At 40.0% G+C, this 144,179-nt stretch overlaps 2 protein-coding genes across 2 annotated transcripts; one reads left to right on the top strand and one right to left on the bottom strand.

Moving 5' to 3' along the window:
• The first annotated feature begins 36,284 nt into the window (after positions 1-36,284).
• Positions 36,285-135,591, top strand: LOC149198163 (BTB/POZ domain-containing protein POB1-like). The gene is made up of 6 exons (XM_089406141.1): positions 36,285-36,894; positions 46,359-46,505; positions 133,364-133,482; positions 133,558-133,621; positions 133,743-134,022; positions 134,346-135,591. The coding sequence occupies exons 1-6, from the start codon at positions 36,597-36,599 to the stop codon at positions 135,154-135,156; spliced, it is 1,719 nt and encodes a 572-aa protein (XP_089262267.1). The 5' UTR covers positions 36,285-36,596; the 3' UTR covers positions 135,157-135,591.
• Positions 85,557-88,728, bottom strand: LOC149198164 (uncharacterized). Its single transcript, XM_089406142.1, has 2 exons — positions 87,628-88,728; positions 85,557-87,467 (listed from the first exon to the last, which is right to left on the bottom strand). Exons 1-2 carry the CDS (start codon positions 88,652-88,654, stop codon positions 86,815-86,817), a joined length of 1,680 nt encoding a protein of 559 aa, XP_089262268.1. The 5' UTR covers positions 88,655-88,728; the 3' UTR covers positions 85,557-86,814.
• Positions 135,592-144,179: the final 8,588 nt, after the last annotated feature.

Genomic DNA, 144,179 nt, shown 5'->3' with positions numbered 1-144,179 from the left:
CCTAACTTCTTCCTCTGACATGGAAGACTTGTCCCCTACTACGACTGACGAGTCCGTTGCGACGAGCGGTGAAATTCCCACCGCAACGGGCCCTACACCTATCAGTAGTACTCCTACTACTGGCGACCTACCACCATGGTATAAAGCATTGAGGGATACTATGCCCTCTGGAACTCCTTTCACAGGTTCTATCTGGTCACCACACACTTTTCCCACCACGGAGCCTTTTACTCCGCAAAATCGCATTGTGTTTGTTACCTCAATCACAACCGCTCCAACGGTATGTGCAGCCTCTTCGACTCCTATTTTTAGTCATCCGTCGGCTTCTTTATTCGGAGTCTTTGATCCTATGTCAAATGTCCCAACAGAGGGGCCATACGAGCACTATTTGTCGTCTCAACCGATTGTTGAGGTATCAGTTCCATTGTCGATTAACTGGGGTTCCACCTCTTTTCATGGTGGCCAAGTGTCGTCTGCCCAATCTCCCAAACAACCTCCTCAAGACCAACAAGGGTAGTCCTTTCTTGGAAACCTTTTTGCTTCTGGTGGTCCGTTTTTCTCTTCTTATGTTCAACCTTCTGGTAACTCAGGTCAATCTTCTATTCAACAAGCTCAACCTGGTATCCAGCAAGGTTACCCTACTGGACAAATTGGTCAATCATCTGTTAACCCAAATCAACCCAATGTCCAGTATGGTCCGATATCTGGACAAGCTGTCCAACCACTTGGTCAGCCCGCCGTCCAGTATAGTCAACCTTCTGGGCAAGTCGGTCAGCCTCAAATCCAATCAGGCCAACCAACTGCCCAGCCCACTCAGCCATCTGGTCCGGTGGGACAACCTTCGGTTGGGCAACAACAACTCCTTTCCCAGCAGGTACAACCTTCTGGGCAGGGAGGTCAACCTCAATATCAACAAGGTTATCCTTCCGGCCAGATAGCCCAACCAACGGGACATCCTCCTGGCACTGCTCAACCTGGTTTTTTCCCCCAGGCTGGACCCCAGACCCCATCCGGTTTTCAAATGCAAGCTGGAGTTCAATCTCAACAGACCTATCAAACTCAGCCTGTTTCTCAAACTCAGTTTGGAGTCCAGCCACCTTATGGTCACCAGCAACCTCAAGGGCAACCGTTGTTTGCCCCGTACCAAAATTACCAACAACTGCAGACAAATCCTTATCAGACTTACTCGCAACCATATGGTGCTTCTGCAGGACCGTTTGGTAATCCATGGACCGCTGGGGGGCAGAACCCAAGTCCCTATGGACCAAATCCTATGGGGCCAAATCTGTCCGGACCAAGCCCTTGGGGGCAACCGCCACCTGGTTGGAACCCTGGTGCTCCATCTCAACAGCAGCCCCAGATGTCCTTTAATCCTCAATTACCTTTCTTAGCAACTTTAGAATTACCGGATGTGTCTAAATTGACTAATGATCCTATTCTTCATAACCCATATTGGCCTCCGGTTCCAACGAAAATTCCCGGTGACTGTCCAAAATTCGATGGTAAAGCTAATGAAGATCCACAAGCCCATGTTATGACTTATCACCTTTGGTGCTCATCCAATTCATGGCTTGACGATTCAATTCGGCTTCGCCTCTTTCAGTAGACTCTCACTGGCTCTGCAACTAAGTGGTATATTGAGCTCAATCGCGGCTCCTTTCAGGATTTTAACTCCTTGGCTATGGCATTTCTCACGAATTTTCAGTTACCCATTCGATATGAAACGGGTACACACCTCCTCATATCCTTAAGACAAACGACGGCTACGCATATCTCTGATCACATCCATGAATGGAGACGGCGTAGACGTATGATTAAATTTTGGATTCCCGACCAGCTTCTTACCGATTGGTTCACGACTTCGTTCGTTCCTCCGATAGCTCGGGACATTGCCATGGGGGCGTGTGTCACTGAAGAGCAAGCTATCGCGCGCGCTCAGTACCTTGACTTGGTTTACTCTCAGTCAGGTACATTGTATGATTATCTGCCTGATGCCCCAAGACCAGGAACATCTAAAGCCCTGCCAACACCAACTGTTGACGGTATTATTGGTTCGGTTAGTTCATCCTCAAAAAAGAATCCCGCGAACCCTGGGAAGCAAAAATCGACTGCTTCGAATGAACAGCCTTCCCAGGTAATACCCACTCCGAATGTTACTTCTGAGGTTAATGCCGTCCAATCCACCACGGCAGACAAAGCCTCGAAAGCAAAAAAGAAAGGGAAAGCGAAGAATAAGCCAGATCAACCCAAGCAGGAAGCCCCTAAACCTCCGCCCGAGGACGGTGCCAAACGCAAACCCAAGTATCCTTGTCTTATCTGTGATGAGGATCACTATACCAAGGACTGCCCGAGGCGGTCCGAAGTTAGTCGTTTGTTGAAAGGCGCTCCCGGGACTCCTGCGGTGCTTAAAGAACCCTTTCCCTCACAGCAAACTCAAAAAACTCAAATGGTGGCTGACCCATCTCAGCCTCCCTCTTCCTTCGGTTCTCAAGTGTTTATGGCTGGAACGATACCTATCAATATCAGTACTCGAACAAAAGATTATCCGCCATCTACCGGGAAGGAGCCTGAGATACCCTCTAGTGCTCCTCCGTTCAGTTCAGGTCCTCTCCACATTGAGAGACCTACAACTGAGACGCCTCTTCGACCCCCTCCAAAAGGAGTACTCCGGAAATATTCTTAAACCCAAATGTTCGTGCTGCACAACACTACAATATCGTTGAGGACTTAGCGCAGACTTCGTCAGCTATGTCCGCTTTAGAAGTTCTCCAGAGCTGCCCTTCTCAGAGGAAGTCCTTGCTATCCGCTATTGGTGGCATAGACCCGGCAGATTCGGATTTAATTACTTTTGACTTAGAACGCCATACCCAGAGACTGCCTCCTCAAATTGCTTTCCTTATACAGGTTATCATTGATTCCAAAACAATTCATCGAACAGTCATTGATGAAGGTGCTTCTACTTGCATCATGTCTGTTGCCTGTTGGAAAGCCATCGGATCCCCGACGCTGAGCCAGTCTCCCACAACCTTGGAAGCCTTTGATGGAAGAGCCTCTCGTCCTTATGGAATACTCCAACGTTTACCCATCACTTTAGAAGGGAAGACGGTCGAAATGGAAGTTGAAGTCGTTGACGCTACTCTTACCTACAACCTCCTTCTCGGACGTAGCTGGATCTACGCAATGAAAGCCGTTGCTTCATCACTGTTTCATTTCATCTGTTTCCCTCATCAAGGGAAGATTGTTACCGTAGACCAGCTATCCTTCTTCGCTTCTTCTTCTGAGGGTGACATCCCTTTTGTGGAGCATACCTCAGGGTTATCTGAGAGTCTGGGAGCCAGACTTTTCAAAGATCCTGCCCTTATGGGTGTTTTTCCGCTCCCACCTCCTAACGTCGCCTCGGTTAATATGATTACTACTTGCTCTGATCCGTGGATCATTCCTCCCACCGACCAAGTAGATTCTTGGGGCGACCAGATGCCGTTAAGTCCTGCGGAACTCAACTATGTTGAAATTGTTGCTGCATCAACTCCCTCTTCTGAACTTGCTCCATCTTCAGGGCTTCTAGAAGAAACTTCTTCGGATCCTTTACAAGAAACATTCTCTTCCGACGAAGCTATTATTGAGACTATGTCTCTAGAGGAACCTCCTTGGCATGATTTTCACCATCGTTCCTCGTTTCTACCTGCCCCGCAGAATTTTCTCACTTGTCTCGAGCGGTTTGCTCCTTGTCTCCCATCTCAGATACTTCAAACACCTATTCAGATTTATCAGGTGTCTTCTGAAGGGAATATGGCAAACATTACGCAAACCCAGCCCATCGACATCTCTGTGAAACCAGGGATTGTCGAGCATCTTCACATTGGAGTCACTTGTACTCCGGAGGAGATTCAACTGTATTCTAATCTTTTTCGCGAATTCCGTGATGTCTTTGCGTGGTCCTACGAAGAAATGCCCGGCATTGATCCTAGCATAGTGGTGCATGAGATAATCACGTACCCAGGTGCTAAGCCTGTTCGTCAATGTTTACGCCCTGTACACCCCCGAAAGGCTGCAACAATTAAGGCCGAGGTAGAGAAGCTTCTTAAAGCTGGTTTCATTTATCCTATTCCGCTCACAGATTGGGTTTCAAATATCGTCCCTGTCACTAAAAAACAGGGTACAATCCGTGTTTGTGTCGATTATCGTGATATAAATCGAGCCTGTCCTAAAGATAATTTTCCCACACCATTCATCGATCAAATTATTGACGAGTGTGCCGGAAGTGAAATGTATTCTTTTATGGACGGTTTTTCTGGCTATAACCAGATCAATATTGCTCCCGGTGATCAACACAAAACTGCCTTTATCTGTCCATGGGGCACTTTTGCCTATAAGAAGCTCCCTTTCGGTCTTAAAAATGTCGGTGCTACCTTCCAGCGTGCAATGTCTTATGCGTTCCATGACATTCGACACATTGTACAACCTTACCTGGATGATCTCCCTGCTCATTCGGCCAAACGTCAGGACCATCCTAAGCACCTTCGCGAATTTTTTCTTCGCTGTTTTTACTACTGAATTAGGCTTAATCCTCACAAATGTGTCTTCTGCGTTGAATCTGGCCGACTTCTCGGGTTTGTTGTTTCCCGAGAGGGCATCCGTTTGGATCCCCTTAAAGTCGAGGCTATAGTGAATCTTCCTCCCCCTGCTTCTTTACAACAATTGCAAAGCTTGCAGGGTAAAGCAAATTTTTTACGTCGTTTCGTTCCAAACTATGCCGAGGTGGCCAAAGGTTTTACACGATTACTAAAACGCGATGTCCCTTTTCATTGGGATACCACTGCTTAGGAATCTTTTGAGCGTCTCAAGGGCCTCCTTGTTTCTGCTCCATTGCTCCGTCCTCCGAATTATTATCGCGACTACACTCTATATTTGGCCGCCGCCGACACCACTATCGGCATGGTTCTCGTTCAAGCTGACGATGATGGCACTGAACATGTTATCTATTATCTTAGCCGCAACCTTTTAGACACGGAAACTCGATATGCCTATGTCGAGAAATTGGCTTTGGCCGTCGTTTGTGCCGTCCAACGTTTCCGTCATTATATTCTGTTGCGTACCACTACTGTGATTTCTGACTGCAACCCCATGACGTATATATTGTCACGCCAGTTGCTGGGGGGCAAGTACTCAAAGTGGATTGTTATCCTCCAAGAGTTTGACTTGGAATTTACCACTGCCAAGTCCAAGAAATCCCTTGTATTTGCTGAGTTAATTTGCTCTTTGCCATCTTCTTCCCCGACCTCTCACATCGAGGATCAAATTCCGGATGAGACCTTATTCCTCATTAGCACCCTCGATCCATGGTACGGAGATATAATTGTATATCTGCAAACGTCCTCCTTTCGCCCGGGCGTGTCCAAAGACGCTCGACGAAGGATTCGTCATCAATCTCAACCATACCGTATCATTGGCGATACATTATATCGTCTTGGCGCCGACTCTGTTCTCCGCCGTTGTCTTACTCTCGAGGAGGCTGAGCGGGTCTTGAATGACTGCCACTCCGGTGCCTGTGGCGGTCACATGTCCGGATATGCTACTGCCCAAAAAATCCTTCGTGCTGGCTACTTTTGGCCCTCTATCTTCAAGGATTGCATCCTTGTCGTCCGCTCTTGTCATGAGTGCCAGATATACCAACGGAAGATGCGAGCGCCTCCTACTCCGTTGCACCCTGTTGTCACCGTCGGCCCTTTTTCCAAATGGGGCATTGATTATATGACCTGTAACCCTCGCTCGGCCGGGGGGCATGGGTTTATTATCGTTGTCGTCGATTACTTTACTAAATGGGCCGAGGCGATGCCTACATTAACTGAAGACGGTCACACAGCGGCGCAATTTTTATTTAATCATGTTATTTCGCGATTCGGTGTCCCTCAAGCCATCGTTACTGATCACGGGAAGCATTTCCGTAATCATATGATGTTGGAATTAACAACCCAGCTAGGCTTGCAACACGATAGTTCAACTCCGTACTACCCTCAGTCCAATGGCCAAGTTGAAGCTATCAATAAGGTTTTGGTTACAATGCTTCAACGTACCATTGGCATGCATAAGTCTAACTGGCATTTGATGTTGTTCCCTGCCTTGTGGGCCTACCGAACCTCTGTGAAGGATGCCACTGGTTTCACTCCATTCCAGCTAGTTTATGGACTAGAGGCTACCCTTCCGATTGAATGCGAAATCCCTTCATTAAAGTTAGTTGTCGAGCTACTTCCTAACACCACTCCGTTAGAAGAACGCCTTCTTTACTTAGAACGGCTGGATGAAACTCGTCGCCTGGCCTCCTTGGCCATCGAAACGCAAAAGAAGCGAGTCAAGACTCACTTCGATCAAACCATACGTCCGCGTTCTTTTGTTGAGGGAGACTTAGTCCTACTCTATGATCAGGCAAAAGATAAGCTAGGAGCAGGAAAGCTCGAGTCCATGTGGCTAGGCCCTTACATTGTCAAGAAAGTTCTGCAGAAAGGGGCCTACGAGCTGATTGATTATGAAGGAAACCCTCTTGGGAAGCCCCGAAATGGGCTTTATTTGAAAAAGTACTATGCGTAATGCTGGTACATTTTATTTTGTAAATACATGTACTCTAGCTAGTGTGTTGTGTGTGTCAGTTTTAAAGGCGTAACTGCCACTTATTGTGTTTCTCGCTTCTTGTGCAGATGTCGAATACACCTTATGTTGGTTTCGCTGATGGTGCCTGCCGCAGTACTCGCAGCTTGTCCTCTGCGGCGTGGGTGATCTACCATCGTCATGGCGAACTGATAGACTGTCAGGGTGTGTGTCTGGGTCGTACTACTAACAATGTCGCCGAATACTGTGCTGTAATCGAGCTACTTGCTAAAGCAATTAATCGCGGCATTCGTGCATTGGTAGTGAACCTGGACTCTCAACTTGTCGTCCACCAGCTCAACGGGCAATATTCCGTCAGAGACCATCGTATCCTAAGGTTGTATTTACATGTGAGATTGTTAGAAAGGAACTTTGATTTTATCACATATCAACATATTCCACGACAATTAAACACATTATCTGATGCATTGGCCAATCATGTATTAGATAGACATTTGCGTAATTTGTAACTAAAACATTATACAAGCAAGCACATGAAAAACACAATAATGAACCATAGGCATATGTATATATATACGTGTGTGTCATAATGTTTGCGCCATGCGCATTACATAATCCAAAAAAATAATACATGTCCAAAACTCATACAGCCGCTGACAACATGTCTCTCAAAAACGTGCAAAAATGAAACCTAGGCGTCTAATCACGGTGATGCTCATGATAGCATGTCACCGCTCGCACCAAACGTCTCAACAGACGATGGACACGAGTAGATACTCCCACCGTGTGCCTCTGGTACGCTCTAGGCACGTCTGCCAATCTGGCATAATCTGGAATCCCTCGAGTAAGTGCCTCAAGGTTCTGTACTAGATCGTCACCCGCATCACCCTCTGCCTGAGGGTCGGCTGCAGGTTGTGCTCTCCGTGCGTTATGAGGCAAGTCAGCTGGTCGCTCTGCACCAACATCTGCATACATATATATAGAGGTTGTCAGACATGTATTACAAAAAAAAACTTAAATACATAAAAACGTCAAAAACAAAAAGAGTTCTTACCTAGCTCCTCGTCCCAGTCCTCTCCTGCAGGCAATGGGAGATCTGGATCTCCAGTAAAATCCGTGCCCGCATAGGGCCAGTCCTCGATGACAATCATCTGGTGACGAAGCCAGATAAAGAACTCGGGCCTCCAGGCCATCTGCTGGCCCCCTCCTCCTCTGGGCATGAGTTCCGCCCATCGATTCAACCTCGGCTCCCGTGGCACTGGATCTGCCACTATACCTCCCTGTACCCGGAATATTGGCAGACGCTCCAGGAAGAAAGTTACTACAATAGATCCATAGCCGAACTGTTTGTTCCCATCATGCTTACACTTGGTAAGCTGCCTTTTGATGTTTGTCGTCATTGTCGTAGCCCAATCAAACAGTGTAGGTTGGAGACACTCAGTGGCCAGCAGCAAATGATTTTTGCTGGCCTCGTGGGGCGCCTGTACCCCAGCTGTCCGGGTAATAGTGAATAAAATCACTCGTAGTACCAGGTCGGGAACCGTGATAATGTCTACTTTGGCACTGTTTGATCCAAAATGTGCCCCGGGACAAACTCTTTCCATCACCTCTCCCATCTTCTCCCCGGAAGGCCTGCTACCAGTCAAGATGGGTCGTGCACCTCACCGCGATAGACCAGTAATAAAGTAGACATCGGAAACATCTAACTCCAATGTCTGGTCTTTCAGGCGAAATACCTGATCCTCCGTATCCCAAGCATCCACGATGAATCGTAGCAACTCAGGTTGTGCACGTAAGTATGAGGTGAGGAAGAACTTTTTCAAGCCACAGTCTCTCAGAGCATCCATGCATGCATCATCCTCCATTGCCATGGCATCCACAGCATCATGCTCTCTTTCTCTCCATTCTATAGCCATTCTGACGAATCCCTGCAACCACAAAGTCAAAATTTTCATCATTAGATCATTGGTGAAATCAAAACTGAAGAAAATTTGCAATTTCAACGGTCAAATTTGTGGCAATTTTAGGTCGCGCGGTTGGCGCGACCCCTTTGGGTAGAAAATCCCATTGGCGCGATCCCGAGCGGGAAACTCGCGCCAATGGCGCAACCCTGTGAAATTGCAAATCCTCTTGCAAAGGACTAATCTACGGATGAAAAACTGAAAGAATGGAATGAAAATAAAGCTAAGGATGAGGCCTCTTACCTGCTTCAGACGGCGGCTCGAATGATCTCCTGGATTGATCGCAATCAGCAGTTGAAATTTGCACCCAAAACCCTCCAATGGTAAACTCACAAGGTGAAAAGTGAAAAGTAAATTTATTTTTTACCATTTCACTATTTATAGCATTTCTTGACCTAAAAATACATTAGAAATTATATTTTTTGAGTATTTTTGGAATATTTTTATGTCAAAGTGGGTTTTACGCTGTTTTCTTGTATGATGACAGGGGTTGGTGCAACTCAAAGCAATCAAACGAGCTCCTTTTCGACTTTTTCGAGCTCGGTAAAACATGAGAAAAGGTTACTTTAAGGTCTGCTTTTAGCTCTTTTCTGACCGTTTAAAGAGGAAAAGATTGCCGAGTTACTCCTCTTGACTCGTTAAACGTTAATAAGGGGCGGTCGTTTTAAGTTCTTTTTGTCGACCGTTAAAACATAAAAAGATTACCGGGTTTTTGTCGTTTCAAACTCGTTAATGGTTACGAAACGACGTGGTTTTGATCGCTTTTTTACTTTTTCAGGTCGAAATCACTATTTATGAAAAGTACTCCTCGATCGTAATCGTTGGGCAGTTCTTTCGAGCATTGTTTTATACTTTTTCGGGCTCGAGAGACACAACTTCACGAAAAAGGGCACCCCTGGAGTTTCCTTTTCTGCTGTTTTTTCAAACTCTCTAAACATGAAAAGACGCTGAGTTCTTCCTTTGTCAGACTCGTTAAAACCTGATGACATCGGATTTTGTCAAGATGACGCACTACAAGCATATGCTATCCCCATCAAGCTTGTTAAAAATAATTGGGGTACTCGCCAGAAATGGCGGGGGAAAAATAGGAACCATAACAATCGTCGTGTCGGCAGTATGTCGCTCTTGAACATGGCACTTCTCTACTTTCGTGTCTGGGTGGGGATATCTCATCTCATTTTTTCACTTGCCCCCGTGGATTTGGGTAATCCTGTTTGACCGCTCATCTGCTCATTGCCTTGTCACCATGACCTCTGATACATTGATGTCAAATACTGCCAATTCCACTATCGTGCCGCCAATATGTTCAAGAGAAGTTGACCTCTGCAAAGAAACAACCTCCCTCTGATAACTCGCACAATCCTGATTCACAACATTATCTCTCTGTCTCGTGTCGATGATGTGGGAAACATTATGGCCCACCTTCGATCAAGGTCACTTCCTGTCGACTTCAGCTCATTATCCAGGAAGTTGATCTAGAGACTCCCTTCCGGTGCCTTGGAGCCTGCATGCCTCAATGGCAGGTTCTTCGTGTTCGACGTGAGGTTTTCATCATTGGCCTCCGATCGAATGATTCTACGGGTGTTCGACGTCAGATCACTAATTCACGCGCCGTAGATTGTACCTATAATACCTTGAGGGCCATTGTCATTATTGGTGGTACCTCTCGCGTCTGTTAACGGTTTTCAATATTGACTGGTAATCAGACGATGTTCATGCATGTTCGACTTCAGCTCATATATTCACATGCTTGAACTTGTACTTCTGTTCGGGTCGAGATGGAGCGCAAGACCCTGGATTGTGTTTGTTGTAATCCAGGCGTGATTCTTGATACATGACTCATTCACTGGATGGCTGCGACCATACCTGAGTCAATTCATTGATCCTAACCAGATGGCTGCGTCCATACTATGGATCTAGATTATCATGTACTCTCTTATGGATGGCTGCGACCATACCAAGTACATCATGTATTTGAGCTATCAATTGTATCTCTCAATGCAGTTTCTTGGCGGCAGCTATATGTGTTCTTGTAAACCATTTCACCCCTCTCTCTCTCGGGCCTCATGCTTTAGGGGGCATCTGTTACACAGTAATTTGTCACCATTGGTCACCGTCCCTGTTACCCCTACATTGGAGGACGCATTCCGGGACCTGTGAGCAGTGACATAGCCTAAAAACGCTTGCATTATGTTCCCCTGAGTATTTACTTCATGTTCCCTGAAGACACCTTCTGCTAATTATCCCTGAAAAGTGCCCTTTTTCCATTGGCGCGGGTCCACAGTGTCTTATCCGCGCCAATCACTGAGATCCTCAAAAGGAGGTGCGACCATTGGCGCTCTGTCTTAGAACAACGCCCGCGCCAACCAAGTTTGGTAATGATTTTTGACAAACGCGCACCCATATGTTTTTTCCCTTCAGATCACGAAGTCTTTTGAGGATAAAATCCATCTGATAGAGGTCGAGAGTCATCATCTATCCTTGACATCTATCCACAGTGGCTTTTCGGAGATAATGTCAATCCACAATGGGTGTCCTGGTGCATTGTATCTTCCTCCCTTCTCCATCTATAAAAGTCTGTCCTCATGCATTAGACAAGCTAGTTTTTGAGTAATGCTAGTTGTGATTATGCTTGTCCTGAGTGATAGTAAGAGTCTTGAAGCATAGGGAGGTTATGCTGCCGGAATCCTGAGAGAGAGAAGGTCTATTGCAAGACATACATAGCTACTCGCCCAGCCATTATCTTTCTTTCTCTGCTTATTATTCATTAATAAACGACTACTGTTATGGTTCCAATCTCATTGTTCATCATGATAATGTTTGGTTTATTTCCTTTCTGACTGAAATATAGTTGTATGTTAGTGGATTTTATGCTTGTTCTCGTTTCGTTCTTTGCATGTGCAGGTATCCATACGCGGGGATCGCAAGGATTGTGACCTGCCAGAGCAAGGGAACGGGAGTATCAACTCTTCTTCGACATTAGCGTTGGACTCCAGGTTGGTTCTCGTAATCCACTTTCAGTATGCAACTAGGAACTTGCATAGTAGCGTGATTTGATTGTTGCTAGACCCATTTTGGGCTAGTGGGATCGCCTCTGTCCGCAGAGGGGATTTACCTCTCCAACAGGGATGGTGGCCACCTGTGCTGTAACGGGAGAGTGCATCGGCGCTTGAAATCCCCCAGAAATATTCGTTCCCTGTTTACACAGAGAACGCTGTAAAACACGGGAAAAATCTGCCAAATCACTGTTCATCAGACTTCAAAAGTCCTTGATTCTGCTTTATAACACTATTGGGTCTGCCTAAAATCGTTTATTTCAAGTCGCAATGCCCATTCCATGGCTTCCCCTTTGTATTAAAAAAATACATTAAAATGTTGAAAATCCCGCAAAATGGCCTTATGGCAGATTCGAAATATTATTCATTTGCATTTGGAAACCCTTTCGGGTCCCGTTTCATCACATCAGCGCTTCCCTTCGCTTTTCGTTTATTAAACGAAATATGTGAAAATACACATAAAACTGCCTTTTGATGCGATATTGTGATGCTCCTTGTGTCGTTGTGTTGCTCCGATGCGATATTGTGATGCGACTTGTCGCAATTGCATATCGCACATACCCTGGGCCATTGAATGTGCGCTTCATTGTAATCTCCGATTGCGATATCGCTCCGTTGTAATCGCTGATTGCGATATCACTTCGTTGTAATCGCAGATTGCAATATCGCATTCGCAATAATCATATAACCTGTTCTGATATCCTCTACCTGCCATTGCCGATCGGATCTGGACTGTTGATCGGCCAGATCCGACGGCTCCTATTCATTGCTCTGTTGACCGCCAATAAGCCCGTTTTTCAATGTTTTCTCTATGGTTTTGCCTATTTTCCCAAAGAACAAAGGGGAACTTCTTTTTATGATAACTTCTTCATCTGAAATCCGTTTTTTCCCATTCAAGTTGCGTTGGATTCAGAATGAGGAGATCTCTGTAATGAGATTATTTCCGAGAGCAACCTGCGATTTTCATTTTCCTCTGATTTACAAAGGATTTGTGCCATTTGGCACCTTTTTCCCTCTTATATGAAGTCTTTTAGACTTAGAGGTTTATCTAGGATCCATTTTTGGATCACGCCTTTCCACTAAAAGAACTTTTGGTCTCCAAAAGACTGATATACTGATCTGAATAGTACCTGAGAGTAAGAGCACCCTCTCCTTTCAGCCTCCACACACTTGCCTTGCACAGTGCCTCTTAACCAAAGTCTCTTACCACTTCCCTTCTGGATGGGCTGGTCTTCCCGAGAAGAGTTGCCTTCTTCTTTTCCTTCGTGCAGAACTCCTGCTTAGATGGTCACAAAAGGTAGTTTGAACTCTCTGCCTTGATCATTTATCTAAGGTGGCTCAAACAAATGTGAAGTACACCTGCTTCACAAAACTTTCATTTGTACTTGTTTGAGAGGCTGCCAACAACAACTGTTAACAACAACAGAAATACAGACAACAATTAGATGTCCTAAACTCCTGCTTCAACAAAAGAAACATATTCCACAGCTTGTGAACACCTCCATGTCTGATATCTACATACAAATGATGGACTAGATAACAGGCCCACAAAACAAGCCTTTAAAACAAATGACCCTTCAAGTCAAGCATGTAGAAAAAGACCATTAAGACTCCTTTCAAAAGATGAACATTTCATCACTATCTCCATCTTGGAGACCAAATCAACTTTTCTCAAGTCAATATTACATGTTTAAAGCAATCAGCCCTTCAAGTTAATTACACACACATGCACAAATACAAGGAAAACATCAACATCCCTGTGTTCATGCACCTCATGCTCATGAAAGCATTTCATCCTTCAACTTTCATTTAAGTACATTGTACTTTTGAAGCTGAAATGAAATATAATGTTGCAGCAACAAAGTGAGTCTCCCACTCAATCTTTTCCATTCACTATCTTGGTAAGAACCTGCAACTTGCATCTCATCGACAAAGAAATGCAAATACATGCATCAATAGACATGCAATCCTTAATTGGAAAAGAACTCTAACCATTTTTTACCCATCCAGTTCAAAGGTCTTTCCTTTGTCTGCACATCAACATAAACGTATGAATCATTTTGAAGCATCTCATCCACGGAAACTTCATTTCCATTTCTGCCATATTCTCTTTCCACTTTCTTCAACTTTTGTGGAAGCATTGCTGGATTCAGAGTCCAACACCTTTCAGCAAGATGCCCTTGCTTATGGCAGAAAGTGCAACACATGTGTATCCTCTTGACAGCATGATTTGCCTTATCCAATGGACCTTTCGCTTCTTGCTTCTTTTCCTTCAAAAGTTTCCTGTATGTGGCCATTCTCTTCGAACATCTAGAAACATTATGGTTATCCAACCCACAAAAGGAACATGCAATTTTTTTCCCATGCTTATGTGGAAATTTTCCGTGCTTTGCAAAATCAAAAGGAATACGATTAGGACCGGAGTTATACCTTTCTCTTTCACCTTTATCGCCTTCATGAGGAGGTGAATCAGATGAAGAAGTAGCTCCCTTTGGAACACTATCAATCTCTTCAACGCTGTTAGAGTCTCCCCAACTCTCTGGTTCAAGTGTGTGCTTCTGAACACCTACAATGCAACTCTTTCTTGGAGATATTTCAATGGCCTTCATAGCAGCTTTGGAACTCTCTCCACAAGACTGTCCATAGCCAAGACGCAAATACTTAGGCCTTTCCTCAACTGTTATTGGTTCAACAATACCTTGTGCATGCTTTCCCAAGCCCTCTTCATAGCCCATCTTGGATATTAGCTTGGAACCTATGCCACTAGTATGTTTTTCAAAAGAACCAATATAAGTATCCTTAGAGGAATTTGAAGACAAACTGGAATGGTTTACCTCTTCTCAAGCTGATACTTGATTAAGACTTCTTTGGCGACAAAGAGCTGGGACTCCAACTCATGCATCCTCTTCAGGTTCATATTTGCAATATGAAGTTGCCGTTCCATTTCCTGCAATTTGTCAGAAAGCATCTGCTTCTCTTTCTCCACGGAATTCAACTGCTCTCTAAGTATGCTGCTCTTCCATCCATCCTCATATATTTCTCTCACCTTGCCCATCATAATGAACGAGTCTTGCTTTATGTCCTCATCGAATTTATGTCCTCATCAAAGAGTCTTGTGATATAAGGGGAATTCGAGGATACACTTGTAGAAGTTGTCATTATGCCAATGAAGAAAGAACTTCAAACAATATTAATAAAGAGCTTATTTCAGCAACCTTTTGCAACAAACCTCTTGTGCTTTAAGGACTGCCTTGAGGTCCTTGGGGTAGAAGAATGCCTTCAGCCCTTCTTCCTACTTGTCCTTCCCAGACTGAGCTATCAGTAGCTTTCCCTTTACCTCTGCAAACTCAGAAAATAATCAGTCTGCAAAAAAAGCATACAACCAGCCTCTTACTGTTCAAACACCTTTCAGACAAGCAGTCTTTGCTTTGTTAATAAAGCATTCTGATATAACCTTCTTAAAGGTGTGGTTAACCAAACTTAGGCTCCGATACCACTTGATCTGAAAATGCGGCTCTTAGGTTGTTGTCTAACTTACAAGAACCTCTCCCACTTCCAAAGCTTTAAATATTCCCAAGTCTTAATGATTACCCTGTGCGGAATTAAATATGTGCTTGAAAATATGGGTGTATGCTTATGTTTGTCTTAAACTATTCATGTGTTGTAAATTAATGTGCCGAAACTGATATATAAATACATATAACAATAAATAATGAAATAATAAACAATCACACAAACAACAATTTAATTCGGAGTTCACCCGCAACTCTTGGGCTACATCTCTGTGAGCTCTAGTTAACTCAACTAGGCTCTTTGGGATTATGGTATAAGTCCTTTTTACAACCTCTTGGCTCAACTCCTGTTGTTTTACACAGAAACAGTGGGTTCAAACACCATTTTATCCCCTGGCTCTTGAAGCTCTGGTTCTTGGCTCTAGCTCTTATTTCTTGGTTCTGGCTCTTGGCTCTTCGACTCTGGCTTTTTTCTGCCCTCTATCAGTTTACAACTCTCTTGGCTTTTCACTTGAACTCCAAGTGACTCCCTTGGCTGTGTGCGCTTCTGCTTTTGCTTTCTACGCTCTCTTTTTGCTGCTGTCTTTTTGTGCTGCTCTCTTTTGCCTTCCCCTCCCATTTTCGCTTCCCTCTCTTCTTATGCTCGATTTCAGCAACAACTCCAACAACAACCTTCAACAACCTCAACAACCCCCCTTCTTTCTCTGGCATTCATGGCTTTTTAAGCCAATTAGCTTTGTCTGTTTGTTTTCCCTTTCGGTCTCTCTGTCTTCCGGCCTTGGTCCGTTCAAATCCCCTCTCTAAGTGTTAGCAATCATTGTTAAACGCCCTCAGGGATGGTGGCCACCTGTGCTGTAACGGGAGAGTGCATCGGCGCTTGAAATCCCCTAGAAACAGTCGTTCCCTGTTTACACAGAGAACACTGTAAAACACGGGAAAATTCTGCCAAATCACTGTTCATCGGACATCAAAAGTCCTTAATTCCACTTTATAACACTATCAGGTCTGCCTGAAATCGTTTATCGCAAGTCGCAATGCCCATTCCATGGCTTCCCCTTTGTATTTCCAAAATACATTAAAACACTGAAAATCCTGCAAAATGACCTTATGGTAGATTTGAAATATTATTCATTTGCATTTGGAAATGATCCAAAATGGATTTTGGATATACCCCTGAGTCTAAGTGTTGCTCACTGAGGAAAATGAAATACTAAGGAAGTTCTTGGAACTAGCCCCATTGCAGAGATCATCTCATTCTGAATCTACTGCAACTTGAATGGGCCAAAACTGACTTAGGATGTAGAAGTTATCATAAAATGAAGTTGCCTTTATCCTTGGGAAAAAGAGGCAAAAACCCCTAAAAATGGCAAAAAACCCTTAAAAAGGGAAATCACATCGGAAAAAGGCAAAGGTCGGATTTTACGCGAAGGCGGAGGAAACTCCAATCCTATCGGAGGCAGACAAAGATGCGATATCGGGACCTGTATTTGCTGATCGCCGATGAGTGGATCAACATATCGTAATCGGTGTTGGCATAGGCCATACCATATGGAGAGACCTCGGGCTTATGCGATATGCGATTGCAATAAGTCGCATCGCAATATCGCATCGGAGCTACACAAAGGAGTGGCTATATATATATATATATATATATATATATATATATATATATATATATATATATATATATATATATATATATATATGATGCGATAACCAGACCCGATAGGGCTATAAAAGATATTCCATAAAATTTGAGATCCGTCAAATGACAGATTTCTATGTATTTCGTTTATTAAACGAAATACGAAGGGAAGCGTCGATGCGATGAAAACCAGACCCGAAAGAGTTTGCGAATGAAATTATATATTGTTTCAAGTCTGAGATGGGCCATTTTGTGTGATTTTACAATGTTTTAATGTATTTTTAAATACAAAGGAAATCAAGAAACAAGCGGGACTTCAGGAGGCCAAAGGCGGTAAGTGGTTTGGGCCGGGCTCCGCCCGATCCCATACATTGGCTGCCACGTGTCCAGGCTAAAGAGAGAGAAAACCACCCTCATCGGGCGGTTAACCTCCATACGAAAGAGTCGCCCGAAACGAACCACAGCCATTGGATCTGGATCTCCCAGATCAATGGTAGAGATGCGATAAGCAGTTTTAAAGGCGGACCCGATGGAAATATAGTGTAGAATTATGAATATTTCAAATCCGATGAACAGTGAATTGGCAGATTTTCCCGTGTTTTGTATCATTTCTCTGTGTAAACATAAAACGACCATTTTTTGGTTTTTCAACACAACGATGGTTCATTCCGTTACGAAACAGGTGGCCATAATCCCTGAAGGCCTTTGGCAATGTTTGCTAATGCTCTGAGAGGGGATTTGAAGGGACAAAGGCTGGAAGACAGAGAGCCCGAAAGGGAAAATGAACAGGCAGCGCCGATTTGGCTTAAAAGCCATGAATGTCAGGAACATCGGGTGTTGTTGTTGTTGGTTGCTAAGGTTGTTGCTGGGGTTTTGTCAGTGAAAGTGAAGCCAAAGCAGGAAGCTAAGGCGAAGAGGCAGCGTAGAAGCAAAAAGATCAGCCAAGGGAGTCACTTGGAAGCCAAGTGAAAAGCCAAGAGAGCTATAAATTGATAGAGGGTAGAAAGAAGCCAGAGGCAAAGAGCCAAAGCTGAAGAGCCAGAGTCAGAGCCAAGAGCCAGAACCAAGAGCCAAGAGCTAGAGCCAAGAGCCAAAGATTCAAGAGCCAGGGAATAACATGGTGTCTAAACCCATTATTTCTGTTTAAAGTAGTAGGAGTTGAGCCAAGAGCTTGTAAAAAGGGCTTATACCATAATCCCAGAGAGCCTAGTTGAGTTGACTAGAGCTCATGGAGACGTAGCCCAAGAGTTGTGGGTGAACTCCTAATTAAATTGTTGTTTCTATGTGATTGTTTATTTCTGCACTATTTACTATTATATACATTTATATATCAGTTTAAGCACATCAATTTACAACACAGGCAATAGATTTTAAAGCATATAATCAGTTAAAAATAAATATAAGCATACACCCATATTTTCAAGCATTCTTAATTCCGCATTGGTTAATCAATAAGACTTGGGAATATTTAAAGCTTTGGAAGTGGGAGAGGTTCTTGTAAGTTAGACAAGAAGCCTAAGTGCCCGAGTTACAGATCAGGTGGTATTAGAGCTTAAGCTTGGTTAACCCCACCTTCAAAGAAGGTTATATCAGAATGCTTGATTGACAAAGCAAACACCGCTTGTTTGAAAGGTGTTTGAACAACAAGAGGCTGATTGTATGCTTGTTTTGTAGACTGACTATTTTTTGAGTTTGCAGAGGTAAAGGGAAAGCTATTGATAGCTCAGTCCAAAAAGGACAAGAAGGAAGAAGGGCTGAAAACACTCTTCCTATCCAAAAGGACCTCAAGGCAATCCTTGGAGCACAATTGGTTTGTTGCAAAAGGTTGTTGAATAAGCTCTTTATTTATCTTGTTGAAGTTTTTTGTTCATTGGCATAATGACAACTTCTACAAGTGGGTCCTCAAATTCTGCTTCCTTCACAAGATTCTTTGATGAAGACATGAAGCAAGAATTGTCCGCCATGATGGATATGGTGAGAGAAATGTATGAGGATGGAAGGAAGAGCAGCATGCTTAGAAAGCAATTGAATTCCATGAAGGAAGAGAAACAGTTGCTTGCTGACAGACTGCAGGAAATGGAGAGGCAACTTCATATTGCAAATCTGAACCTGAAGAGGATGCATGAGTTGGAAACACAACTCTTTGTTGCCCAAGAAGCCTTAGTCAAGTATCAGCTTGAAGAAGAGGTAAACCACTCCAGTTTGTCTTCAAATTCCTCTAAGGATGCTTATATTGGTTCTTTTGAAAAACATACTAGAGGCATAGGCTCCAAGCTAATGTCCAAGATGAGCTATGAAGGGAAAGGCTTGGGTAGACATGCACAAGGTATTGTTGAGCCAATAATGATTGAGGAAAGGCCTAAGTATTTGGGTCTTGGCTATGGACAAGCTTATGGAGAGAGTTCCAAAGCTGCCATGAAGACCATTGAAACAACTCCAAGAAGAAGTTGCAGTACCGAGTGTCAAGATTGTATTCATGAGGAATGCATTAGCTTGAAACATCATTTGCAGGATGCAAGTGTTCAGAAGCACACACTTGAACTATAGAGTTGGGGAGACTCTAACAACCTTGAAGAGATTGATGGTGTTTCAAAGGGAGCCACTTCTTCATTTGATTGACCTCCTCATGAAGGCAATAAAGGTGAAAGAGAAAGGTATAAATCTGGTTATAAACATTTTCCTTTTGGTTGTGCAAAGCATGATAAATTTCCACATAGATGTGGGAAAAGAATTACATGTTCCTTTGTGGTTTGGATAACCATAATGTTTCTAGATGTTGGAAGAGAATGGCCACATACAGGAAATTTTTGAAGGAAAAGAAGCAAAAAAACCAAAGGTCCATTGGACAAGGCAAATCATGTTGTCAAGAGGATGCACATGCAGTGCACTTACTGCCATAAGCAAGGACATCTTGCTGCAAAATGCTGGACTTTGAATCCAGCAATGCCTCCACAAAAGCTGAAGAAAGTGGAAAGAGAAGATGGCAGAAATGGAAAGGAAGATTCCATGACTAATGTGTCTCAGGATGATTCACATGTTGATGCTGATGTGCAAAAAACCCTTAAAAAGGGAAATCACATCAGAAAAAGGCAAAGGTCGGATTTTACGCGAAGGTGGAGGAAACTCCAATCCTATCGGAGGCAGACAAAGATGCGATATCGGGACCTGTATTTGCTGATCGCCGATGATTGGATCAACATATCGTAATCGGTGTTGGCATAGGCCATACCATATGGAGAGACCTCGGGCTTATGCGATTACAATAAGTCGCATCGCAATATCGCATCGGAGCTACACAAAGGAGTGGCTATATATATATATATATATATATATATATATATATATATATGATGCGATAACCAGACCCGATAGGGCTATAAAAGATATTCCATAAAATTTGAGATCCATCAAATGACAGATTTCTATGTATTTCGTTTATTAAACGAAATACGAAGGGAAGCGTCGATGCGATGAAAACCAGACCCGAAAGGGTTTGAGAATGAAATTATATATTGTTTCAAGTCTGAGATGGGCCATTTTGTGTGATTTTACAATGTTTTAATGTATTTTTAAATACAAAGGAAATCAAGAAACAAGCGGGACTTCAGGAGGCCAAAGGCGGTAAGTGGTTTGGGCCGGGCTCCGCCCGATCCCATACATTGGCTGCCACGTGTCCAGGCTAAAGAGAGAGAAAACCACCCTCATCGGGCGGTTAACCTCCGTACGAAAGAGTTGCCCGAAACGAACCACAGCCGTTGGATCTGGATCTCCCAGATCAATGGTAGAGATGCGATAAGCAGTTTTAAAGGCGGACCCGATGGAAATATAGTGCAGAATTATGAATATTTCAAATCCGATGAACAGTGAATTGGTAGATTTTCCCGTGTTTTGTAGCATTTCTCTGTGTAAACAGAAACGACCATTTTTGGGTTTTTCAACACAACGATGGTTCATTCCGTTACGAAACAGGTGGCCACAATCCCTGAAGGCCTTTGGCAATGTTTGCTAATGCTCTGAGAGGGGATTTGAAGGGACAAAGGCTGGAAGACAGAGAGCCCGAAAGGGAAAATGAACAGGCAGCGCCGATTTGGCTTAAAAGCCATGAATGTCAGGAACATCGGGTGTTGTTGTTGTTGGTTGCTAAGGTTGTTGCTGGGGTTTTGTCAGTGAAAGTGAAGCCAAAGCAGGAAGCTAAGGCGAAGAGGCAGCGTAGAAGCAAAAAGATCAGCCAAGGGAGTCACTTGGAAGCCAAGTGAAAAGCCAAGAGAGCTATAAATTGATAGAGGGTAGAAAGAAGCCAGAGGCAAAGAGCCAGAGCCGAAGAGCCAGAGTCAGAGCCAAGAGCTAGAACCAAGAGCCAAGAGCTAGAGCCAAGAGCCAAAGATTCAAGAGCCAGGGAATAACATGGTGTCTAAACCCATTATTTCTGTTTAAAGTAGTAGGAGTTGAGCCAAGAGCTTGTAAAAAGGGCTTATACCATAATCCCAGAGAGCCTAATTGAGTTGACTAGAGCTCATGGAGACGTAGCCCAAGAGTTGTGGGTGAACTCCTAATTAAATTGTTGTTTCTATGTGATTGTTTATTGCTGCACTATTTACTATTATATACATTTATATATCAGTTTAAGCACATCAATTTACAACACAGACAATAGATTTTTAAAGCATATAATCAGTTAAAAATAAATATAAGCATACACCCATATTTTCAAGCATTTCTTAATTCCGCATTGGTTAATCAATAAGACTTGGGAATATTTAAAGCTTTGGAAGTGGGAGAGGTTCTTGTAAGTTAGACAAGAAGCCTAAGTGCCCGAGTTACAGATCAGGTGGTATTAGAGCTTAAGCTTGGTTAACCCCACCTTCAAAGAAGGTTATATCAGAATGCTTGATTGACAAAGCAAACACCGCTTGTTTGAAAGGTGTTTGAACAACAAGAGGCTGATTGTATGCTTGTTTTGTAGACTGACTATTTTTTGAGTTTGCAAAGGTAAAGGGAAAGCTATTGATAGCTCAGTCCAAAAAGGACAAGAAGGAAGAAGGGCTGAAAGCACTCTTCCTATCCAAAAGGACCTCAAGGCAATCCTTGGAGCACAATTGGTTTGTTGCAAAAGGTTGTTGAATAAGCTCTTTATTTATCTTGTTAAAGTTTTTTGTTCATTGGCATAATGACAACTTCTACAAGTGGGTCCTCAAATTCTGCTTCCTTCACAAGATTCTTTGATGAAGACATGAAGCAAGAATTGTCCGCCATGATGGATATGGTGAGAGAAATGTATGAGGATGGAAGGAAGAGCAGCATGCTTAGAAAGCAATTGAATTCCATGAAGGAAGAGAAACAGTTGCTTGCTGACAGACTGCAGGAAATGGAGAGGCAACTTCATATTGCAAATCTGAACCTGAAGAGGATGCATGAGTTGGAAACACAACTCTTTGTTGCCCAAGAAGCCTTAGTCAAATATCAGCTTGAAGAAGAGGTAAACCACTCCAGTTTGTCTTCAAATTCCTCTAAGGATGCTTATATTGGTTCTTTTGAAAAACATACTAGAGGCATAGGCTCCAAGCTAATGTCCAAGATGAGCTATGAAGGGAAAGGCTTGGGTAGACATGCACAAGGTATTGTTGAGCCAATAATGATTGAGGAAAGGCCTAAGTATTTGGGTCTTGGCTATGGACAAGCTTATGGAGAGAGTTCCAAAGCTGCCATGAAGACCATTGAAACAACTCCAAGAAGAAGTTGCAGTACCGAGTGTCAAGATTGTATTCATGAGGAATGCATTAGCTTGAAACATCATTTGCAGGATGCAAGTGTTCAGAAGCACACACTTGAACTAGAGAGTTGGGGAGACTCTAACAACCTTGAAGAGATTGATGGTGTTTCAAAGGGAGCCACTTCTTCATTTGATTGACCTCCTCATGAAGGCAATAAAGGTGAAAGAGAAAGGTATAAATCTGGTTATAAACATTTTCCTTTTGATTGTGCAAAGCATGATAAATTTCCACATAGATATGGGAAAAGAATTACATGTTCCTTTGTGGTTTGGATAACCATAATGTTTTTAGATGTTGGAAGAGAATGGCCACTTACAGGAAATTTTTGAAGGAAAAGAAGCAAAAAAACCAAAGGTCCATTGGACAAGGTAAATCATGTTGTCAAGAGGATGCACATGCAGTGCACTTACTGCCATAAGCAAGGACATCTTGCTGCAAAATGCTGGACTTTGAATCCAGCAATGCCTCCACAAAAGCTGAAGAAAGTGGAAAGAGAAGATGGCAGAAATGGAAAGGAAGATTCCATGACTAATGTGTCTCAGGATGATTCACATGTTGATGCTGATGTGCAGACAAAGGTAGTAACTTTGAAACGTATTGGTGAGAAATGGCTAGAGTTCTTATCCAATTAAGGTTGCATGTCTATTGATGCATCTATTTGCATTTCCTTGTTAATGAGATGCAAGTTGCAGGTTCTTATCAAGAAGGTGAATGGAAAGAGTTGAGTAGGAGACTCACTTTATTGGTGCAACATTATCTTTCATTTCAGCTTTCAAAGTACAGTGTACTTAAGTGAAAGTTGAAGGAAGAAATGCATGCATGAGCATGATGTGCATGGACACAGGGATGTTGATGTTTTCCTTGTTTTGGACATGTATGTGTAATTAACTTGTAGGGGTGATTGCTTTGACATGCATGTGATGCAATGTTGTCTTGGGAGAAGTTAACTTGGTCTCCAAGATGGAGATAATAATGAAGTATTTCATCTTTTGAAAAGAGTCCCAATGGTCTTTTCTACGTGCTTGACTTGAAGAGTCATTTGTTCAAAAGCATGTTTTGTCGGCTTGTTATCTAGTCTACCATTGTATGTAGATGTAAGACATCTAGGTGTTCACAAGATGTGAAATCTGTTTTTTTTGTTGAACCAAGAGTTTAGGCCATCCAGTTGTTGTTTGTGTTTCTGTTGTTGTTAACAGTTGTTGTTGGAAGCTTTTCAAACAAGTACAAATGAAAGTTTTGTGGAGCAGATGAACTTCACATTTGTTTGAACCACCTTGTATCGATGATCAAGGTAGAAGAGTTCAAACCACCTTCTATGACCATTTCAGCAGAAGTTCTGTAAGAAGGCAAGGAGGAAGACAATTCTTCCTAGGAAGACCAACCCCTCCAAGAAGGGAAGTGGTCATAAACTTTGGTTCAGAGGCACTATGCAAAGGCAAGTGTAGGGAGGCTGAAAGAAGAGGGCGAGTCACTCTTATTTACTATTCAGATCAGTATATCAGTCTTTTGGAGACCAAAAGTTCTTTTAGTGGGAAGGCGTGATCCAAAATGGATTTTGGATAGACTCCTGAGTCTAAGTGTTCCTCACTGAGGAAAATGAAAGTCCAAGGAAGTTCCTAGAACTAGCCCCATTGCAGAGATCATCTCATTCTGAATCTACTACAACTTGAATGGGCCAAAACTGACTTAGGATGCAGAAGTTATCATAAGATGAAGCTACCTTTATCCTTGGGAAAAAGAGGCAAAAACCCCTAAAAATGGCAAAAAAACCCTTAAAAAGGGAAATCGCATCGGAAAAAGACAAAGGCCGGATATTACGCGAAGGCGGAGGAAACTCTGATCCTCCGATCTGATCGAACGGATCAGAGGCAGACAAAGATGCGATATTGAGACCTGGATTTGCCAATCACGTGATCGTCGATGATTGGATCGACGGATTGCAATTGGCATTGGCATAGGCTATACCATATGAAGAGACCTCGGGCTTATGCGACAAGTCACATCGCAATATCGCATCGGAGCTACACATAGGAGCGACTATACACACACACACACACACACACACACATATATATATATATATATAGATATGCGCGATGCGATAGCCGGACCCGATAGGGCTATAAAATATATTCCATAAAATTTGAGATCCATCAAATGACAGATTTCTATGTATTTCGCGTATTTTGTTTATTAAATGAAATACAAAAGGAAGTGTCGATGCAATGAAAACCAGACCCGAAAGGGTTTGCGAATGAAAATATATATTGTTTCAAGTCCGAGATGGACCGTTTTGCGTGATTTTGCAATGTTTAAATGTATTTTTAAATACAAATGAAATTAGGAAACAAGCGGGACTTCGGGAGGCCAAAGGCGGTAAGTGGTTTGGGTCGGGTTCCGCCCGATCCCATACATTGGCTGCCACGTGTCCAGGCTAAACAGAGAGAAAAATACCCTCATCGGGTTGTTAACCTTCGTACAAAAGAGTCGCCTGAAATGAACCACAGCCGTTGGATATGGATCTCCCAGATCAACGGTAGAGATGTGATAAGCGGTTTTAAAGGCGGACCCGATGGAAATATAGTGCGGATTTATGAATATTTCAAATCCGATGAACAGTGAATTGGTGAATTTTCCTGTGTTTTGCAGCGTTTCTCTGTGTAAACAGAAAATGACCGTTTTTGGGCTTTTCAACGCAATGATGGTTCATTCCGTTACGGAACAGGTGGCCACCATCCCTGAAGGCGTTTGGCAGTGATTGCTAACGCTCAGAGAGGGGATTTGAAGGGACAAAGGCTGGAAGACAGAGAGCCTGAAAAGGAAAATGAACAGGTATCGCCGATTTGGCTTAAAAGCCATGAATGTCAGGAAAAGCGGGGGTTGCTATTGTTGGTTGTTGAGGTTGTTGTTGGGGTTTTGTCGCTGAAAGTGAAGCTAAAGCAGGAAGCTAAGGTGAAAAGGCAGCGTAGAAGCAAAAAGAGTAGCCAAGGGAGGCACTTGGAAGCCAAGAGAGCTGTAAACTGATAGAGGGCAGAAAGAAGCTAGAGTTGAAGAGCCAGAGCCAGAGTCGAAGAGCAAGAGTCAGAGCCAAGAGCCAGAGCCAAGAGTTAAGAGCCAGAGCTTCAAGAGCCAGGGAATAACATGGTGTCTGAACCCACTGTTTCTATGTAAAGCAGGAGTTGAGCCAAGAGCTTGTAAAAAGGACTTATACCATAATCCCAGAGAGCCTAGTTGAGTTGACTAGAGCTCACGGAGACGTAGCCCATGAGTTGTAGGTGAACTCCTAATTAAATTGTTGTTTCTGTGTGATTGTTTATTGCTGCACTGTTTACTGTTATATGCATTTATATATCAGTTTAAGCACATCAACTTACAACACACACAATAGCTTTTTAAAGCATATAATCAATTAAAAATAAATATAAGCATATACCCATATTTCAAGCATTTCTTATTTCCGCATTGGTTAATCAATAAGACTTGGGAATATTTAAAGCTTTGGGAGTGGGATAGGTTCTTGTAAGTTAGACAATAAGCCTAAGTGCCTCAGTTACAAATCGGGAAACCCTTTCGGGTCTCATTTCATCGCATCGACGCTTCCTTTCGTTTTTCGTTTATTAAATGAAATATGCGAAAATACACATAAAATTGCCTTTTGACGAACTTCAAAATATATCAATTACCGCCTATAGCCTTGTCAGCTCTGATTATTGCATCGTGTATGTATGTATATATACATATATGTATGTATATATACATATATAGATATATATGTATGTATATATACATACATATATATGTATATGTATATATGTATATATACATACATATATATATATATGTATGTATGTATATATATATATATATATGTATATATATATATATATATATATATATATACATATATACATATATATATATATATATATATATATATACAACCCCACGCTGTTGCGTAGCTCTGATGCGATATTGCGATGTGACTTGTCGCAATTGCATATCGTACATACCCCGGGCCGTTTAATGTGCGGTTCACTATAATCGCCGATTGCGATTTTCCGATCGGATCTGGACCGTTGATCGGCTAGATCTGACGACTCCTGTTCATTTCTTTGTTGACTGCCGATAAGCCCGTTTTTCAATGTTTTCTCTATGGTTTTGCCTCTTTTCCCAAAGAACAAAGGGGAACTTCTTTTTATGATAACTTCTTCATCTGAAATCCATTTTCGCCCATTCAAGTTGCGTTGGATTCAGAATGAGGAGATATTTGCAATGAGACTATTTTTGAAAGCATCCTGCGATTTCCATTTTCCTCTGATTTACAAAGGATTTGTGCCATTTGGCACCTTTTTACCTCTTATATGAAGTCTTTTAGACTTAGAGGTTTATCCAGGATCCATTTTTGGATCAACTGTCCTTGAACATTAATCTCAACTGGGTCTTTCTCATAATAGACATGCATGAGTTTCTGATGAGGGAATCTTCAGTTAACTAGAGTAGCACTAGTTGAGTGCATTAATGCATCAACTGAGTGTTAACTCACTATTAGTTCCTCAAACAGTTTGGAACTAATTTAACTAGACTTAACTCAGTAAACTGAGTCCGAGTTAACTAATTACAACTCAATCTTATCTTCTTAATTTAAGGGATAACTCTTGCATGACTTCAGAAAGGCTTCTATCTTGAATTTCTCCAACCAATTAATTTAAAATAAATAAATTAGTTATTTCCAAGTAGCTGTTAAGACTAAATTCGATTTTAATTCACAATTTAATTCAAGGACAAATTAAATTGGAATATTATTGTTGCCCTATTTCAACACTTACCTTCACTTTCAAGCCATATGCTCAACTTCTTTTCCAAAATAATACCATATAACTTGGCTAAGAGAGGGTTGATCATAATTGTCCGATAATTAGAGGGGTTATTTGTATCCCCACTTTTAAAAATAGAGACAATGAGACTCTGAGTCCAAAGTTTAGGGAACCCTTGTTTGACCGCTTGATTGAAAAGCTTGTGGATGTGGGGATGAGGACAAGACCTCCAATTTTTAAGATTTTTGCCTGGTAACCTTCAATGTCCTTAGCTTTCCCATTTGACAGGCGTTTAACCCCAAAATCAATGTCTTCTAATGAGAAAACTTATTTCGTTGTGAGCAAGGTTTCAAAGTTATCCATGACATTTGGAGATTCACAAGGTTTTTTAAGATAGGAATTCCATTTGTGTAAAGCAATTTTATTATTATCTTTAGTTTTCCTAGTTAGAATTTGCCTCCAGAATTTCTTAGGAGTTACCTTAGAGAGGTGTAAGAGATTCTCTTGTCTTTTATGAATACACTGCCTTTTTTCCTTTTAGTAAGGGCTTTGTATATTTTTATCTTGCTAATTTTAAGAGATTCATCAACAACTTCCTTAATTGCTCTCCTCGCACTTTTACAATCTTTGTCATACCATGGGTTGGTTTTGCTGTTTCTTTTATTACTTGAAACTTCAATTGAGAACTTGTTAATAGAATATGTGAGGGTTGTAGTAAAATTATGATAGAGGTCTTCTATGTTGTCTATACTAGATAAATGAAACAAATTAGTTTTTAATTCATTTAAAAAGAGATCGTTTTTATTTCTATAAAAGAACAAGTTCTTTTGTCTATAAGGATTATCTTCTATGGGATCTCTATGCATGACAAATTGAGAATTATAAGTAAAGGCCTATGATTAGAGTCAGGATTGTGGTCGTTTAAGATGTTAAAATTTATTATTTCGTTGTATAAAGGGAGATCGGAAATAACATAGTCTACCAGGCTGCTACCAAGCCCATAAATGCAGGTCATCTAGCTAGAATTAGACCACTTCTTTAGATCGTTGCATATTAGTTAATCACATTTATATATATATATATATATATATATATATATATATATATATATATATATATATATATATATATATATATATATAAAAGTGTATATATATTAATATAAATATAAATCATATTAGTTAATCACTCTTTTTTTTTTTTCCCGTAGAAAAAGTCGTAATTTCTATTAAGTCATAAGAAATTACATTCTGTAGATGTCTGAGCATATGCATACTGAGGCTGGATGCCTCTCAAAAATGTCAAAAAACTAAGATAGTTGTTCCAACCATGGAAAGGAAAACAAAACACATTCCTATCCCGACTGTTTTACCTCCACGTAGGGAGTGTGCTCTGCGCTGTTGCTCGCTCGGGAGCGATCCCCATAAACTTGACTGGATCAAAGGATGGGATGGATCGACTTTAGTAGTTCCCTTGGGGCCTCACCGAAAGAAGGAAGGCTCCCCACATGAACAGAGATCGAGCAAAAAAGAACATGTACTGTGGATGTTTTTCCAGTGCTATATACAGACTGTTATAGAACTTTGCTGTATTTTCTATCATCAGTTGCTATGCAGCTGTAGCTTGCTGCCGAGAAATATGGTTACCCCCGTGGGTCGATACATATGATAAAAACAGACTATATGAAAAAACAAAGAAAACAGTGAGTGTGTATGATGGGACCCCTTTCAGTGCTGTGCTTCCCTTTGTGCCTGAAGATCAACAAAGGGCCTGTGGTAGTGTTGAAAGAAGGTTCCATCCAGTTCTTCCTGGATTAGCCAGTCCTCTTCTTGCCTCTGCGCAGCTTGCTTGGATAGGTAGTCCGCCCGAGCGTTGCGCTCCCTGTAAATATGATGACAATCAAATTTTTCAAAAGCATCTGTTAGTCTGAGAGCCTCATCCAGTATATGTCTCAAAGAGAAAGCAGAGCATGTTGATTTTCTGTTGAGCCAGTTGCAGACAAGTTTTGAATCTCCAAACAATTGTAGTTTAGTGCATCTTTTCTCATGTGCAAAGGATATGAGGTGTTTTGCGGTGGTGAGCTCGGCATAATTGTTTGTGCCCCTTCCCAGATGTATTTGGAGCATGAAACAGTGGTTTTCTCTGAGGTAGAGGAGGGCTCCTCCCCCACAGCCTTCCTCTTGCGCTGAGCCATCAAAGTAAGCCCAGGGGAAGGATTTATCGATGAGTTCTGGGGATATAGACCGAGGAGGGGCTTGTGGAGGATCATCGGGAATGAGTGCAAGGTCTGCAAAGATATGGGCAATAATGACAGGCCAGAAAGGAGGTTTTTGGTCAAATATCGCACGATTCCTTGCTATCCAGATAGACCAGCACATGAGAAGTGGAATGTTCCTATCTTTCCCAGAGTGCTGCTCCTGCCAGTTTCTCCAGGCATCGACGATGGATAGGCCATGCCATTGATGGAGGGAGGGGGAGCGTGAAGTAAGAAGGGACCATTGTTCACAAACTACCGGGCAGGATAGGAAGAGATGTTCAGTGTCTTCCTCATTGCTTCTGCACAAATGGCACCAGAAAGGTCCATGGAAGGATCGTTTTTTCAAGTTTGCACCAGTGGGAATTTTGTTGTAGAGGATGGCCCACATGAGCAAACGCGTTCTGGGAGCTGCTTTTAGATGCCATATAGCTCTCCACCACTGCTGAGTAATATCGGGCTGATATGGTTGCATGAGCTGTAGGTATCCATCCTTTGGAGTATATGATCCATTTTTAGCTAGTGCCCATACAATCTCGTCTTCTTCCTCCGTGATTCTTATGTGTGCTTGTGTGAGGGCCTCAGTATAAGACTCCCATTCTTGCCTCCATTGCTCCGGGATGTGGAGATCTAGCGGTGTCTTCCAGGCCTGTTGAAGAAAACTGGAGTTTTCTTGATCTGCAATATGTGCAACATGAGTGACACCCTGATCCATTAGATGTGCTGTGAGCTGCCCAGATAGCCGATGAGCATTGCCGCATCCTATCCAGGGGTCTATACCAATGCGGACAGAGTTCCCCTGATGTATTCTCCATGTTAGTCCCTCCCGAATTAGGGGAAGGGAATTGAGAACTGCTTTCCAGATGATTGAGTGTCTTCCACTTCCCCTATGTTCCCTGCGAATCCAGCTGTAAATGCTTTCCGGTGCAATGTATTTTTCCATAACTACTTGTTTCCAGAGACTATGGGATGTGAGAAGTTGCCATCCAAGTTTTGCTGCCAGAGCTTTTGCAAATAAATCTAGTCTTTTTATACCCCAGCCTCCCCATTTCTTAGGCCTTGCAATGGTGTCCCATTTTACCCAGGCAAAGAGGTTTCCCTGTTTGTTCCCCTTCCATAGGAATCTGCAGCATATTTTTTGAAGCCTGGTTAAGATCCCTCTTGGTATCCAAGCCAGAGACATCCAGTATACAGGCGTAGCTTCCAGCACAGCTTTTATAAGAGTGAGTCTTCCTGCCCTGGTGAGATATCTATTATACCAAACATTTAATCTCTTCTCCACCTTTGTGATTAGCCATATCCAGTCAGCTATTCTGTATCCTCCATGTTTCACTCGGAAGCCCAGATATTTCAGCCCTTCCTCCATAGGGTGAATTTGAAAGGGGAAGCGATTTTTTGTATAGATGATCTCTTGCTGTGAACAACCTGTAGTTGTTAAGGTGGATTTTTGAACATTTATTATCATACCTGTGGCCTTCTGGAAGAGATCAAAGACTAGTTGTAAAGTTGATGAATCAGCCATGCTTCCGTTTAAGAAGATGAGCACATCATCCACGAACAGAAGGTGAGTAAGGGAGCAGTTGTCCGTAATTTTAATCCCTTTTATTCGGCCTCTCCTGTGTTCAGAAGCAATCAGCCTGCTTAGCCCTTCCATGATGAGCAGGAACATTAGGGGAGATAGGGGGCATCCTTGCCGGAGACCTCTTTCGGCAGTGAAGAAAGGGGTGGGGGAGCCATTTAGGAGGACACTGAACGGCACATCAGAGATACAACTCATGATCCTCTTAATGAAAAGGAAGGGGAAACCCAAATGGGTGAGAAGCATTCGGATGTATAGTAAATTTGCCCTATCGAAAGCCTTGGAGAGGTCAACCTTAAGGATCATTCCTTTCAATTTCATGCTCTGCAATGAGTGAAGAAGCTCTTGGGCAGTGCCAATAGCTTCATGGATCTGGCGCCGATGGAGGAAAGCAAATTGTTCAGAGGATATATTGGCAGAGAGGATGGGCTTGAGCCTGTTTGCAAGGATTTTGGCCAAAATCTTGTAGAGGCAATTACAGAGCGAGATAGGCCGAAAATCATTGAAGGATTCCGGCTTATCGGATTTGGGGATGAGGGCGATGAAAGTGGCTTTGATGGCAGAGGGGACTGATCCTGTGTGGCTGCAGTGATTGATTACTTTGAGGATGTCCTTGCCTAGCAGCTCGAAAAAGGCTAGATAGAACTCAATGGTCCAGCCGTCAGGTCCCGGGCTCTTGTCCTTTTGGAAACCCCTGATGGTAGCTTCCAACTCTTCCAAAGTAATGTCTTTTGTAAGCTCCTCTGCATCCTCATCATCCACAAATCTGGGGAAGAGTTCTGCCACTCTCATTATTTCTAATAGACTTGCTTCTCCCGGGGCCTTGTATATGTTCCTGAAATGTGAAGAGGCTAGATAGGCAAGTTCTCCAGGATTGCTAACCTGTTGTCCTTGACCATCTTGCAGCTCCCAGATAGTGTTGATCGCTTTCCGACCATTTGCAAAGCGGTGGAAGAACTTTGTATTCTCATCCCCTTCCTTGAGCCAAATGGCTCTGCTCCTTAGTCTCCAGCTGTCCTCCCGGTGTCTGAGGACTTATGTTCTCCGATTGATGAGGCCTTCATACATAGATTTCTGGTCTGGGGATATAAAGGTTCCTTCTGAGTGGGATTCAAGAACCTCGATAGCTTGTTCAACAAGAGATATCGTTTGATCATCCTGTTTTCTCTTCATTTTGGCCCAATCTCTTGAAATCACTTTGATTTCGGAGAGGTTCCTTACAAAGCCAGTGGCTGGGTCTGCATCCTCAGGGATCGGATGTGCTTTCCAGAAATCAGTTATTAATTTGATATATGTGGGGTCCCGGAGCCAAGTGGAATTAAACTTGAAAGGGGCCTTGGGGGCCTGTTGTCTTGCTCCCAATTCCAGGTATATAGGTCTATGGTCCGAGATCCCGCCACTTCCAACCCATTGCCGAGATCTAGGGTGATAGCTGTGGAGCGCCTCCTTGATGATAAAGCGATCCAGCCTCCTAGCTAGGCTTTGGTCCCCAGTTCGGTTGTTCTTCCATGTGTGTTGGATTTTGGCCGAAGGGATATCTATCCAATGGTGATCCTCGAGCAACTGCCCAAAGTAGTCAGAGAGGGGATCGATTTGTGCCATATGTCCCCATGATTCAGAGAAACCCATAGAGAAATTTAAGTCTCCACCCAATATAGTGTTCCCGGCTTGGAGAAGAGGGGAGCTGAAGAGCTTTTGCCAAAAGTTCTCCCTGTTAAGACAGGGTCCATAGACATTGATGATTCTAAGATTTTCCTCCAGATCTTTTGAGTATATGTCTGCCCCCAAATAACCCCCTCCACCCCAGATATTCTTTAGATTTATGGAGTTGTTCTTAAACCCAATAGCAATACCCCCTGAACGACCGGATACATCAATGGCGGAAAAGGTCCACCCAGGCAACCATGAATCAAGAATGGAGGTGACAGAGTCTGCTTTGCATAGGGTTTCTTGTAAAAAGATGATGTCCACCGGGTCCGAGAGTAAGAGACGCTTCAGGGCCAATTTTTTTTTCCGGGCTGGCCAACCCTCTGCAGTTGAAGGATAGAATTTTCATGGAGGGGGGTGGGGGAGGGTGTCCTGCGCTCTAAGTGCCCTATCAATAGTATGCTGTCTGCCTTGGAGGACCTCGTCCCCCGCTTGTTTCTTTGCTTTAGAGAATGAAGAAGGTCGGCCACGCCCCAGCTTGGGCGAGAGGATAAGGGACTCCACCGATAGCCTAATGGAGTCCGGAACTTTCTGCTTGGAGGTCGAGCGGGTGGAGTAGCTCGGCGAGTGAGGAGGAGATGGGTAAGCCAGATGGCTTCGGGATGGGGCAAGACAAATATAGCGAGCGGGGAGGGGGTTGGGGCGGACAGGCGACCTTTACCAAGTCAAGAGCGGACGGGGAAGAGGGAGGGGGAATCCTGATAGGGGGGGGCATGCCAGGGGAAGATAAACTCAATGATGCAAGAAGAGAAGCAGAGACAGTCAAAAGAGAGGACGTACCCGATGAGAAGACTGCTCCTTTTGCAGCCTTTGAACGCGTCAGTGGAGGAGATGGAGGCCGAGTCGAGTTCGATGCTTGCTTCTTGCGGCGAGGTGCTGGAGGCGCTTCCACCGTGTCAGAGGTAATGTTGTGCTCCACCCTTGGTGCCACCGCTGCGGGAGGGTCAGGTAGACCTTCTGTAGTGGGCAGGTCCTGGCCTGTGGCTGCCTGCTGGGTCTTCTGGAGGAGGGGGCAGTCCTTGTAAAGATGACCCACCTGATGGCATCTTCTGCATCGATAAGGGATTCCCTCATAGTCGAGCTTCTGCTTCCTTGAAGAGGATTTCCATTGTATTGTGATATTTTCCGGCACTCCCCCCCTGGTGTCCATGTGCACAAGGATTCTTGCATAAGCCATCGAGCCCGTCGAGATGTAGGATTTGTCAGATTCCATGAATGTGCCGAGAGAGTTCCCAATTCTCCTGAAGATATCTTCGGACCAATACTGAAGAGGCAGGCCCGGTAGTCTGACCCAGACTGGCCCAATTCCAAGCAGTTCCGTCTCCGGGTCGAAGAGGGGCGTCCAACGCTTGAGGAGGACCGGAGCTTTTTCAAAATGCCAAAATGATGAAAGTACCCAGCTCGTGTGGTCCGCCCTTGCGAACCTTAGTGCGAACCATCCTCTCACGAAAGTCTGGACAGATGGGATTTCCGCTAGATATTGTCCCCAAATCTCCGTGGCCCATTGCTTCAATTTTGCCGCTGTGATATGTCTGCCCCGAATCCGGCCAACAAGGACACGGTCCGCCAAATCCATAGCGTCCCCCCACTGAATATCCTCTTCAAGCCTCAGGAAGACGTCCTCGGCTCTGGATTTGAAACAACGTTGTTTCTTTGAGGGGCGGGAGGACATGCGGCCCGGGATATCAGGTGCCTGTGAGCCCGCCGGGGGGGGGGGGGAACAGGGGGGGTGGGTGAGGGATTGACCCGGGGGTGGGGATGGCTTCCGGGAGAGGGGGGATGGCGTGATAGCTGCCAGAGGGGACGGGGGGGGGGGGGTAGGGGGGCGATGGGAGGGTTAGGGTCAGCAAGGGGAGGGTTTTCCACGGGATGAGCAGGGATCTCCACGGGATTTGCAGGGAAATGGGAATGAGAGGGTAAAACCGGCAGATGGGGAGCGGCGCCGTTCGGGGAGGACTGAAAACATTCCGCAAGGAAGCCGAGAGAAGCCGGGGAGGGAACAACAAATGAGTTCCAGGAGGAGGGCTCGCCAGGGAAAAGTGAAGAGGGGAGAGACGGGTCGATAGATGGAGAGAGATTCTCAAGGCTGGCAGACATATTTCCACTGTGCAGACCCCCAGAAGATGTGAACGTGGAACGCCAGATGGAGCTTTCCGCCAGCGGGGAATCCGAGTAATCCACCTCTTCAGAGTCCATGTCGACAGCTGCTTGAACCCTCCTCGAAACCTGGTAACCGCCTTGGGTCGGCACCGACAGTGGGGGAGACCGTTAGGGTTATGCAAGTGGATCGGCAGATACACAGGTCGCTCTCGCAGGTTGGAGAGAAAACGACTGCCTCCGTTAGCTGTCGGCGGATCAGGTAAGTCAAGGCGCCGTTCCGATGAGTGGAGAGAGCAGGAAGCCAGGTAAAAAAACCTAGGGTAAAAAACGGGGGAGCGAGGGTAAAAAGTGATGAGGAGCCGCGGGTCGAGAGGGATAAGAACCGGCACGGAAAAACAAATAAAAGGGGGAGTACGGGAGTGAGGTGGCTACAGGGCCGTAGAACGGCCTGTAACCCCTGTCATGAAGGTTCCATCAGCCCATGTTGCAGAGCCGGAACCCCTTCGTCCATCGTCGGATTGTCCACTCTTCTTTTATATATATATATATATATATATATATATATATTAAAGTGTATATATGTTAATATAAATCATATTAGTTAATCGTAGTTTTTATCATTATATATATTATAGTATATATATGTTAATATAAATCATATTTAGTTTTTTTTTGGTGACTAGCGAAATCGGCAACGGCGATGGTATTGTACTCGCGTTACACGGGGTCAAATCCCACCGGCTGCCACTATAACTTCTAGGAGAAACCGCCCAACCTGCAAGAATGGCCCTCGGGTAAGACGAGACTCGAACTTGTGACCTGCACAGTGGCACAGAGGACTTAACAAATCGTTTGCTGGCACGAGACCAAACCTCTAGGGCAATATAAATCATAATAGTTAATCACATTTTTTTTTTTATATTAAAGTGTATATATGTTAATATAAATCATATTAGTTAATCATTTTTTTTTTACTATATTTAAACCGAGCGACAGATATACTATATAAACCTGGCTTAAACCAAAAATATTAAAAATTAAACTTGATAATTTATAAAATTTTTAAGAATAATATTATTTTTAAAATAAAAACCCGAAACAATTTGATCGCAATCAAAGGGGGATTTTAATGTGCACAAGGTAAAAGCCGTATCAATACCGACATCCAGCCAGGGAATCCAGCGGTGTGATATCGAAAGCCAGAGATAGAGTCCACTTTCTTTGAAAATCACACCAAGAAATGAGAACTCGCAAACATAAATCTCATAACTGCCACGTGGACAAGTCGAAAAACAACAAATGAGTTGTGTTTTCCTATTTCTCAACAATAACATGTTGATCTTTAGAAAATATGTCGTATAGTGGAAAGGGGAAGACGAACAGGAAATAATGAAATCTGGTCGCAGTCGTTAAAGAGTGGGTAGTTTGGAGGCCGTTCGCTTATACTGCAACTTGGAGTTGATAAATTCTTTTCCGCAAAGGTCGTCTTCCCCAATAAGTAGTGCGTTTTGGCGCTTCCCTCTGGTATCAGATGATTAACTAGTGCGCGATTTTCTCTGTGGGGGGAGGGTTTTGTTGTTAGGGTATTGTTGTTATGAAATTGGAACCCTTGGAGGTTCAGCCATCGACGGCTGAATCGAGAAATATTAACAGAATCGGAGGAAGTGTAGGAGGAGTGCTCATGGAGTCGGAGTCACAGTACAGCGGGAGCGCCGGTGCTCCACCGAATTTCGCCTTCGCGTTCAACGACAGCAACTTTTCGGATCGCATTCTGAGGATCGAAATCATGGCCAGCCCGACGGAAAGCAAGTCGGATGGTGAGGGTTGCAACAGTATCGCGGACTGGGCCAGGAACAGGAAGCGCAGACGAGAAGATATCAAGAAAGAAGCCGGTACGTTTTAATTTCGCTAATTTGTGATGATGTTGTTCGATTCAGGGCAACTATTGTTACGGCTTACATTAAACCTAGAAAAATTCCATATATCTTTAATTTATTGCAAATATAAAATCTAGGATTTTCACACATTTTATGTCCATCGTCAATACGTTATATGAGGCACTTCAAATTCAACTGTTATTTAGTAAGGAATGACTGGACTCAATTGGTGGAAGAAAACAATGTTATTGGGCACCAAGAGAAGTATGCTGCCTACTGCAGGCTATTGAAGCTCATGTATATACCCCTTCACAAGTTCTTACAAATTTCCGACCTATCAAATATTGGAGCCTAAGACATGCATCCTCGTTTTTTGCAACCGAATGAGGATAGTTGTTTCTGAGATGGTCTATAATTTTTTAATTTTTTAACGCGGTCAAAGATTTTTACGCCGACTTTGGTTGTGATCACTTGTTTTGCTTTTTCTTTTTTCTTTTTAGTTTAAGGATTACCTTTAAATTCAAACAGCGGAATTACAATTTTGGGTGGGCGACAGAATTGCCCTCTGTGAAAATTGAACCTTCATGACTGGCCTTACCCAAAGACTAAGTTTGCAATATAAGAGAAATGAGTAAGTAGATTATTATTATGATGGAAATGATAGGTTTTCAACATAAAGAATAATTTATCTATTTATTTTTTGAAGTTAGGCATTTTGTATTACATAGATAAAAAATTTTCTGCTATTAATCTGTCCGAAGGGAGACTAGACAATTAATCTGCCCAAAGGGAGACTAGACAAGGGTGACTAGACCAGTAACATAAGTTCAGAATCTTGAGGTTGCTAAGACCTTGTCTACAGGTTGGCTGTGTCAGACCTTCTCATACATTGACATGAGAAGACCAAAAAGACTACCAGTACTACCAGCAGCAAAAAAACTAGCAAGTCATAACAATTATTGGGCAGAATCTCCAGGCATCTGTGCTGGCCAGTTACTATCCTCATCCGAAGAGAAGGAAATGTTGGCTGACATCCTGGCTAGAATGGTTAGCTTGCGGTCTATTTTGTCAATTTTCTCTTCCATCTCTGCCAATATGATAGAATTATTCTGCTGAGTCCTCCTGTATCTCCAATGATGCTTGCAATATTCAAATGATGTTTAACCTTGTATTTTCTCTTCCATCTCTGCCAATATGATAGAATTATTCTGCTGAGTCCTCCTGTATCTCCAATGATGCTTGCAATATTCAAATGATGTTTAACCTTGTGCTGGCTACGTGCCATGACCGATGTAATGACATGTGCAAATGCAATGCGCTAAATATAGTAAGAACTGTAGTCTCTTTTCGTGTGAGCTGACATCTTATCAAGGCGGGATGTAATGACACGTGCACAAGCAATGCGCTAAATATAGTAAGAGCCATAGTCCCTTTTCGTGTGAGCTGACATTTTATCAGGGCGGGAATGCTCACTTCTAAGCACCCTCCTTAGGGAGACTAAGTTTACAATATAAGAGAAATGTGTATGTAAATCATTGAAGTTTACAATATAAGAGAAATGTGTGTGAATTATTATTATTATAATAGATTATGAACTTTGCAATATAAGAGAAAATTATTATTATTATTTTAACAATTTTTGTTGTTGTTGTTGAGAAAAATGACTTTTAAATCAATTATTATTATTATTATTTTAACGGTTTACTCATGTTATATTTTAATTGAACAGGGAGAGTAATTTATTTAAATTATATTATTACTATTATCTTAACTGTTTATTTATGTTATATTTTCAATTGAAAGGGGAGAGCATCTTTTTCTTCTAGCATATAATGTCGGGTTTTCTAAGTTCTTATCGCTGACAACAGTGATGTTCAAAGACAGACTTTCTTTTGTATTATCTCTGGCTGTGCTTTCCCTGAACTGAGTTCCAATTTTACATGGGAGACCTTTCATCTTTGTTGATTGTTTTGGTGAATGAATTCAAAGTTTGACTGCAGACTTGAATATTATGTATGTGGCTCTCAAATGCATACACAATAGTTCGTTCTGATACGCATAACTGGAAATTCATCTTCATGCCCTTGCACAAAGGGCCATAAGTTGATTTTATTTTATGTTATAGTTGGCAGCTGTTCTCTGTATTTGGTTTTCATGTTTTGTGTTATGTCTTAAAGATTTTTCTAAAAGCAGTTTCTGACATCTGTCCCCTGAAAATTGAGCAATTTACATTGCGAGATCAAATTTTTGTGGCAACAAGCGTGCTGAAGCTCCCTTCCTATTGAGGAGCGTTTGGATCCTCCCTAATAGACTGGGAGCTTCTGCGTGCTCCTGGGCACGGGGCCCAAAAACCATGAAAAACCATATAGAATTTGTCACCAATGCTCCCTGAGTAAACGTATGTCCATAACCTTAATTTTGTTCAAATTCAGTAATTAAAAAGCAAAAAGCTTGCCTTGTCCTCGTGAAAAATATGCCTGTGGAACTTTGATGAGCTGCCCGTCTATGGTTGGTTGGAATATTGAAGGAGCTGCTAGGGTTGATTCTTGTAGCTTTGTCTGAAGTTGGAGCGGCATCAGTGCTCATCTACAGCATTATCATTACCTTTCCCGGCCCCCACGTATTTTCGATTCCAATTTTGCTCTGCATTTCTCAGTTCTGAGTTATGAGCTTGCTTATTCTACTTTCTTTGGTTAGTGCTTATAATGTTGATGGATTGAAGCTTATTGTCTAATCACAATGGTATATTCAGTCTGAATGTCACTCCCGCAATTTTTATGTTGTTGGGTTGGAGGTTGTTGTGTGATCAGATCATCAGAGTGGTTCACTCTATCTGGATGTTACTTCTGCAATTTATTTTGTTGTTATGTCATGCTCACTGATTCCTATTGATGTTGTAGCTTCCTGCACTGCTAGTTTGTTTCATAGTAATTAAAGTTTTAAGATTTCCAGATGGAGTTCTTGAATCTTCTCTTTAGTAGTATGGCGCTTCTCAGAGAATGGTATAGAAACTTGTGTCATTCACCGAGGTTCACGTTCCACCTTAAGGATTGAATGTAGGTGAAATGTGAAGCCTTTCTATGCAGATTTCTTGGGTGTGAACAGTCTGACTATTGACAACACAAAAAGGAGTGCACTTCCGTGCCTTTGCATATCATAAGAATCTGTTCGAGGGAATGAACCATTGCTTACAGAGGACAGTAACCCTAGTATCGGTTTTCTCTTTCTAGCATTTCTCTTTCTTTTCAAATCAACTCTATGGCTGATCATATATTTCCAGGCAGGTTACCTTGAAGTGCTTCATTTAGTAAAGCTCCAGAAATCAGATTTTGTTTCCACAGTTCATCATAGTCCATATAGAAATTGCTCTGGCGGATTAGTCATCACGGAGGTATACACATACTTTTAGAGCAGTGGATTAGTCACCAGAAGTCCCAGTTACAAGTTAGGCATTGTAGACCACAGTAACTTTTAGGCATCAATGATAATCATAAGATTTTTGGTGATAGAAAGAATGAATTTACTGTGTTTTATTAATTATTAGTGGTTGGGGCGGTGCAGTCAACTATCTGATGGCTAACCAGAGCCAATTTCCCTATATCTTCCAAGACTCTGTTTGCCCCATTTCACTAGCAGATCATCCATTCCTTTCCTTCTGCACACAGATCTTGACCTCCCGCAGACCCTTCGAGCGTCCCTCAAACCACCTTTTTTTGAAGATGGGAATTTAGATGACTACCTTGTCTATCCTCCACTAGCTTCTTCCTCGTCTTACCTGTTTCTTATCTCTTGACTTAGACTCTTCCAAATACGATATGCTCTCTTCGATTATTGGGGATGTGATATTTTGATCCTACTTCCACATCACTAGAGCTCCTTCATCATCTTCCAATTCTAGGTTCTTCCCTATGAATTGTTGGTATGATGAGGAATGCAAAATTCACTATTGGCAACTTTGATATGGCCTCCTTCACTATTTAGCCTGACCTCATACACGCATCTTTAGAGTTCTTGTCGTTGCCTTCTTTGTTGCAAGAAATGAAAATTTATCTCACAAAGGTGTGGATTACACTCTTCTCTCCTCTCCCCCACTGCCTTTTGGTCTACCCCGTTAACTTATGTGACTACCCTCTATAGTGTTCTTAGGTAGACTCAGGTTTTCATCACCTTCCCTCTATCCTCATGTCACTCGTTTTCCTATGTTGACGTCCAATGAGCAACATGTGAGAATAACACTAATAGAGCTGTTGATGAAGAAAAACTCTAGGTGGAACTCTTCAAACATGGTATGTTTCCTAGGGATATTACACCAGTAAATCTGGTTGTATAACATCCAAAACACTGGCAATTTTATTTATGATTGCAACAACAATCAAAACCCTAATCAACGGACCATCCTAATAATCAACTTACAAGACTGCTTGTAACCTAAGAATCAGCTTAACCAGTATCTCTATTACTTCTGTTACTTCAGTGATGCTCCACCGAGCTTACTGACTTGATGTTGCCTTCTTCTGCGGTTTCAACTGCTCCAAAATCTTGATGCTGTTGAAAAAATGGAAACCTTGTTGCTCAATCCTACGTCCCGGTTTGTTCTCTGTTGCCTCAGGGTAGCTTGCAACCTAACCAGAATTTAGAGGGTTAGACTGTGGTCTCTCTACATTTGTCGCAACTACAATTTGTAACATTTGTTGTCAGTGTTCACAGAGGGGGGGACTTGCTGCCAATTCGGCCTTCACATCCACATATTGCTGTTTGGAATAAAATTTTTATCCTTCACTAATCTGTTGTACGGGAGTCACTTCTTGATGTAATCCCCTGGCTGGGAGTGTGGATAGATCCTCGCTTCTCTTGTGGTTGACTGCCGTAGAGGAATCCCTAACCAAACCCTCACACCTTTAGGGATTGACTACCACAGATTAAGCTCTGACTAGACCCTCGCTTTCTTGTAGTTGACTACCGCCGAATAAGCCCTAAGAAAGCCACAAAAGACACAGTGTACTAATATGGCTAGGACCAAATGTAAGATGCCTCAGAAAAGTATTCCAAATGGTTGAGAGAAAGAGAGGGGATTGGCTAGGGTCTGATCATCACCACTGAAACCAATCAAAGGAAAAAGGGATCTTAAAACCCCCTGCAGCCTTGGTTCATAAAACAGAAATATCCAATCAACCATGATGAGAATAATGATTCTTCTCTCTCTTATTTATAGACTCTCTTTAGGGTCTCTTCTCTTTATTTTAATTTGAGGAGTTACAAGATTCTCTCCACTTAGCCGCATTTCTGTCTTACATCAGAAGTTTTGCCCCAATTACCCCAATTTACCCAATGTTGCCCCAAAAGCATTGGATAATGGGTTCCCCCCTTTATCATTGACTATAGCCTATGGGGTTGGATAGGTTACTTTGTCCTCTCTTGGGCAATTAATTAGTAGGGAACATTATAGTCCCCCCTTCCCAACATTGCTTGCCCTCATGCAATTGCAAACTCATGTACTGCAAAATTTGTCTTCTTTCCCTTGTGGCGTCCTCTTCAAGTAGGTTCTTCCATCGAATGAGATATTCCGAAATCATTCTGCTGCTCAATCTTCTTTCTCGAGCTTCCAATATTGCTCTTAGAATCAACTCTAACTCCCCTTTCTTGTGCAACGGCGGTAGCTCAATGGACACTAGAATTGCTGTCGAATCATTGGAAAAAATCTGTGCTGTGGAATAAACAACTTCATTCCTTCTGTTGGAAGTCCCTCTGCTGTTTTTGGTCCAATCACTGCTTTCATTCACTGAATCATAGATAAATTCTGGGTCAAGAGTGCAAATATGTGCTACTGCTGAATCAAGTTCTGCTTTCAGCCATGCATTTTCAACCTCGATTTTACTTGTTCAAACAATTTCATCACCATCACGTCCTTCATCAATCATCTAGGGTTCATATTCTTTACTGGCATTTATAGGGATCTCTTCATTTGGTACTGAATGATAGCTACTTTTAGATGAGGAGAATGAGTTTTCCACCTGCAGATTATGATTGCGCTTAGGCAGCGGCCCTATTAAGGCTTCTAGAGTCAAATCTCAAGCACTCCAGATCATCAGCATCAATGTTTAAGTTGGTGTAAAATGGTACTATATTAACAACCCACTGACTAGGATTATTAAATGTCCCCATAGCTGCTAAGACATCCCGAGAAACATATGCAAGCATATGTTTTAAATGCTGTTCCTGTTTGATCACTTTAGTCTCTCTCATTCTAGCCATTTTTTCTGCTATCCGGTTTGCCCGCCCCATATACAATTTCAACAAAGCCTTCCTCTTAACCACTTCTGTAAGGCAGGTCTTATATGCGGGATCAATTTTGCGAACCAATTTAAGCTTAGCAAATATCTCATCCTGATGAATCATAGCTTCATTGAAGGCTGACAATTGAAATCATATATCTCTTATACCAGATTGAAGGGACAACACCTTCTGCATGCTTGTGTTGGCACGCAGTCTTCTCATCCTTCTTTGCCTGGCAAAATTCAAATAATTTAGACAAATGCATGACTGCCTGCTTCCATTCTTGGCAAGTCGCTTCTGTCATGAACATGATACATAGGACCAAATGCAGACACTGTATTATGTCTAAGTGAAGCTGATAATTGGCTCCCCACACAGTCATCAACAATCTTCCTTTCGGTATTTACATCTTTAAAATTCATAACATTTACTACAAAATTCCAATTGGTTGAGCAGATGACCAAGTTCACGAAATTGCTCATTAATTGCAATCATATTTGTTAGAAGATCATTGAACTTCCCGTTGCTGTATTGTTGTTTAACGTCCTTCTTCACACACTTTTCAAGATGTCTCTTACATCCAATATGTCCTGGAATTTTTCCCTTAATAGGATTACCATCAGTGGACCACCCTTCTAATCTCTGTTCCATAAGATCTATAGGAAAATCTGCTTTATTTCTTTTATGGCCATTCTGTTAATTTTAGGCAACAATGGTATGTTTATGCTTTAGAGCAATTTTACTTCAATTTCTTTATTAGCCCAGTATCAATATTCAGATCAGAAATCACATCAATCAGACACTAGGAGTATCTCTTGGTTGTACATTCGCCCCGGATCATACAACAAGACCTCCTGATGGTTCAAGAGGATTTTGACAGTGAACTTGTGCCCTATTCGCTCCCTTTACCCTCATCAGTCCCATTGACCTATTTTTGTGGTCATTTGTTAGACGCTAATATAATTAGCTTATCTTTAGATGATCCTGGAATCTTTTTCACAGTGATTCCAAGCAAGGTCCTCTCTTTATATTTTTACTGTTTTGGTTTAATGTTCTGCTACTGTTTATCTTCTCTGGTGAATCTCTGTTATGAAATTTGACAATGGATAGCTTGGTAACAACCATGAAACCCTGAAAAAGCAGTAGCATAGAAAACAAACCTGAATAACAACTCCAAAAACGAATAAAAACCTTAAGGGTAGTTGCTTTGCACCTTAAGTAACAGTGACAAAGAAAGGAGGAAAAAACTATGAAGAGGTATCTTGAAGGGTGAGAAAGAAGCTGTAACAGTGACTTGCTTAGTAAAACATCGAAATACACCCTTTGTCTTGATGCTCTAGATGCATAATTGTGACCTGCTTTTGGGTTGTTTGTCACTTGCAGTCACTGTGGCAGAGAAGAAATTCACCTTGGAAGAAAAAATGAGCCAAATCAGGGTTTTGGGGTGTTTTATTGTTTTCTGGCTGAGTTTAAGTTGGTCAAATAGAATCAAACTCAGTAATGCTGTGCTTAAGTCACGATTAACCGAGATCCACACCAGTAAAACTTGTGCTGAATGAGTCAAATTTGATCAACCATGTATTTGGCTTTGGCTGAACCATAAAATCTATTTTCTGGCTGGGTCTGAGTCAAACTTGTGATTCAGTGAGTATGACATGTGATTCCTACCTTGCTAATTCTTCTCTTCCTTTTCTAAGTTTCTTGTATGATTTTTTAGTTAGATATGATATTCTTGGGAGTTGAATTGTGCCCTCCTTTGTTGGTGGCTTGATTTTACATACCAAGTTGTCTTGCAGTGTTATGGACCATCTTTTAGAGACAATCTATACAATTTCAATGACACCAACTCATTAAAAATTTAAATGCTTGGTATATGCGTGTTTATTTTCTCTACATTTCTGCAACATGGCCATTTTACAAACAAACAATTTTACATACCAGAAGCGAACAAATGAAAATAGCTGAATGCCATGCTCTTGAATTTAATATGCAATAGACAGAAGCATGCTTTTAAACTAGTAATGCTCTTATATGACCACAAAATTACGTTCATGATATTCAATTTGACATGCAAGAGACGGTATAGAATTATTCTCAGCTAACTGCAAATTTTTTGTTATCTTTCAAGTTGGTTTATGTGCAAGATAATGATTTGATAGAAGAGATACAGCCAATCATTTTGTGACATGTTGAATTGCTTTTGGAGAGGGTGAACAGTCACTGTCAGGGCTGGTCTCAACTTAAAGAGCTTTGTCTACCTAGCATGTTTAACTGTCAAGTTTTATCTTTTAAATATAACATGGCAACTCTCCAGGTACCCAATGGGTGCTGTATTTGATTTTTCGTTTTGTTCTCATATTTTAAAAGTTCGATATAACGAGGATTTAGTTACCTTTTCAGGTATTTTAGTTGGATCATTAATGGGAAGTTTGAATAAGATCCAGACATGAGAAATTATGAGAACAAGTTTGAAGTCTTTGTGGAACAAAGTGTTTCTCGTATTGTGATGTCTTCACTAGCTTCGTAGAGAGTAAACGATCAGTCTTCTTTCCACTATTTGCTCTTCAAATTCTGGATCCATGCTCATTGTACATCCTTTGTTCATATAAGTGTTATATTATTTTCAAAATTTCAACACCGATCAGTCTTATTTGCACTATTTGCTCTCCAAATTCTGGATCCATGCTCATTGTACATCCTTTGTTCATATAAGTGTTATTTTATTTTCAAAATTTCAACACCATGTTTTGATATCAGGCACAATGAGTTTTATTGCATTTCTGTTGAGAAAAATATATTTTTAAACTTTAATTCATTCGTTTTACTTTAGACTTAATTATATTTAGCATCTCTTTCATTTCTATTATGCTTCAATTTGGGTTATAACTTATTTTTTCCCTTTCTTTTGAGACCGCTATCCAACTTCCAAGTAAGATATTCTGAGCTAAACCTCTATAACTTACAAAAAACATATACTGCTGAGAAGTCGAAGCAACATGTATTTGTCTGGTCAATAATTACTAATGGGAATGATTCCAGCTTCTTAAACTGTCAATCTAATTGACAGTAGGGATTTTTTTGGAATCATTAGAAATGCTCGAACATTTGCGACACATTTTAGAAGGCAATGACTTTTTTTATTTATTGGTTAAGTGTTTATTTGATATACATTATGGCTATGGAGGTGATGAATTGTACACCGACAGGGTTTCTGGATGGTTGTGAGGAGCACATAATGATCAGTGGTCATCCAGACACTGATGATGCAGCACCTTATGAAATTCCTGATGAAGAAGCAGTAGCAATGATTGAAGAATCCCCTACAAATGTAGCAATGCTCTCAAGTCCTGGTGGTTGGTACCTTTTATTGCAATGAATTAATTCAGCAGTAAATTTTTTAATAGATTTAGACTGGCACTTTATCTTGAATTACTGAGACTGAGATTTTGTTTATGTAGGCTGTATATATTCATTCTGTGTAACATTGTTACTTATGAATCAAAATTCTATAGATATAGTTTAGAGAGGCATCATTTATCAGAAATTGTGTACAAAATTGCAGAAAATGCTGACCAGTGAATATCCCATAAGCTGTGATAATCATATACTGAGCCATAATGAGAGGTCATGCTAGACACAACTGCTTGTGCCAAAACACAGCCAACTTATCTAAACCAAGTAAGTTACTGAAAATATTTGCAACCCACCTCTGAGTGGAGTAACCAATCAACAATAGAGCAAGTTTCACAACTTGCCATTCAGTTGTCTTCTCAATGCACCATGTACCAAAGATGACCACAATGCTTGCATTTAGCATGGTTAATGCCAAGTCATTAACCATCTAATCTTCTATTGACTCATTAATGGATTGGAGTGACCAATGACTGAAAAATATATAACCTATAATTTTAATACAGAGTTTGGCTTGTCTAAGAAAGATACTTTTTCTACACCTTTCAAACACAACAAACTGTTAAAATGGCAACTAGGGCCAAACTCCATGTGGAACACCTTATTTATGGCTTCTGATATTTTTCCTAGATTCCTCTCATCAAGAGGTGTAGGATTGATCTAAAGATCATTCGATTCCGAAAGTATTTATGGAGATATGAATTTATTTTGATTATGGACAAATTGTCAATGTTGGCCAGCAAACTCATGTAGGCTTGGAAGCCCAACAGTCATGTCGATTCAACCTCAATGTTTGCATATAAATACAAGGAACATTCTCCTCAATTGGACAATTCAATTCACTCATCTTCTCTCTCTCCTATGCGTAAAAGGAGCCCCCCTCTCTCACACGTGTGGCTGAAAGGAAGACGCAGAAAGGATGCTAGGGCAGCAGGTTATCTCTTTGACCAGCGTTGACCTTCCAGAAGTGCGGATTGGGTGTGGTTGCCTCTCCTAGGCAGGCCACAATTTTTGGCATGAAAATCGAGGTGATCTGACCTTTGGTTTGACTGGTGTTGACTGCCCTAGTTTAGGGCTACAATTGACTTCAGAAATCTGCTAATTGAGTGTACTATTGGGGCTGTTCAACGGTTGTTTCTTCAGGCTGTTCGAGGACAAGTTGACCGGAAATTGACCAAGTATTTTAGAGGTCAATTTCAGCTAGTTTGACCAAGTTTGACTTTGCTAATCTAGGGTTTGCTGCTGCTGATATAAAATTACAGAATTAAGATTCTGTACTATTTCTCTCTGCTGAACTATTGAAGATAAAAGAAAATTTGATCAAAGGGTTTCCCCGCATTGGGGTTTGTCCCTGGCTAGCCGCCACATCTTGTGTCTCTTGTTTTGGCTTGTTTTCTGTTGATCATTTAATGTTCTATCTGCACTTTACTTAATGTATATGTGATTGCTAATCTGTGGGTAATAAGAAGAAAAATAAGTAAACTGCTCTAATCATAGAACATACCATAATTTAACACAAACTGATGCTGAAAAACAAGGTTTCTGAGCCCGCTATGACCTATATTGAGACTGACTTGTCCATTGCAGATTTAGTTGAACTCTGCCATTCTTTATGTTCAATTTTCAATTCGACCGGTGTAACTAAACTCCCATCACTGGCAATATTTTTTCTTGCTTTGCTGTAGAAGCCATTTTGCTTTCACTCTCCTTATGGGCATTCTTATATTCTTTTTCAGCAAACACCTTATGATGATGACTTTACTGCAATAACAAATAAACCAAACATATCTTCCTTCTATTGCTCACTTTTTTTCAATGCCTTCTCCTGCTTGGCCTTTCTCTCTTAGTTGAGGAAGGTTCTTTCATTGCAGTTAAAATTGGCAACTAAGGCTAAATTCCACCTTGGGACAACTCATATGATGGAGATGATTATTGCATTGGATTCCTCTTTTCGAGAGGTCCAATTTAGATGTAAAGATCATCTCATTCGGACAAGCAGAAGTTGAATTTATTCTCTCTCATGCACAAATTGTCAAGGTCGGCCTTAGTCAAATGTAGGCTCAAGAAGCCCAATGGATGTGTCTCCTCACCCAAAACGAATTGTATAAATAGGAGTGACCTCTCTCTTCATTTGGACATCACACATACACATATTCTTCTCTCTCTCTTCTCTTGATTGGTTCGTACAGCTTGGGCAACCTCTCTCTCTCCCACGTGTGGCATAGAAGGACAAAATTTCAGAAGTGAAACTGCAGGCTGAAATTTCAGAGTGTCGACCAACGTTGACTAGGGGTTGTTTGACTGTCTTTGACAACATTTTTCGGGCAAAATTCCGTTCTCTTGTGGTGGCATTCTCTGGTACAAAAACAGAGGCAATTAAGGCTGTTTGACTTGCGTTGACCGCAGGGTTGATTGAAGTTTGACCAAAGTTGACTGAGTTTTTGTTGGCTGTTTTGGGTTGACTTTGATCCTTCTTGAAGACTGAATTGAACTGCTGTTGACTGAGCTGCTTGGAGGAAGTTTTGTTGCTGATTTGACTAGCATTGAATTTTTGGTTAGCGCTGAAGTTGACTGCTATTGACTGTTGATTTTGACAGGGCTGTTTTCACTGTGTATTGGGCAAGTGAATTTTGTTCTATGTATTCTCTTTCTCTGCTGAATTTTTGAATAATAATAAGAAGATTTGATCAAAGGGTTTTCCCCACATTGGGGTTTACCATTGTTGATTCTATTCACAAGCCTTTGGTTGTCTATATTTCTGATTTCGAAACATCTAAGGAGATGTATGACAAGCTAGTTGGGATGTTCAAAGTAAATAATGCAAATCAAGTTCTCTTTCTTAAGAACAAGTTGAAAAACATCAAGATGGATAGAGGAGAATCCATTCAATCCTGCTTTATGAGGATTATCGAAATCAAGAATGATCTCCTATCTATTGGAGAAGTTTTTGGTGACAGGGAGCTCACTCTTATTGCACTTGGAGGCCTTACAAGAGAATGGGATGTGTTTAACACTACCATCCTCAACAATGATAGGATTCCGAGATTTGATGAATTATAGGCTAGATGCACTCAAGACGAAATAAGGAATGATGGAAAGAGACAAGCCCTCAAATGGAAACAATCCTACCGACTTCTCCACTCATGCTAAGAGGAAGAGCAATGTTGGTCTAAGAAGACAAGGTCAAGGTTTCAAGCCGGGATTCAAAGAAGGAAGAAAAGGGAGATATGCTTCAATTGCAACAGGTTTGGCGACTTTGCTAGAGTAACACTACCATCGTCAATAATGATGGGATTCCGAGATTTGATGAATTATAGGCTAGATGCACTCAAGACGAAATAAGGAATGATGGAAAGAGACAAGCCCTCAAATGGAAACAATCCTACCGACTTCTCTACTCATGCTAAGAGGAAGAGCAATGCTGGTCCAAGAAGACAAGGTCAAGGTTTCAAGCCGAGATTCAAAGAAGGAAGAAAAGGGAGATATGCTTCAATTGCAACAGGTTTGGCCACTTTGCTAGAGACTGTCCTCACAAGAAGGATACTCCAACAGATGATAACCATAGCGACAACTATAAGGGCAATGGCAATCAAAGGAACAACAAGTTCAACAACATAGGAAAGAAGAATGCTCCCACTGCTCGAAATGGAAATGGTCGTCCTCCCATGAAGTCGAGAAACTCCAGGTATGAGCCATGTACGTTCGAAGACGCCGTGAAGCACCAAGTATGGAAGGATATGATGAATGAGGAGTATGAATCAATCTTGAAGAATGATGTCTGGGATGTGGTTCCTAGACCCAAGGACAAGTCAGTGGTCACTTTAAATTGGCTTTACAAAATCAAACATGGAGTTGATGGGAGTGTTGAAAAATTCAAGACCAGGTTTGTTGCTCGAGGATTCTTTCAAAAGGAAGGAGTAGACTATGACAAGATATTTGCATTGGTTGATTGATACACCACTATCCGATCCATCATTGATCTTGCTGCCACTCAAGGATGGAGCCTACACCAAATGGATGTCAAAACTGCTTTCTTGCATGGATCACTTAAGGAGGAAGTTTATGTAGAGCAGCCTGAGGGTTTCGAAGTTCAAGATCGTAAGACACATGTATGCAGGTTGAAGAAAGCCCTCTATGGGTTGAAGCAAGCCCCTAGGGCTTGGTATGAGAGGAATGACAACTATCTTATGAAGTTGGGATTTACAAGGAGTGATGTTGACCTGAACCTATACTTCAAGGTTGAAAAGGACATGCCTCTCATTCCAGTCTTTTATGTGGATTATCTCTTTTTGATAGGTGATGACACTCTCATTCATCAATGCAAGAGGCAGTTCGCTTTCGAATTCGAGATGAAGGATGTAGGACTGATGCACTACTTCCTAGGACGAGAGGTCTGACAAAAGCTAGGTGATATTTTCCTTGCTCAAGTAAAATACATTGTGAAGCTGCTTGAGAGATGTGGGATGGTGGATTGCAAGTCCGTATCTACTCTGATGGAACTCAACTTCAAGAAGCTATGTGGAAGTGCTGCTGGGCCTGGATTAGCGAACACTTTCGAGTATCGTCAACTTGTGAGGCCCTGATGTTCTTGGTCAACTCCCGTCCTAACATATGCTTCGATGTGAACACGTTGAGTCAATTTATGGTCGAGCCTCATCACAGTCATTGGATTGCTGCTAAGAATCTCTTCAGATATCTCCGGGGCACAATCCACTATGGTCTGAGCAAGAAGCATAAATCGGTTGCTTTAAGCATCGTCGAGGTTGAATATATTGTTGCAAGTATGGCCTGTTGGGAAGCTGTTTGGTTGAGGAAGCTCTTCAACGAGCTCTTTGAGCACGTGTTGGATACCGCCGTGATCTTCTGTAACAACTAGTGTGGGATTTGCCTTTCAGAGAATACCGTGTTCCACGATCACTCCAAGCACATTGATATCAGGTACCACTTTATCCGGGATATGGTACAACAGGGAGCTATAAGGCTCCAACACGTAAGGATGGATGAGTAGGTTGCAGACATTCTCACGAAGCCTTTGTGGAAGGTCAAATTCTTAACCTTTTGAGAGAGATTTGGAGTTGTGGGAAGACCGTCCTATGAGGGTCCCGTATGAGTTGAACTTTGAGCTCTGGGAGCTCCTGGGGGCTTGGGGTACTTCTTGGAGCTATGAGTGACGATAGGGTGAGTGGTTCACCTTCCCCTAGTGGTGGCGATATGTATAGGGTGAGTGGCTCACCTTCCCCTACGATTGCGAACACATGTATGTAGGGTGAGTGGTTCACCTTCCCCTACGATTAACATATGCATAGGATGAGTGGTTCACCTTCTTCTATGGCATATGAGCGGGATGAGTGGTTCACCTTCTCCTGCTGGTGTCCCATCACACATCCTACCCATAGTGTCTAGGACTCATGGGAAGTAGGAGCGAATTTTCAAAACGGGGAGCAGTCAGGAGCTATCCCCGACTGCTCCTCAGTTGGAAAAGTCGCTGCCAACCGGTGGAAAGCGAGGCCCGCGCGGCAGAGAGAGAGGCGACGACGGCGTAGGAGAGATTGAAAGGGAGGGAAAAAGGGAGAGGGAAGGGGAGGGAAAAAGGGAGAGAGGGAAGGGGAGGGGCAGGAAATAAATTGACCCTCTCCCATCCCATTATTCACTTCATCTCATTGAGAGAGCAAAAGAATTTGAAGAGAGAGTAAGAGAGATTGGAAAGAGTTTGAAGCATGGAGAGGAGCTTGGAGGAGTTTGAAGAGCTTGCAAGGGGAGATTGGAGCTTGTGATTGGAGGCCAAAGAGGTAGGATCTACACTCTAATCTAGCAATTTTTTTTATGTTCATTGCTAAATAAATAAATAAAATAACTTCTCTATTTCCCATTCCATATTTTTGTAGATTCAAAACTTCAAATTTCAAACAACATGGTTATATTGCTTGGCATTTTCTTCTTCTTGGTTCCTTTTTTGGTTATTATGGTGTTGGAGAGTAGAAAAAGCAAGGTTGAACATGAAGAAGGGGATGAAGAAGTGGGTTATAGTGGATTTGATGAAAACCTCGGAGAGGAGTACCTTGGTGAGGAGGAGATGGAGGAGGGTGAACATGATCAACTCAAAAAACTAAACAAGACCAAACCCCATTGTGGAAATATGTTACTAGGCCTGAAGCAGGGAAAGGGGGTGGAACCACTAAATTTCACAGCCCCCTTTGCAACAATAATTACACAGGTTCATTCACCCGTGCCAGAAAGCACTTCTGTCGGAAAAGGCCACGGGATGGAGATAAACAAATAGGAACCAAAACTTGTGCAGGCGTGTCAACAACAAAGAGAGCCAAATACATAAGGGAGGAGGAGGAAGCCCAATACAAGTCCAAAAAATCAAAGGGTTTCTTTGAACCAAGCTCATAATCACATGCACAAAGAACTCCTTCAACATCCTCCCATGGCAGTGGATATTAAAAGAATGTTGAATGAATTAATTTCGAATGAGCAAACAGCTCAATCATAATACAGAGATATTTACAATAATAGAAACATCAGATTTCTATGTAGAATATAGAAACACTCAGTTTCATCAAAGAAACTGCTAAAAGAATATAAATAGCAACAACTAAAAGGAATGAGCATTAAATGCTAAATAGGAATATTCTAATATATTCTAATACCCTCCCTTAATGCTCAATCTATTTATAACACCAATAGACCCTCTGAATTTTACAAATTTATCAGGACCAAGAGGCTTGGTGAAGATGTCGGCGGGCTGCTCTGTTGTGGGAACATATTGCAACTGAACTGAGCCGTCTTCAACAAGCTGGCGAATGTAGTGACAATGAGTTTCCACATGCTTTGTTCGTTCATGAAAGACAGGATTCTTGGCAAGTTTGAGCACTCCCTGATTATCACAAAACAAAGAAGTAGGCCCTGTCTGAGAAACATGCATATCTGCCAGCATACGTCGAAGCCAAACTGCCTCACAGGATGCCTTAACTGCTCCCCGATACTCGGCTTCTGTTGAGGAGAGAGCCACTGCCTGTTGCTTCTTACTAGTCCAAGTAACAGCACCAGATCCTAGATTAAACACATACCCAGCTGTAGATTTACGGTCATCAACCGAACCGGCCCAGTCAGAATTAGTGTAACCACTGAGAATAGGATTGGAACTTCGAGTGTATAGGAGGCCATAATCAGAAGTGCCACGCACATATCGTAGCACACGCTTTGCTGCTTGCCAATGATCAGCTTTAGGAGCGGACATGAAGCGAGAAATGTAGCTTACTGCAAAACTGATGTCAGGTCTGGTAGCAGTAAGATAGATGAGACTGCCCACTAATTGCCTGAATAAAGTTTCATCCACAAGGGGAAAGGATGACTGAGCTGAAAGTTTGAGCCCTGGTTCCATAGGAGTTGTGGCCGGTTTGCAATCCTGCATTCTGAATCTGTCCACAAGATTTTTGGCATACTTGGACTGAGAGAGAAAGATCTGATTTTTAGTCTGCCAAACTTCAACCCCCAGACAATAATGAAGAAGCCCCAAGTCTGTCATCTCAAAAGTTCTGCATAAATCTTGTTTGATCCCATGGATCAAATGTGCAGAGCTGCCAGTAATGATAAGATCATCCACATAGACAACCACAAACAAGATATCATCACCAGTATGCTTGATGTACAGGTTTGCATCAGAAGGGCTCCGCTGAAAACCCTGATCTGTCAGGTACTGATCAATTTTCATGTACCAAGCCCGAGGAGCTTGTTTCAATCCATAGATTGCTTTAGCTAACCGACACACTTTCTGTTCTTGACCAGCAACCTTGAATCCTGGAGGCTGAGTCATGTAGACTTCTTCTTGGAGATCACCATTTAGGAAAGCACTTTTTACATCCATCTGATGAACTTTCCAATTGAACTGAGCTGCTAGGGCAAGAACAAGCCTTATGGTACTCATCTTGGCTGTAGGAGCAAAAGTCTCCTCATAGTCGATGCCTTCCTTCTGTGAAAATCCTCGAGCCACAAGCCGAGCTTTATACTTGTCTATGGTTCCATCAGCTTTGTATTTCACTTTATACACCCATTTGCAGCCTATGGGCTTTTTGTCTGCAGGAAGATCAGAAAGTGTCCGTGTGTGATTCTTCTGAAGACTCTGGAATTCGGCTTCCATAGCCTGTTCCCACTCAGATGTACCCTTAGCCTCTGAATAGGTTTGAGGCTCAAAAGTACTGTGCAGGTTAGCCATAAGAGCAAAATTGACTGTAGACTGTTGTCTGCTCTTATGTCTAGAAGTTCTGCCTTCAAGGAGCTCATCATCCCGGAGATCACCAATGGTTTTAGCCCACCATTTTGGTCGAAGAGTAGAAGAAGTAATAGCAGAAGTAGAGGAACCAATATCAGGAGGAGGTGGAGGAGACTCAAGAGCAATAGGGGCTGCAAGAGGAGGGTTATTTTTTGGAGGAAGCTCAGATAGAGTATGATCAAATACTGATGCTACATCATCCCTCCCATCAGGTGGACCGACCGGAAGAAGAACACTATGAGGCTGATCCTCAGAACACTGCTTAGAAGAAGAAGACTGAAAAAATCCTCTGTCTTCATCAAATACTACATCCCGACTGAAGCTAAGACGACCAGTGGCTATATCTATCAGCCTATAGGCCTTGTGATGATCACTGTACCCTGTCATCATGAGTTTCTGGCTTTTGGAATCCAACTTAGATCGCTTAGCAGCTGGAATCCAAACATATGCAACTGAGCCAAATACTTTGAGGTGACTGATCTTAGGCTTTCGGCCAGACCAAACCTCTTCAGGAGTCTTCCCTGTAACAGCCTGAGTGGGTGATCTGTTAAGAAGATAAACAGCAGTAAATACTGCTTCAGCCCAGAATTTGTTTGGAACACTCCTGTGTTGTAGCATGGAACGAGCCATTTCAACAACCGTGCGATTGCGACGCTCGACAACACTGTTTTGCTGAGGAGTGTAAGGAGTGGTTAATTGACGTTTGATGCCATGGATATCACAGAAGTTGGCAAACGCTGAAGAACAAAATTCCCCCCCATTGTCTGTCCTAAGGGTCATTATGTTACAACCAGATTCTTTCTCCACTAAAGTTTTAAACTTCTGAAAGGTACTAAGAACATCATATTTATTTTTTAAAAAATATACCCACATCTTTCTACTGAAATCATCTACAATAAGTAAAAAAATTTGTAAGCAGTGATAGAAGCTGTATTCATAGGTCCGCAAATATCAGCATGAAGTAACTGAAGTACCTTAGATGCGCGCCAAGATTCTCCATTTTTGAATGAAGACCGATGTTGCTTTCCCGCTTGACAGGCGCTGCATACCCCCAACTGCTGAGTCTGAATATCAGGTAATCCAGACACAAGTCCCTCCCTAGAGAGCTGAGAGAGATACTGCATATTGAGATGCCCATATCGCTGATGCCATAGAGTGCTGATAGGAGAAATACGTGCTGCTAGAGCCACTTCTGGAGAGTCACCGGTGTCAAGTAGCCTGTATAAACCATGATCTTCTAGGCCAACAGCAACTGTTAAACTAGACTCCCTGTCAATAATGGAGCACTTGTGGGTACTGAAAACTACATCAAGCTGAGGAGAATTCCTCATAATCTGGCTGACAGATAGCAGATTAATTTCCATACCAGGAACATAGTATACATTCAGAAATATAAGTGTGCGCCCACTAGACTGAATTTGAACTGTACCTCTGCCAGCTACTGTGTACTTTTCACCTCCGCCAAATACCACGGAATCACTGAAAGGTGAGAAGTCAATAAACCAGTCACGCCTGTGAGAAAAATGACGTGATGCGCCAGAATCAATGTACCTTGCAGAGGAAGGAACATGATCTGAAGACCTTTTAGCCATAAAGGCGTAAAAGGCAGACTCTGTCTGCTCGGAATGTTCTGCAACATTTGCTGTTTGATGTGGCCCTCCCTGTTTCCTCTGTTCAGAAGCAATCCTCTGTCGGCAATCTTTCTTCATGTGACCGAACCTGTGACAGTAATTACACTGCACACTTTTCTTCCGAGCAGGATCAAAAGGCTGAGAGGAGCCTTTCTGCTGAAAGGACTGAGAGGACTGATATTTTGCAGAAAATGCATTTTCCGAGGACACTGATGAAGCACTACTACCAAACTGTTGTTTCCACCGATCCTGCTGCAGAAGTTTGGTACATAAATCTGGAAACTTCAGATCAACATTTGTGGTGGTAATGTTGAGCGTTTCAATGAAGTGTTCATAAGATTTCGGTAGACTTTTCAAAGTAATGACTACCATATCTTCCTCCTCCATGGTCCGACCAATGGCTTCGAGCTGATCTCGAATGTCTTTAATTTTGTTGAGATGTTCCTGTAAAGACATATGTTCGTCCATCATGATGGAGAACAACTGATTTTTGAGAAAAAAAGCTCTGCTTTTATCAGATGTCTCATGCAGTTCTTTCAACTGTTGCCAGATTTCAGCAGCTGTCTTGCCAGAAGGGATCTGTGGTAACTGATCATCAGCGACAGAGAGCTTGAGAAGCATAACAGCCTCTCGATTTCGATCATCAAATTTATCTTGATCGGTCCCGGCTGTACCGGGATGAAGCTCTTTGCCCAAAATGAGTTGATCAAGACGCCTGTACTAAAAAATGGTCAACATTCTTTGTTTCCAAATGTTATAGTTGCTGCCATTAAAGCGTTGATTTCCTTCTAACATCAGATTGGTAAGTGTGGCCATTTTCCCAAAGAAAATACAGAAGTCTGACACACAAGAACAATGTAGCTGCCTGTTTATCCTGATGTAAATTAAAGAACAGACTTTGTCCTGCTAAAAAAAATTTTTACCCAGCAAAAATATCTCTTCAGTCTAAAACAATAGTAATACTGCTAGCACAGAATACAGTTCTGAGAATACAGTTTCCCACAAGAGAATGCAGGTCTACCACAAGTGTATACTGATGCAATAAACAGATGTCACAGGTCTGAGTTTGTAATGAAGGCTGTCAGGATCACAAGAAAAAAAATTCCGCTGATTGGTAACACACTGCCGGCAACCAGAACCACAAATACAGCAAATACAAATATTGAAAAATGGACCCACATGTGCTGTCTCAGCTTCACGTTTCTGATGATTGGTAACACACTGCCGGCAAACACCACGGATATATACGTCTCAGGTATCAAATTGGCCCACAAAACAAATACGAAGATCTAAACAATGGCCCACGTGAGCTATCCAAGCTTCACGTTACGTCACGTCTCAGCTACAGGTCACGTCTCAGCTACAGGTGTATATGCTTGAAATATATAGGTGTATACAGGTGTATACGCTTGAAATTGGACCACGTGAGCTATCAAAGCTTCACGTCACGTCTCAGCTACGTTTATATACGTGTATATATAAATAAAAGCCACAGGTGAATACGCTTTATATATATACCCGTTTTGAAATATATCCACGAGTTTGATAACACGCGTATGACTGAGATATATCGGCGTTTGAAATATACACGGGTTTGAAATATATCAGAAGTATAACGCGTGAAATACAATGAACCACGGGTTTCAGATATAGATCCACGGGTTTGAAATATATATCCACGGGTTTCCACGGGTTTCAAATGAATATCACGGGTTTCAAAATGTATATCCACGGGTTTGACAGCGTTTAACAGCAGTTAAAAAAAATAGACAGGTGCCCGCAGATCGACTTTTCAAACCACGACTCCGATTTTCAAACAAACAAATGAGTTTTGAGAGGAAACACCTGGATCACGATTGCTGAGGAATTCCACGTTGTGGTCGAATAGCCGCCAGGCGAAGAAGAAGATAGCCGGATTCACGATTCCAAGCAAACTGGCCAGCCAAAAAAAATCCCGCTCCCACGAAAACAGTCACCGCCACAAAGTTATTTCCTTAAAAAAATTACCATGCAAGGGAAGAATCCATTTCTGTATCGAGATGGACGACTGTAAGCTTTTATCACAGCGAGCAAAGCCGAGGCTAAGACTCAGTGAAGGCTGCCTGGCTTACAGAGGGCTCGACCTTAGAAAGGACTCAAGAGATTACGATGCAGAGAGAATTACTGTTCAAAAAATCTCTTAACCTTGCTCTGATACCATAAAAGAATGTTGAATGAATTAATTTCGAATGAGCAAACAGCTCAATCATAATACAGAGATATTTACAATAATAGAAACATCAGGTTTCTATGTAGAATATAGAAACACTCAGTTTCATCAAAGAAACTGCTAAAAGAATATAAATAGCAACAGCTAAAAGGAATGAGCATTAAATGCTAAATAGGAATATTCTAATATATTCTAATAGATATGGAGGCACAGGGTCACCAAACATCTCTTTAAGGTGTAGAACCATATCATTTTTCCTTGATGAAGGGTTTAGGAATGATGTGGATTCAAAAGTTTACAGGTTTCTCTATGCATGTGGGATACCATTCAATGTTCTTCACTCACCTTATTGGCATGAAATGGTTTCTGCCATAAATGATGCCCCTAAAGGATACAAGAGCCCTGGGTATGACAAGGCTATAACCGTTGGACTTGATCATGAAAAGGCAAAAATATCACATTCTTTGAGTAGAATGACAAATTCTTGGACTGAGCATGGGGCGTCCATTGTATCTTATGGATGGACAAATGTAAAAGGCAAGCCATTGATAAGTGTTCTTGCTGTGTCTGTTAACGGTGCCATCTTTCATTCAACATATGATTACTCAGACAAGTTCAAGACCAACATCAACATTGCAGAACCATTACTTGAAACAATTGAACGTATTGGGCCATACAATGTCATCCAAGTCATCACTGATAATGCTGCTAATTGTAAGGCAGCAGGAGCAATTATTGAGGATAAATACCCCAACATATTTTGGTCTGGGTGTTTGGTTCACACAATGAACCTTTTGATGCATGAACAAAAACCAGCAATACAAATGGATTGGTGATTTGTACAAGAGAGGCAACCAAATGATAACAATATCCATGGGCTTTTCCGCAGTCACTCAAGATTGGAGTTGTTGAAGATTGTGAAGACTAGATTTGCTAGCTATTACCTCACCTTCAGGCACCTTTTGAAGGTAAGAGAGTCATTGGCTAGCATGGTATCAAGTCCACACTGGCAGGTATTAAAGGAAAGGGCTACAAATGCAGCTGACAAGCAAGGTTTTGAACAGGTGGAGGAGACCGCTCTTGATGGTCAGTTTTGGGCACGTGTGAGGCAAGTATTGGAATTCACCAAGCCCATTTATCACATGATTCGTTTTGCAGATACAAATAAACCAGTGATTGGGGAGGTGTATGAGCAGATGGATACCATGTTGGGGCAAATAAAAGATATTGTTCAGAAAGATGATCCCAACTTGTATACACTGATTCACAATTGTGTGTGTACATGATGGAATAAACTTAATGTTCCACTACATGCCTTGGCGTATATCCTGACACCAAAATAATAATCTCCAACTTGGTTGGGCCAACTTGCACCTGGGGGTGTGTTAGGGTCAAACCCATATAGATCCAGAGGTATCTACAAGATATATGGAATCATTAGACAAGTTGGTACCTGACAGGGAGGAATGTGCTAATTTGCATCTTGAATTAGGCAGATACTTCAGTGGGACTGTTTTGTTTGGTTCTTTGCATGCAATGGAAGATAGAGACAAATTTGATGCTCTCACATGGTGGGAAGCATATGGCGGCATGGGACTTTTGCCAAAATTGGCAAAAAAAAAATTCTCTCACAGGTTGTAAATACTTCTTCTGCAGAGAGGTGTTGGAGCACCTACAACTTCATACATAATGTGGGAAGAAATAAACTCAATGAAAATTGGGCAGAAAGCTTGGTTTATGTGCACTACAACTTGAGGTTGTTGAGTCATTACTGTGATCGGGCTTATGAGGATCCAACAGATAAAATTTGGGACAACCACCCAGAGGATGATAATTTGGAGGATGGCACTATACATCTTGAAGAACTGGAAGCAAAACTTATGAGAGAGGAAGATGAAGCAACAACCATGCCACCCCCATCATCCAGTAGCAGTGCTTGAGTTCCAAGTCTTGTTCCTTCGCTGTTGCTGCCTCCATGTACATCCCCTTCACGTGGAGGGCATTGTTATGTAAAAAATAGTTAATTTTAGGTTTATAATTTAATTTAGGTTTAGTTAGGCGAAAGGGCACGATCATAAGATCATGCCCTTTCCCAAAGGGTGTCCATGGCGGTATTTAAGCCAGGAGCCCCATTGTAATCAGACATCATCTGTCATTTTTCATATCTTTTAATAAATATTTATATATCTATTCTGCGTTCTAGCATTTTCTGTATCAGGCATGTGCCTTCTGGTTCTGGTCGTGGCACTGTGCGGGAGGAGACTCCTAGAAGACCACCACGACCTGCTCAGAAATTAGACATTATAAGTGGTGGCAAGAGGAAGATGTAGATGATAGATTTACTTGTCTTTTCTAGTTTCTAGTAGTTTTTTATAACTGTTGACTCTTTCATATTTATTATGATATTTTTTGTAAATAATATATGACAATTTAAGTTTGAAGTTTGAAGTTGGCAATTATAACTCATTGGTAATGAATTATGAATATGATGCTTTGTGAAAGTTGAAAGTTGTTTATTTGTTGTAATGGTTTTACTTGGCTTACAAGTACAACTTTGGTGATCAATGATGATAAATGTTATATATTGAATTTTGAAAGCTTGAAACTTTAATATTGATGAATCATAATACATGAGACTCAATATGTTGTATGTTACTAACTTGTGGATGTGGTTGATGAAGATTATAATATCTAGATGATTGTTTTTATATGGTTCAATCTATGTTTTTTTTTTTTTTTGTTTTTTTTGTTTTTTTTTTTTTTTAATATATATATATATCTAATTCATCATTCTACATGTTTTTGTTGATATGTATGCATCAAAATATATAATATATATATATATATATATATATATTATATAAAAAACCCTACGGGATTCGTTCCCAAACCGGGAGCTTCTGAAAATGTCGCTCCCGCTCCCAAGTAACCTTGACAAAGATAGTACATGATGACAGGATGACATGATGATGACAAATGGATTGGTCGGTGGAATTCTCCCTAGTTGAGAGGGAGTGTTAAAATTGGCAAATAAGGCCAAGTTCCACCTTGGGACAACTCATATTGACTGTTGATTTTGACTGTTTTGACTATGTATTGGGCAAGTGAATTTGATCTTATGTTCTCTCTCTTTGCTGAACTATTGAATAATAATAAGAATATTTGATCAAAGGGTTTTCCCCACATTGGGGATTTTCCCTGGCATCCACCAAATCTTTGTTGAAATTTGGTACTGGATGACAGGTGGTTCCCTTAGGCTTTGATCTTTGGCCTATGGAAAAGTGTCCAAAAGAATTTAATTTTTCTCCTAAAGTAACTTTATAATTTTTATAAAGTTAAATTTAATTTAAAAGTGACTTTAAGTGATAAAGTTACTAAGTCTAATTTTAAAGTGACTTTTATAAAGTCAATGAAAAATTAGAAAGGAAAAGTGACTTTGGAAATAAATGATTAAGTGGGTCTTTATTAAAGTGGGGTGAATTAAAAAATAGAAAGTGAGATTTAAATGAGCATTTAATCTCAGAGATTGATCTAAATCTATTTCAACCATTGGATTTAGGGATCACCCAAAAGTCACTTGGGGTTAGATTAAAGGAGGAAAAGGTCATTCATTCTTTCATGAGCAGATTGGGAGAAGGAGAACAAGAGAGCAAGAGAGATTTCTGAGCAGGGAGGAGAATGAGACAACAGCTTGGCACACATTCCAACAGCAGTTGAGCAGATTTGTACAGCGGGTTCAGCACACAGTGAAAGGCAGATTTTGGCATGATTTTCGAGGAGTGGTTTGCACAAAAATCGAGGAGCAGTTTGTTGATTTTTCTGCACGCAAAACGAGGGCCGTACAATGCATTTAATGCTGGCAGTACAACAGCATTTAATGCTGAAAGTGGGCACGAAAATCGAGGAGGCCGTACAACATTTATTGCTGTCATGTTTGCTGTAATTTCCAATTTGCTGTGAGGCATGGGAAAAGAGATAAATTGTAAATTTGCTTGCTGATTTTTTTTTGCTGAATATTTCTCACTGTGAAAAAGGCAATTTTCAGAAATAAAGAAGAGCTATCAAACTGGTTTTCTTCAAGAGTTGTAGGGGGTTTTTCCAGGGTCAAGTTGACCAAAAATCTCAGTGTTTAAATGTGTTTTAATGGCTGTTTATTACTGCTGATTTTTATTTCTGCAATTTCCAGCATTCTGTAAAATTTCCAGAATTTGTGTTTTCAACAAATTTATTTTTTCCAGCTTGTTAAATGTATGGTTATGGGAAATGGCATTTAACTATATGGGAGAAATAAGGAGAAACTGAAAACCGGGGTGGGAAATGAGAAATTTCTACAATCTTGTGTCCTCTTGTCTTGGCTTGTCTTCTGTACATGTTTTTGTGTTCTATCTGCATCTACTGCCAATGTGATTAAGTTAATATGATTGCTTTGTAATTTATTAGCCTCAACTGAAAGTATGTCACAACGGCCAGTGCAAGCCCCAACCTGGCCTATCACCACCCTGCCACCCTAATCAATAGGCGGACCATGTTTCACAATTTTCACTCTGGATCCCCCTGTGCTCTGAATCAATAAAAGAATGTTTGTAAAGATGTTGTGTATCCCGTCAAGTCTTCGTAGCCATTGACCACTGTATAGTCCTGCTCAAGTTGATGACTGCACAATACTGCATATCAAACCCTCACTGCCAACGCTGCCAAATCAACTCTCAACTGCACATCACTGTCACTGCTCAACTGCACGTCATTGTCACTACTCACATAGACCACTGAATATTATAACTGAACCACTGCATTGCTCACAAACTGGCTACCAAACATCACTGTACCAAACACCTGTGCTGCTGCAAATGTTGAACCCAAACGTCTGATAATGACAACTCCAAGATGCCTCAAGTCATCTCTATGACCTGCTACCAATGCTCTCATGTTTTTCCCACAAAGAGCTACTAGCATATGTCTTATTGCTGCTGATCACTGCTCATACACCCGTTTTCACCTCAATAAGCTGTACAACAAGATGAGATTTCCCTCAAAGAACTGCTACCATGTAAAGTCATCTCATTATGATGGTACACCCTCTAGGTCATCACTATAAGACACATAATACAAATCCCTAGGTTATTATAGTTGTCAAAGTGTCACTACAGGTCATATGTATAAGTAAAGTTTGTATGCCAAGCTTATGTGTCAAATCTAATCAGTTTGTTATATCTACAGTCAAGTTATACAATCTCATTGATGAACTTGGTGTTATACCACATAGGGCTGAGGTCATCATTCATCATATTACATGCCGAGCTGTTACATTAATATCAAGATGTGATTCTATATGTTAGATTTATGTGTTATGCTTAGATGTTATACTAGTTAATCAAATCACGGCAATTTAATTCACTGCTAATGAATCTTATTAAGGTTACTATAACTACACATTAGCACAGTCATGGTATCATATTATTGAAGTCCTAAGTCACTGTCAAGTCAAGGATCAAATTCTAATAGGCTTAAATCATCTCACTGTCAAGAGTGTTGAACAGACCTTGTCTAAAGTCAAGTCAAGTCATTAGGTACATAGTCATTGTATAAATCAGGTCACTATGTAAAGTTCAACTACAGTGACAACTCTCAATTTATCAGTTGTTACACTATGCCATCTATGATCATTGTTAAATGCCAATTTGATCAATTTTACAGTCCCATAATATTACACTACTGCTCATTAAGTCTTGTCTCAATTATGACAAGTCACTATCGTTAAAAGGTCACTGCCAAGATTGTCTAAGGATGCTGTCACCAAGTCAATGTTATCTATCTTCACATCACATAAGTAAAAAATGTTCAAAGTCAATGATTGGGTTATTGTATTGGTTCTTGAAGTTATTCAACCTATACACAATGAGATTGCGGCGTGAATTACTGTCATATGTTGACAACTGTAGGTGAACAAACATCCTACAGTAGAATATTAGTGCCAACTATACTATGGATAGACTTTTGAAGGGTAATTCAATCAATGCAAAACAAGATACTAACAAGCACTCAACAGTTCTGAAATTTATTGCCCTAGATGACTGAACACTGATGAAGACAAAACAAACCTGACCTGAACAAGGATAAACACAAAACAAGATATAAGGACCATTGAAATGTGATGTCGCTAACAATGAGTAAACGTACAAACACATAGGTTACCTTGAAGTACTGAAGCTGATGCACTACATAAAAGATCACTTCAATGATCCACAAAACAAAAGGCCTAGTCCTGTAGTCTTTTTTGCTGCCCTAGAGTTACCCAAATCCAAAAGAAAAAAAACTACCCGAAAGATTGAAGTGCTGTAAGGTATATTATAAATTATAATCACTGTTAAGGCTGAGGTCTGAAATAGCTTAGGTAACTGTCTAAAGTCGAGTAACAGTATAGGGGGAACCACGTGGCGTACCACATACTACGAGAAACATCCTTCTGAGGAGAATCCAAAGATGTGGATCTCCAACCCAAACTCAATCTTTTGCCACATCAAAAACCCTCAACAAAGTTGGGGTATGTCCTCAGTGTAGGGAACCCAAACCTTAGGACCTGGGTTTTCAGCCATCCAACAGCGGAGCCTTCAACTTGATGTAATCCAGACAATTCTAAGAAGCATTCATTGTTCATTGGACATCAATGACTGGTGTTTCAGTCAAATCAAAGGCAGTCAAACCCCAGGGTTGACATGAATGACAACACCATCCAACACAAGCTTCTGCAGTAACATATAGGTCACATTTTCTATGTTCGCCCTCAAGATGATAACCTATAGAGCTCCCAAGTTTCAGTAGTACCTTCCAGGTCTCATTTTCTCTGTTCTGCCCTCAATATCATAACTTATATCTGCCTTGGAGCATTTCCAATTTCCTCACTAAATTCTTCAAGCACACTACCACTTGAAGGTTTTTCATCAAATTGCTCTTGCTTACCATACCGACTGACTGATATTTCAGCCACAGAATCAATGTTTTAAAAGTAGGAATTGGTAGAGCCAGGGCAGACTCAGTTTATGAGCCGTTTCACTAAAAAATACATAAAATATAAAAGTTTCAATTTTATATGTATGTGTACATCAATATAAATCCAAACCATTGGAGACCAAATATGCAGAGTCTGCACATGCATATAGCATGTAAGGGTGAATTAGAATATTTCAATATAGCATAATAATGCATATCTGAAACAAAATACATAAACAATGAGGGTCTAAATGGCCTCTAGAGTTAAACATGCTACTAGCTACTACATATCAATGATCAACATGATCAATCATCAAACTCATCACCACTGTTGGAAATGGGATTCAGTGTACTCCTCAGGTACTAGCAGTAGTATGGCTAGTCCGTACCATTCTTGGTGCTATTAGTGAATCATTATCGAAACCCATCCATCCCAAGTCATCAACATTACACTCTGCTGGGTGAGTCTCCTCTTCTAATTTCAAGGATGGATGGGTTTGGATAATGATTCACTAATAGCACTCAACATTACTTGTAGGAGCATAGGTAGAGGCTTTATTGGTGATGATTTAAACAACATTTTCCACCCTGTTATGTGACTTAAATCTGAAAATACTGTCATGTGCAAGATTTCCTTCATATCTTGGTACACCTTACATAGATACTAGGAAGCTTTTTTCACCAACATTTCTTTCTCTCATTGCATGTTCCACTACATTTCCATTCATTACTTTGGTTAGGGTTTGAGAGTTGAAATTAACAAGGGCTGTAGTGCACTGGATATAGATCAGAAGGATAACATATAATATGCCAAATCAAAGCCAAAGAATCCTCTTTCAAATGTTGTTGGTCTGGTGGTAATATGTGAACCTTGTCAAAAATTATTTGCTTTATAGACCACATGGCCATCATCAGGAAAACCCTAAAATAGCTGATATTATATTAGTGATATCTGCATTTCTTGAACTTTGATTCGGACTGTTGTGGGATTAGCGGTAGTTGTAATGCCCCTACCATCTTTACTATCTTTATTGTCTCACATGTTGCAGGGTTGGCAAGGTTCAACCAAGACTGCTATGTAGTAAACACTATTAGGAATACACCCACTGTCACCTCAGCGTATTTCTCTTGCTTTAGGCTAACTCTTACAAAATGCCATGAGTGGTATTCTTACTCACGATAACTTAACACTGAATAAATAGATCAGTGTCTAAATGAAGTATATGGAATAGCTAGGAATTAATATGATTACAAAAATCTGATCTGATTAATGATGCAATAGCAGACTTATCTTGCAGATCAACAAAGGAAAATACTCAATATGTTAGGAAAAAAGCTTGAAAGTGCCACAAATTGAGTATGAGAACTTCGTACCGCAATAGAATATGAGTTGGAGCTATTATACCTGTTCTATATGGCTACAAGAAGAAACTTGTTGTTCATACATGTAATTTTATAGTTTTGAAGAGTACAGCAGGCCAACAAGCAGAAGGCCATTTTAGAGGCCCGAAAATGGCTTTTGATGGACTTGAAACTCAAAGGCATTGATTGGAGATGTTAGTGCTATAAAATACATTTCAAATGAGCACAATAACACCAAATCTGGGTAAGTAGTTTGAGAGTTATTTAATCTGCAAATCAGCTACCTAGGAAATAGGCCATAACTGTGAGTGCTGAAAATTGATTTAGCCAAAAAAGGTGATGAGACCTGCAAATTGTTTAGGGCAGCGAAGATGTGATCTAAAGGTAATAAATAATTAATGAAGAACCTCTTTAGATAAGTTATAACGGATATAAGAGATTTTATCTTAGATTAAATGTATCCCAAGCAAGGGTTTGCCAACAATCACTTTCAATTGCTGTAGATTGTTTCCAGAACCTGTAATCAGCCTTAAACACTTGGAATAATATTAGTACAACAATATAGAGTAAATTAATGGGCCCCGTACAACCATAGGGCTTCAGGGCTTCCCCAAATGCAAATTTGCGGTGATCTTTCAATAAAATAGTCAATAAATGTAGAATAGGGTTTGGAAAGCTAGGCGGAACACCAATGATACAACACTATCATCAAAACAATATAAGTAATAAAACCAAAATCTTACTAGGAGGGCCTCCCAAGGAATGAATCTTCCAACCAAGAAACCAACAATTATAGAAGATAAGGTTATATACCTCTAGAGGGCAGAGTGAATCTTGTCACAAATGAGAACAACAATACTTGTCCCAGAGCAAATTTGAGCAGAAAATGTGAAGATTGTAACAGAAAAATTGAGTATTGTAACGGAAAATTCCTTGAAGACTATAATAGAAAAGTTGAAGAATCTAACAAGAATCTCACAAGAATCTCACAAGAATGGTAAATCGGATTGAAGCATGGGCATCATCAATGGTGGCAAAAGGAAAAGGAAATTGTAGATCAGAAGATGATGGAGCAACAATGGAAGACAAAAATATCAACCTCACTGCATAACTGTTGAGCAAAATCCTAACACCCATGTTGCGGATGCTAGGGTGACAACGATTGAAAGTGAAGACCATCCGTTGCAAGAAATGTACTTGTCACCTAAGACTTGTAAGATTGGCATTCCTTGTATGCAAGAAGTTGAAGCAACCTAGAGTGACCATGATCTGCTTCAGATACATGTGGACACTAGTGAACCATATGCAGAAGTGGGAATGGTGAAATTCTGTATGCCCTTGCTCTCACACAGTGATTTCAGAAACGGACGAGCCAAGGTCTCGCTGAGTCGGCTTGATAGATGAAATAGAATGATTGGCCGGCTCGGTCACCCACGCACACGCACGACCAACGATGTCTTTTGGGGGGGGGGAATTTGACCCCACATCGAATTCTAATTTTCTTTAGGGTGATTTTGAGGTCCATTTACCTCTCCCAACTCTATAAAAGCTACCCAACCCCTCTCATTTCCTCACAACTATCTCATTGCATTTGTGTCAGAATTTGTGAGGAGTTTGTTGTTGGCTCCTCTATCACTAGCCAGTAGTACTAGTGACTAGTGATGTTTTGCAGTTTACTTTTGTTGTAGAGGACATTTCTAGCCTCCTTGGTTATGTGTTTTTGTTTTGATCTTTATATCATCATTCATGTATGTCTTAGACAGTGCACTGTGTGCCATTTTGATATAATGGATATATTCATGAGCCTACTTTGATCATTTGTTGTCTTCTCTCTATATTCTAAAGCTTTGTGTTTTGAAAGATGAATGAAAATCTTTAAAACTATGATTTTTTTTTGGTTGGTTTATAACTTTATATAAAAAGTAAATATTTAATGTATTTTTTACACTGACCGAGTCATTGAAATCAAGCCAGCCGAGTCTATACCGAGTCGGAGTCACAGTGGGAGCCTACCTTCGGCCGTTTTCGAACCGGAGTCGGAGTTTTAAAACATTGCTCTCACATGTACTAGTACAATCCACTTCAAGATGACCAAGGACCAGACAAAACAGGCTGATGGGATTAAAGTAGGGAACAAGCAAATGGAAGAGGGTTGTGGTCCTCCTACAAAAAATAGGCCCGAATTAAGCCAACTTCTAACCACCAAAGGAGAAGATTGCAGGTCTAAACATGATTCTAGCACCATGGTTTTGTCAAATGTAAAGGGTGTTGAAGATGTAACCCTAAAATAAATGCAAGAGTTCGGAATCAGATTGCAGATGTTCATACGATGGCTGTGAATGCAAGCCACCAAAAATATGCTACTAGGCATGCTGGAAGAATAAATGTTGCCTCTGTAATTCTTCATGGTGCAAATCTCCAGGATGATGAAGTGAGCACATGTTACGAGGACAATAAAATCAACATTCCAAACACCAAATTATATACAGATCAACGATGCTAGGCATTACCAACCACAAATTTTCGTCAATCTAGAACAAATGGAGTAAAATTGCTAGCAATAAAGATAACAATTCTACTCCCCCAGCAAAACAGTGATGACAAGTTAAGAAATTTAAATATATCATGGTTGGATCCAGGGTTTTGGGACCTTCATATCTCAGTACCGGAACCACTCCAGCTCCTGAAATATTCTTTTCTAATTCTACGGTTGCCCTCTCAAACTTGATTTCAAAAGAATCATGAATGAGCCCCGAAATGCTCAATTCTGTTCACCACAAAGGGTTTTTTGGTTCGAGGGTTGCTTGCGTCGAGCCATGAGCTTCATTGGTTTTTCCCTAAGGTCGCGAGGGTTTCACCATTACGTTATTTGACAAGAGACAACAAGCGTTTTGCCCAATTTTCGGGAGGTTGCCATATAATAATGTATTTAGTATTTACTTGTTGCAGGAGTTTTTTGATTGGGAGTTTGCAGTGTGTCAACATTTACCACTTTAATAATGAAGGAAATGGGATGACAGGGACACTGGTCATATTATTGCTGACTACTTGGAGAGATCAAAATCTTTGACACCATTTTATAGGGTTAGAGCTGATGGGGTTCAGCGTCACCATCTTCCTCCTACAAGCTCTATAAATTACAATTTCTTGATACGTGCCATAGAAATGAGTGAAAAAGTGATATAGTTATTTGAGCGTGCAATCAAGGTTTTGGCACACTGGGATGATGTATCATATCCTAGGCCTGGTGGTGAGCAAGTTTGGCAGATCAATATGGGTGAGATGGAATATTTCTTCACCAGTCTTATTGAATACTTTAAAATAGATAAAGCATACAATATCTTCATTCTAAACCCCATGCGTGACTCTAATCGACACGCCTATGCTATCAGAGAGGTTTTATCTGAAACATAAATTAATTTCATCAAGGATGATGCAGGCATGTGAACAAACCTTTTAAAATCTAAAGGTCCAATGAAAAATCCATTAGACATTGAAAAGACAAGGTAGCTCTTGTATATGACGCATACCATGGTCAAGTTTGGATAGACAACTCTTAGAGGTATTGACACGACTCTGGGTGAATTTTTGTTTAGAGGCTCTATATGATACTGAAAAATCACTCAATGGAAACTCAACAAGTGAAATTGTTTACAGATAGGCTGAACAACTTTTACATGGGAAAGGCTTTGATTGGGCACTGAAATTGGGAAAGGAATTTAAGCCACTAAAAATGCTGGAGTTTCATCCAGAGTCCCTTGTAGATCCATGGATTGGTAAAGAAAGGTGGGCATTTCTTGATTTTACTGTAGGTCCTTTTTGATGGGGTCGACTGTCGAACAGTTGGGAATGAAGGTGTTCACACAGGGATTAGCTTCCCTAATGTAGAGAAGACCATTAGAGCCATTGTAGTAGTTCTACTGTTTGAAATTTACGTATATTTGATTTGCGTCAGTTTGTAGTTTGATGGAGAGATTACTTTGGAGGAAACTGAGAATAAATTGCAAAGTGTGACGCGGGAGAAATTTCTGCTTTTGGAGATGATGTGCTTTTATCCGGGATGGATATCTATGAGTTTTTTGTATTAAACATTTTAAAGGAAGGAGGGTCAAGCTTGCACTATATAAAGAACTTGATAGGATGCGTTATATGAACAGTAAAATGCAGACTTTTCAGGGCGAGGAGCATGAAGAAATCCAGATGAGGAAGGCAATTGAGGCAATTAAATGAAGGGAGAAATGGAATCTGTTGGCAGATGCATGTGAGGATCCAGATCATAAGGGATATTCACTTTTTGAAGGTGTAGAACAGGATGGTTCAGGTTCACCTGTGCATGAAAGGGGAAGCCAAAGAAAGGATGAAAACGATATTGGTGAAAATGACAGGGCAGATGCCTTGCCTTTATTTGATAGAATAAAACTTCTCAACAAAGAGGAGAGTGCATGGTGTAAGGTTCCAAAAAACATGATAGCGGGGTATGCCGCTTCTATTTCTATTAATCCATCCACAACACTTCAAATGCTTGAAGACTATGTATCTCTAATAGCTGGAGATTTGGTTGTCCAAAATGGGGCCAAGAGTATGGTAGGGAAATGCACAATTCAATTATCATACCTTTGGGGTTCAGTGTCACCATCTTCCTCCTACAAGCTCGATAAATTACAATTTCTTGATACGTGCCATAGAAATGAGTGAAAAGGTGATATAGTTATTTGAGCGTGCAATCAAGGTTTTGGCACACAGGGATGATGTATCATATCCTAGGCCTGGTGGTGAGCAAGTTTGGCAGATCAATATGGGTGAGATGGAATATTTCTTCACCAGTCTTATTGAATATACCTTAAAATAGATAAAGCATCCAATATCTTCATTCTAAACCCCATGCGTGACTCTAATCGACACACCTATGCTATCAGAGAGGTTTTGTCTGAAACATAAATTAATTTCATCAAGGATGATGCAGGCATGTGAACAAACCTTTTAAAATCTAAAGGTCCAATGCAAAATCCATTAGACATTGAAAAGACAAGGTAGCTCTTGTATATGATGCATACCATGGTCAAGTTTGGATAGACAACTATTAGAGGTATTGACACGACTCTGGGTGAATTTTTGTTTAGAGGCTCTATATGATACTGAAAAATCACTTAATGGAAATTCAACAAGTGAAATTGTTTTCAGATAGGCTGAACAACTTTTACATGGGAAAGGCTTTGATTGGGCACTGAAATTGGGAAAGGAATTTAAGCCACTAAAAATGCTGGAGTTTCATCCAGAGTCCCTTGTAGATCCATGGATTGGTAAAGAAAGGTGGGCATTTCTTGATTTTACTGTAGGTCCTTTTTGATGGGGTCGACTGTCGAACAGTTGGGAATGAAGGTGTTCACACAGGGATTAGCTTCCCTAATGTAGAGAAGACCATTAGAGCCATTGTAGTAGTTCTACTGTTTGAAATTTACGTATATTTGATTTGCGTCAGTTTGTAGTTTGATGGAGAGATTACCTTGGAGGAAACTGAGAATAAATTGCAAAGTGTGACGCGGGAGAAATTTCTGCTTTTGGAGATGATGTGCTTTTATCCGGGATGGATATCTACGAGTTTTTTGTATTAAAACATTTTAAAGGAAGGAGGGTCAAGCTTGCACTATATAAAGAACTTGAGAGGATGCGTTATATGAACAGTAAAATGCAGACTTTTTAGGGCGAGGAGCATGAAGAAATCCAGATGAGGAAGGCAATTGATGCAATTAAACGAAGGGAGAAATCGAATCTGTTGGCAGATGCATGTGAGGATCCAGATCATAAGGGATATTCACTTTTTGAAGATGTAGAACAGGATGGTTCAGGTTCACCTGTGCATGAAAGGGGAAGCCAAAGAAAGGATGAAAACGATATTGGTGAAAATGACAGGGCAGATGCCTTGCCTTTATTTGATAGAATAAAATTTCTCAAGAAAGAGGAGAGTGCATGGTGTAAGGTTCCAAAAAACATGATAGCAGGGTATGCCGCTTCTATTTCTATTAATCCATCCACAACACTTCACATGCTTGAAGACTTTGTATCTCTAATAGCTGGAGATTTGGTTGTCCAAAATGGGGCCACGAGTATGGTAGGGAAATGCACAATTCAATTATCATACCTTTGGGGTTCAGCGTCACCATCTTCCTCCTACAAGCTCGATAAATTACAATTTCTTGATACATGCCATAGAAATGAGTGAAAAGGTGATATAGTTATTTGAGCGTGCAATCAAGGTTTTGGCACACAGGGATGATGTATCATATCCTAGGCCTGGTGGTGAGCAAGTTTGGCAGATCAATATGGGTGAGATGGAATATTTCTTCACCAGTCTTATTGAATACCTTAAAATAGATAAAGCATGCAATATCTTCATTCTAAACCCCATGCGTGACTCTAATCGACACACCTATGCTATCAGAGAGGTTTTGTCTGAAACATAAATTAATTTCATCAAGGATGATGCAGGCATGTGAACAAACCTTTTAAAATCTAAAGGTCCAATGCAAAATCCATTAGACATTGAAAAGACAAGGTAGCTCTTGTATATGACGCATACCATAGTCAAGTTTGGATAGACAACTATTAGAGGTATTGACACGACTCTGGGTGAATTTTTGTTTAGAGGCCCTATATGATACTGAAAAATCACTCAATGGAAATTCAACAAGTGAAATTGTTTACAGATAGGCTGAACAACTTTTACATGGGAAAGGCTTTGATTGGGCACTGAAATTGGGAAAGGAATTTAAGCCACTAAAAATGCTGGAGTTTCATCCAGAGTCCCTTGTAGATCCATGGATTGGTAAAGAAAGGTGGGCATTTCTTGATTTTAGTGTAGGTCCTTTTTCATGGGGTCGACTGTCGAACAGTTGGGAATGAAGGTGTTCACACAGGGACTATCTTCCCTAATGTAGAGAAGACCATTAGAGCCATTGTAGTAGTTCTACTGTTTGAAATTTATGTATATTTGATTTGTGTCAGTTTGTAGTTTGATGGAGAGATTACTTTGGAGGAAACTGAGAATAAATTGCAAAGTGTGACGCGGGAGAAATTTTTGCTTTTGGAGATGATGTGCTTTTATCCGGGATGGATATCTACGAGTTTTTTGTATTAAAACATTTTAAAGGAAGGAGGGTCAAGCTTGCACTATATAAAGAACTTGAGAGGATGCGTTATATGAACAGTAAAATGCAGACTTTTCAGGGCGAGGAGCATGAAGAAATCCAGACGAGGAAGGCAATTGAGGCAATTAAACGAAGGGAGAAATGGAATCTGTTGGCAGATGCATATGAGGATCCAGATCATAAGGGATATTCACTTTTTGAAGGTGTAGAACAGGATGGTTCAGGTTCACGGTCACCTGTGCATGAAAGGGGAAGCCAAAGAAAGGATGAAAACGATATTGGTGAAAATGACAGGGCAGATGCCTTGTCTTTATTTGATATAATAAAACTTCTCAAGAAAGAGGAGAGTGCATGGTGTAAGGTTCCAAAAAACATGATAGCAGGGTGTGCCGCTTCTATTTCTGTTAATCCATCCACAACACTTCACATGCTTGAAGACTTTGTATCTCTAATAGCTGGAGATTTGGTTGTCCAAAATGGTGCCACGAGTATGGTAGGGAAATGCACAATTCAATTATCATACCTTTGGGGCATTCAAACAATAGACATACTCAGAGACAAGCTGGACTTAGAAGACATTAAGCAAAGACTCGAAGCAATGGGTGGAAGCAAGGTGTTTTCAGTGAAAAATGTTCTGGGTGATTTACCCAAATCAGTGCTAGGCTTTAATTGTGCTGGAGGTAACACTGCATCTATAGTCTTGAAATTCCTGAGGCAAGGTGGGACAATGGTGACTTATGATGGGATGTCGAAGAAACCAATCACAGTTTCTACATTTTTATTCATTTTTAAGGATGTGATTGAGGGAATATAGGATGCTGAATTGGACCAACTTACATGAACACATTCAAACCCATGACATAATACTTGCTTAGACTAGTGAGGGATGGCCTTTTGGAGGGTATTGGAAATCGAGAGATAGATGGCACATCTTGAAAAACTTGGGTTTACTGCTGGAAACATCAAGAATGAATTGGAAAAAAAAAGGGATGGCTATTTGATGCACCTGCACATTCTCAAGTTGCGACTAAGTCAAAACATCTTGAATTGGGATGGCAATAATATATCACTGGAATCCAGGTATGTGCATATAAAGGTGGAAGGTTATCAGAACTACCGTAGCAGGAACTCTTGGGAAATGTGATCCTTGGCCAACACAACGTAACAGTCTACTTTCTGTTATCTCTGCTACTCTCTGTGACTGCAGAGCTTGTCCATTGGATGGTAGATAAAGGGAAGTTCAATCTTGTTGGCACAATGACAAACCTATGGCCTAACTTTGCTATTAATGGGAAGGAAACGTGCAAGGTTGCTCATGTCCTTAACCATATAGCTAGACTTTATAATGCCAAGTTGGATATCATTATAGAAGATCCTTACTTAATGTGCAATTGGGAGGAACCGTTAAAGAGAGTTGCGATGGCAGAACCTGAATATGCGCTTGGAATTGAGCAGAAATATCATTTCCTGTCTTTTGGATCGCTCTGTGGGGGATAGGAGAGTGTTGAAGAGGCATTTATATGCCCTCTTGCTATTGATGGGGAACTTTATGTTGGCATTCCACCAGGTGTGGAACTCCAACTTGCTTGACTTCCCTTGGATTTATAGGATAGCCAAAAGGTTGTTTCCATGAAATTGCCCAAATTTTCCCAAGAAGAAAATGGTTCTACTAAACTTGAGGGGGCAACTGCATTTGGTGACATTGCTTCTTGCTTATATTGTAAGGAAGTTCTCCTGCATGCAATAACAAATGTTCGTGCTTTTCTTACGGGTTTAATTGGAAAAGTGTTGTCTAGTGATGATGCCAGGAATCAGGATGAGTTTGTCCTTAAGTGAGCAGGTACAATTGGCTTACAAAGAAGTAGTTGAACTTCATTTCTTGAACTTTTAGGGCAATACTCAACATAAGGTTACAACTATGGTATGGAACTTCATGCTTTCGTTCTAAATGATTTATATTTTCATCTTCAAGGAGAGATAGAAGGTTGAAAAATTCCTCTGAATTCCTTTCAGAGTGTGTCGGAGTACTTCATAAAGTTAGAAATAGATTCAATTTTGCAAATTGTTAGATACTTTTGTATAAAAGAGCTCCATCCATTGCGTGGAGACAAATATATGTATGATACAAAAGCCCTTGAAACAGAGTTGGGTATAGAGCAGTGGATTCTCTTGGTTGACAAATGATTCACAGATGAAGTAGAGAAGACACTAAACCTCCTTAGTTGTGCAAACAAGGCCTATTGTCTGGCAGACTTGAATTTGAATGTAATAAAATGTGGATGAGTGTGTGATAGGTTATGGCTCTAGGGCTAGCACTTGTAGCAACAATAGTGAATCCTCTTGGAGGAAATGATGCTGGGTTCAATTATGTTAGGACAGTACAACTCTATGTTGGAGCATCGTATAGGCGTATTTGGGCTTCCGGTATTGATATGCAGGTTTTGGATTGCTTGAGGGCAAGAAAACTCGTGACGGGAGGATTGTATTGTCCCTTTTCAAGAACAGAAGAAAGGAGGAAATTAATTTAATTATTTAATGTCATCTTAAAGGCGATAGTGAATAATTAAATTAAAAAAAAGGGGATTATAAGTGACTTGATTTAATTAGGAAATATGATTTATAGTCACTTTATTGTCAAAAAGGTGACCCATGGTATTTCAGCGACTCATGGTATGAGCCCATGGTATTTGGAGGAGAAGAATTATAAAAAGGAGGATGAGGGTTCATTTGGGGATATGTTTGAGTATTGGTAATTTTGATAATTGTCCCAAGAGCTCTAGTAACTTACGGTGGGAAGGGGAAACCCGCATTATATTTCCTGGTTTTGGTGTTGAAATATACACCCTAGTTGGTGGCAGTTGATCAATCTAGCCAATCATTGAACTTATAGGGAGCTTGAATTGTTACATCAGCCGAGAAGCCAAGCTATTCCAGCCAGAGATCGAATTTATTGGTCTCCAAGGAGGCCGAATTATCTCAATTAGAGGGGCCGAGTTTGCACCGGCAAGAAGGCTGATTTATTCAGTTGGAGGGCCGAATTACCAAGAAGTCTGAGGACCAACATTTTCAAGGTTCATTTACTAGTTTCCATGTCCAAATTTTTATGTAAATTTCCTCCTGAGAATCTTTTAATAGAAGTTGCTGGAGCAACAACACACTATTAAATTTCTGTGTTTTACATTATTTAATTTGTTGGCAATTTTTGTTGTGTGAATTGGTGATATTTTCATGGTATAATTTTTTCTTAACTAAATTCCTTTATACTTCAACGAAAATATTATAAAGGGATGTTACACTTGGTCTTCCAAAAAATCGGACTTACCATCCACAAAATGCTCGAGGCTAAGACAGGAATAATTTAATTTTCAAAATTACATTGAATAAAACACCATTAGAGGCAAAATGCTACATTGATGTGGCCAATAGGGGTCGTTTTGACCCTAGATGACAAAATGTTCCACTTGTGATTCATGGCAATGTTCCCTGAATTTTTCTCCATCGTTTGGTGCTCCAACAACTTGATTTGACCATTCTGTAAAATTCCTTCTCGGAAGATCTTTAAATTTTCAATAAATATCTTAGTTTATGGGGAAGTTTTCAGTGATGCTTTTTGCCAAACAGTTTGCTTTCTTCAGAATCTTACTGCTGTAGGTGCAAGTCTGGTATGTTCTAAAATAATAGTTTTTATGAGAGGCATTTCACATTAAAAGGGACATGTTTTCCTCAATCAAATCTGATTTCTTAAATGCTCAGAAATGTATATACAAGTGTGAACAATGCTGGTATAAAGGTAATGACATTAAAATTGGAAACAAAGTCATGAATCAGTTTACCAATATATTTTACAGTGAGAGCAAGCTAAGGAGAAGCTGGAGTATTTCTTCAATAACAGTCTTGAATACCAGACTTCTCAGAACAGAGTATTAAGGTGTATGAAAATATATGTATATCAGCTTCCCTTCCAGCAATTCCTTTGAAGGAATGACACAATGCACAAGTTAACAGGTCAGCATTCGTATCCCCTTGAAGTCTGCTCACTGGGACTTTGCTTACACAGGGATGGAGGTAACTATGAAGGCACTCCACAAAATGGAGTCCACGGCCTGCTCAGAACTGTGGTATCAACCAGCACTTTAACACATCCAACAAAGCCAGCAAATGACTCCAGAAATCGGGCTCTTTAGGAGGTAGGTTCAGCCACATGCACGGTATTTTTGTGGCACAAAACCAGATGTAAACCCGTTCTCTAATGGCAGAAATACGACCCAGAAAATAGTTGCTCTTCCAGCAACCAAGATAGAGTGATTAGATCCCCTTTTTCCCTCTAGGAATCTTGACCCAACTGAGACATCTAGCAAGAAGAAGAAAGGTGTTGTGGCAAATTGCACACAAGGAGCTATTGCACCATAGCCTTATGGCCCTAGCAAGACTACTAGATAGCAAAATATATGACCAAACTCAATCAAAGAGATGAATCCCAAACCATATGATCAAATAGCCTATTATGCATGCAATCCCTAGACTAAGGGTTTGAGCAAGAACATAAAGCCGTTGCAGATTGGTGATGGATCTTGACTCTGAGGCAGAATTGCCTTGCTCCAACCAGGAGATCTCTTCCTCTACAACAGATCTAGACCTGCACACAAGTACCACCAAACAAGGACCATGAATAGCCTTCCGCAGAAGACCGTTAGCCCAAAGAAATAAACATTGACATGAATAATTGATCATTAACACAGATCTACAGGAAAGGGAACATATATTTATATTGATCATGAGCAAAATGATACATGTATACCTTCATGCATAGGATCTCCTATCTAGGTTCCGACAGAGTCTCCCCCCTCTTCGAGCAATATGACCTCAAGGAGAAGTGAATAACAATCTCTGAATCAAAATGACAACATAACTCTCTAATTCTCCCCCTCTCTCTAGCTTGACTCTCAAGGATAGACCAGTATATAAAGAGCTAGAGAGCCTCCAAGAAGGATGAATGTAGACGCTTAAGGTGATGAAGTGTAAAGAAATCCTGTACAATAATAGACCCCTAGCCAACTCATATGCAAGTGGGTCAAATTGATCTCCTTGGGAAAATAAACCTCTAGAAACCTTTTTCTCAATTATGAGTTTTTTCTCAATTGTTGTCAATTATGAAATAATTATTATCTCATAATTATAATATTTTGGAAAAATAATTATGAGAAATTGCTCAATTATGTAATTTTATCCTTTTAACATGGAATAACCCCCACATAAGTAAATGTAGAGGTGAAAAGGGGATGCATTCTAGCCAGCAACTGAGGTAAGTTGAACTTAGGTTTCTCTCACTATAATGGAGTGGCAAATAGGGTTATAACAAATGCCCCCTAATGCATGAGGTTTGAAGAGAAACTAATGGCCAAAATGCATCACAATAAAGCTCAAAGGTCAAAATGGGAGGAAGTAGACAAAGCCAAGAACATACATATTGAACATGGCCGTCGAACATACACTGTGGATCCATGACATTAAATGCTAAGACATGGCCACGAACAATACACAGTGGATCCATGTGACAAATTCGAAAGATAATAGCAACCAACAAATATAGTGTGGATCTATGTCACATTATACATCAATAGGACTATAGACACAACAAACATCATGTGTCCCAAAATAGTCCTTAACGTACATAAATGATACATATCTCCAATGCAACCTGGAAGGGTGTCATATAAGAGTGAAATGTCCCTAACCCAGGGTTTTTGACATAGCCCTGATGGTACGTATCTACGACATGCGAATAGATGTGCTGATGTTGAGCATGGTAGAAATCGTCTCATTATTGGTCATTGAGGTGTACTAGTAACAAACGTGAGGGAATCCACCAATGAGAAAAATGCACCCAAAATTTCCTAGCACAATCCACTAAGTGTGAATGATGAGTTGATGTTGAATACTAGTGAACTCAACCGATTAGGAGTTAATGATGTACATTGTAAACCCATTGTCAATCGTGACGAAACCTGCCACTGAGGTCTCCAAGCTAGGTAGTATGGTTTCTAGATCAAGCTCTTGGATAATGAGCTGAATTCGATGGGAGAAGATTCGTCGAAGGAGGGCCTTGATGTATCCCCCATCAATTGACACATAATAGATTGTAAGGTGATATGAATGGATGAAGCCATGAGATGATGAAGTACAACTGACACCGGGATGACTGATTCAAAAGGGTCAACGGGCAACTGCATGTGGTCGACACAGGATGAGACTTCCCTTAAACATGTAATAGCACGATACAAGAGTGAATTGGGAGCATGATCAATGAGCACCACGTGATATTGTGCAACAAGACAGGAGGCATTGAATCACACTCCATATGATTGGAAGAGTAACTAACCGAAGGAGTAAACATATATGTATGGTACGACTCCTAAGCAAGCTAAAATCCAATTGTGAGATAATGATGCAGATAGGTGTCATGTTCAAGGGCAACGCGATTGACACTGCCATTTTTATGACTAACAAAAATAAACATTCCCTTCCCATCTCTTTTTAGTCTCCTTCGTGGTTTAATGAGCACGGAAGAGAAGACATGTATGCTCAATAGGTTCCTTTTTCGTAAATTTTGCTTGGGTCGAAGTTGACCAAATATCTGTGTGTATTTTTATGTGTGTTGCTGGTCGGTTTATGTCCATATTTATTTTCAGCATGTGTTGACAATCCCATGTGTTTTAATCCGAAAATTTCATTTTCAGAATTCTATATGTTGAATGTATGTTTATGGGAAAGGGCATTTAACTGAATGGGAGTGATAAGGTGAAATTAAAATCGGGTTGGGATTGCACGCAATTTTTTTTAGTCATTAAATTTCAACACCTTATGACGCACCATGAAGGGGCCATGCCATAGAAAGTTGAACTACCCAATTCCTAAAGGCTAATGATGTCAGGGAACACTTAGAACCTAAGTTGTAGGAAACGTGGGTCCAAGGTCCGTTTCCGTACGGAAACGAAACGGAAACGGGGAAACCTGTACGGTACGGCCTCGAAACTTGTTTCCGGCCATACTGGCACATTTCTCGAGGAGGAAACGTGGCCAGTACGGCCGGAAACGAGTTTCCGGGCTGTACGTTGGAGTTTCGTCTTGTAAGTTGACATTTTCTTGTATTTTTTAAAATTTTTTCGCTTCTAATTTTTTATTGGGTGACTCAAATATCCTCTAGATACTTCTAGATGTCTCTCAAGTTATAAAAAAAAAGGATTTTTTTGAGTGGGGCAGCCGAATGTTCAAGCCTATGGCCTTAGTGTTGATATGCAGTTCATGGTAATGTTAAATTCTTGAAGTAAAAGGATGAAAATGAAAAATAAAGGATAATATCACTCATCCTTTTACTTAAATTTTTAACATTACCATGAAATGACTCAGGATTTTTGAGAGTGGTTTCGCCCTCATTGGATTTCATTTGGAGAAAGTAGAATTTTAGATCTCACTCAAAATTCGGCAGACTTATCTGTTTTTCAGGATTTCAGGATTGGGGGGATCGCAATGTTTCCATTGGATTTTGTCATGTACTAGGGTATGGAACTTATATTTAATCAAGAGAACCAAGCCCTCTATGCATGGGAGACTCCCAATAATCAAGAGCATGAAGGGTACTAGGGTATGAAACTTGTATTTAATCAAGAGCACTAAGGTTGTTCGACTATGTAGGACGAGACTCCCAATCAAGCACGAGACAAGAAATTAGAGGTGAAAAGGGAATGTATTCTAGCCAGTGACTGAGGTAAGTTGAACTTGGGTTTCTCTCACTATAATGGAGTGGCAAATAGGGTTATAACAAATGCCCCCTAATGCATGAGGTTTGAAGAGAAACTAATGGCCAAAATGCATCACAATAAAGCTCAAAGGTCAAAATGGGAGGAAGTAGACAAAGCCAAGAACATACATATTGAACATGGCCGTCGAACATACACTGTGGATCCATGACATTAAATGCTAAGACATGGCCACGGACAATACACAGTGGATCCCTTTGATAATTAGAAAGATAATAGCAACCAACAAATATAGTGTGGATCTATGTCACATTATACATCAATAGGAGTATAGACACAACAAACATCAGGTGTCCCAAAATAGTCCTTAATGTACATAAATGATACATATCTCCAATGCAACCTGGAAGGGTGTCATATAAGAGTGAAATGTCCCTAACCCAGGGTTTTTGACATAGCCCTGATGGTACGAATCTACGACATGCGAATAGATGTGCTGATGTTGAGCATGGTAGAAATCGTCTCATTATTGGTCAATGAGGTGTACTAGTAACAAACGTGAGGGAATCCACCAATGAGAAAAATGCACCCAAAATTACCTAGCACAATCCACTGAGTGTGAATGATGAGTTGATGTTGAATACTAGTGAACTCAATCGATTAGGAGTTAACGATGTACATTGTAAACCCATTGTCAATCGTGACGAAACCTGCCACTGAGGTCTCCAAGCTCTAAGGTAGTATTGGTTTCTAGATCAAGCTCCTGGATAATGAGCTGAAGTCGATGGGAGAAGATTCGTCGAAGGAGGGCCTTGATGTATCCCCCATCAATTGACACATAATAGATTGTAAGGTGATATGAATGGATGAAGTCATGAGATGATGAAGTACAACTGACACCGGGATGACTGATTCAAAAGGGGCAACGGGCAACTGCATGTGGTCGACACAGGATGAGACTTCCCTTGAACATGTAATAGCACGACACAAGAGTGACTTGGGAGCATGATTAATGAGCACCACGTGATATCGTGCAACAAGACAGGAGGCATTGAATCACACTCCATATGATTGGAAGAGTAACTAGCCGAAGGAGTAAACATATATGTATGGTACGACTCCTAAGCAAGCTAAAATCCAATTGTGAGATAATGATGCAGATAGGTGTCATGTTCAAGGGCAACGTGATTGACACTACCATTTTGATGACTAACAAAAATAAACATTCCCTTCCCATCTCTTTTTAGTCTCCTTCATGGTTTAATGAGCACAGAAGAGAAGACATGTATGCTCAATAGGTTCCTTTTTCGTAAATTTTGCTTGGGTCGAAGTTGACCAAATATCTGTGTGTATTTTTATGTGTGTTGCTGGTCGGTTTATGTCCATATTTATTTTCAGCATGTGTTGACAGTCCCATGTGTTTTAATCTGAAAATTTCATTTTCAGAATTCTATATGTTGAATGTATGTTTATGGGAAAGAGCATTTAACTGAATGGGAGTGATAAGGTGAAATTAAAATCGGGTTGAGATTGCACGCAATTTTTTTAGGTCATTAAATTTCAACACCATATGACGCACCATGAAGGGGCCATGCCATAGAAAGTTGAACTACCCAATTCCTAAAGGCTAATGATGTTAGGGAACACTTAGAACCTAAGTTGTAGGAAACGTGGGTCCAAGGTCCGTTTCCGTATGGAAACGAAACGAAAACGGGGAAACCTGTACGGTACGACCTTGAAACTCGTTTCCGGCCATACTGGCACATTTCTCGAGGAGGAAACGTGGCCAGTACGGCCGAAAACGAGTTTCTGGGTTGTACGTTGGAGTTTCCTCTTGTAAGTTGACATTTTCTTGTATTTTTTTTAATTTTTTCGCTTCTAATTTTTATTGGGTGACTCAAATATCCTCTAGATACTCATAGATGTCTCTCAAGTTATAAAAAAAGGATTTTTTTGAGTGTGGCAGCCGAATGTTCAAGCCTATGGCCCTAGTGTTGATATGCAGTTCATGGTAATGTTAAATTCTTAAAGTAAAAGGATGAAAATGAAAAATAAAGGAGAATATCACTCATTCTTTTACTTAAATTTTTAACATTACCATGAAATGACTCAGGATTTTTGAGAGTGGCTTCGCCCTCATTGGATTTCATATGGAGAAAGTAGAATTCTAGATCTCACTCAAAATCCGGCAGACTTATCTGTTTTTCAGGATTTCAGGATTGGGGGGATCGCAATGTGTCCATTGGATTTTGTCATGTACTAGGGTATGGAACTTATATTTAATTAAGAGAACCAAGCCCTCTATGCATGGGAGACTCCCAATAATCAAGAGCATGTAGGGTACTAGGGTATGAAACTTGTATTTAATCAAGAGCACTAAGGTCGTTCGACTATGTAGGAGGAGACTCCCAATCAAGCACGAGACGTGTGGCTGATTTTGGATATTTCTATTTTCATTATGTGATCATTCATGAGCAAATGTGATGTAAATTTAGAGACTTATAGTTTATGCATTGACAATTGACAATTTAATCATAATGTAATAAATTAGAATGTATCATATATGCTTTATGATTGCACATATTTCTTAAATGTCCTAATAATATATATATATATATCTCTCTCTCTCTCTCTCTCTATATATATATATATACATATATATATTGCGTTTCCTCGTTTCCAAAATTTGTGGGGGGGGCACGTTTCGTACCCATGCCTGTTTCGGAAACTAGTACCCGTTTCCCCGTTTCGTGCAACTTAGCTTAGAACCATAACATTATTAGGAACGACCTGAGCACATACAAGGTGAGTTGTCTCGTGAGCTAGTGGTCCTCCTTGACAAGGAAGATCAAGACATAAGGGGGGTAAAAGGCACTCGTTGACAGACGAATCTGAGTTGGATAATTCATTGGCAAGTTCAACATTAGAAACCTAAGACTTGACTCGGTCCATGGGTGGCACTTTCAAGGAGAGTCGGAGAGATGCCCTTTGGTTTGATTGGAGATTTTGTTTGCCAATATCTATCTAAGTCGGGAAGACTAGAGGCATGAAGAGGCATAATCTCCCTTAGGGATAAAGTGATAATCACAAGGGTTAAAGTGTGGAATCCTCCCAGGGTAAGGCCATAAATATGACAAAGAAGAGGACATGGGATCAAATTCTAGGTCATGGTGGGTTGGAAGGAGGGATTCCAAAAGGAGAATAAAAATGACTATGCGGATACCAAGACAGCAAAAAGGTGCTACACTAGGGCATCATTGATCATGGAGGCTCTACCACCAAGCTATGACATGCATAGAGAGGGTGGCTAATGCTGCAAATTGATGAGTTTAGACCTAAGGCACGATGATGGCACTGATGGTCAATAATGCATCAGTGAATGTGATATATGACCTACCCATATATGCCACGTTCAAGAGAAACGTACGTAGGGTCCAATGGATTGTTGTAATAAAAACACCACCCTGTCCTATAAAAACCCTCTAGAAAGACTAAACCCATGGTTAAATCACATAATGAAAGACATAAAACATGGAGGAGGTAAAAACATGACCATATATATATATATCTATTTTTTAATTATATTTTTATATTTTAGTTTATAATTTGTTTTGGAGTTTTTGGCATATATGATGTACCATAAAAGTGCTCACATCACACACGAAACCAAAAAGAGATAAAACATCACACTCCTGTGTACAATCTATACAAGCACAACTCAGTGTAGTAGGTCACGTCAAATTGTGTCCACTATTAGGCACAGGCCAAGGATTTCCATACATGAACTCATGGAGGAGTGGAGGTACCATATGACGCACCATGAAGGGGCCATGCCATAGAAAGTTGAACTATTCGATTCCTTAAGGTTGATGATGCTAGGGAACACCTAGAACCATAGCATTATTAGGAATGACCTAAGGACATACAAGTTGATTTGTCTTGTGAGCTAGTGGGGCTCCCTGACAAGGAAGATCAAGACACAAGGGGAGTACAAGACACTCGTTGATAGGCGGATCTGAGTTGGATAATTCATTGGCAAGTTTAGCATTAGAAAGCTAAGACTCGACTCGGTCCATGGGTGGCACTTTTAAGCAGGGTTAGGGAGATGCTCTCTGGTTTGATTGAAGATTTTGTTTGCCAATCTCTAGCTTTTCCAAGTTAGGAAGACTAGTGGCATGAAGAGGCATAATCTCCCTTAGGATGATCAATAGGTGACTCCATGACTTTCGAGACGACTAGTTGCAGAGAAGAATCGTCATCAAGGGAGTCACGTGGAAGAGGAGGAGGGACGACCCATGTGGGAAAAGGACCCTGGTCATACTCCATATTGGGATGGAGTTTCTGACTAGCGTTAGGAGGTATTGATGAGGCTGCGAAGGAGGCATTCTCTTCTACTAACGACAACACATGCTCACCATGTTGATCTACATCTATACAAGAAGGCACCTTCCAAGGGTCAGGAGTCCTATGGGGTCCACAAGTGACGAAAGAGACCAGTGTTTTACAAAACGGACTCGGATTCGGACTCGGCCGAGGATCGACTCGGACTCGGACTCGGAAACGGCAATGACTCGGCCGGCTCGATTTCAATGACTCGGTCGTTGTAAAAAATACATTAAATATTTATTTTTTTTATAAAAAAACATAATTTTAAATATTTTAAACATAATTTTAAAGATTTTCATTCAAGTTTCCAAACACACAACATTATAATATACATGGAAGACAACATATGATCAAAGTAGGCTCATGAACCAATCCATTATATCAAAATGGTACGGTGTACCCAATGGCAATAGTAAATACATAGTCAACTGTAGTCTGTCATACATGATCAAAGACTCAAGAGTCAAAACAAAATACAAATAACCAAGGAGGCTAGTAGCTACTGGCTACTGCCAGAGGAGCCAAGATCATCTCGACCAATCTCTGGATCATCATCATCAGAGTCAGACAAGGGGCCCCATGGCTCCTCCTCATCATCATCGTCTCCAACTGCAACTGTAGAAGTGGTGCCAGTACCAGTACCACTAGGCTGTGCAGCAGATGCAAGCTGAGATAGAGTACAAATGCGGCTGCGCTTCTGTCGTGGCTGAGCAGAGGAAGGCGAAGCACCTACAACTGGAGTCCTACTAGCTGGCTGTGAGACTGAGGCTGGTGGATTGGGATCTGCATTCAACTGAACACGCTGCAGTGGATCTCCAACATCAATTTCATCAAGATCCTCATCAGGATCAAACTCTGGTAGACGACTCTCCACTACCCAATCTGATGTTGGATCAATGTCTTCCAACACAATGGGATCTGAATCAGGTCTTTTGTTCAGCAATTGGTTCCGTCTGAGCCGAAGGTTGTATTGGACAAAAACTAGATCATTCAACCGTTTTTGCTCCAAACGGTTTCTCTTCTTTGTGTGAATCCTCTCAAAGACAGACCAATTGCGCTCACACCCAGATGCACTGCAAGTTTGACTCAAAATACGAATTGCAAACCTTTGCAATTCAGGGCACTGGCCACCAAAGGCCTCCCACCATTGTGCTGCAAAAAACATAGGAGTGTAATGAATTATGAGTTAGATGAAGGCTGAAGCTCAACAAAATTACAAATTATATCTAACTTTCAAATTATAAATGATTTAACAAACTTTAATAAAAATAGTAAAACCATTAAGAAATTGAAAATTGAAATTTTTGTTTACCTGGCTCATCTGCTTCTCTTGCAATCTTTGCTAGGTTCTTCCCAAAGGTACCTGTTGCATTGCTGAAGGATGTGACCTGCTGATGTATCAGTAGCTGATCAGACTCCGATGGGACCATGCGCTCAATGCAATCAACCAGTCCATCTCTGACCTCCCCCCTCAAAGCTCCTGACTCCTTAGCTTTATAATGATACCGTGGGTTCAAAAAATACCCAGCTGCATGTATAGGGCGATGGAGTTGATTGTTCCATCTTTCATCAATGATTGCCCAAATGGGCCCATACTTTGCCACTCTATCCTTGTATGCTGCCTTTATTTGCTCCTTTGCTTGATCCATAGCCTCATAAATGAAGCCCATAGCCAACCTTTCCCCATCCACCAACCGCAACACCTTAACTAGTGGCTCAGCAACCTTCACAATCTCTGTTGCCTTTCTCCAAAAAGTTTCATCATGGACTTTCCTTCTCAATTCTCTGCCTTCTGGTTTGTTAGACCAACTGCTTTTATTCCAATCATCACTGGAAAACATCTTTTGCAAGTTTCTATGTTGGGAAAGCATAGATTGCAATGTCAAAAAATGTGTAGCAAATCTAGTGATGGCAGGCCTAATAATATCCTTGCCTCCAGTGTGTTTCCTCATGAGACTCAAAACCAGTGTATGATTGTAGATAAATTTTGTTATGCTTTTGGCATTATCTACAGTGTTTCTGACCCAATCTAATTTCCCAATATCCTCAAGCATGAGGTCTATGCAATGTGCAGCGCATGGGGTCCAAAAGATGGTCTTGTGTTTTTCCTCTAACAGTCTACCAGCAAGAACATAGTTAGAGGCATTGTCTGTGATGATTTGAACAACATTAGCCACCCCCACACCCTGAATAACCTCATCCAATAGCTGAAACAACAAGTGGCCATCTTTTACCTTATCAGATGCATCAACTGATTTTAAAAACATGGTTCCCTGTGGGCAGAAGACAAGAAAGTTTATGATGGTACGGTTTCTTTGATCAGTCCATCCATCTGACATGATGGTACACCCTGTTCTTGCCCATGATTCCTTGAAATCTTGCAAATACTCATTAATTGATGTAATTTCTTTCTGCAAACAAAACCCCCTTAGCTCTTGCATAGTAGGGCCTTTGAAGCCTTTTCCAGCAGCATGTATGGCCTCAAACATAGGCTCATAATATGGTGAACGAGCAGCATTAAAGGGGATATTAGCATCATACCACCATCTAGCTATGTAGTCACAAGCAGTCTCCCTCAATTCTTTCTTCCAATGGTCATCTAAAGTGGGCTGAGAAAGACCTTTACTAACTTCAGGACCATGTGCATCTGATGGAGAGGAGCCTGAGTGAGTGAAAAAACTTTTGATAGTCCCATCACCCTTCATTCTACCCTTTCCCTTATCTTGAACAGAAGCAAAAGAGGGAGGAACATAACGGAAAGGGTTTGATGCATCAGTTTGAGGGATAGAGGAAGAACCCTCAAACTCATAGTGGGGGTTGGCAGCCATCATTCTTTGTATCTCCCTCTTCCTCCCAATTTCAGCCTGTATCTCTTTTTGCCTAGTCTTTTCTTCTTGAAATTTTTCAAAGCTTTCCAACAAAGTCTTTCTAATCTCCCCAATTTCCTCAGATTTACATGCAGTAATATTGCCTTTAATCCCTGCCAAGTGTTGTTTCAGCCTATGAATCCCCCCAGGACCTGACTTAATTTTCCTATGGCAAAACTTGCAACACATCTCATCATCAACCATTTCAACATATGCCCAAGCAGCATCTTTTGCTCTAGGTGCCATTTTTTGACTAGGAAAACAATCTGAAAATGAAAAAAAAAATAAAAATTGATTCAATGTTCATTTATTTGACTAAAAACACTCTCTAAGCTATCTTGATATGCACCTAAAATTTAATAAGTAAAAACAGATTTATAGAGGTGGAAAAAAATACCTCCAGGCACAAACTGCCTCCTCAAACTTGCTCCAAAAATCAGCTCCTCAATGCTGCTCCAAATGGCTGCCCAAGAAGCTCCTCACTCCAGCTACAATGCTCCTCCAAGACTCCTCACTGCTGCTCCAAAACAAGCTCAAGAACTGCTCACTAACTCTCAAAGAAGACTCTCACTCAAATGCATAAGACTGCTGTGAGTGAAATGAGAGCATTTGGCTGTCTTAAATAGAGTTTGGGAGGGGGAAATGGACCCCAAATGCATTTAACAAATCACAATAACCTTTTCATGTCCACAAACCCTAACTAACTCAGCCAAAAATCAGCAAAAAAGTGTTTAATTTTTGGTTAATACGCTGCCCAGCCGGTCTTGAACGAAACGGCCGTTTTTTGACGGGACCCGGCCGGGTTGACCGGGTCAGCTATGACCCGGCCGAGTCATTGGCTGACTCGGCCGAGTCATAGCTGACTCGGCCAGCCGAGCCGGGTCAAAGGCCGGGTCAGAAATTTTTTTAATGAAACGGAACGAAACGGCCGTTTCGTAAAACACTGAAAGAGACCATATGCATAGAAGCAATGGTAGATAAAGAAGGAATGTCAGTTGGGGGTAAAGAAAAGACACCCATAAGGGATGAGCTTTTTAATAAACCTACACCAACACTCTCATAATTCTTAGGGTTATTTCCAACAACTGGGATAGAATTTTCGGTAGCAATAAGCTAGGTCGACGACACACAATAGTCCAATTGATCGATCGTTATTAACTTGCCTTCATGGGGAAAGCAAAGAATGCGAAATACCGAAGAAACAATGACAATCATAGCATAGAACCAACTACAACCAAGGAGAAGGTTTTAATTCAAAGAAACGTCAACGACTTCTACGTCAATGTAGGCAGTTTTGCCTCCTAGCTCGATGGAAAACTTGGGAAGAACCCCTTGAGGTATAAAATGATGTCCATCAAATGTCTAAAGTGTGGTAGTAGACTTAGTGAGTACAATCGAGAGCTTTCCAGCATGATGCTGACATAACACAAGTAGAAGACTATTTGTTCGCTAGCGTGCAATGAATATTCCTATTGAAGATCCGCATAGTAATTTGAAAGGCAATCTGGTGGGAAAGTCGAATGCCACCCTGGTCAACATTGAACGTGATGAGATTGGAGTCAGAGGGATCCACCCCCTGATCATAGTCAACAAGGCTTTGCTTTGCTAAGGGCAACTCTGCAAAACCTCCAAGGTAGACAAGGCACAAGGAACTTAACCTAAGTCCTCAACAATGCTATAATGTTGGGCAGCCAGTGTAGACAGATTGCGTGTTAACTTACGAACGACACCCTTAGGTGGGTGATAGATTGGCTCCATTGGCTGATCTAGCATGAGAGGTTTAGTGGAAGCAACTGAGATGGTTGAGTCCTTAGAAGAAGAACTCGACTCAAGAGATAATAAGATTTAGCTCGCGTGGTCACATTGACTTGCTCTTGATGAATGGGTTGATTGTTGGGATGATGAAAATAGGGCCCCTCATTGTCCCATTGTGGAGGTTGAGGAGCTTGAGCAACCATTTGTTGTTTAGGTTGTGCAGGGAATGGATGAGTTATGACAACAGGGTATTGAGTAGCAGGTGGAGGTGCAAGAAGCTGGTGTACTTCATCCATTCAAGGGCACTTGTGAGTCAAGGGTTCACCTTGACAATTCTTGCAAGAGAATTTGATCTTATGACGATGTTCAGATGTGCCCCCTCCTTAATTAGGTGGGTTTAGTTGATTCCCTTGAGCATGTTGTTTTTTTTGTTTATATTTATTCTTTTTCCCACTAGGTTGTTGAGTGTTCTTGGGTGTTGTGGACTTCATCATGAGAACATCGGTGGGTTGCTTAGAAGAGGGTGTTTTTTTAGAGCCAGACGCACTCGCTGGGGCTTATGATGTCACGATCAATCGCCTGACTTGGGCAACAAGTTGGCTCATAGAGTCAAATATGGAACCAATCACACAATCAAAGTGTGGTCCCACTGTATGTTTGGGTAGGTCGATAAAAGGGCGTGGAGCATTAGGGATGACTTCATAAAGCATTCCCAATTGAGAATAGATCAAATCTAGTTGTTGAGTAGCCAAAATATCTTGTTTCTTGGTGACAACCTTGAACATAGACACATCCTTGGATATGGGAGGTAGCAAGGATCAAATGAACCATTTTTGAATAATCTCATCATGGAGGTTGGTTCGAACTAACCTCTTATGTCTTCGCCACTCGTTTGAAGTTGGTTAAGAGATGAAAATTGATGTCGTACGTTGTGGGTAACTAAAAGTGAGTCAAAAAGGTTTGGACCAAGGAAGAAAAGTCGTTGTAAGATGTCATATCTAGTTCAATATACCGCTTAGCAACATCTCCAGTCAGGGTATGTTGGAATAGACGGTTTAATTGAATCATCCACCAAAGAATTTGTTGAGCACCAAAGATGGTAGTTGGTGATATGGTTTGATGGATTTTCTCCAAGCTTCCCTTCAAACTTGGGGATATCAACTGGAAAATTTGCAAATATGGGTGGCCACTAAGGATCACGATGGATGGGGTCATTGGTCAGCTTAGCCAAATCCAGAAGATCAAGAGAGGATAAGAAAGGATTGTGAAGTTGACTGAATGGGTCATAGGAAGAAGAGTCCCTTGATCAACCGTGAGGTACCCCCATACCTTAGTTTTGAGCAACAGGTTGAGGACCATAGTTGTAATTCATCCTAACATACAGAGAATGCGGGCGAACGTGACCTTTGTAAGGAGTTTTCCCCTAGGGTAAGTGCCCCCATAGAGTAAAGGACCCCCAAGAGCATGAATAATATTAGGGTTGTACCCGACAGGAAAAGAAGAACCACCTTGCGCAACAACACCAACATAAGGAGGATAATTCATAGGATTTGTGGCACTAATGACAGGGTTGCCCCCAGGTCAATTAGCCCCTCTAGGAAAAGTACCAGAGGATGGCATCCCTCCAAATAATGAACTATACCAGGCTTGAGACATACTAAAATCAAGGTTGTCCCCGAGCTGGCTAGGAGCAATTGATGACCCTCCCCACATATTTCCTGAGGCTACTATACACACGTGAGGAACAAGAACATCAAGCTGAGCAAAACAAGGAGTAAAGGTTCCCGATCTTATTGGCTGACTAGGGTTAATGTTGAGATTTTTAGCTTGGGAGGTACTCTAAACCCTAAGTTAGAGGGTTGTGGAAGAATTGGCTTCATAAGGTTACTTGTGGGCGAAGAACCCAAACTTGGGTTTTTTTTACCCAAAGGTGTGGGGCCAAAACCATGTGGAGATTTGATGACATGGCACTTGGAGATGATAGTGCACACTTAGAGGAACAAGGGGCAACTTCAAGCACTAAGAGAGCCCATGTAGTTTTAGAGAAAATAAGTTTTGAATGTTTTGTGTGGGTGAATTTGTCTCAAGATCAAGTCACCCTTAGTATAAAGTGACCTTCTTGATAGGTTGGATGCCACCTTAAGAGAAAGTATGAAAAGAGGATAGGGGCCTCATTTCTCATCAACCCAGGTGCAAACATATCATATGTGGGAGCATATGAAGTTGAGGTAGCCGCAACATAGGAAACAAGACAAGTACGTGGAAGTTTTGGGATTGTTTTAGGTCTGTTTTTTTATCCATTGCAGGTCCGAGGAGTGTAGGAAGCTAGCCGCATGGAATAAGGGCAGTTTTGGACATATGTTTGTTTGAGACTCTTCTGTGATTAGGGTCGAGGGTTACAAGGTTACTTCAAGAAGGAGGATTGTAGGAAGCTAGCCACATGGAATAAGGGCAGTTTTGGACATATGTTTGTTTGAGACTCTTCTGTGATCAGGGTCGAGGGTTATAGGGTTACTTCAAGAAGGACCAAGGGTTATTTGAAGGGCTGAACTAAGGTCAGATCAACAACAAATAAGGCCATAGGTACCTAGGAGGAGGACGATGGTTGTACAAACCTTGAAGAAGGAAGATCGAGGTATTTTTGAGGATTGGTTAAGGGATGGTCTGGTGCCCTAACCAGGTCCAAAATCTACAGGTGAAGCATGGTCAGGCAAAGTTGCAGACAACAATAGGAAGGTGCCCTTAATCAGAGGTAAATGCTCTCTAATTTGATTGTTTATTCGGTGCCTGACAGTCCTAATTTAGGACAATTTGTTGGGCACCTTAAGGTTGTTAGGAGGGCAATAAGTAGGTAACCCAAGTAGCCCTAGATCAATTGACAAGGACTTTGGCAGTTGTAAGAAGGGTGAAGATTTGTGTAAGCTCAGGACTGATCCTTGAAGGATAAAGGAAGGAGGTCAAGGGGAGCAGATTACATTAGTCGTAGATTGTTGGATAGAGAAGGACATCTATAGCTAAAGTGGGCAACCCTCCATGCCCTACTTGTGTCTTCATCGGGTAGCACAGGAAGGAACTAGTGGGAAGAAAGTCCCTAAGAGTTGGTTCATTGATAGAGGTAGGTTGGAGTTGTTGCAGATAGAGAGCTGAAGAACCAAGCAAGTGTGTTCAGGATACGACTAAGAGGAGTTGAGAGAGCATGCTACATCAGCCAGACAATTAATGTATCTTGTTCGGGCAGTTTGGTTGTCACAGTTGTTGATATTAAGTCCAATTGTAGTCTTGTATCAGTGGGATGTATGAGGGCCATTATCCCTGGTACAGGAGCCCTAGACAATTGTATTATAGTTTGTTAATATGACAAAGTTGAGCAGTTGAAAGTTGTAAAAAGTGGTCTATATTTTGTGCACTGGTAGATTTACTGTTGTATTTTGTTTCGTCGTGCAAAGTAGTTTATTGTGGTATTTGGATTGGTAGTGTCAGTGATTCTAAGACCCTAACCTAGTTTGCGGTATTGTTGAAAAACAACATGGTGTCAGAGCTACATTAAAGGACCAATGAATCAGAGTATGCACAATGAAGTGGCTCAGAGGGAGCCAAGATTGTCTAGGTCATGGAGTAGAGGGTTCAGTTGAAGACATGGAGATGTGGTCTTGATTGGGTTGGCAGCGAGATAGGATAGGAGTTTCGGTGGATGGAGATGTGGTCTTGATTGGGTTGGCAGTGAGATAGGATGGACTTCCTTTAACTTGCCATGGATCATTGGAACAACTCGAGGATTGCTTTGGCATGGGCGAGATTAGTTTGATCGAGATCGCTTCATGTGATGGACTACATATTGGTAGGCTAGCTTCTTCATTGGATTGTAATGTCGCATATCTAAAATTGGAGTGATGTGCATGTGTTGTGATCTAGGAGGATGAGTGCTTGTCGGACTTGGTTGCGGTGATGATGGCCTGTGTTTGATCGTAGCTCGGACTGACCTTGTAGGACACGAGATCAATAGCAGGTTGAGCCAGTGGAGATCGTGTAGACTCAAAGGGAGTCTAGCTTCAGAGGGAGCAACCCTATGGAAGTGTTGAGGTCTTCAAGTTTAGATGAGATGAGGCAGAGGTACTACTCAGATAGAGTGTTTCATTCTACAGAGTTTGTTGCAGTGATGGATGCCAGATGGGCTAGTGTTGCCGGTGATGATGATGAAGACTTCCTAATGTTTGAAGTACCTCCTTCGCTACACGGGTGTGTTGAGATTTATAGCTTGGGAGGTACTCCAAAGCCTAGGCTAGAGGGTTGTGGAGGAATTGGATTCATAAGGTCACTTATGGGCTAAGAAACCAAGTTTGGCATTTTGTGCCCAAAGGTGTGGGGTCGAAACCATGAGGATATTTGATGACATGGTACGTGGAGATGATAATGCCCCTTAGGGATGCAAGGGGCAACTTGAAGTACTAAGAGAGTCCATGTAGTTTTAGAGAATAATTTTTGAATGTTTTGTGTGGGTGAATTTGTCTGAAGATCAAGTCAACCTTAATATAAGGTGACCTTCTTGATAGGTTAGACGTCACCCTAAGCGAGTATAAAAATAGGAGAGGAGAAGCCTCATTCTTCATCAACCCAAGTGCAAACATATCATATGTGAGAGCATCTGAAGATGAGGCAGTGACATCTCAAGAAAGAGGACAAGGATGTGGAAGTTTTGGGATTGTTTTAGGTTTGTTTTGTATCAATTGTAGGTTCGAGGAGTGCAGGAGGGTAGCCACATGGAATAAGGGCAGTTCTAGGCATATGTTTTGGTGAGACTCTTCTGTGATCAAGGCCGCGGGTTACAGGGCTACTTCAGGAAGGACCAAGGGCTATTTGAAGGGATGAACTAGGGTCAAATCAACAACAAATAAGGTCACAGGTACCTAGGTGAAGGACACTGGTTGTACAAACCTTGAAGAAGGAAGAGTGAGGTATTTTTGAGCACTGGTTAAGAGCGGGGAGCGACATTTTCAAAAGCTCCCGGTTCGGGAGCGAATTTTTATGTAATATATATTTTTATATATTTTTGATGCATATATGTCAACAAAATCAAGTTTTTGATGAATTAGATATAAAAAACATAAAAGCATAGATTGATCATATAACATCAATCATCTAGAAGTTATAATCTTCATCAACCACGTCCACAAGTTAGTAACATACAACATATAGAGTCTCATGATTCATCAATCTCAAAGTTTCAAGCTTTCAAAATTCAATACATAACTTTTATCATCATTGATGAACAAAATTATATAAAATTTCTAACATGAAATGAAATGTTATTAAATGAAATGCAATTAAACAACTTTCAACTTTCACGAAGCATCATATTCATAATTCATTACCAATGAGTTATAATTTCCAACTTCAAACTTAAATTGTCATATATTGTTTACAAAAAATATCATAATAAATATGAAAGAGTCAACAACTATAAAAACTACTAGAAACTAGAAAAGACAAGTAAGTCTATTATCTAGAAAAGACAAGTAAATCTATTATCCTGTTGCATACAACAACAAGAAGACGCTCGTAATCAGAGGTAAATGCGCTATAAGTTGATGGTTTGCTAGGTGGTTGACAGTGCTAGCTTAGGATTGTTTGTTGGGCACCTCAAGGCTGTTAGGAGGGCAGCAAGTAGGTGACCAAAGTAGCCCTAGATCAGTTGACAAGGACTTTGGTAGCTATAAGAAGGGTGAAGATTTGTGTAGGCACAGGATTGATCCTTGAACAATAAAGGAAGGAGTTCAAGAGGAGCAGATTACATCAGCTGTAGATTGTTGGATAGAGAAGGACATCTACAACTAAATTGGGCAACCCTTCATGCCCTATGTGTCTTCATCGGGTACCACAAGAAGGCACTAGCGGGAAGAAAGTACCTAAGAGTTGTGTCTTTGAAGGACTAAGGTGCAACTAGTGGGCAAGAAGTCCTAAAGTAGTTGAGGACCACCAAATTGCAGTTGAGAGTTGTTCACATACGGAGTTGTGAACAACTCGATATGAGTCTCTATGTGTTGATGCGTTGAAAGACCAATGATTGATTAGAGAGCAGTTGGAGCCATGTTTAGTGACCTAATGAAGCTGGTTCATTGATAGAGGCAAGTTGGAGGTTATGCAGGTCGAGACTTGAAGGACTGGGCGTGTGTGTAGAGAGCACACTACATCAACCAAACAATCAGTGTATCTTGTTCGGCAAGTTTGGTTTTCATAGTTGTTGACACCAAGTCCCAGTTGTAGTATTGTATTAGTGGATGTATGAGGGTGATTATCCTTGGTACGGGAGCCCTAAACAATTCTATTACAGTTTTTAAATATAAAAAAGTTGGGTAGTTGAAAATTGTAAAAGGTTGTCTATATTTTGTGCATTAGTAGATTTACAATTGTATTTTGTTCCATTGTGCGAAGTAGTTTATTGTGGTATTTGGATTGGTTGTGTCAGTGATTCTAAGACCTTAACCTAGATTCCAGTTTTGTGGAAAAACAATAGTTAACTCCCATAGCCAACATAGATGAAGGAATGGGCATAATAGAGATACTACAGAAATGTGCAGGAGTCATAGAAGAGACTGATGGAATGCCCCAAGAGGATGTGAGAGGTGTAGTTCCTATCACGTTCAGTGATGGTAATGATGACATAGTAGCAACAACTGCATATGCAGATGGTAAAGAGGAACTAACCTCCTCCATTGGCAGAATAGGAATGTACGTGTAGGTAGGTGAAGAACTCTCAGGTTTTTGTCGCAATAACTTTGGGTTTGATAGGTCAGTTAAAGGCGAGTTGACAGGAGAGACAAAATCGTCTACAAGTGTCTTGACAGATATCAAGTCACTACTATGAGGACGGGGAATAGAATCCACTACTTGACGCCAGTTTGAGTTCTGAGCACCAAAAGGCACTCTACGAGCAGGAGTCAACAATGCACCCCTTTCAGGAGGTAAGCCTAAGATTCAACGTGATTGATGATCACTGGGTTCAACCAGGGTGAATAAATATGTTTTAACCAAATCAAGTTTGTATAGACATTCTTAAGGCCCTAGTACTGAATTAGACCAAACAACACACACTACAAAAGCCCTAAAAAGGTAGTCACACGCAAACCAAAAATGAAGAAGTTGGCAGCGGGATAGTTATACTAGTGACCTGCTTTCCAACCCTTTTAGCTGTGAACTCAGTCCAAGTGCCCTTATTAGCCGTGGGGCAACCCCTTGAGATGATTGAGAGAGTATGACTAATATCCGTCCCTGGTACAGAGAAGGCGAGCCCTACCCGACACCTTTGTATGAGTCTTAAAAGAATAGCCACTAAGGTCACCATTAACAATAACATGTTTTTGGGGGACAGTCACCAACCAAATTCACATGCAAGGGTAGGATAGCAAGTTCTGAAACCCCCTTGAGAGATCCCTCAAATCGAGGTGTGCTCCTCCCAAGTGGCCCCCAAGGGCTAAAGCAATATGATAGTAACCTCATTTGTAATATGTGCAAATTCTGTAATTTGCGCCACCCAAAATGAAGCAAAATGGGATATGTCACCTCGCTTAGCCCAAGTGGGGCCTCGTGATTGATCCTTGTGTTAGAAGGGCTTCCAAAACCGCACTATTGAGAGTGGATTTTCTCTCCCTACCGCATGCTGCTAAGTTGGTTTTGTGCTTTTGGAGTAGTTTACTCACACTCCTAGCTCCAAAACCTTAGCCTAAGCTAATGTTGGTGTAATACCAGTAAAAAGAAAAGAAGATTTTAGTGATTAAGGCGTTAATTTTAAAGGTTGTTGTATTACTCAAGTGGGCAGTGACGTGAAACTAGATGGTGTGATGGACTCTTGTTAATAACACCCTAATGCAACTATATGAAAAATTCTCTTTTCAATTTGATGAATGCTAACTACCGCAAGGTAAGACACTTTTCACTTTCCAAAAAACGAACTAAATGCCTACAAAATGAACGTCTCACAAATCTTGAAATGAGGTTGCCAAATTCGTTCAAATTAAGACCCAAAAGACAAACCAAGAAATAGAAAACTAAAAGGAGGCCAAAAAGTCCCCAAGGAACGCAAAGCACTCAAAAAGCGTTAAAACTAGGAAGCAAAAGCCAAACAAACACTTTCAAGCAATCAACAAGAAAACGAAAAAGTGGAAAGGAGACAACCAAACAAGCTAGGGCTATAACACAATGTCCCAATGAGAGACAAAGTTTTACATTGTCAAAACCAAACCGTAATACTAGGAAGGACAAGCAAAGATTGAATGGGTTAACTAAAACTTAAATCTGAAGCAACAAGGATATGTAAAACACCAAACTCAACTTTTTAGGTCCCAATTTGCACAATTACACACAAAAATACCACCTTTTGCAATCAAAAGCAAGCAAACAAGAAGAGAATGAAATCACTCAATCCAAAGTGAAAAAGGCAAACAAAGCCAAATATGGTTGCAAAATTGAAATCGAGAGGAGATCTTAGTTGTTACTTGATCAACTAAATAGATCTGAAAAATTGGATCCAAAGATGAGAACAATAGCCCCAACCAAAGCACACTAAATCTCTAAGGAAAACTCTAGAGTAGCACAAGGGAGGATCCAACACAAACCAACTAGAGTACATTGAGATTTGATATGTTTCACAACTAAAAGCAACAACAACAAACAGATCGAACAAATAACAAGAAGTTTCAAAGAACCCCTGAAAAATCAAGCAAATAAGCTGAAAGAAAACCCTTAAATTGGGAAAACAGACATAAAATAGTTTGATTTTTCAATCCGCTATATCTTACTTATACAAACTCTGTTTCAGGTGGTTTATCTTTTTGTTTTGGGGTAAAATTTCGAGAGGAATCCAGATCGTTGGTTTGTTTTATCGAATTCTGTATATAAGTTGATAAAAGAACCATGGACTATTACTTTTTTGTTTTGTTTTTGATAAAAAATAAAAAACAAAAACAAAGGTTTGGGTCTAAGACCATTTCATATCTTAACGAGATGAGGCTAATAGAGATCCACATGGTCATACAACAATATGAAAATCAATGAAAGCAATAGAAATCTAAAAGCTCAAAGGGAGGAAAAGATCCCAACAAAGAGAGAAGAGATCCAATACAAAATAGTGTAGACTCCCTAGTGGCTTAAAATTATCAGATTAATGACTGAAAATGATTTGCAATTGCTTAGGAAAAATGAAGGAGAGCACAGGGAACCAAATCTATAGGGGAAAAAGGAGATCTAAAGGCAAACAGGGCAAGCTCTCATTGAAAGCACCAGTTCTGTTGTGACAAATTACACAGAAGGAGCTATTGCTCCGTAGCCTTATGGCCCTAGCAAGATCAATGACAGATCTAGAGTCCGAGGCAAAATTCCATTCCTCCAACCAAGAGATTGCTTCCTCTACAACAGATCTAGACTTGCACACAAGCACCACCAAACACAGACCACGAGTAGCCTTCCCTAGAAGATCGTTAGCTCAAAGAAATAAACATTGACATGAATGATTCATCATAAACACAAATATACAGGAAATGGAACATATATTTTTATTGATCATAAGCAAAATGATACATGTATACCTGCACGCATAGGATCTCCTCTCCAGATTCCAGCAGAGTCTCCCCTTCTCTGAGTAATATGACCTTAAGAAGAAGTGAATCACTCTAGCTTGACTCTTAAGGATAGACTAGTATATAAAGAGCCATAGAGTCTCCAAGGAGGATGAATGTAGATGCTTAGGGTGACAAAGTGTTAGGAATATTCTACAATAATACACCCCTAGCTGAGATTCTTCATGGGTTTCTTCAATCTGTCAATAAATATGATAAACACAACATCAAAATGTAAAATCAGTGATAACACCTCAATACCTTAATGTCTTCGATAAATCATCTTCTCCTTTGAATTCCAATAGGGAAATCTGAGTGATTCCACTCCTTGAACCAGTTAAAGTGTATAGTTTCAACACAGAAACCAACTATAATGGCTAGGGTTTCCCAAACCCCAAACTCCTCTAAAAAAACTCTCCACGAGCTCTTTTTTCAAAAACATTAGTGAATGAATCTTTAAGTCTCCTCATTTTTTTCCTTTTTATAAACTTGTGGCCATTTTTGTTGCCATTTAACCGTTTTAACTTTTATAAAGTCACTTTATAAAGGTAAAGTGACTTTTTAGAGCTTTATAATGTTCCCCTAGGCGATTTAAGCCCCCTTATTAAATATTTCCTTGCTTTAGCCTAAGGGAACCATGTTAGGCTAGCAGATTCTGTCTTGTGCTTCCTAAGTGGTCGGGGTCATTACAGTCCTCCCCGCCCAAGATTGCTTGTCCTCAAGCAATTTCAACTTAGGATGTTTGACCTCTTGCTCACCTTCTCAAGTGGTACCTCCACGGGTAAGTCCTTCCATTTCACCAAGTACTCCTTCACTGTCCTACTTCGCAACTACCTTTCTGTTGTCTCTAGGATTTTTTCTGGGACCAAGATCAACTCTTCCTCTTCATCCAATGATGGAAGCTCTGTGGAAGTGACAATATGTTAACCTAGGGCCTTTATAAGGCATGAAACATGACGGACGTGAATTTTACATCCTTCAGGAAGCTGAAGCTCATAGGACACTTTTCCTACTCGGCTCACGATTCTGTATGGCTCGTAGAACCTGTGTTTCAACTTTTTCGGCCCCTTTGTTTTGAGTGATGACTGTCTGTGGGGATGAAGACAAAGTTATACCATATTTCCCACTTAATAGCTGTGTTCTACTTTGTGCCTGTCTGCGTACAATTTCTATCAATTCTGAGCAATTTGTAAATTGTCCTTGAGGACCTTTAAAATATCTTGGCTTTCTTGAATCCAATCCTTGGCCAGAGTTGCCCGATTATCCCCAAATACTCTATCGACAAATGTTGGGTCATCATATCCATATAATGCTTTTAAGGGTGTCATGCCGATGGACATATAGAAAGTGGTATTATAACAATGTTCTCCAAAGCGCAACCACTTTACCCATGTCCTTTGCTGGTCAGTTACATAATTCCAAAGATACCCTCCAACCATTTGTTGACTATCTTTGCATGTCCCTTAGTCTGTGGGTGATAGTTGGTGCTTGGTGTCAACTCGGTCCCACAACTTGGTGTTTGTGGGTGATAGTTGGTGCTCAGTGTCAACTCGACCAAGAGACACAACCTTTGGGGGTTTCACACCCCTTGGAAATGTATAAATACGAAGACAAGGACACAAAAGGAGCATTCTTCTTGTGAGGATGAGGGCTAGAAGTGACCTAGGCGTAGGCAGCAAAAGGAGCGACATGAGTGAGAAGACATTTGGACTATGTTTTGGTGTTTTTGGTGCAGGCCTAGGAAGGAAGGAAGCGTTAGTCTGAGATTGGAGGCCAACTCTAGTCTGAGGGCTAGCAAGCAAAAAGTTGCGCTAAGGTCTTGAAATTGTTTTGTGTGTAGGCCGTAGGCCTAAATAGGAGAGTTAAGATTGAAAGGGGGTTTTCGTAGGAAAGAAAAGACAGGCCGAGGTATAGTTGGAAGATAACAAGTTTTGTTGAAGTTGATCGCAACCAATGAGAAGGGGTCAAGGCTAAAGGAGGCCTGGTAATGTCAATTGCAACTAGGACAGGGAGACCAAGAGCCTAAGAAGAAGATAAGTAGCTTGCAACAGTTGGAAAGAAGGTCGAGGACTTGTAGCAACTAAAGAAACATGCTAAACAAGGCCAATTGCGGAGGAAAGGGGATAGCAGGCAGACCTAGTGTAGAAAAGTTTAGGCCCCTCCAATTTTAGTTTGCGTTGCATATCAATGTTTGATGCCTACAACCCATTTCAATGTAGTTGATATATATAAACATAAATATGCATTCACTTGAAACGCTGCTAGGCCACCAATAGTTCACTTTTCACTTTTACTTTCAATAAAATATATTCTAGACAAGCACACACACAAATGAATATTTGTTTTTGGTTAATCTTTGACCCTGGAAACACCCATAAGGGTAATTCCAGTCTAGAAGAGGATTTTATTCTTTGCTTTTTTGAGGAAATTTTATAGCATTAAAATACACATGGGTACTTATCTCCCTCTTAGGAACTTTGCCCAACTTCTTAAAGTTTATGCCACTCCCCGGATGTGCACAACCCAACAATCTTTTCCCTAGGAATGCGTGCTACTTCCTTGACTTTCAGACCTTGGAACTTGTGCATAAACTCAACAATAAATGGCCATCGAACTCTGCCACTGTAAGAATTTTTCAACACTTACAATTGTATGCCATTGCCCAAAACTGCCTTCTCGAATTTTAGGCCACTGTTAGCAGATTTCCAACCTGGAAATTTGTGCTTGTAGTTTGCAATCTCTGCCTTTAGATGTGTGCTTGTCTCTGCTTTGAGACCTTGAAACTCAGGCTTGATGCCTCCTTTCTTGTCTTGATTTCAGTGTTGGATCTCTTGTACGAAGCAATTTTTGAACTTTATAAAGTGACGAAAAGTCACATGAATTTAATAACTCTTAAAGTCACTTACTAAAAAGGTGTATCATTTGTTTACCTAGGCCAAAGGAAAAAAGGATGAGGATACCAAGTTTTTCAACACCTAGGGCTAAAAGAATTGACAGGTGAGTTGTTTAATTGTTTTGGTGATTTAATATGGGTTGGTAAAAGCCCTAGTTGTTACAACTGTATGATTTAGCGTGTTGTAGGTGTTGATATGCGGGCAGAGAGGGCTTAGAGGACAAAGTATAAACCCTAGATAATATGGTCATATTGACTTTGTTTTTGGTATTATACTAGGATGTAAAGGGCAGTTATCCCTAATATGAGAGCCCTGAGAGTTTTGGGCATATATGCTGCATACTATATTTTGATTTGATTGTTGGTGTAATTTTCGCTGTGTAAAAAATTGAAGTTAGATATTTCCAGTGTGTTTATGTCTTTTCCAGTGTGTTTATGTCATCTAGCTAAGAGCATTGACCAAAATTGGGGTGCGTGGATTTCCATAGTGGAATCAGAGCATCTTGAAAGTGAAGTTTGATTTGAGATGTGCACAGGTTTCAACTTTGAGAGGGAGATGTGGGATTGTTATAGAAAGCAGTAGCATTGCCAAGCGAGTTGGCTAGACATGGAGCAGAATGTTCAGACAAGGAACTGTGGATTATTGTAGCTTGTGGCGTCTGGATGGGAGTTTTGGTGGATCGACAGAGAACTTGGTGCACAATAATATGTTGAGTGACGGGTGGTCGATATCGTTGATGAAATTTTGTTGACTTGTCAAAGTTGTGACAAATCAAGTGCCTTCGCAAGGAGTGCTTTGCATGGATGAGGTAGCTTTGTGTGTATGGTGGGTTGATTGCGAGATGGAGTCTTTATCAGGTTGCGGAGTTGCACATCCGATAGTGGAGCCATGTGCATATGAGATGTTTGACCCAGGAGGATGAGGGCATTTGCAAAGTTGAGTTGTGGTGATCTAGAGTCGGCTAGGCGAAGTGTTCAACCGCAACTCGGGATTGACCTTGAAAGGACACAAGTTTCGTTGAAGCATGTGCATAGGTTTTCATGAGGTTACTTTCCAAGAGTTTACAACAATAATATTGGGATAAACCTTTTGCAACATCAAGAAAGATAGACCTTCGTGTATTACAAGATACCTTGGTACTTGAGAATGATCTCCCTGAGGTTGTTCTTGATATGCTTCAGCAATAGGAGAGCTACATGTTTATGTAAGGATGGTTTTAGGTACCTAAAGGGCTTTCAATATACTTGAGGGCACATGGAATACAATTTTGTATATTGATGATGTTTGATGCGATACTATTTGAAGAGGTACCGATAGGGGTTACAAGGGTGTCCAACCAAGTGATATGATGTGTATTCCCTAGATGTATTCTTCCTCGACAATATTTTTAACCATCAAATGTTAAATCTTAGTGTTTTTTAAGACAGTAAACCATGTCTCAAGACTAAAAAATTATGCTAAAAACTTCCAACGTGTTGGCTTTAGAAAGAGCTTTGCTACCACTTACAATGGTCCTCTACCCCGAAACCTGAAACACAACCAGATATACAAAGAATGTAATTGTAGAAAACTAGATATAAGAGACAATACAATGCAATATGCAAAGATGCCCATGTATTATGATAAGTAAAATAAGGAAGGAGACCTTCAATTGCCTCTTAATGTGGGAAGACTTGTTGTCTCTTGTATCTACTTTTCTACAATTATATTCTTAACATACTTGTTTCTTTCTCAAGTTTAAGCATTGAGGAGCATTGCATGTGGTATTGGAGCTCTTTCTTGAGCCCAAGGCTTGGGATGTGTTAAAAGTGCAATTAGGAAAGAGTACATGTAGAAAATACAAGTCGTGTCCGCTAGATGAACATTATTGTAACCTTTGGTAGTAACACTTGAGAGTAGTACAACAATGTTGAATCAATGCAAGGAACTCATCCCTAAACACACGTCTCATGTCTAAGTGCTCATGTGCTTTTTTTAAATAAATGAGCTTAATCTAATGAAATGCAAAGGTTATTTGCATTAGTGGAGTAGATGAATTCTAGCCATTTATCTCAATGAAGTGATATCTAATCTCAACCGTCAATTATCTTGGAGATTAGGATTGTGGATTCAATCAACAATTCAAGTTTAAACTTTATAAAATCAAGGGCAAGTGTAGTAGGGAGATACACGGGTGAGAAGATGACATAGTAAGATAGTGATTATCTCAGTGATTGGGTGAAGAAGGATTACATCCAACTTTACCTGACACAGGGATTTGGGATTCGTACGATACGAGGATTAGAGTGTCGGATTCAGACACGTTGACCCTCCGGAACAGGACACATAGGATTCGTTATATATTATTTTATTTTATATATATATATATATATATATATATATATATATGTATTAAAAATTAGATATTTCTTACGCAAATTCTCATTAATGATACAAATTCATTGATTTCAAACATAGGTCTTCATCTAGATGTTAGTTTCACTGTTTACAAAGTAAGTTAGTAACATTATAGCCTGCATAGTACATACAAAATTCAAATAAATGTCACATAAATCATGATTCATAAATGAAAGACAACTTACAAGATAGTAAGATAAAGACACTGACAGCTGTAGTTTTCTCATTAAGTCATCAAATCAAAATGTGTTGCATAGGTAGTGCAATGCCAATGGCAAATAGAAATATAAAATATAAAACAACTACAGGTATACAAGCCTCAAGGCAATAGGTAGCCCATGACTCATGAGTCATCAATCCTCATAGTCATCATCAGAATCAGCATCAATGTCCTCATCATCATTGTCACCACTGCTCTCCTCTGCATCCTTGATGCAGATGTAACACTTTAACCCAACTATCATGTAAGGTTAACACTAAACCCCGCTATATAACCTAGGTTAATGCTCTGCAACTAGGTGATCAATCATTTATATATTACTATGGGTAAAAAAACCCTCTCCAACCTTACTCCCGATTCTCATCAATCAATTCTATAAGTGGAGGCTTTTCAACTAATTAATCTTATTAAATGAAATATTCCGCAACCCTTTTCTACGTGGCTTGTGGGACCTCCCGATGTGAATACCCATAATAGAACTTTACACCATAACTTAAGTGTTGAGCCAACACGTGTCCTCCTATTTTAACATTACAAACAAATTTGTTTACTTTGTGATGACTTGACACTTTCCTCATACACTTTGCGAATTGTGAAGTTGATTCCAGCGCCACGATCCCCATCATTGGTTCAGTACCGATCCAATGATTATCGCGCCATTGCGCTTCAACTAGCCTGATAGTTATTGTTTTGTAATCGCGCGAGATAAGCAGTTTTGGTTCCTCGTCCTTGTGCTACGTGGCGTCACCATGGTTCATCGCATGCTTCATACAAATACCATTTACCATTTTCTTACCCACGCGAGATACCACTTACCATTTTAATTTGAGCCTTAAACTCTTTTTAATAACCACATCGCGTCTACTTTTTATGTTAATCTGCTTGCATGTTTCGACGCGATATGCGTTGAGCTCTTGTGATCAGACGATCACCGCTTCCCTGTGATTTTCGTCAATTCAAAAGGAAATCCCGATCTCTACATGCCTATACACAGGTTTTATGAGACAATTAAAGCTAATCCCGTAAAGAAAATTTCGTCAGTCATTCATGCTATTCAACACAAAAATTCCACAGTATTTCTCAGATTCATAGTTAACACACCATAAGGTTATTAAGACACATACAAACACAAATTCCCGCACATGATATATAGAAATCCACATTGTTTTGGTATTTTTATAAAATATTTACACGGAAAATAGTCACATTCGACTGTTTCAGTGCTTTTCCATAAAATCCATCTACTGCTCTCCCTAACTCCTCACTCTTGCTCTTACTATCTTCTTGCTTTCTAACGTCTAGCTAGCCCTTAACTAACCTCTAGCTAACCTCTCGAATTATTCAAAAGATCACAATTTATACAAAAATGGATTCATGAACCAATTTAGTTTAGATCCAACAATCTCTCACTCTCTCCCAAAGTATCTCTCCAGCTCCACTCTTTTCTCAAACAGAATCCAAAATTAATCATTTAAATCCCTCAAATCCTCACTCTTCCTAGGATTACTTAATTGTCTCTAAGATCTCTACATTCACGACATATTTTCCATTAATCAAATTACATTCCAATCTCTTTAAAACTCAAAATAAACATTGAAAATTAAATAAATAATTAATTGAACCCACTCCCTTTTGTAAATGTGTGATAAGACTCTTAGGTCTTATAAACCTTGAAGAATGCTCCTGCATCAATCCTCCTCCTCCCATGTATCCATAGTCGCCTTTGCATCTGCTGGTGTGGAGGATGACCCCTCTAAAAGACCACCGTCATCAAATCTACCAGGCTCTAACACCGGATCATTGAAATCCATGTTGGCCAATGCCAACTCAACACTGCTCTCCAGACCCATATCATCAGGAAATACATCCCACATCTTTGTCTTTCCCCTCAACCATTCTTCCCTTTGCCTGTAAATAAGATGAAGGTTGGTGTGCACATACACCATTGTCACTGCCCTGGACTGCTCAAGCCTGCTCTTCTTCACACTATACAAATTCCCATATGTGCTCCAATTCCTCTCATAACAAGAGGATGAAGTCACCTGAGAGAGGAGCCTCATGGCTAACTGCTGAAGAGGAGGGCTTGTTGCCCCATGATTTTCCCACCAAGAATAGGGCTTCTTAGCCCCTTGTCTCTAATCACATCATATCTTGCAAATCGACTAGTGCCAGTGGAAAACTCTGCAAAGGCATCCTCCACCTCATCAAGCAATGCTCTATCTTGGAAACCCACCTAAATGCATCTGTCCTCCCCTGTGAGATTTCACCATCCATGTGAGGAGGGAATCTGCGGGAAGGTCCATCATTTAGCCACTCATGGCTGTAGTATTTTGGGTTCAATGAGTGAGCCAAACAATATAAAGGTGTGCAATTCTTGTCCCATCTGCTGACAAGAATATCATGTATAGTACCACAGAAGGCCTCTGTTGATGTCTCATACTCGGGGCAATCACTCTGTAGATTAATGCTCCTCACAGACTAAATCATGGAATCCCATCCCTCATAAACCTCTCCTAGGATGGGTTTGTCTGTATCTGCAAATCGAAGTAAAGAAATGATAGGGTCCATGATCTGAATAATTGGATCTACCCTCTCCCACTAAGCATCATCTAGCATTGAGTCCTTCACTCTTTTAGAGACTACTTGATCTGTCTTTCTCCAAATAGACCAAAAGTCAGAAATAATCATGGCCCCAAGAGCGGTCTTGACCTCCCTCAACCTCTTCAACATGATGAATGGAAAGGCAAACCGTGTATCAACAATCTTCAACAATGATATATTGATGTACACCTTGTAGATAGTGAGGGCATTTATATGATTTTGCACAAAGTTACGGATATGTCGTGCATCCTCAATAATGTTACCAATTCAAAGCACATCAGAAGCAATGGATTTCAGTGCTAAGTTCAATGAATGGACAATGCAAGGTGTTCAAAATAGTTGTGGATATTTAGCTTCCACAATCGTGCCAGCGGCCTTGCAGACAGGTGCATTATCTGTAATTATTTGCACACAAGAATCAACATCTACATCTTCAATAACTTTAATAAATAACTCACCCATAAATTGTGCATCCTTGTATTCTCCAAGTGTATCCACTGCTTTCAAGAAAACTGGACCATTCAAGGAAGACACCATGAAGTTGATGAGTGGGTGTCGCGCTGGATCTGTCCATCCATCAGAAACAATGCTAACCCCAGATGTTGGCCATGATGCTTTAATAGGCTCCAACATTTTTTGCACCTCTTTTTTTGCTTTCGTCAACAATGTGGTTCTAAGCTTCTCTGAACTAGGAGGCACATACCATGATGGAGAGTTGTGAGTTAGAGCTCGATACATCTCGATAAATAGTGGTGAGCGTGCAACATTAAATGATATGAAGTTTTGATAGAAAAAGAAGGCAATGGTGAGATCAAGCTCTTCCCGTTTCTCTTTTTGAAAAATCTTGTCCATTGGACCAAGTGAAATTGCTTTTCTTTTTGCTGCTTGTCCCCCAATAGAACTCTCAAATGGAAATTTGGTGGTGCCTTTCCTCAAAAATGGAAGGGGGTCTTCGTTCTTGGTTTTTCTTGATTTTGCAGCCACATTTGCCATACCAACAATGAACTCTTTTTCCATTCCTTTCCTCTTTTGTAAAGGAACAACTTTACAAGCTCCAACTCCACAACCTGGTAAAGCCAACAAATGGCCTTTCACACGGTAATATGTGCTTTTGAAAGAACTGTGGCAAAAGTTGCATCTCCCATTCACATTGCCTCCTCCCTTCCCCTTGGTGCTTGTCCCATCCTCTCTTGTGACATATTTCCACAAGGGATATTTCTCAATGTTGTCTTTAGGAGGAAGTCTTCTGTCAACATTACTTGCAGCAGACTCTGATGATATTGGGGGAGGAGGGGCATCTCCAATGGAGACATTCTTCCCCTTCCTTGGCCCCCTACCTGCTGCCCTTGATTGAGCCATGAATACTGTAAAAAAAATAAACAAAACATGCACAAATTTGTAAGAAAAATCATATACAAACCGCTGTAATAGAAATGCAAAAAATAGAGATGAAATGCCATTACTTGGTGCTTGAATCTCCTTGCCAAATGCTCCAAACCCTTACCTCCTTGCCCACAACTCACTATTTGCAAAAACGAATGAGAGAAATGGTAAATAATGAAAAGAACAACGCTGTTTTTATGCCGCGGGTTTCACTTTTTTGGGATTCGAATCTCAAAATCGGGACACGATGTGTCCTAATGGGACACAACCGGGATTCAATCATGTCCCGTTAGGACACGTTGTGTCCCATTTTTGGATTTGAATTTCCATCGAATTGTGTCGGATTCATGGGATTCAGACACATGGCCTGTTTTGGACGAATCCAGTTTCAAAGCATCCAAGTGGGCAGGGTCAGGAGGAAATTTGCAAGAGTGATTTTTGTAGCAAGGATAATTTCCAATAGTGATTGTATTGTGGATTTGCAGCAACAATGCAGTCGTACAACATAAAAAACAATGTTAATCTACACGTGTAGGTTCCAGGAGTATCCAGATGGTACGACATGGCCTCAAGTGTGTCGTAGGTAATACATGCAGGTCACACGAGTGCAGATAGGAGTAGAGATAGTGCTTGTAGGTTGTATGTGTGAGCCTTCCAACTGCACGTGCATGGTTGTACGTTTGGTGTAGCAAACCAATAGGGTAAGGGGGTTGATCCTGAAAGATTTAGAGGACCATACAACTGGTATAGGTGCCCATAATTTTTTTGTAATTGTTGTAGCTTGTATTTTTCCTCTATGGGCCTTTTTCCCAGTAAGGGTGCCCTTGTATGCAAAGACTTTAATCAATCAACAATAGATCTTGAAGGGCAAATTTTTTTGTCTGTGCATGTGTGAAATTTGGTGTTTATTTTTATTTACTACTTAGAATCCTTGTAGTGCATTTTATTCAGTAGATCTGTAGTAAATTATTTTACAACAAGAGAATTTAGTAGGTAATAAAATTGCCATTTGCGAGGGTTAATAAAATTTAACATAGTATCATAGCTTATACTTTTTTGAGAGGGAGGCCAATTTCTAGGTTTTGCATAGATTAGCCATTAGTGATCCGGTCGAGTTCATTCTTCATCAAGAGAGATGGACATTGTACTAGTCAAGGTTTGGGCAAAAAATAAAATTTTGTGGGTGTTTTAATGGACCAAAACATGGATCCACAGAGATTTGCAGTGTATCTATTAGATCTGCAAGGAGATCTATAAAACAACAATTTTTATTTTTATTTGTATGTGCGTTAGAAGAACTTAACACATGGCATGTCTTATTCTATCTCATAATAGAAACAACTAGTCTTAGATTCAAAGATTGGTTGGATGGATCATCTAACTTCCTGTTGTGGAAGGTGAGAGTGACCTTGCTTTCAAAGGAGCAAGACCAATGGGATATTAAGAGAAGAATGTTCCTATATCGATAGATGCAACACCCAAGGTGGCTCATGAGAAGGACATTAGAGCCTAGAGCATGATCATTGGATTCCGTAAAGGATCATTTGATCCTGCGTTTGGGAGAGAAATAGTGAGCTAGAGATATGCTTAAGGCTCTAGTGGACCTGTTCTAGAGTGATAACATGAACAGGGAGATGATCTTGAGAAATGAGTTTAGATCCATCCAGATGTCAAGGTCTGATAATGTTACCAACTATTTTATGAAGATCACCTAGATATAGGATCCACTTGTAGCCCCACTGGAGAGAAAGTTGATGAGATAACTTGTCAATGTGGCATTGATGAAAGAACCTTTTGTCAAAGGAGTTTGTGTTTGGGAAAAGCTTTCCAATTTGGAAAGGCTTTGGGATGATTGCATCAGTTTGGCCAAGTGGGGCGAAGGGAAGGATTCCAAGGTTAATGGTGAGGGTTCGTAGCTGGGGAAGGAGGACTTGAGGAAGCTCAAGTGCTTCATTTTCCATAAGAATGGGCAATATTGCATCACAATGTCCAAAGAAGGGGGGGGGGGGAATTGCAACAAAAGATAACATCAACAAAGGTCACCGAGAGTGCTTGGTAATTGGACAGTAGTGCATCATGCTATATGACAGAAGCTCTAAAGCTATGACGCCAAGTATGCAGTGGAGGGAGAGGAAACTATTGAGTTCGAACTTGAGTTATGAGGAATGTTGGAAGCAAAGGATATGTTGTTTGTACTAGGACCAAAGAAGAACTTGCTTTTTGTATTAGTGACGAGAGTAGGTCCAAGGGGATCTTGGATCTCATTCACTCAGATATGTGTGGATTGATGTTAGTGGCATTAATGCAAGAAACATTTTACTATGTGACATTTATTAATGACATTTTCGAGAAAACCTAGATCCTCTCCATGAAGACCAAGGATGAGGTCTTCAGTTTTCGGGAGTTCAAGACCTAGGTGGAGAACTAGATAGAGAACATGATCAAGGTCTTGAGGTCAAACAATGGGGGTGAATACACCTCTAATGACTAAGGATTTCTGCAAGGAGGCAAGGATCGAAAGGGAACTGACAATCTTGTACAACCCTCAATAGGATTGGGTTGTGGAGAGAAAGAAATAGTTCATCGTCGGTTATGTTAGGGCCATGATACATGACCAGGATCTGTATATGTTCCTTCGCGTAGAGGCATGTACACAACAATATATGTCCAACACATGAGTTCTCATAGGATATCGAGGGACAAGACTTTAGAGGATGATTTCGCTTGAGTGAAGCCAAAGATAGGGCATTTGAGGATCTTTGGTTGTTAGTGTACATCCATGTGCTTGTGGAGTAGAGGACAAAGTTGGAGCCTCAAGGGGAGATGGGCATATTTGTGGGGTACATCGAGGCTTCAAAGGATTAAGGGATCTTCATATTAGTGTAGAGGAACATAGTTGTGAATAGAGATGTGAAGTTTGAGGAGACGTTGGCATCTAAGAAGTTTTATGAGCCATACTAGGGGCAAGGGATAGATGGTAGGAGGCTTGGAAGGGTGAATAACATTCAAAGGCTTCTAGTTCAAGGAGTCAACCTTCAGGTGGGGAGGACTCAATAGCTTCTTTCAGTTTTGTCAGGAGACAAAGGTGGTTTACATAGAGATTGAAGGAATGCTTATGATCATGTTGAGGATCCTAGGTGCACATTCAAGGACAACAAACCTTCTAAGAAGTTTCCAAACTACATGGCATAGACGAGTAACCTCATTAATGAGGTAGTAGATTAGGAGGTTTAGAGGAATGTAATGGCGAAGGATGATGCACGGGACATTGTGCTAGGATAGGAGGGAAGGCTAGTTTTGAGTGGCTCTTCAAGAAGTTTCTTCCTCGCTAAGAGGGAGTTTTATGTTTATAACATTAGATTGGAACTTCTGCACAGTGTGTCTAGATGTGTGGAACTTGTCCAAGACCTTTGACCTTAGGAAATTCACTTTAATTAAAGTGAAGTGCTTTTTATAAAAAAGTAAGTTTAATCTAATGAAATGCAAATGTTATTTGCATTAGTGAATTAGATGAATCCTCACCATTGATCTTAAGTGAAGTAAGATTTAATCTCAACTTTCAATCACTTTAGAGATTAGTGTTGTAGATTCGTTCAACAACTCAAGCTTATAAAAGCAAGGGTAGGTGAAGGAAGAAGACACAACATTGGGTAGAAGACACTATGAGATAGTGAGGATATCAATGATTGGGTGAAGAATGATTTTCATCCAATTGTGCAAGGCCAAAGAGGAAATTTGCAAGAGTGATTTTGCGGAGTAAGGATCATTCCCTAGGAGAGACCGTATTGCACATTTGCAGCAACAATGCAATTGTACAGTGGAAACAATTGGGCTAAGCCACATTTGCACGTTCTACGGGCCATTTTCCCATTAAGGGATACATTGTATGCTAAGAATTTAATCAATGAACAATAGGTCTTGAAGGGCATAAGTTTCTGTGTGTGCATGTGTGAAAGTGGTGTCTATTTGCTTTCGCTAATTTTATTTTTATTTACCTATTGAATTCCCAACAGTGCATTTTATTCAGTTATCTTCAATTTAATTTAATCAACTACAAAGAAATTACTATGAAATAATTTGTCAATTGCTCAAGTTAAGGAAATTTAACAAATAGCTAATTGAAATGGTGCTTCAAATGTCTATCATGGTCATGTGGATCCAAATAAATAGATCTATCCTTATTTGAAAAATCGTCCACATAACACAATACTACTAGGAGAATAAGCAAGTTGAAACTAGTAGTCATAACGAGGTCTTGATTTCCCTCCATGATGTTGTCTACATATTGTGGAGTAGAGTCTTCAAATAGAGGGTGAAAGTAGTTGGTATGCTAGAAATGACAACTATCCATGTACCAATCATCAGAATTGTCCTTTAAGTCATACTAGCCATATCTTTCACGATTATATGTGGTACCATAAATACGGGTCTCCTCAAATTTATGGGGTTTCTCCTATATATCATGGTATTCCTTATATATATCTTCGAAAGCTTTTTTTTTTGACAACATTTGATTCTCCCATAACATGTACCACCACATTGCCATCTTCACTTTCGTTAGGGTTTGGAGGCAAAAATTTTCAAGCGTTGTAGTGCACTAGATATTGTTTAGAAGCATAACATATATATGTCAAATCAAGCCTCAAAACTTCTCTTTCCAATGGTGGTCATTTGGTGACAATTTTACCACCTTGTCAAAAGATATCTGCTCTAGAGTCCACATGGTCATGTTGATGCCTAGAAGTTGCCTTGGTCAATTATAGGAGAAACTACTTGATCAAGGTCCCAAAATAGACTTATTTTTGTTTGGGATGGCGATCCTCAGCGATACGTGGGCTCGGTTGCCACTAAAGGTGATTGCTCCTTGATTGGAGGCTTGGTGAAAGTTTTCCAAAATGTTTAAGGCAATCCTATTTTAGCTGCAAAAATTTGTTGAAAATAGTAGTGATAGAAGGTCCTTCTTGACTTGTGCCTTAGTCAAGTACGAAGTCATGAGGTGGACGAGTTAGTTTGTTCATGCACAAAGATGGAAGCTCAGTTATGTGGTTGTCCAAGTGCGAGTTCATAAATAGAAGGGAACGAGTTGATGAGCTTCAAGTCTTGATTAACTAGCATGATAGAATAGCATGAAAGGCGGTCAAAGGCACATCTTTGTTCATTCTTGTATGCGCAAGGTTGTGTGTATGAGAGTGTTGTGGATAGATTGTACCTTGGAGGATCCATACGCTGCGACAAGAAGACATTTCTTGTGCAGGTCTGCTCTAGAAATTAGGAGGAATTCCTAAAGAATAGGGGCCACTATTGTGCTAGGAAATATGAGATTTCTAGCGCTAGAAAATAGTGGTAGAGACTGCAAAAGGATTGAGGAGCTGGGTTGGGTTTTCTGCATGGAGATTTGTTATGAACAAGGTTCGTTATAGCAAGTTAAACACTCCAAAAGACTTGGAATATGTAGATATCCATTGAAGATACAAGAATATATATTAAAATGTATGAATGAGAACGATGTTACAAATGAGAGTGTGGGCCTACTTATATACCCTAGACAGATGTCCCTTTATGAACGGACATACCTCTTCATTAACAAATTACTAATTAATCATTATTTATGTTGTGTTATTATTATTTATATTCACATTAGTTATATCTATGTTTTATTCATAACATTGCCTTCCTCCTCAAAAAGCTTTGTCCTCAAAGCTTGTTGATGAAATGGATTGATCTCTTTTTTTGTTTTGAATGTCTTCTCGTCTCAGAATTGTCATCTTCATTGATAGGATCTTTGGAGTGATAAATAAAATTGTCGAACTGAGAATGGATTTGACCATCCTAAGTTAATCTTCTGCGGAATCTTGCAGTTACTAGATACTAAGTGTGAACTTTTATCACAAGACGGAATTGCATTGACATTCGTACTCTTCAGAACAAAATTCTGTTGTTTATGATTTGAGCAATACAAATATGCAGGCTGATTGAGTTGTCTGCTCTTGTGATTCAAATGTCGATAGGGATTTCTTGTGGTTTGATTTTCCTTTATCTTGTGTGTGGCAGTTTCTTGTTTTACTTCAGATACTATTGTTGTTGAGTTGGCTACAAAATTTTCGTTTGGATTTTTCGTCATTTGAATTGCAACATCTAAATATGAATGCTTTGATACCAATGTAATGAACAAAGTTTGGTTACGCTTAGAGGAATGCTTTGATACCTATGTACCAAACTCAGAGGAATGATTTGATACTAATGTTAAGAACAAGGTTCGTTATAGCAAGTTAAACACTCCAAAAGACTTGGAATATGTAGATATCCATTGAAGATACAAGAATATATATTAAAATGTATGAATGAGAATGATGTTACGAATGAGAGTGAGGGCCTACTTATATACCCTAGGCAGGTGTCCCTTTATGAATGGTCATGTCCTTTAGGGACATACCTCTTCATTATTTATGATGTGTTAATATCTATGTTGCATTTCGGGGAATTTTGGACCCTTAGGAAACGTCCCCAAACTGTTGGGGACTCCATTGGGGACTTGCTCGTCGTCCCCAAGACATTTCAGACAGATTTCAAGGATGTTTTTGGCAGATTTCAAGGGTTTTCTGGGCAGATTTCAGGGATGTTTTGCGAAAGTTTTAGGGATAATCCAAGCACAAAGCTTCAATTTTGACCATCATGGGCATTGATGATTGAACAATTTGATCATTTTTCCCATTCATTTTTTTTCGAATGCATTGAATCTAAATTTTTTGTACAAGTTGCAACTTAAAACATGGGTTTTGTATGATAGGTTTCATTTTTTGAATTTCTAGTGATTTAGATATTGGATTTTCAATGGTAAAATTACAAAAAACTCCCTCCATGTCAAGAAAATAGAAAATACAATGTTTTAAAAGGATGATTCTTGTGGTTATTTTTCTTGTTTTTTCCGAGGATCATTTAAGTTCAGTGTTTCATGCTACTTTCTTAGGATCATTCAAGTTTCGAGGACTCATTCAAGTTCAGTGTTTCCATAATCCCAACCCCAAGCATTGTGAAAACAATCAGATGGTTGTGAATTGGATTCAATACTAAATGTTTAAATAGATTCCTATTTAGTCCCCTTCTTAATCTGAAATATCAATTTAATATCATTAGAAAACCACTATAATTTGGTTTTCATGTCTAGGAGGGGCTCGAATAGCCTCAGGTGTCCGTGCAGGGATAAAGGGACTGGAAGGTTCTATTCTGGGTATTTTTGGTAGAAGGTTGAGCCTAGAAAGAGGCTAGTATAGGCCTCAGATCATCCGCCCGGAGAGGCTGCAATAATGTTGGGTTTGCGCGTAGAAGTCTAGAGAGGCCGAGACCTCAAAGGAGGCCTTTTGTGACCTTATATTTTGAACAAGACCAATTTATCACTTTAGAATGATGTAGAGGTCTGAAATAAGGTGGTTTGTAGAGTTAAATCATTGCCTAGAAGGCTGCTTGAGTGATGCTCTAGTTTAGTCATCTAAATGATGTTAGATGGCTGATAAGAGGAGCTATTATGGTTTGTTCATAGATGTGTTTGAACAACAATTGTGTGTGCCCTAGTACTGTCAACAAAGAGCAAGCTTGTGAAATTTAAGATGCCAAATTTTGAAGAGCACAACTGATCAAATTTGTGAAGGACGGAGATCAATTTCTGAGGAGCAATTCCTTGGATAACAGTGTGGCATTCATAGGACCGAGGTCAGATCACAGTCTAGAGGGATCCTCAATTTTTTGTGCATGGAAGTAGTGAATCACTATAGTGCTGGAAGATAATGGGGTGGCAGAGTTTATCAAGTAGGCGAGAGCGACACCTCAAGATCCCCAAAAGCTGGCCCAACATACTAAGAATGACACCAAGGCGAAGAGGATCCTTCTAGAGGGGGTCAAAGATCATATCATTCCTCGTCTCCATGAGAAGAAGACAACATTCAAGATGTTTAAAGCCATCTTAGATCTATTTCAGGGTACCAGTGATGCCAGGAAGCTTGCTCTTAAGGAGAAACTAAGAAGTATTTGGATGAGCAAGGATGAGCCCATCGTTACATATCTTTCTAAGTTCACTCAGGTTTGAGATGAGCTAGGTGGTGTGGGTGTCATTGTGTCAGAGCAAGAGACCTTGTGAGTTTTGCATCATTAGGACTTCACAAGTCTTGGTATACCTTCTAGGATGCAGTAAGTGGCAGACAAAATTTTCCTAGTTGGGAAAGGCTATGGGGTGGCTGTGGTCAGGAAGAGATCCGAAGAGGAATGTGAGATGGAAGATCAACATTGATAGAAGACGATGAGGACTTTCCCCTAATAGGAAAAGGTAGCAAGGCCAAGGGCAAGAAGGGCAAAGGAAAGTCCAGTCAGAAGGGCGAGAAGAAGAAGAAGGATCTAAGCAAGAGCAAGTGCTTCCATTGCCATGAGTGTCCTAAGCGGAAGAAGAGTCCAGTAAGGATCATGTAGTTGCATTAGTGGAGGTAGATGCATTTTCTGCCTAGTTCGAGAAAGATTTCTCGTTGATAGTTGATTTACGAGCATCCTTCCACATGACTGGGAACAAAAAGAATTTCAGCCACTTGAAGGAGAAGGATATGATTGAGCTAGGATATGATGGCTAGTATGTGGCTAGAGGAGTTGGTCCTGTCAGTTTTCAGAGGGAATCAGGTAATCCTCTCCATCCCAGAGATGTCCTCTATGTTCAAAGATTAAAGCAGAATCTTGTTTCAGTAGCTAACCCTTGAGGACAAGGGTCATGATGTCATCTTCTGTAGAGGTAAGGCTTACCTCCAGCACTTTGCTATTGGATGTAAGAAGCAGATAGGTGTAAGGAAGAAGAATATCTACAAGTTCCAGGTAGAGACAGGCACAATCTTGAGAAGCAAAATAGGAAGTGCACAGAGTAGAGACATGAGGGTTGAGGAGGGCATAACTCAGAGGGAGTCCTTAGAGAAAGAGTAGGTTAGAGTACATGAGAAGAAGCTACTCAAGATGGAGCCTCAACCAGTATTTCAGTTTGAGTCTCGGCTAGTTGGCAGTTGGGCCGACCAGCATGATGATGAGTAAAGACCAGGGCGAGTGGAAGCAGCCACTCAGTCAGTGACTACTAGTCTGGGGAGAGTTCGAGCCAAGTGGGCAGAAGATTTATTTAAGGGAGAACAGGACAGAGTTGGATCTTCCAATACCACCTTCGGCCAGATTAAGCAACCACAGAGGTATACAGGGTACATGGCACTTATCACTGAGGTGATAGACGCGCAAAGAATAGGTCTTCAGATCAGATTTTGCAGAAGAAAGCAGACAAGTCTTCTAGTTCAAGATGAGACTTCTAGTTTAATTCCACTGCTTTTATTTTTAGGAAATTGTCTTGGTGAAAAGAAAAGTAGTTTCAGATTATTCATTTAAGCAGAAAGCAGAATTTTAAGGAAATTCAACAAAATTAAATTAACTAATCTATTCGAATGTTATCCTATCTCAGGAGCATAGTTTAAGTATGAATTATGAATAGTGACTGTTTAAAAAGAGACACAGTTCACCAAATCTAAATAGTCTTTTGAAAGCAACTGTAGAGAATAAATCATTCATATCAACAGTTAAATGAAGGAAACTCTGCTACAGGATTCATACAATATCATGAATAACAGAACCACACAGGGTTTTCAGCATTAGTGGTCCAAAGTAACTGATGGATGCTAATTCTTTAAAGATGTGAACCCTTCACTATTGGAAGGGCTTTGCTTAAATACATCTCAAAAATAACTAAAGCAAAGTTTTAGTCACAGTTATAAACCTTTGCCTCCACATTTTCCAATTCACTTTGCAGTTTGGAAGAGGCATTTGTTTAAGACCCTTGTGCAACTGAGGATGGGCCAATAATTGTTTGACAGATTGCATTGTAAATCTGCTCACTTCCTTGATTGTGTCCTTTGTATTCTTTCCCTGTTTGTTCACATCGACTATGCAGGCATTTTCTGTAACTGTCTTTCCCATGAACTGGGCACTAGGCATATCGAAATTGAAAATGTGATCTATAGCCGCATCACTAGGCATTAGGTTTTCGGCATCAGTAACCAAGGTTTGAGAGCGATTAAGCTTTTACTTCCAGTTATTCAGGGCAATTCTTGTTTTCAACTTATCTCTTTCTGAGATCTTTGGGAGATAGTTAGGTGTCAGCTTATATTTGGATTGCCATGACAACAATCTCTTCAAATCATTTTGTACTTACACATGTTTAATCAACTTGTCAGCAATAGAATGGGAGAATTCATTTAAAATATTTTGTTGAACTTGAACTAGCACTTGCAAATCGTTCAATCTGCTTTTTAAGGTTATTGGAAAGAATAACAGACCAGATAAATATAGTTCCACCATCTAACACCCTATGCATAATAGGAACCCACTCAAGTCTTGAAATGAGTTGGTTTTTTGTAACCAAAGAACCTGCAGAGCATGGTAGCCACCATGCCTGCAGAAGCTTCAACTGAATTGGTGGGATATAAGTTGGTTTCCTTTATCTGAAATTTACTTTCATCCCAACCCTAGGTTGGAAAATCATTGTGCTTTCAGCTACAATAACTTTACCACTGATTGTTACATTGTCAGTGGCTAAGTCAATTGACACGGGGACATGTGAGACGCGGGACACTCAAGTTCGAATGTCCGACACAGGGCATGTAGACCTCCCGGAATAGGACACGTAGGGCACAATATATATATATATATATATATATATATATATATATATCAATGATTTCATATTACATATTCTCATTCATGATACAAATTCAGACATAGATCTAGATTCTACATTGTAAATTTGTAAGTTGTAACATTATGAATACAAATACAATCGTGACAGATTCATCAATGATCCATTAGGAGAAAGACAAGAAACTGCAGTTTTCTCATTAAGTCATCAAAATCAAAATGTGTTCCATAGGTTCTAAGTCCTGAGGACTCTTGACTAGCAATGCCAATGGCAAATAGAAATAGCAAATACAAAACAACTACAAGGTAGTAGGTAGCTCATCAATCATCATCAAAATCAACGTCACTGTCATGGTCATCACTGCTCTCCTCTGCATCCTCCTCCTCTGTATCCAATGTAACCTCAGCATCTGCTGGTGTGGACTATCATCAAAAGTGACAGGCTCTAGCACCAACTCCAAAACTTGGTAAGCCCAACAAATGCGCTTTCACACGGAAGTAAGCGCTCTTGAATTGACTGTTGCAATAACTGCATGTCCAAAGAACATTTCCTCCTCCCTTTAACTTGGTGTCTGGCCCTTGATCTCTTGTGACATACTTCCACCAGGGATATTTACTTTCTTGAACCTGCTGTCTTTCTAAATTTATTCTGCCCTCAACATTTGAAGCTGCTGTTGCAGCCCCACCTCCAACAGAGGGAACACTTGCAGAGCCTGATGAAACTGGAATAGCAGGGGCATCACCAATGGGGACATTCCCTGCTGCCCTTGATTGAGCCATGAATGCTGTAAACAAATAAAGAAAAAAGGCATTAGCATGTAAACAAAATGGACAAGGAAACTGCTGTAGCAAAAATGGAAACAAAATGCGCTTACCGGTTGCTTGAATCACCTCGAAAACGCTCTTAAAACCTTTGCTACTTGCTCCCACACACCTACAACAAGAGACAAGGAAACTGCTGTAGCAAAAATGGAAACAAAATGCGCTTACCGGTTGCTTGAATCACCTTGAAAACGCTCTTAAAACCTTTGCTACTTGCTCCCACACACCTACAACAAGAGAGAGACAAGAATGAAGCAAAAGCGGACCAAATTGTTCTTTTAAAGACCCATGGCACGCTTTTCTAAGGAGACACATGTCCTGAAATGGGGACACACTGGCTGGGCGAATCTGATTCATGTGCCCAACGAATCCCACGTGGTTGGACATGCTTGACCCACGAATTGGACACATGTCCCTCGAGAATCGTGTCCGACATGTGGGATTCGGGACAGGGGGGTGGGGAGGACGAATCCGGTTTCTTAAGTTAGTGGTCACATCAAGCATTATATATCCACTATTTTGACCACTATAACCAACAAATATTAATGTTTTTTATTTAATTTCTAATTTGGTTCTCTTCTTTTTCTGAAGCTAAAACATAAGCAACAGTTCTAAAAATAATGGTCTCTAACTTGGGTCTTTTTTATTTTTTCTGACCAAGTCTCTTCCAAGGTGACACCTGTATGCATTTGTAGGGCACCTGTTGAGCCTGTTGAGCAAATATCCAACATCATATAGTTCTTTTGCCCAGTAATTATTTTGCACCACTCTACACCCTAACATGCACTAACCATCTAAATAACTCTCTGGCTTCTTTCTTCTCTTCCGGGATCATTCCTGCATTGCATTTGCAGGGTGCCTATTCAGCAAATATACAAGAATATATAGTACTTTTGCCCAATACCTATTTGGCGACACTCTACTCTCTGACATACACTTAGCCATCTAAATAACAGTGCAATTTCGTCTTTTCACAACTCCATTATGTTGGGGCATAGATAGAGCTGAAAATTGTCTTTAAATGGTTTCTTTCTTCTTAAAACCATCATACTTGTTAGAGCCGAATCACCTCTGTTATCAGTGCTAGGTGCCTTAATACTTTTACAAGATTCTCTGTACAGGTGCTGTAAAGACTTTGAACTCAACAAAAACATCAGATTTATTTTTGAGAAAACAAATCAAAGTTTGGTTTAAAAAACATCAGTGAGTTTTAAAATGCCTTGCACTAGTGGACAAACCCTTCCCCTGATCAAAGAGCAATATGTACCATCTTCCTCCTAGGAACACTTCAGACCATTTCCATCTTATAGATTTCTAGCATTCCAAACACCATTCTACATTTTGTCATTAAGTGCCCATACCTTTGATTCCATAAATTGCTTCTGATTATGCCACCCTGTTATTCCTAATCATGTAAAAACATTGTTTCTTTTTTCCCTGGTACAATTTTCATGTTGCTTCCTTAAACCATTGCAACATATTCTCTCTGAAAAATTACTTCCAAAAATCTTTTAAGCTTTGTAATTTTACGAATTAATAGCATATTTTTACATAAACCATGGATGTAGAATACATTTAAATGAGTGTCTTATTAATCATCTTGCCCTGCACATTATCTGCCCATGGTTATGTTACATGTTGCTCCCTTAAACCATTGCAACATATTCTCTTTGAAAGATTACATCCAAAAATGGATTATGCTTTGTAATTTTGTGAATTAATAGCATATTTTTACATAAACCATGGATGTAGAATACATTTAAACATGAGTGTCATATTAATCATATTGCCCTGCACACTATCTTCCCATGGTTATGTTACCTCTGAAAAACTCTTAATTACCTCCATTAATTTAATAATTTCCATTGTGATTAACCATCATTAAACAAATCCAACATCAACCCAATACCTCCTCTGTCCCAGAATTCTGTTGCAGAAATATTTTTGCCTTCTCTACTGGCCAGACACCTATTGAACACGCAAGAGTTTTGTGCAAAATTTCATGTACAATTTTGAAAACTTCATTTCGGAAAAATTGATGAAAATTTGCAAAGCAGTCTTGGGACTTGTGCCTGTAGCATATTTGTATTTATGCTGACTGTTATGCATGTGCTACTCTTGGGGAATGTGCCTGACCTCAAAATTTTGCATCCTTACTGTGCTGCTGTTAGAGAAATCAGCCTTGAGAACGCTGAACATTAAATTATTAAATATGAATGAATTAATATTATGTCACAGTAAGACGACTTTATTATAAAGAAAACTTTCTAAGTTAAACTCCTAAGTTACAAAGTAAGGCCGTTATTAAATATCAACTTCATCATTTGTAACATATATGTTTTATATGGTCCAAGTAGTTTTTGTCCTTTATTTATGCTCTCCTACACTGCGCTTGTTTGTTCTGATTCCAGTACAGAGAAGCATCTGTACTTTATATCCTCCAAACTGTACAGAGCTTGGAAGCTTAGTAAAGATGGTTTTTGTCTTTTATCAAATTGTGTTCGCCCGTTGGATTTTGAGCATTAGGAATTTCAGAAGCTTAACTTGCCACCAATTTCAATTAGAGCAATTTCATGCTACTGTGCAATATTGCAAATCTCCAAATGCCAAAGATTTAGTTAGCCTTACCAGAAACTTCAATTCTTGAAATAGAACAAGGTCACAACAGTGCCAAAAATCTATGTAATAATTACCTTGTTTCAGAAGTACTCAAAAGCATTTGTCATCTTGTTATGAATAAAATATATATAAATAATATAAATAATATGAATAAAGAATAATTATAATAATAGTAAATTAAACAATGATTGTTTACTGAAGAGGCATGTCTCTAGGCTCATGACCATTTATGAAGGGGCACTTGCCTAGGTATATAAGCGGGCCCTCATTTGTAACAATATCATCAACTCACTTGGTTTTAAATATTCTTATATATAATTACTTGTCCTACAATGGATGTCTTGTTTTTGAAGTATTCTGAAGATTATTGCAATATACAAACTTTGTTTGTAACATTGGTATTAGAGCGTACGGACTTTGTTCGTTACATTGGTACCAGAGTTGTTCGATCCTCTGACTATTTAACCACTGCAGAGAACTAGTTTGATCCGGCCCTTGGCCATCAATCCTTTGTCAACCTTGTTGTCGTTGCAACTGAAGCATTTCGCTACACAAGTTGGAGTTTCTTTACTTTAAAGAAGTTGCTAAAAGACAAGTTCGAAGAAGTATTGAAGTTTCCAGTGGTAATAGTCCAAGTTGAAGATAAAGGAACAAATACCGACATAGGATGAACATTAAATTATTAAATATGAATGAATTAATATTAAGTCACAGTAAGATGATTTTATCATAAAGAAAAATTTCTAATATCAACTTCATCATTTGTAACATGTGTGCTTTATATGGTCCAAGTAGCTTTTGTCCTTTATGCTGTCTTACACTGCACTTGTTTGTTCTGATTCCAGTACAGAGAAGCTTTTGTGTACTTTATAAGTTTATATCCTCCAAACTGTACAAAGCTTGGAAGCTTAGTAAAGATGGTTTTTGTCCTTTATCATATTGTGTTCGCTGTTGGATTTTGAGCAATAGGAATTTCAGAACCTTAACTTGCCACCAATTTCAATTTGTATTTAATCAATTAGGGCAATTTCATGCTACTGTGCAATATTGCAAATCTCCAAATGCCAAAGATTTAATTAGCCTTACCAGAAACTTCAATTCTTGAAATAGAACAAGGTCACAACAGTGCCAAAAATCTGTTTTATAACTACCTTGTTTCAGAAGTATCGAAAGCATTTGTCAGCTTTATTTAAAAATGTTGTAAATTGTAAAAGAAACTTCTAATAGTTCATTAACATGCTTTGTAAATCTAATAGTTTGTGCATTATTTTGTCATTCTTTTATAGTCACGAGCTTTGAATCTTTAGTGGTTTGTCAAGGTGAAATTGGGGTGCTTATTCCAAAGAGTATGACTTTTCGGCAAAATAACTTTAAGACAGTTGATAAGATAAGATAGTTATATAAATGTCCAACAAGTAACTGCTAAATTAGGTCAACCGGACTGTTGAGTACAATGATATCGATACAAGCAGTAGTATAAATAAAGTAGAAACATAATATGTCTATATGCTGGAAAATCCTCGACACCAAGTGCTAGCAGTTGGAGAAAGAAGCCAGGGACTAGGCCATGATCTGCGAGATCTAGATCTATCTCTCACATGGTTTTAAAACTCGGTCATGTTGCAGTTGAACTGCTTCCCGGTCAAATCGACCGGTTTGTTAGTCTCGAAAGTCAACCTGGCCAATGACCTCGGTTTGGGCCGAGGTAGACCTTGGTTTAGGCTGAGGTAGACCTTGGTTTGGTACCAAACCAGCCATGAACCGGCCAGTTTGGTACCAACCAGCATGAACTGGTATGAACCGGCTGGTTCCATCATAACCCGGTTGGGTCATTGAAAACTCGTACATGCATGGCTGCAGACCCACACAAAGTGGTTTAGGGTGGCTGTGAGTGGTGTTTTGGGGTACTAGGGGCTGTTTCCCTCCAAAAACAACCCCACCCCCCCGGAAAAAAAAGAAACCTATAAAATCATGCCTCCCATCTCACTTGCCTCGTACATCTTATTTGGAGTTAAGGGGAGTTGATTCCAATGCAGATCTAGTAGTGCTAGTGGAACCAGAAATAGTAGCTGAATCAAGCAAAGGAAAACAACTAATGGGAAGCACTAGTCGTGCAGATCGACCAACTTGGGCTTATGTGACTTCAACCACATCCACCTTGTATCTTGGTGGGGTCAAGAGTTGCAAACCCCCTAGTAGGCTAAGAGGGCATAAGCCCTCCACCCTATTGGGAAATGTAACTAGGTTCGATCTTCATTAAATGTATTTGAGTCATCTTGTAATGCACTTGTCAAAGGAATAAATAATTTTTTATTATTAGTATTGAAATTGACTTATTAAAGCATGGGTTTCATGCTTGGGTCATTTGTCTTAGGTCAAGCCTCCATTGTAGGCTTTAGGTTATTGTCAAAGTCAATTTGTTTATTGGTCAAAGACTCCTCCATCAAAGTCTCCTTGATCATCATCAAGTCAGCCTCCTCAAAGTCTCCTTCAAGTCGGCCTCAAAGGAATAATCATCAAATGAACTCATGTCGGCCTACAACAAAGACACATCTCTTCATGATTCATGTTGGCTCATTTAGGATGGACATACCACTATATATACAAGCTTGTGATCTTCACATTACACCAACTCAGTAGCTCGGATTTTAGAGAAAGTTTCGGTTATCTCTGTGGAGAATTTCTGTGATCTCAGGACAGAAGTTCGGACAAGGCATTTCAGAGTTTCGGTGGCATTACAGGGATGAATTTAGATGATTTCGGTATAACCACAGTTCGAGTGATGCTCCCACAGTTTTGCATTCTCACATTTGCTATTATAAGTTTTGCTTGTATAAATTTGGAATATCTTTAAAGACATGGGATGATTTTTGTTCATACACTTGTCAATTCTATAATGATACAGGTTGGGGCAAATATAGGAGTGTATGTTTTTTTCGTGCTTAACATTCAAACAACATTCAACAGGTATATCTCCACTAAACAAGTGGAGTGTATGATGGAACTTGCAAGATGAGTCCATTGTTTGAATAATTTTGTTGTTAGATCAAGTGCTCATGTTCAGCATGGCATTTTCTTGTATATGTTTTTTTTCATTATGCTATGTATATTTCAAGTCTGAAGGTGATGAGATGAGTACCATGTTTTATAAGGGTAAAGATAAGCAATAAACAAATATAAGGAGTTTAATCATAAATGCAAATAAACTCTTCCAAACTATGTCAAGCCAATTGGTCAACGTGCAATTAGCTTGTTAGTATATTGGTAATGGCTTCGTTGAAGATATTTAGGCGGTTGGAATGAAGACTCGTAATTTATTTTTCTGAGGGTCCAAAATTTAAATTATCGGTAATATCAGGAAAAATATAAAAAATTATTGAAATTATCAGGAAACGTAAAAAATACTGAAATGATCATTTTTTTACCTTTATAAAACAACATCAACATCAAACAAACACTCCGCTACATAAATATGAAAGTAAAATTGATATGTAAGTATTAAGATGTATAAGATTTCAAGTGATACATTAGATATCGATAATTAAATATGATATTTGTCACATGTCATAAGATCCAATAGAATGATGCAAAATCATATCAAAACAAAAATATATGTATCTTATGAGAAGAATCATGGAAATCAAAACAATGCATTTCCCTATGTTTGCTTGATGGAAAATGGTCACATCATCTTCCACAATGTTATCACATTTAAACCAAAAGATTGGTCAATCAAAAAAATACATAAAATATTCGAAATTTGAAAATAACACATAATTCATGTGCATCCATATAATACATAAACATAAATAATTTCTCATGTCTATAGCACAGGTGCATATAACCAAAATATGATCGAGTGCAATCCATCTCTGAATCCAACAGATCAATAGAGATTGAAAGGCTCTAAATGGCTTCCAAATTCCATAGGAAATCATACTACAACAAATAGCGATATAACATCAAAATCATTGCCTATATTGGCCCAACAATAAGGTCATTGCCTGGCATAAGGTCAAGTTGGCCCAGCCATAAAGACACATCTATTCAGGCACCCTAAACCACAATGTATTGGCTCTCAACCTCCCTCGGTTGGAGAAATTTGGATAACTCATCAATTCTTCTATTTTTTGCCCACAAGTGCGAAGGAGAGAGAGACAAGATCAACAAAGTTCAACCTAAAGTTTGACTCACGTTGACCAACATTGACCAAATTTTCTGAGGCAGTGTTTGATCAAAATTTTTGAGGTTCTCAATTCAGAGAATGTCTGAGGTCCAGAGACTAGTGGTAATTGTGAGATTCAAACCATTGTAAATGGTAACGGGCATCATGAAATGTTTTATATAACTTTAGTGCAAGTTTTCTTTTTTAACCAAGTTGAAGAGAGTGTGGGCAATAAAGAATCAACTTGGCCACACTATGTTTGGTAAGGTCAAGAGCTAGATGATAAGAGTGCCAATCTTAGTGGGCAACACAAAACCCTTAGTATGAGAGCATGAAAGATGGAATCCAAGTCCAGTTATAGGAGGACTAACTATTTATTTTAAGATTTTAATTTATTTTTTTCTCCATGTAATATATCATGTGGGAAACTTCACTTCATTCCAAGGATGATAATTAGGGTAAATCCTAGATTCTTTGGGGCACAAGGCCAGCTCAACAACTCATGAGTAGATCATATATAACTCATCAAGAACCAGTTCATTAAGAGAAAGCATATCACAAATTGGATTTGAAGCCAAGTGGGGAGGTAACTACCTTTCCCTACAATTGCTCAAGGAACACCCAATTGATGACTTGCTATTTATTTATATGAGTTACCCAGTATACTGGCTAGTGTGGTAACAAATTGGTACCATCCTTCAAATGATTATCATCTTTGGCCTTATATTGACGCTTATTAATCCACCACCCAAAAATTGAAGGTGATGTACTTGACACATAAGGTGACTTTACCCTAGGAAGATGGGTGGAAAGTGTTGCATCGTAACCTAGGGGTCTAAGGTGATAGGTCAAAGGTGTGATTTGATGAAGAATAAAAAAAACACAATGCACAAAGTTCACAGTTTTGTTAGGGATGATAGACTAGTAGCAATTGTGAGGTTCAAGCAATTGTAAATGGTAACAGACATTATGAAACATTTTTATTACTTGTGTAAGAGATATTTCAGCAAAGAAGGAACGTGGCCATACTGTGTTTGGTAAGGTTATGGACTAGATAAGAGTGCCAATCTTAGTGCGCATGAAAGATGAAATATGAAAAGCATGAAAAGATGAAATCCAAATAGAAGCTGGGGCAAAAATAATATTCTTTGGCATGAATGGTGGGAATTGCTATACATTACTACTTTTGTTTAATGTGTTCATTGATATGCTAGGACCCATAAAGGTGTGAAGAAGGCTTTGGATGCAATAACAAGAGTGAAGAATTGTTGAGATCTATGTTGCAGGAAACACCATCCTGGAAGGCATATTGGTAACCAAAACTCTATGAAATGTCAAAACGCAGTGGAAATGAACCATTTCTAGTTGTACTGTATGACCTTTCGAGATTCTGAAACATTATACAATATGGTTGGCAACGTTTCTGGGCCGTTTTGGCCAAAATCGTGCACATTTCAGCAAGTTTTTTTTTGTTGTTAATATATTTATTATCTAATATATTTTCGTCTTTTGGGTCTGCTTAAGCAACCAAGTAGGGCTTGGGTCCCTTTTATGGCCCAAAAATGCTTGGTTATATATATATATATATATATATATATATCACTCCTAAGTTAATTTCATAAAAAATAATAATAATAATAGTAATAATTCTGAAACCCTATCAACCTCTTTCTTTCTATAAAAAAACATTTTATTCACTCATTTCTCGCATTCTTATGCAATAGGAGCCTCCTCTAGTGGTAGCAAGCATTTTAGTCGTGTTTTAGAGCATTAGGTGCAAGCTTTGGTGCATTTCTAGCCAGAAGGGCGTGGGCAACAACTATTTTGGTGAGTGATTTATCTTCTGTTTTTGCAACATTCATGGCTTCTCAAAGTGGTGTTTCTAGTTCCCCTAGATGTACCCAAGCAACCAAGCAACAAGAATAATATTCTCTTCCGAAGTATGTTACCAAATTTGAGCAAATGGGTGCTGGTGGTACATGGGAATGGAAGTGAGATTTATGCAAAAGTGATAGGACCTTCAAGGACTCTTACACAAGAGTTGAGGCATGAAGAGATAGAGGTTATTGAAGTGTGTGCACATACCAAAAATCTGAAGGTGTGGGCTACATTCAAGAGAGAGCAAGATGATGCTCAAAGGTTGAAGAATCAAAGAAGCAAAATTGATATGGGTGGTAGTAGAAATCCTCTCTTGGGTGCTAGCAATGAGCCAAGGATTGGCCATGAAGCAAGAAAGAGGAGGGCACTAACAGTAGAAGAGTTATCCAAGCCATAAAATCCAGTTAAATGCAGTGGATTGTTGAAATTGCTTGACAATCAAGGGAGAGAAGACGCTGACTCACAGGTGGAAAGCACCATCATTGCTTGTGGCATCCCTTTTAATATGATTTGATCCCCATATTGGTAGGATTTGGTGAGAGTGACTAACACAACCCCATTTGGTTTGAAGAAAGAGAGACAACTTCTTGATGATGTAGTAAGATGAATATGTAACTCATGGGATGGCACAAAGATTTCCATTATCTCAGATGGCTAGAGTGATACGAGGTGTAGGCCAGTGATTAATGTCATTGCAACATCACCAAAAGGAGCCATGTTCATAAAAACAAAAGTTTGTTTGGGTGAGGTAAAGGATAGTAAGTTCATTGCTGAAATTTTAGTCGCTGTGATTGAACAAGTAGGGTTAGAAAATGTGATGCAAGTTGTCGCAGATAAGCACCTGTTTGCAAAGTTGCAAGCTTAATTGTTGAGAGTAGATACAATCATATATTTTGGACTCCTTACATTGTTCACAATTTGAAAATGATTTTAGAAGAGATTGAGACAAAACCAGAATGGATTAAGGTCACAAGGCAGGCTAGGGAGATTATAAAATTCATTAGAAACCACCACCAATTTCATGCAATATATCGAGAACACTCCAAATTGGAGTTGCTCAAAGTTGCTGAGACAAGGTATGCCTCAAACTTTATCATGTTGCGTCTCCTTGTTGAAGTTATAATTGCATTAATGAGTATGGTGGGTGCAACTTGGGTTGAGTGGAGATAGGTAGATTCAAAGAAGGGAAGTATGGCGAGGAGGGTGTTGATTGGTGAGGATTGGTGGAGCAAGATTGATTTGTTGCTCAAGTTCATATTCCCTGCAATTGATCTTTTTTGAGATGCAGACAGAGAGAAAACTTTTCTGAGAGAGGTTTATGATGGCATGGATACCATGGTTGAGAAATATGTGGAAATTATTACAAAAGAGGTTCCGCTCTTCCTTTTTTGGATTTTATTTTTGCTGGGCAGGTAAGTCCATCATTGTTACAAGGTGGAATGACTTCAACACTCCATTGCACACTTTGACACATTCTCTAAATCCAAAATTTTATGATGAAGAATTCATTGCTTTGGGAAGAAGAAGGCCCCACATAAAGGAGGCAGCAAATGAAGTGAAAAAAGTCTTTCATCGGTTGTTTCCAGCTATACAAATTGATGTAAGGGAGGAATTTTCCTGTTTTGTTGTTGGATTTGAGGATTTTATGAACAAGCAACTTGGGATGAGAGGACCATGAATCCGATTAAGTGGTGGATTTGTCATGGGCAAATGGTGTTTATTTGCAAAGTCTTGCCACTTGTATTCCATCACGAGTGGCAAGCACTTCATTAACAAAATGTAATTGGAGCACTTATAGTTTTATTCACTCTGTGAAGTGCAACAGGAAGGGATCGTAGAAAGATGAAGATCTTGTATATGTTCATTCAAACTTATGCCTCATGTCTCATAGGGGTGAAGAATATACAAGTGGATCTCATAAATATTCGGATGTGGAAGCAGAATGTCCATGCCTAGAACTCTCTCTTGCGGCTCTTGATATTAGTGCCAATGGTGATGCAAGTGGAACTGCAAGTACTAGTAGAGTTGCCTCTTGCTAGAGAAGCATCTTGTTCTAAAGGATGCTGTTTGAACCTTTGATGTACAACCTTGTGACATTTCAGTAGGCATTCGAATTTTGTGGGGGTCGTGTTTGCAGCCAAAGTCATTTCTGAAACTTCTAGACATTTCAGCATTTTGTGCAACTTTGCTCTAGATAAAATAACAATTTACACATGTTTGGAAGTTAAAATTGGTGCCTTTGGTTGAAAGGGTACAAGAGGATGATCTCACAAATGCCAATAAAACAATGTAAGTCCGAATTTAGTAACCTCTTTAGTTTTGAAAGGTGTAGCTTCTCATACCAGTGAGTAAGATGCTACGTTAGGGAGGATGATGATAAGACAATTAAGTGAACATTCTAACTAGACAATTTTTGAAAAGCATGTGTATGGAAAGCATTCATATGTTTTTGACAAAATCTAGTAAGGGAAATTTTGAAATTCCATTTACTTTCTCATCTCTCCTTTATTTCCCCTTTTTTTGTGCGTGTGTGTACATTTGTATAAAAGGCATCTAGTAGACAAGTTGGGAATTAAAAGAGGCCCAATTTGATTAATGGGGTGTAACCTTGAGCATCTAGTAGACAAGTTTAGAATTGAAAGAGAACCAGGTTGATTAATGGGCTGTAACCTTAGTAAGCCTGCAAGCGTGGAAGGAAGACAACAAACTAGAAAGTATGGAAAACATTCATATGTTCTAAGATTATGCAACATTTGATTCCATAAATTTACTGAGAGATCATTTTCCCTACATTATTAAAACCCACGTAATGAGACTATTTTACTGGAAAAATAGTTGTGCAAGGAAAACATGCATGTGTTGACAAAATGTCTCAAGGAAGTTGAAGTTTCAGGGTTGATCTTTTCTCTGCCTTTGTTCCCCCTGTGTTTGTGCACCTCCATGCATTTGTGTACATGTGTGTGTCAGAGGTGATGTTGTCTTAGCTATAGAGGATTTCTTGGTCAGGATCTTTGTATGCTATATCTTTTTTTTATTTCAGGCATTCTCATCATGGAATAAGACGGCATAGGATTTTAGTGTATATTTCAGTAGTTTGAAACTGACATTTAATATATTGCTATTTTGTTTCTTTATCGGCAGCTGATGACTGTGGTCATGGTGCTTCTTCTTGGAGCATGGATTGCTCTACTATAGTGAAAGTCAGAACAATACATATAAGCTCTGCTATTTTGGCGGCAAAAAGTCCTTTCTTTTACAAAGTAAGTCATTGATTCTCGCTTTTCTTCAAGAGTTTAAGACTTTTTGTTTCTCTAATTTTTCTTTTATTTACACAGCTTTTTTCAAATGGCATGCGGGAGTCCGAACAACGAGATGTCACTCTACGTATAAGTGCCTCAGGTGTTATCTGTTTCTCTTAAGATAATTTGGTGATTCACCTAGTGCTATTACAATTAAAACTTTGCTGCACTGCATCATATGTTGAATGTTAATATTTGGTTTTTGTTGTATAATATTGCAGAAGAAGCGGCTCTAATGGAGCTACTGAACTTCATGTACAGTGGAACAGTAACAACAAATACTGCTTCTGCATTGCTCGATGTATTAATGGCTGCAGATAAATTTGAGGTGGCTTCTTGTATGCGTCATTGCAGCAGGTTGTTAAGGAATTTGTCTATGACACCAGAATCTGCATTACTGTATCTGGAACTTCCATCTAGTGTTCTCATGGCAGATGCAGTTCAACCGCTAACTGATGCAGCTAAGCAATATCTTGCCAAGCAGTTTAGAGATATTACAAAGTAAGCTTGGAGATATCTCTAATTGCACTTCCACTTTAAGAATATGGTATACAGCAAATGTTTGTCACTGGCTACCATGTTTATTGGTTTTTACTGTTACGGTTATCATAGTATTCAATTTTCTGTCATGTGAATGGATAATTCTCTTAAAAATTCTGGCCCATTCAGACCTTAACCAACATTCTGTGATGTAGCTAGCTTTTGGCAGACAGATATTGTAAACATTATAGTTCATGCATATGGTTTTGTAACACTGAAATAGGTAATTTGTTATCACTGCTAAATTACAGCGTGAAACTAATCTGCACAGTATTCTTGAACAGGTTCCAAGAAGAAGTTATGGCTCTGCCATTGGCAGGTGTGGAGGCAGTGTTATCCAGTGATGAATTGCAAGTGGCTTCAGAAGATGCAGTCTATGATTTTGTGCTAAAATGGGCAAGGGCACATTATCCCAAGATTGAAGACAGAAGGGATATTTTGGGAAGTCGACTTGGCCGCTTAATTCGTTTCCCGAACATGTCAAGCCGGAAGCTTAAGAAAGTACTCTCTTGTAGTGATTTTGATCATGAACTTGCTTCAAAAGTCGTACTGGATGCACTTTTCTTCAAAGCAGAGACACCCCACAGACAGAGGTCTTTGGCTGCTGAAGAAACTTCACATAAAAGGTTTAGCGAAAGAGCTTACAAGTATAGACCGGTTAAAATGGTTGAATTTACTATGCCGCATCAGCAGTGCATAGTTTTTCTAGATCTCAAGAGAGCAGAGTGTGCAGGATTATTTCCTTCTGGACGTGTCTATTCTCAGGCATTCCATCTTGGGGGACAAGGATTCTTTTTGTCTGCACACTGTAATATGGACCAGCATAGTGCTTTTCATTGTTTCGGATTGTTTCTTGGCATGCAAGAGAAAGGCTCTGTAAGCTTTGCCGTTGAATATGAATTTGCTACTCGATCGAAGCCATCATCTGAGTTTGCTGTTAAATACAAAGGAAACTATACATTTACTGGTGGAAAGGCAGTTGGTTATCGCAATCTGTTTCAAACACCCTGGTCATCCTTTATGGCTGATGATAGTCCATACTTTATTAAGGATACTCTCCACCTGAGGGCAGAGCTTACTATCAAGCCACAGTGACACATCATGATCATGTTTGCTTTTAAAGTCATTGCCATATATATGTAGTTTGGCAAAGTATCACAATTGCTGGAACAATTGAGATGGGGAATTATTTCATACTGATAAACTCATAATCCACGAGATTGTAAATTTCATTCCTGTGTAATGATGTTGGAGGAAAGAACCTGAAATTGTTGAGAACACGCACATATTATAGAGTTTCGCTGGACTGTGGTGATAACAGATTTTTGTTATGTTTGTCACTGCTAGCCATTTTTCCAAAGTGATAATAGATTTTAGGTAATCTGCATCCAACAGATGGACTTGTCTTTTCGCAAACAATTAGTCGTATAGTTAGGGAGTGTTAATCCAACAGATGGACTGTTTTTGGAAAACTCGATAATGTCTGTTTCTATAATCTTGTATCCTATGATGATTTTTTTGATGGATCTATTACTGGTTACATGGTCCATTATTTGATGTTTTACTTGTCTAAAGCTGAGTGTTGTGCTTTCACTTGAGAAATCTGTTGGTATATAAGGTGATTCACAAGTTTCTCGAGGTGTTTTATTTATTTTCATGAAATTTCAAATAACCATCATCTGCCAATTTGCATCTTTTTCCCCATAAAAGTTGCCTTCTGACTAAATTCTGTTTAGTGATAGTCTGATTATTTGAAATTTCTAGTTATTTCTTCAGTGGTCATTTTGGTAAGCGCTGACTGAAAAAATGGCTTATTTGAATTTTTGACATGTATAATGCATTTATCGTACATACCAAATTTGGGGAAATTTGTTTAGAGGGGAGACGCTATCTCACTATTTTAGAGTAGAATTCTGCTGAACCGTAACTACGGCTTTTGGGAGGTTGTGTTGGATGTTCTGATTTCTCCCTGAAAAGAAATATGGATTTTACTGCAGTGGTAATCCTGCCCTATTGTGTCAAAGCCAAGCTCTGTTTATTTGATGTTACTTCTTTTATTTTAGGCGCTGTAAATTTCGTGAACGTTCTCATTACAGGTGTTTTCCAGTGCTTAAAATGGTCGAGCAGATTGAAATCTAGTGAGTCGGGCATGGCTTAGGATTTTAGCCTATAAATTTTTAATTTCGTGGAAGAGTTTATGAGGATTACAAAGTGGAGTGTTTATCATCACCGGTTGGTTCCGCTACTTAAGGTTGTATATATAATTTTAATCAAACTTTCGCTTTGTGAAGTTTAGCTAATGGAGGGACATGATTTTTGAACATTTTGTAATTATTTATCCTTTCCCTTCTTTGTAAGGAAGAGAATGGCCAGCATGACGTTGCCGCCTTTGTTAATTGAAATGGACCCTATTTTGGCATTGAACAGTCCACTTTTGCCCTCTCAACGTGGTGTTTTGGTTTCTTTTATTTTTAACATTTTACTTTCATAGATTCTCCAAAGTTCAGTTCATTTTCAACAATTTCTTTTTTTCACTTCATCAAACGTTTACATAAGTTTAGCTTTCAATGACTTTTGAATGAGTTTAGCTTTCAAGTTTCAATGACTTTTTTTCACTTCAACAAACGTTTACATAAGTTTAGCTTTCAATGACTTTTGAATGAGTTTAGCTTTCAAGTTTCAATGACTTTTGATTGAGTAAATTTTGATTGAGTTTAGCTTTCAAATTTGTAAGAGTATGCATATAAAATAGCATATATTTTATAATTTTCATTATTAAGAATTGAAGATAAGAAAAGCAAGTGCAAAAAAGGCTTTAAGCCATCAATTGTATTGGTCTCATGATATGAATTTATAATATATTAATAGGATTATTCTAGGTCTAGATAACTCGTCAGTGGATCATGACAACACATCATAAAAAACAATGCATACAAGTCATATTTGTGGTTATGGACTATGTTGTCTAGTGATTCACAATGTAACACCTTCACTGCCGCACCCACTTAATCGTAAGTTTGAATAATTGTAATAGTAACTTTGTTGTTTTCAATGTGAAACTATCAAACTAAGCTTTGATGAAGTTAATGTGTTGTAATGCTTCTCGAAGGTAGTTTATTGCTGCAAAACTGCACCAAGAAACCACATCAACCAAATTTAGGTTCAAATTGGCCCTCAAACCAGAGGCGACTCCCTCAAGTGTTACAAGGATTTTTAATGTTGTTCATTGTCACTGAACAACAACCTATGAAGCACAATGGCCAGATTTAGGGCTTATTGTATAGGTGGTTGTTGATGAGTCACAAATCTCTTTTTAACAAATAAGGCCTTTTTTTGCAGAAGCCTTATGAAAGTGCCATCATTCAACTATGACAGAGAAACATAGCTAGGAAGGTTTTGATGGAGGAATAGAGGAGAAATTAGAGAATTAGATATCCTTGTTGAATACCTAAATATCTAATAAAAAACAGAATCGTGTAGAAGGATCTCTACAACAAACAACAATACATTTAAGAATTTGTATAAAAACAATAATTTATTCATTTAAAGGGATCAACAATGACACAGTGTCACCATGATCTACTTAGGAAAGAAAATAACTTTGCGGTATGCTATTAGGGAGGTTAATACTCAACCTAGCCCTATCTAGTTCCTATACAACCTCAAACATATGCAAAAAGAGATATGTAACCACAGGAAAACACTTACAAATACACAAGTTCTGTCATAAACTGGAGCCATAAATTTTGATTAAAAACTCTATAATAAGAAACTTTACAAAAAATATGAGGGTTTTTATGGACTCAAAAGCCAACTCTTTCCATTACAAATCCAACAATAAATAGAAAAAATCCTCTCCAAAATTGTTACAATCTTTTAGCAATAAAAATCTCAATAATAAAAAAGTAAAAATAAAAACAATTCCTAGTTAATTGCAAGAAATTTAGAGCTGATTGAAAGTTTTGTGCCTTCAAATTTGGAAATAATCCTACAACTATTGCATGTTCTTCTTGGTAATCTGAAACCGACCCTCTTGATTGAGTTTAGCTTTCATGTTTGTAAGAGTATGCATTTAAAATAGCATATATTTTAAAATTTTCATTATTAAGAATTGAAGTAATGATAAGAAAAGCAAATGCAGAAAAGGCTTTAAGCCATCAATTGTATTGGTCTAGATAACTCATAAGTGGATCATGAAACTATTGAACTAAGCTTACATGAAGTTATGTGTTGTAATGCTTGTCGAAGGTAGTTTATCGCTGCAAGACTGCAACAAGAAACCAACTCAACCAAATTTAGGTTCAAGTTGGCCCTCAAACCAGAGGTGACTCCCTCAAGTGTTATAAGGCGTTTTAATGTTGTTCATTGTCACTGAACAACAACCTATGAAACACAATGGCCAAATTTAGGGTTTATTTGATAGGTGGTTGTTGATGAGTCACAAATCTCTTCTTAACAAATACAGCCTTTTCTTGCAGAAGCCTTATCAAAGTGCCATCATTCAACTATGACAGAGAAACATAGCTAGGAAGGTTTTGATGGAGGAATGGAGGAGAAATTAGAGAATTAGATATCCTCCCTAAATATCTAAATATCTAATAAAAAATTGAAGCGTGTATAAGGATCTCTACAACAAACAACAATACATTTAAGAATTTGTATAAAAGCAATAATTTATCGATTTAAAGGGATCAACAGTGACAATGTCACCATGATCTACTTAGTAAAGAAAATAACTTTGCGGTATGCTATTAGGGAGGTTGATACTCAACCTAGCCTTATCTAGTGTCCTATACAACCTCAAACATATGCAAAAAAAGATATGTAACCACAGGAAAACACTTGCAAATACACAAGTTGTGTCATAAACTGGAGCCATAAAATTTTGATTAAAAACTCTGTAATAAGAAACTTTACAAAAATATGAGGGTTTTCATGGGCTCAAAAGCAAACTCTTTTCCATTACAAATCCAACAATAAATAGAAAAAATTCTCTCCAAAATTGTTACAATATTTTTGCAATAAAAATCTCAATAATAAAAACATTTCCTAGTTAATTGCAAGAAATCTAGAGTTGATTGAAAGTTTTGTCTTCAAATTTGGAAAAAATCCTACAACTGTTGCATGTTCTTATTGGTAATCTGAAACTGACCCACTTGATTGAGTTTAGCCTTCAAGTTTCAATGACTTTTGATTGAGTTTAGCTTTCAAGTTTGTAAGAGTATGCATTTAAAATAACATATATTTTATAATTTTCATTATTAAGAATTGAAGTAAGATAAGAAAAGCAAATGCAGAAAAGGCTTTAAGCCATCAATTGTATTGGTCTCATGATATGAATTTATAGTACATTAATAGGATTATTCTAGGTCTAGATAACTCATCAGTGGATCATGACAACACGTCATCAAATACAATGCATGCAACTCATATTTGTGGTTATGGATTATGTTGTCTAGTGACTCACAATGTAACACCTTCACCGCCACACCCACTTAATCATAAGTTTGAATAATTGTACTAGTAACTTTGTTGTTTTCAATGTGAAACTATTGAACTAAGCTTTGATGAAGTTATGTGTTGTAATGTTTCTCAAAGGTAATTCTTGGCTGCAAAACTGCACCAAGAAACCAACTCAAGCAACTTTAGGTTCAAGTTGGCCCTCAAACCAGAGGCGACTCAATCAAGTGTTATAAGGCTTTTTAATGTTGTTAATTGTCACTGAACAACAACCTATGAAGCATAATGGTCAGATTTAGGGTTTTCTGTCATAAACTGGAGCCACAAAATTTTGATTAAAAACTCGGTAATAAGAAACTTTACAAAAATATGAGGGTTTTTATGGGCTCAAAAGCCAACCCTTTTCCATTACAAATCCAACAATAAATAGAAAAAATCCTCTCCAAAAAGTTTACAATCTTTTTGCAATAAAAATCTCAATAATAAAAAACTAAACTAAAAACAATTCCTCGTTAATTGCAAGAAATCTAGTGCTGATTGAAATTTTTGTGCCTTCAAATTTGGAAATAATTCTACAAATGTTGCATGTTCTTCCTGGTAATCTGAAACTGATCCACTGATGCTAATCCTTGGTTGTTGATTTTGTGCCTAAAAGTATGGAATGATTCGGATTTTTTTCCTTTTAAAATGAAGTAGTTGAATTTGCTGTTGATATTCTGTCTCGAGATCTGGGGCTGCTCAAACTGTCTGTCGGAAATTTGTAGTTTGATCCTCAATTTGTTGATCTTCTCCTTTCAAATCTGAAATGGTTTTAGTTGCTCCTGAAAATTTGTTCATCTTCCTTTAAGCTTGGTCAACTCTACCACCTGTTCTCTAGCGCTGGGATAAAATGAATTACAAAGGATAATTGTAGATAATACTATTTCTTGAAATAATATGACTGCAAATAAATAAGAACGATAATTCTGCCATTTTGTATGCTCTACTGTAGTTGTTGTTGCTTTTATTTCTCATTTTTATCCCCTTGACTTGTATGGAGTTTTTCGAATGTAAGAAATCATGCCTTCTTCTAATTTCAATGTACTCACCATGCTTCTGTTGCACCACTCAGATCCTTGACCCCTTGACTAGTATGGAGTTTTTTGAATGTAAGAAATCATGACTTCTTCTAATTTCAATGTACTCACCATGCTTCTGTTGCACCACTCAGATCCTTGAAACTACTTTGGGTTTGTTTATATCTTCAATTAATTTGTCTCTTTAACTTTTCTGTTCTCAGGCTTGAAATTCATTTTCGTTCAGTCTTTCAACTCTTTTTAAAGTGGTAATGGAAATTTCCACCGGATAAGGCCTTGTAAATATCCTCGAATATAAATTATGGCTGCACTAAATATTGTTTGCAATGAAATGCAAAATGCTTTGCATCTTGATGGCAAAACTCTGTATTTTCAACCAATTCTCCTCCCTTGAAAACCATTGAAATAATCTAAATGCTCCTTCAGTTTTCAGTTCTAACAGGTTGTCATCCATAGGCAATGCATCCAAGGTCAACGTTTCCCATGTCTTGATATCAACAATGGCATCTGACCATGGAGTTTGAACAAATCTAGTGATCCATTACGTAGGGTTTGGAGCAGATAACTTAACAATTTTGCTCTTAAGATTTGTAAATTATCCACTGTTTGACTTCTAGCCTTATCTCTTTTGTTGATGCTGTTGCATTTTTGACATCTTTAGTGACTGCGTTAACAACCTGGTGGCCCATAAAAAGATGTGAACAAAACTCCTTAGGAAATTTTCTGCATGGATTGTTCCCATTTCTATAGATTTGCCCATTTCCTCTTGTAGTTGTTTCATAATAAACTCCATCACTTGACCAACTTCCTACAGGGACAAGGCTGGTGTCTCTCAATGAAGCACCTTTGACATGTGGTTACCCAGGACTGTATGAATACTAAAATTTTAAATCCACAATCAAATATCAAACCTAATGAAGCCCAATCTGGATGATGACAACTACAGGTTGTGCATATATGAACTTTCCCAAGTGTCTTTTTGAGCACCTCTTATTATTCATCTGCCAAGAAACCTTACATAGTTCTATTTATTTATTCGAATAATTTTAAGCTAACAATTCCTGTTGATTTCCAATTGTTATTCTCTGATATATAATTTAGCCTTTCCTTCAAAATATTGCACTATGGAAAGACTAGATGGATCTTCCTCAGAGCTTGAAAAAGGTACGTTGCTATTTCTAGATTTCCTCTGATATGAAATGCTTGTTATTCACTGATTCTTTACCTCGAAATGTTGAACGAAATCACTACTGAATATTGGAAAATTCGAGTTACCTGTCCTCCATTTTCTGCTCTAGTGAACTAATATTATTCTAGTAAATACATAACAAATATAAGAGCAACGAAGAGTGAAAAACTAAGAGTAAAGCGTGTAAAGATCACAAAGATAGATGAACAGGTCATAGCTTTAGTAAGCAAGACATATAGAACGGGAGTTTGAATATAAATCTTACAACAGATGTAGATGCCAAATATGATCCTAACCACCATAACATAGGATAATCTAAACTATACAATGAACTGTACATTCTACAATGTATTGTACTGGAATAGTTTTGGTAAATGCAACCAATAAAGCAATAATTGGTGTTATAAGTAAGGCCATGATGATTTCTTGGTGACTAAGCCGTAAATAAACTATTCTCCATAAGTTGTTCAGATTGAAATGACCATGTGTCTGGAAATGAACGTTGCATAAATATAAGCAAGGGATCCTGCAATTCATCCTTTAACCGTTGATTTCCAGGTGTCATTACCCATCGTTGAAAACTGTGAGCAATTTAACTGTGCATTGCTGTCATTGACCTTAACATTCAGGATTTGCGTGGCCTTCATCCCACACGCAGCAAGAAAATGTTATAAACACATTTCATTATGTGACTAGAAACAAAATAGACGTGTTGTCCAATAACTATGCTCCTCTCGTTGGCTGTGGGCTCCTTCCTTGACGTGGCATGTGGCGTTGACCTATAACTTTGGTCTGAGCGTTGGCAAACATGCTGGACACCAACGATTTTAATTTTCCATCATGGGAAATTATCCCACACACAATAGGAGAACATAACAAATACCCTTTATATAATGAATTGTCGATAGCTCGTCTAGACGCGAAGCATACCATTTTGCTCCCTTGTCCCATGGCTTGGTGCTGAATTGACTTGTGGATTGGTGAACATCGATAACATATAGCACAGAATATTCTGGGCGCTGAATTGACGTTTTTAATTTTCCATCATGGGAAATTATCCCACACACAATGGGAGAACATAACAAATATCCTTTATATAATCAATTCATCATGGGAAATTATCCCACACACAATGGGAGAACATAACAAATGCCCTTTATATAATCAATTGTCGATAGCTCGTCTCGACGCGTAGTGGACTACTTTGCTCCCTTGTCCCATGGCTTGGCACCGAATTGACTTGTGGATTGGTGAACTTCGATAACGCTGAATTGACTTGTGGATTGGTTGATTGGTGAACTTCGATGATTTGATTGGTGAATTTCGGTGTGGACTTGTGGATAACGCTGAATTGACTTGTGGATTGGTTGATTGGTGAACTTCGATGTGGATTGGTTGATTGGTGAACTTCGATGATTTGATTGGTGAATTTCGGTGTGGACTTGTGGATAACGCTGAATTGACTTGTGGATTGGTTGATTGGTGAACTTCGATGTGGATTGGTTGATTGGTGAATTTCGGTGTGGACTTGTGGATAACGCTGAATTGACTTGTGGATTGGTTGATTGGTGAACTTCGATGTGGATTGGTTGATTGGTGAATTTCGGTGTGGACTTGTGGATAACGCTGAATTGACTTGTGGATTGGTGAACTTCGATGTGGATTGGTTGATTGGTGAACTTCGATGTGGATTGGTTGATTGGTGAATTTCGGTGTGGACTTGTGGATAACGCTGAATTGACTTGTGGATTGGTGAACTTCGATGTGGATTGGTTGATTGGTGAACTTCAATGTGGATTGGTTGATTGGTGAACTTCGATGATTTGATTGGTGAATTTCGGTGTGGACTTGTGGATAACGCTGAATTGACTTGTGGATTGGTTGATTGGTGAACTTCGATAATTTGATTGTGGATTGGTGAATTTCGGTGTGGACTTGTGGATAACGCTGAATTGACTTGTGGATTGGTGAACTTCGATGTGGATTGGTTGATTGGTGAACTTCGATGTGGATTGGTTGATTGGCGAACTTCGATGATTTGATTGGTGAATTTCGGTGTGGACTTGTGGATAACGCTGAATTGACTTGTGGATTGGTGAACTTCGATGTGGATTGGTTGATTGGTGAACTTCGATGTGGATTGGTTGATTGGTGAACTTCGATGATTTGATTGGTGAATTTCGGTGTGGACTTGTGGATAACGCTGAATTGACTTGTGGATTGGTTGATTGGTGAACTTCGATAATTTGATTGTGGATTGGTGAATTTCGGTGTGGACTTGTGGATAACGCTGAATTGACTTGTGGATTGGTGAACTTCGATGTGGATTGGTTGATTGGTGAACTTCGATGATTTGATTGGTGAATTTCGGTGTGGACTTGTGGATAACGCTG

Source organism: Pinus tabuliformis, chromosome 2_2 (genome assembly GCF_031772625.1).
Source record: "Pinus tabuliformis cultivar Carrire ecotype Pingquan chromosome 2_2, CPIR1, whole genome shotgun sequence".
NCBI classification, from domain to species: Eukaryota; Viridiplantae; Streptophyta; class Pinopsida; order Pinales; family Pinaceae; genus Pinus; species Pinus tabuliformis.
This window is presented reverse-complemented; position numbering and strand designations above follow the sequence as displayed.

Bases quoted from the DNA above. Each gene is read 5' to 3' on its own strand.
- LOC149198164 (XM_089406142.1), bottom strand. From the start codon at position 88,654: ATGTCAGATGGATGGACTGATCAAAGAAACCGTACCATCATAAACTTT. The intron at 87,468-87,627 runs GTAAACAAAAAT...TGTTTTTTGCAG, and splicing joins AAGAGAAGCAGATGAGCCAG to CACAATGGTGGGAGGCCTTT.
- LOC149198163 (XM_089406141.1), top strand. From the start codon at position 36,597: ATGAAATTGGAACCCTTGGAGGTTCAGCCATCGACGGCTGAATCGAGA. The intron at 46,506-133,363 runs GTTGGTACCTTT...CTTTATCGGCAG, and splicing joins AATGCTCTCAAGTCCTGGTG to CTGATGACTGTGGTCATGGT. The intron at 133,622-133,742 runs GTGTTATCTGTT...ATAATATTGCAG, and splicing joins TCTACGTATAAGTGCCTCAG to AAGAAGCGGCTCTAATGGAG.